The sequence below is a fragment of the Marmota flaviventris genome, chromosome 3 (genome assembly GCF_047511675.1).
Source record: "Marmota flaviventris isolate mMarFla1 chromosome 3, mMarFla1.hap1, whole genome shotgun sequence".
In the NCBI taxonomy this organism is placed as follows: domain Eukaryota; kingdom Metazoa; phylum Chordata; class Mammalia; order Rodentia; family Sciuridae; genus Marmota; species Marmota flaviventris.
This window is the reverse complement of record NC_092500.1, coordinates 129,149,302-129,293,480: the sequence shown is the minus strand read 5'-3', so window position 1 is coordinate 129,293,480 and position 144,179 is coordinate 129,149,302. Positions and strand designations below refer to the sequence as shown.

Genomic DNA, 144,179 nt, shown 5'->3' with positions numbered 1-144,179 from the left:
CAGTGACTAACCATTGCCTATTGAATAAAGTCCCTGCTTCATGGCCATTCATGATCCCTCACGGTCCTGCCCAATTTCAGCTGTCTATTTCTCATGTGCTCTATACACTAACCAAGCTGGTTGCTTGCTTTTCCACCCTTTCTCAAAGCTCTGTGCTTTCAATGCTAGTGTGTCTTCAACTTGACCTTCACTGTCAAAACTTCCCCACCCTCCAGAGTCCAGTATACATGCAGCTTTGTCATCCCCCATATTCTCTTACCTCCACTGAAAGAGCTGGTTTTCCCATTTGAACTCTTATTGGCACTTTCAATAGGGCATACTGGTATTTTTCTACCCTACTAAGTGATCAATTCCATGAATACAAGGATTTTGAGTTTTCTGCTGTTTTGTGTTAATTAATTCAGGCCAATTTTGTCCCTCGGGGAAAGGTAGAATTTGTGTCTTTTCATGCCTGAAGTATATGGTATCATGCTGATAAGAAGTCATCTTGGATTTACCTTAGTCAATGTAGTAATAATTTTTTTCCTTTTTATTGGACCTTTATAGCAAATCCCAGACACCATGTCATTTCTACAATAAATACATCAGAGTTCTTCTCAACAGCATGTCATCACAACAAATCTGTATTACAGTTAATACCCACGTCCTTTTTCAATTTTCCATGATTGTCTCAAAAATGACTTCTTATACTTGGTTTGCTAGAATCAGGGCCACCAGCCCACCCTCTGACATTTCTCTGTACCTCTGTTTTCCTGGAGAAGTGTTTGTCTGACAACATCTTTCAGGGGTCTGGGCTTGGTGCTTCCTCTTGGTGAGATGAGTTGGTCCTCTGCACCCTGTTTTCTGTGAACTCATTTTGAATTCTGTTGTTAACTAGAATTATTATATTTTTAGTACTAGAGATTGAACACAGGGTCTCATGCAAGAGTACTCTACTACAGAGCTACATGCCCAGCCATTTAAACTTCTAGATATTCTTGCTAAGTTCCTGAGGCTGGCCTAGAACTTGTAACCCACCTGCCTCCTAGTACCTTTAATTTCAGGTGCACACCACTGTGCCCAGCTATTAACCAGAATTCTTAAAAACCATAAACCTCCACCAGTTATTAAGATGACCTGAGAGACAGTCAGGGTAAGTACTTGGTCCCTTGATCAGCTATTGGAATATGGCACTGCCTCTATGAGTTTCACCTGGCAGACTTGTGTTTCTGACTGGGTAAATAGACACCCTAAGAAGAAGCTCAACATGAACAGGGTCCCCTCCTACTGCTCTAAGATCCAGTTTTACTTGCCAACTCCAGCAGCGACCAATCTGATGATGACAGAGCTGGGTAGAGAGAGCTTCTTCTGTGATGGCAGGTGTTTGGCAGTTCTTTCCCACCAGGGGAATAGATCATCCCAACCCAACCAGAGACTTGCCAGGCATGTGAAGCTATCCAGCAATCATAAAGTCTATGACACAAAGAAGTGCTCTGGGGTCTTGTTTACCAAAGGGCCCTAAACCCAAAGGTGTAGGACAGAGCAAAAGAGTCCCAGCATGGCAGTATCTCTATGACTCTTGGATCCACATTGGAATGCAGGGATGGTAAGACTGGTCCATTCTTCACCCCCAGACTCAGAAGCAGATGCTTAACTTCTCCTTCACCTCCCTGAGTGGACAGCTGTGATCTGAGGCAAAGGCACAGACCATGGCCCTGGGAACAGCCTTCATAGGCATAGCCTATGAGCAGAAATATACAGAAGCAAAGATGCAATGCTATTTTTCCAAAGACCCATCACCCAAGTCACATTTTTTTTTTACTTATTTATTTATTTTGGTACCAGAGATTGAACCCAGGGACACTTAACCACTTAACCACATCACTAGCCCTTTTTATATTTTTATTTTGATATAGGGCATAAATTGCTGAGGCTGGCTTTGAACTCACAATCCCCCTGCCTTAGACTCAGGGCAACTAGGATTATAGGTGTGCACCACTACTGTTGGTCCCTAGTCCGTTATAGTCTGAGAAGCTGTGCCAAATGAACAGGGCTGTGAATGTGGTTTGAATAAACTTGTGAGTCCCCCAGATCTTATGTTTTGTAACCCACACAAATACATTGCCAAACACAGTGCTCTAACCACACTCTGACCTAGCAATCAAGTCTTTTGCTTCTCTGAAAACCACAAATCTGCCTTGTACAGACAGATGGAAGAAAGGCAGATGATCAAGAATAGGGAAGAAGAAGCCTGGGAAGAAAGAAATTGAAAGGGCACATGAGTGACATTGGGGCTAGGGAGAGAATTCAAATTCCAGCCTTGGACACATGGTAGCTGAACGTGCCCTCTGAATACCCCCTCTGAACATACCCTCTGCAGTTCCCTGGGGCCTGGTACCTGGAGAGTAGGCACTGCAAGCTCTGCTGTTGTACTCGAATCCCCTTCTCCAGATGGCAGTTCACCTGGTAGAACAACTTGTGGGATTAAGGGGAGCTCTGAATTACTGCATGGAGGATCAAGAATTTTTCCTTCCAGGCTCAAGTGCATCTGCCCTGGTAGCTGCTCCCTAAGGCCCAAATATCCAGCAAAGTGGGGCACCTGACAGACCAGGTAAATCTAGCCCTCATCCTCTTTGTATTCCTTGATGCCACAGGAAGAAGTCAAGATGATGGAAACTTCCCCACAACTCACACACCCATGGAAACTCTTGATCAGCTGCAGCCTCTGGTGGGTGCTGAATCGCTTGGGTTACCTTCCTCAGTTGGCACAGACATGGGGCTTCTCTCTGCTGTGAATCTACCAGTCAAGGAAGGCTTGAAGCACAGAAGAATGGTTCTCCCAAATGTGCACCAGCTGGTGTTGGTAAAGGATGGACTTCTCCTGGAAGGCCTTTGCCTAGTCAATGCACACGGAGGCCCAGGGCTGTGTGTGGATTGGCAATGCTGTGCCCAACCACCCAACTCACAGTTGGTGGGCTTCTCACTCTGATTTCTCTATGGCACAGGAGGTTGAAATGCCACCAGAAGGTCTGGTTGCATTTGAAGCAATCAAAGGACCTTGTCCCTGTGTGTCCTATTTTTTAAATGGCCACTAGGCTATGGCAGTTCAGCCCAGCCAGCTCTGTACCAGGCCATGGATGAATTCATGATCTATGGCCTGATGAGAGGTCGTTGTGCTTCTCCCTGGGGCCAGGCCACTGTATGCAAGACTTCCCACCCTGCAGAACTGTGGGCTTGTCCACTTTTCTCCCTAAAGTGGCTCTGAGATGCTGCATATTTGTAGCAGTCTGGAGGAAGCTCTTCCTGAAACCAGCCACATTCTAGGATCTTCCCCATAATGGACTTTCTCGTAAGCCTAGGCCAGCAAATCAGCTGACTTTCTCATCAATCTCTTCTCATCAACAGGCTTTCTTACCCCTTCTTTGGGATACCCCTTCCTTCCAGCCAGAGACCTCACACCCTCCTCAGCCTGAGGTTCCATGTGATCCACCTAGGGATCTCCCAACTTGTCTTAGATTCACATAGCTGCTTGATATCTCTTCCCAGAGGAGCTGGGTGGGAATTCTCTCCCTGCTTCCCCAAACTCTTGTCTCTCCCAATCCAGGGCTCATTCTACTGCTGCAGGTGAGATACAAGGTCTGGTTTGGGGCCTCAAAACCACAAAGCAACTCAGCTCCTGAAGTTGTCCAGCATCAGGTTCTAGTAGAAGGCCCTGTGGCCCAGGTCAGATGCTCTACTCTTCTCTTAACAAGTGCACGGCCATGTCCTCAAAGGTCACTGGCTCCTGAAACACAGGCAGCTCCAGGACTGGCCTCTCATGTTTGTAGGATCAGCAGTGGCCACACCCTGTCAGGAAATCTCAGGTGTCCAGAAGCAGCCTATCTTTGCAAATGAAAGGATAGTGCTCTGTGCTATTCAGCAGTGGGACTCTAGGGTTGGGTCTGGGGGGGTAGTACTATTTGATTGGGGATTGGGTAAGTCTGAAGGCTTAGGGACTGTGGAGTCCAGCTCCAGAAGACCCTGCCACATCCCAAATGACCAAAGCACATGTGGGAGAGGCTGGGAACAGCCCAGGATAGTGACCCCAATGGGGCTCCAGGCTCTCCTGCTGCTCTGCTTCCATGCCAATAAATTATTTTTAGATCATATTTACACTAAAAATTCTATGCTTATCCTGACCATGAAGACTTTTAAAATGCATTTTTTTAAATGCAATTTTTAAAATAAAATATCTCTGAAGCAAGCTTTCAGATGTTGGTCAAAAAGAGATATGACTGTATTTGTGACTTACAGCTTCATCATGCATGAATTTATTTGTTATTTTTTGCTTGTTTGTTTTATCTTACTGGGAATAGTCAGGTATAAGTCCTCTTATTTCTGAGTCCTTTATATTTTCTATCAAGAGAATAATGTTACACTCTTATGAACATGAGCTCTTGGCTAGCATCATAGAAAGAATTTGTTTTTGTTTACTTCTATATTTTCTGTCATTGTAATCTTCCTATACATTAAATTGCCTCATGAAAGCAGGGCTCAGTGGTTCTAGCCAGTAATCCCAGCTACTCTGGAGGCTGACTCAGGAGGATTTGATGCCAGCCTCCCTACTAACTCCAGGAGGTGCTGTCTCAAATAATATAAAATGGGGGCTGGCCTTGTGGCTCAGGCGGCAACGCGCTCGTCTGGCGTGCCCCGGGCGCGGGGTTCGATCCTCCGCCGACACAGAAATACGATGATACAGACTGAACCAGCTCCTGGATGGTGAATCTGCTTCCGACTTGGAAGAACAACTCCAAGGCCTGTTACCTCAAATAATATAAAATGATTGTGGATGTAGCTCAGTGTGCAGCATTTGTCTAGTGTGAGCAAGGACTTCCCTTTGATTCCCAGTAATATTAAGTGCCTCATCTGCCTAATTCATTAATTGATAAACTGAAAATTTATTACTGACATTAATGATAGTGTCAGTACTCTAAAACTAGTGGATTTAATTGGTAGTTTTGACAATTAAGTCACTTTTCATCAGTTACTTCTTTTTTCTGGATGATGTTCTATGAGCTCTTCTTGCTACATCTCTGGTATGCTCCATTTAGCATTGAGAATTGGTGTGGCTCCTCTTGCCTTCTGTGCTCTACCATTTGTCCACTTTCTTCTTCATCAGAGGAAAAGATCAAAATTCTAGTTTATGAATTTTGCTTTTTCTTAGAAGCAAAGTGTCAGGGAGAACATACTGGAGTTGGAAGAAGAGATTTGAAGATAACCATTGAGGCATTTACCTTTTCATGTGGTAATATTATGCTGTTGACAGACTTGTTTTCTTCTTCAGCAAATACTTATTTTGTGTGACTATAGATTTTGCAAACCTGCTTATTACATTGAGAGGAAACTGCATACACTAATAGTGTGTCAGCACAGCTACCAAACTTGATAGAAAATGAACCCAGGCTCTAATGCTAATGTGACCCTGAGCACATCAGCAAGTTGTGCCGATCCTGAGACCTGAGGTCAAGAAGGATGTGCCCTGAAGGGTGCACCATATAGTCCCAGCAGCTTGGGAGGCTGAGGCAGGAGGTTCATGAGTTCAAAGGGAGCCTCAGCAACTGCAAGGTGCTAAGCAACTCTAGTTGTCTCTAAGTAAAATACAAAATAGGGCTGGGGATGTGGCTCAGTGGTTGAGTGCCCCTGAGTGCTATCCTCAGCACCCCCTCCCCACAAAAAGAAGGATGTGCCCTGCTGAATGCACCAAATAGTCCATTTGACTTAAGTGTGCTGAGTGTCATGCAGTGGAGGAAGCATTTCATCTTAAGCAAAGGAGTTTTGTGGGACTTAAAAAAAATAAAAACATTGAGAAAACATTCCCTGAATTAAAGTCAACTCCCAGTTGTATCCATACTAAGACTGTATTATTGGAGTGAAATTCCGAACTCCCAGGATATACTCCCAGGATGTGATGACTGATGTTTGAAGATGGGAATATTTATTCTTGATATAGTTGAATTTCATTAGTTGTTTTTGTTAGCTTGAGTGAGATAACTGTGCTTTGTATCAAAGAAAGTATATCAGATTTGATCTGAAAGACATTAACACTAAGATCTGTAATGAACTATATGAAAATGGTGACTGCCATGTTAATTCAAGAGAAATTCTAGCAGCTGGAGACTTTTGAGGACTGGAAGCTGCATGCTAGCAATTAAACTTGTGCATGTTGCAGTGTATAATAAGGAAGGCTGAGAATCCTTGCTATTTGAGAGCACTTTTCTCTCATGTTAGATTTGACTATTGCATTGCAATGGCTCCTTTGGCTGAAGCAATCTCTTCTGGTGAGAGTGTGATTATCATGATTGATGCATGAGTGAGTGAGGACATAGGTATGAGTGGGATTCAGCTTGTTTCCAGTGAGATATGGATCATTATTTAAAAAGAAAGTCCATTCTGAAACATTCAAAATAATACCATTATATTAGTCAGGGTTCTCTAAAGGAACAGAATCAACAGTATGATTATAAAAGGGGATTTATTAGATTGGATTACCTGACCAGAAGCTGGATAGTTCACAATGGCCATTGCAGGCTGGAGAGCTGGAGGAAGCAGGAGCTACGCTGAAGCCTCAGAACAAGAGGGATCAATGGTGCTACCCCAGTCTGAGACCATTGGAAACTCCCTGGAGAATCACTGGCAGAGTCCACTTTGAAAAAGTGAAGGAGTAAAAGTCTGATATCTTCAAGGAGATCACAGCAGCAATCAAGAACTCATTCAAGAAGAATAAACTTACATCTGCTGGGGCTTCCTTACTCTTCCAACTTTTTTCATTCAAGCCAAGATCTTATTGGATGGTGCTACTCAGGCTTAGGGAGTGCCTCCAATTCAGTTCACTACCCCACATGCCAATCATACCTAGACACACCCTCATTGGCACACTCAGAAGCTTCTTAATCTTTGGCATCTCTTCATCCAATCAAGTTGACAATTCAAATAAATGATTACAATCATTGTTGGAGTATTCATGTCAACTGGGGGCTTGTATACTGCAGGCAGTATCTGTTTGCTTTTAGTGTTTGTAACTTTGTGCCCACATCAGACTGATCCCCAGCCCTAGTGTGGTATATACTTAATGCTGATCTGTGTAGATGGTTTACCTTTTCTGGTGAATTTTAACTCTCAAAGAAATAGTAAAGGATTTTTACCAGAATAAATTACTTATTACCACTTTATGACTCTTGCTCATATGTTTCCCCCAAAGCATCAATGCAGTTTTTCTCTTTTGCTTCATTTTGTTTACTTAGGTAGTGGGGTTTGCATCCAGGAGTGTTCTACCACTGCCAGGCAGCCCCACCCCTTTGATTGTTTTTTAACCAGGGCTTGATACTTTGCCCACACTGTCCTGAAACTTGCCATTCTCCTGCCTCGTCTCCTGAGTAGCAGTGACTTCAGACACAAGTCACCACACCCAGATCAAAGCATCACACTTGCAAAGCAAGAGCTTTACTGCTAAAGGTAACACATGGGATGTGGACCCAGCACCCATGGCCACACTTCTGAAATGAATCCTGTGAAATGTCTCCAGGTGGAAACAGGCAAGGGCTGTGCTTTGTCTAAACTGAAGCTTTTCTTCCCTATTTTGGCCCTACTGATGTGAGCTGGGTTTCATGTCATTTGTATTTATATTGGCTGTGTCCCTGAGAAAGGGAATTTTAAAGTGTAAGTCCTCATTGTTCATGTCTAGAAGCTTGTTCCATCCTGAGAAAGATTCCAGGCATGGAAGAACTCAGGGCAGATTGACAACTTCTGTATTGAGGATGGAATTTGCCATGGCTGAGAATAGCACCTTTGTGCAAAACCTCTGGGCCATGTGACCAGGCATTACACAGGTCATTTCTTCATTGGTATTCAGAAGTCTCCTGTTGTGAATGGAAGTTTTCAGTTGTACAGGGTGTGTGCGTTTTCTTCTCAATCCTTGCTGTCCTCTAACAGGATACTGCCTGCTGGGAACACCATGCCTCGAGAAGTGTGTTTTTACAAACAGTCATTTAAGAAACAACAACCATGAACTGTGAGTTTTCTTCTTCCATCACTGTAAACTCATGACAGAGCCATCATCACTGTCTGCATTGGTACTAGGTAGGGAAAAGCCACCCTGGGCCCTCTGCTCTCCATCTACCAGGTCCACCTATCTGTGAGCAGGACAAGGCTTCTCTCCAGGTACCAGGAGAAAATGTTCTTGGAAGAGCAGATCCAAGAAGTCCATACCAGGGCACACAATGCATCCCCCTTGTCATGTGGGGCCCATAGAGCCTCATAGCCTTGGGATTAGACCCCCAACTCTGTCACTCTGTAGGGGCTAATTAACAAAGACTCAGTTTCCTCATCACTCTAATGAGGATGCTCATTCCATTTTTATCTGGTGTCTTCAGCACATGCAGTGCAATAAGTGACATAGATGATCATGGGCTCCTGCAGGGAAACAGAAAGACTAGGCTGTTTCTTCTGATGTCTCCCCCTACCAGGACACTGCTGCCATGGACTCTGGTCTCTTCCCACTCTCTTCTCTCTGATGGGCAGGCCCACCTTGCTCTGACTGCACTGTTCCTCCTTGAAATCATTCTCACGCCCCCCCCCCATTGGATGGGGTGTCCCTCAGCCTAACTAGAATCATCAGACCTCCTATATCTGAGAGCATCTTCAGGTCCACTCCTCCTGCCTAGGACATTCACTATCTTGAGTGTTGGCACCTGCCTGTAGGTACCCTTATATGTGTCAACTGTCCCCAGGACACCTGGCAGGGTTACTCATGGTAGGGACTCCCTCCTTGTCTAGGTTGCCAAACAGCAATACAGTGCTGGTTGTGGCACAGACCCACTGAATGGATTGAACAGGCAACTTTAAATGAGTCAACAATGAAATTTTATTACTACAAATTCTTAAAATGTCAAACTAAACATTTAAAGTATCAGTATCACAAAAAATAAAAGGGATACTTTCTAAGGGGAGTGGGAGAAAGCTGGACATGGGAGACTGGCATTGGTCACATTAAGGATCTGACATGGTGGGAAATTCTAGAGAGTGCTTTAGAACATGGAAACTGTCCCACAAAAAGTAGATGGGCTCTGGCCTGACTGCTTATCAACTTCCTGCCTCTGGATTTTCAGTGCCTGAAATTTAAAAACAGTAGAAACTGCCACAGAGGAAGGAAGCTCTCTTGCCATAGATGTAGACACAGCTGGCTCAGCATCTACAGCAGTTGGAAGACATGGTAGACTGTCTTCTGGCTTCATTGCTAGCAGTTGAGCTACTTCTTGGTCCTCAAGGTGCACAGTGGCCTCTGGAGGCCCCATCTCTCCCTGTGGAGATGGTGCCAGAGTTGATCCATCCTCCTGCATTGATGGCTTCTTTTCCAGTAGCTCAAGAAAAATGGTTGCGAGTTGCCCCAAAGTTAAGATTGTAAATTGGGCTCTGTTGCTGAAGTTCTGTAAGTTGAGGTGCCACTGGAGCTACAGAAGAAAAACCCCAATATGAATGCCTTTCCCTGGGCCTTTCCCAATTCATATAAAACTCCTATCCCTGAGAATAGGCCAACCCCTGTCCTCCAAATAGGATGTGTGCTTTCCTCTGCCACACTTTTCCATCCTGATGTTCTGTCTCACCTGTGCACAGAGCAATGGAGCTGGCTGTCCAAGGACTGAGATCTCTGAAACTGTGAGACCTAAATGGACATTGTTGCCTCAGAAATTGTTCTTGTCATGTATTTGGTCACAGCAGGGAACAAGCTGACAAAAACATTGGTTATGGGAGATTGTATATCATCTTTTCCTGAATTTCTGACTACTTCTTTCCCTCTTTTTCCCTATCATTACCAGTCAGCATATTTTGAAAATTGGTATTTATGTTTGTGACAAACTGACAGTAGCATGTCATGTTATAGTTTTGTTGTTCTTTGGTCATCAGGGAGAGAAGGAAGAAGAAGGATAAGGGGGCTCCTCAGCAAAGAGTACTGCTGGGATTCCAGACCTTTAGGGAAAAAGCTGGTGTGGCACTAGGCAGACATCAGGGGACCCCATTGAATGGCAAGGAGGTGGAATTCCTATGCTTCCATCACTTAGTGTCTCCCATAGATAAAAAGTTTGGGTTGTAAAATTCACTGATGTACAATATATATCAAGGAGCAAGGATGGTGGGAACTAGCCACCAGGTTGTCCAATAGCATGGTAATAACCATGTGTGTGGACTTCTCTTTTCCATGTCTTTATGCGAGCATGCATTTCTTCTTTCAGAGTGGCAGCAAGCCACTTCCTTTTGTCCTCTGTGCAGTTTCAGACAGACAGTTTTCTCCTACTAGTCTAACTAAAATGAAACAAGGCCCCAGTAGACAGAAAAAAGAAGCATCTCAGAAAGCAATAATCATTCAGTAGCTAAGCTACTAGATAGAGTGGACAGACAATTCAGTTTTCTCCTCCTCCTCCTTTTTATTTTCTTTTATTAGAATATTATAATTACACGTAGTATTTGAGTTTCGTTTAACAAAATTAAACATGCAAGGAATTTGATTTCAATCCACCACCACCACCACCACCCTGCCCAAAGGAAAAAAAAAACTTAGGGGCAAACTGTAGCAATCCTATAAGAAGATCCACACAGTGAGGCCTTGTAACACACCTATAAATCTAGCATCCTGAGGAATTAAGGCAGGAAGATCTCAAGTTTGAATTCAGTCTTGGCAATTTGGTGAGATCCTCTCAAAATAAACAAACAAAAAATTGTTGTAGAAGAAACTCAGTAGTACAGAAGCTTGAGTTTATTCCATAGGAGGAGGAGGAGGAGGAGGAGGAGGAGGAGGAGGAAGAGGAGGAGGAGGAGGAGGAGGAGGAAAAGAAAGAAAAAGGAAAAGAAGAAGAAAAAAGAAAAGTAAAATTTACTTTTAAAAAATGTGATAATGATGGTTTAAATGCCTTGAAGAAATGAAAATGTCTCCTGAGCACTGACTTCTGTGCTCTTCAAATGCTGCATTGTGTCTTTGAATGGTTTCAATGGCATGTGCACACAGCCTTAGGCCTAGGAATGGCAGGGGAGTTCCACACACAACCATATACAATTTGGATTCATATCACCCAGGGAAGGGACTACTGTTCCATTTCATAAATGAGAACCAGAGACCCAAACTTCCAAAGACACCTGTCTGATTGCCTGTGTGTGTCTTCCTCTACAGGACCCATGTGCTCTATTGAGGGTTCCATCTGCAGCTATACAGTGCGGGTGGTTGCACAGCCTGGTGAAAGGATTGAGCATACAGCTGTGTGAGTCAACATGAAAATTTTTAGTGAAAATGTTTAACATTACATGCTAAAGAATGCAAAAATTGAGATCCAGTCTCCCAGTGTCTGCAGGACGCAGGTGTACAGCAGGCCTGATCCACCCTTTTTCTGGTGGGGCAGGCACTCTCCAGAGCCTAGCCTCTGGTGCAGGACTGCCCCTTCTGACCAGTGGGCTACTACCATGGGAGCCAAAATCCAGCTCAGACAACCCACACCAGCTCAAGTGGGATCCAGGCTCTCAGTAGGCCCTGTTCATCTCTCCCCTGGCAGAGCAGACACCACCAGAGCCTAGCCTTTGGTGTAGGACCGCCCCTTCTGACCAGCAGATTACCATGGGAGGTTAAGCCCAGTGACCGAGAACCACCCACTCCAACTTACACAGGTCCCAGAACTAAGATGCTGTAGCATCCATTGACAGACATCAGCAGGGTCTGGAAGCCCAACATCAAGGTGAGGTACAGACAATCTGCACAGGTACTACAAGAATTTAGGGAAGAAACTGTAATATCTCAGATCCACACTGCAAATAAGGAAGACACATAGACATCATGAAAAAAAACTAGAGAGGTTAAGTGTCCTAAACAAACCAAGACACTATAATAACAGAACCCATTGACAGTGAAGTTGATGAAATGTCAGAGAAGCAGTTCAGAAAGTTCATAATTAAAATGATCTGTGAATTAAAGAATGACCTAAATGAGCAAATACAAGCAAAAATTGATCATTCCAACAATGAGATAAGGGAGCAAATACAGATAGCAAAAGATTACTTCAAGAGAGAGATAGAGATTCTAAAAAACAGTCAGAAATCCTTGAAATGAAGGATACAATAAATCAAATAAAAAACTCAATAGAAAGCGTAACCAACAGACTAGGTCACTTGGAAGAAAGAATGTCAGATAATGAAGACAAAGTATTCAATCTGGAAAATAAAGTTGATCACACAGTGAAGAAAGTTACTAACCATGAACATAACATCCAAGATTTATGGAACAGCATCAAAACACTATTGGGATAAAGGAAGGCACAGAGTTTCAAATCAAAGGAATGCACAATCTCTTCAATGAGATAATATCAGAACATTTCCAAAGCATGAAGAATGAATTGAAAACCAAATACAAGAGGCTTACAGGACACCAAATGTATAAAATTACAACAAATCTACACCAAGACACACTACAATGAAAATGCCTAGCATACAGAATAAGGATAGAATCTTAAGTGCCACAAGAAAGAGGAATCAGATCACATATAGGGGGACACCAATTCTTATCTCAGCAGATTTTCAACCCAGATCCTCAAAGCCAGAAGATTATAGAACAATATATACCAAGCCCTGAAAGAAAATGGATGCCAACCAAGAATCTTATATCCAGCAAAACTAAGTTTTAGATTTGATGATGAAATGATAAACAAAGTTAAAAGAATGTACAACTAGAAAGCCTGCACTACGGAACATCCTCAGCAAAATATTCCATGAACAGTAAATGAAAAACAGTGATGAAAATCAGCAGAGGGAGGGATTACATTAATGGAAAATCAATAAGAGGAGAAACCAAGTCACATTAAATACCAAAAATAAAAAAATGGCTGGGAATATAAATCATGTCTCAATAATAACTCTGAATGTTAATGGTCTAAACTCACCAATCAAAAGGCATAGACTAGCAAATTGGATTAAAAAAAAGAATCAACAATATGCTGCCTCCAAGAGACTCATCTCTTAGAAAAAGACATTCACAGACTGAAGGTGAAGGGTTGAGAAAAATCATACCACTCACATGGACTGTGGAAGCAAGCAGGGGTTTCCATCCTCATATCAAATAAAGTAAACTTCGAACTAAAGTCAATCAAAAAGGATAAAGGAGGACACTATATACTTCTCAAGGGAACCATACACCAACAAGACTTAACAATTATAAATATATATGCCCCAAACAATGAAGCAGCTATGTTCATCAAACAAACTCTTCTCAAGTTCAAGAGTCAAATAGAGCACAACACAATAATTTGGGTGACTTTAACACACTTCTTTCATCACTAGATAGATCTTCCAAACAAAAGCTGAAAAAAGAAACTATAGAACTCAATAATACAATCAGTATCCTAGACTTAACTGACATATATAGAATATTCCATCCTTCAATGAGAGAATATACTTTCCTCTCAGCAGCACATGAATCCTTTTCTAAAAAGATCATATACTATGCCACAAAGCAACTCTTAGAAAATATAAAAAAGTAGAGATACTACCTTGCAATCTATCAGATCATAATGGAATGAAATTAGAAACCAGTGATAAAATAAGAAATAAAATCCACTCCAACACCTGGAGACTAAATAATATGCTAGTGAAGGAACAATGGGTTAAAGAAGACATCAAGGAGGAGATTCAAATGTTTTTAGAGGTGAATGAGAACACAGATACAACATATCAAAATCTCTGGGACACTATGAAAGCAGTTCTAAGAGGAAAGTTCATTGCATGGAGTTGATTCCTTAAAAGAAGAAAAATGTCAACAAATAAATTACTTAACACTACATCTCAAAGCCCTAGAAAAAGAAGAACAAATCAACACAAAAAGCAGTAGAAGACAGGAAATAATTAAAGTCAGATCTAAAATCAATAAAATTGAAACAAAACAAACAATGAAAAAAAATTGACAGAACAAAAAGTTGGTTCTTTGAAAAAAAAATAAATAAAATTGACAGACCCTTAGCCATGCTGATGTAGAGAAGGAGAGAGAAAACTCAAATCACTATCATAACGTGATGAAAAAGGAAATATTACAACAGACAATACAGAAATACAGAAGATAATTAGAAATTATTTTAAAAACCTGTACTCCAATAAAATAGAAAATATTGAAGGTATTGACAAATTTCTGGAGTCATATAATTTACCCAAATTGAATCAGGATGATATACATAATTTAAGCAGATTAATTTAAGTGATGAAATAGCAGACACCATCAAAAGTCTACCAACCAAGAAAAGCCCAGGACTGGAAGGATGCACAGCTGAAAACTATAAGACCTTTAAAGAAGAACTAATACCAATACTCTCCAATTTATTTCAGGAAATAGAAAAAGAGGGAGCACTTCCAAACTCATTTTATGAGACCAATACCATTCTGATTCCAAAACCAGGCAAAGATACATCAAAAAAAAGAAATCTTCAGACCAATATCTCTAATGAACATAGATACAAAAATTTTCAATAAAATTCTGGCAAATCAAATACAAAAACATATCAAAAAGATTGTGCATCACAGTCAAGTGGGATTCATCCCAGGGATGCAAGTTTGGTTCAACATACAAAAATCAAAAAATGTAACTCATCACATTAATAGACTTAAAGATAAGAATCACATGATCATCTCAATAGATGCAGAAAAAGAATTTGACAAAATACAGCACCCCTTTATGTTCAAAACTCTAGAAAAACTAGGGATCATAGAAACATATCTGAACATAATAAAGGTTATCTATGCTAAGCCCCAGACCAGTAGCATTCTAAATGGAGAAAAATTGAAAGCATTCCCTCTGAAAACTGGAAAACGACAGGGATGCCCTCTTTCACCACTTATATTCAACATAGTTCTTGAAACACTGGCCAGAGCACTTAGATGGATGAAAGAAATTAAAAGGATACACATAGGAAAAGAAGAACTCAAATTGGCACTATTTGCTGATGAAAGGATTCTATACCTGGAAGACCCTAAAAGTTCCACCAGAAAATTTCTAGAACTAGTTAAATAAATTCAGCAAAGTAGTAAGATATAAAATCAACACTCATAAATCAAAGGCATTTCTGTATATCAGTGACAAATCCTCAGAAAGGGAAATAAAGAAAACTACTCCATTTTCAATAGCCTCTAAAAAAATAAAATAAAATACTTGGGAATCAACTTAATAAAAGAGGTGAAAGATCTATATACTGAAACTACAAAACCTTAAAGAAAGAAATCAAAGAAGACCTTAGAATATGGAAAGATCTACCTTGCTCTTGGATAGGCAGAATTAATATTATCAAAATGACCATACTACCAAAAGCATTATACAGATTTAATGCAATTCCAATCAAAATCTCAATGGCATTCCTCATAGAAATAGAAAAGGCAATCATGAAATTCATCTGGAAAAATAAGAGACCAAGAATAGCTAAAGCAATCCTTAGCAGGAAGAGCGAAGCAGTTGGCATCACTATACCAGACCTTAAACTATACTACAGAGCAATAGTAACAAAACAGCATGGTATTGGCACCAAAACAGACTGGTAGACCAATGGTACAGAATACAGGACACAGAGACTAAACCACAAAACTACAATTATCTTATATTAGACAAAGGTGTCAAGAAGATGCATTGGAGAAAAGATAGCCTCTTCAACAGAAGGTGCTGGAAAAACTGGAAACCCATATGCAACAAATGAGATTAAACCCCTATCTCTCAACACGCACAAAACTCAACTCAAAATGGATCAAGAACTTAGAGATACAACCAGAGACCCTGCATCTAATAGAAGAAAAAGTAGGCCCTAATCTCCATCATGTGGGATTAGGCCCCAACTTTCTTAATAAGACTCCTATAGCACAATAATTAAAATCAAGAATAAAATAAATGATTCTTCCTCTAAATTTGAACACTTTAAATACCCAATACCTCTTATCCTTAGGACTTTTCCTGTGTTCTGGGTTCCTTTTTTATGCTTAAATATACATTGGTGTGGTAATACAATTCTTAGCTGGTGACTTAGGTGTGATACAATTACTGTCATTGTGTATTAGTCGTGCTGTGTGGGGAAATATCTCTGGGTATGCTGTTGTGTAACGAAAGCTGTAAAAACAGGTGGTTAAAGAATTTGTTTATAAGGCATGCACTGTTCTGTTCTGTTCTGTGTGTGGTTTCTAACCATTTTTCTTCCCCTTTACAACACAAATAAAGGTTTGAGTTCTAAACTCCTTAAAAAAAAAAAAAGAATCAATAAATGAGATGAACTCAAACTAAAGTTTCTTCTCAGCAAAAGAAACAATCTGTGAGGTGAGTAGAGAGCCTACATCATTACCCCTCACACATCAGATAGAGCACTAATCTCTAGGGTATATAAAGAACTCAAAAAGCTAAGCACAAAAAAACCAAATAACTGAATCAATAAATGGGCCAAGAACATGAACAGACACTTACCAGAGGATGATACACAATCAATCAACAAATAATGAAAAATGTTTATCATCGCTAGCAATTAGAGAAATGCAAATCACTCCAGTCAGAATGGCAGCTATTTATACAAACAACAATAAGTGTTGGCGAGGATGTGGGGGAAAAGGTATACTCATACACTGCTGGTGGGACTACAAATTGGTGCAGCCAATATGGAAAGCAGTATGGAGATTTCTTGGAAAATTAGGAATGGAACCACCATTTGACCCAGCTATCCTTCTCCTCAGTTTATACCCAAAGGACTTAAAACAGCGTACTACAGAGACACAGCTACATCAATGTTTATAGCAGCACAATTCACAATAGCTAAACTGTGGAACCAACCTAGATACCCTTCAGTAGATAAATGGATTTTAAAAATGTGGCATATATACACAATGGAATATTACTCAGCAATAAAAGAAAATAAAGTCATGGCATTTGCAGGTAAATGGATGGAGTTAGAGAAAATAATGCTAAGTGAAGTTAGCCAATCCCAAAAAAACAAATGCTGAATGTTTTCTTTGATATAAGGAGACAGATTCATAGTAGGATAGGGAACAGGAGCACGGGAGGAATAGACGAACTCTAGATAGGGCAGAGGGGTGTGAAGGGATAGTAGGGGGCATAGGGGTTATTAATGATGGTGGAATGTGATGATCATTATTATCCAAAGTAAAGATATGAAGACACAAATTGGTGTGAATATACTATGTATACAACCAGAGATATGGAAAATTTTGCTCTATATGTGTAATAAGAATTGTAATGCATTCTGCTGTCATATATAAATTTAAAAAAAGAATGCAGAAATTGGAATCACACAAAAAAAAATAAGGTAGACAATTTCAGAGGGGAGGGGAAGCATAGCTGTCATGGGGGATCTGGCATGGGTTACACTCAGGAGCTTGCAGTATGGGAGGTTCCATAGAGGACATTAGCAGTAGGACAGCGGGAAAATGTTCCAGCAGAACTGGAAGCAGTGGATGCTGGCCTAACAGGTTTTTGATGTCCTGTCTCTGGCTTCTTGATGCCTGAAACTTATGTTGCTGCCAGGAGAGGTGGCTCGCCATATACCAACTGGAAGATATTGATCAGTATCCAATGGCTTGGTTACTGGCAGCTGAGTTACCTTCTCTTCATTAAGGTTCACCCTGGGCCACTGGTGGCTCAACCTCTTCCTATGTGGATGGTTCCAGAGTCAATCCATCTTCCAGTTTTGATGGCTCTTGTTTCTCCATCCCATGGAATATGGTAATATGCTCTCTGATTGTAAGAAGGTACGGGGCCACCTGTTAGGCCAGCATCCACTGCTTCCATTTCTGCTGGAACATTTTTCCACTGTCCTACTGCTGGAGGCAGTTCTATAACTTGAAGTTGTGCTAGGGCTATAGGAGAAAAGACCCCCCAATATGACTGGGACTTTCCCAATTCACACAAGAACCCTCTGGGAAAAGGCTAGCCCCTTTCCTCACAACAGTATGTATTCCTATACTAGGGACCTCCAGCTGCAGGATGTCAGACTTGTCTGGGGTGGGACCACATGCCAGTTCCCTGTGGGACCAGCACAAATCCCTCTGCACACACCTTAAGTCATCCACCCCAGCACCCTTCATTGGAGGGCTCAGACTCACTGGGATCTGTGTTCTTCAGTTGTGCAAGGAAGCTAGCACATGGAAGGTGACCTCTGATTTAGGCATAATGAGCAGCAGGAAGGTCCTAAGATGTTTCAGGTTGTCCAGGTTCTGGTATCTCAAAAAATCATCTAGATAGAGGTAGAGCCACTTCTAAATGATGGGGTAGACCGTATTGTGAATTGTGGGGTGAGTAAGGAATCCAGGAGGGGCTGGGCCTCTCCATTAGCTGAAACCTCCCAAGGACCCCTTCACAGTAGGCTTCCCAAGGCATGGCCAAGCAGGTTGCATGCAGCAAGGCAAGAGGCCTGTGAGGCACATGTGTGGGGAGGTGGCTCCCCACACCAGCTGTCCAGTTTCTTTTTGGACATTTGGTTCTGGCTCTGAGGCCCTAGCCACTCCATGCACTTTGGGTATCCAGAACCCCAACAAAACTCACTGTCCCTTCTACAGTCAAAGCCCCATACCTCTGCCCTCTGCTGGGAATTACACAAGGGTGGGACCTGGGTTTTTCCCAGCCATCCTCTATACCAGTACCCCAAGTGTCCCCTCTGGAGACAGAAACCTTCCCTCTTGGCCCAAAGACCACTCACTTCTATCCTTGAAGGTACTCCTCCTCAACGTCTAGCTGGAGGTTTTCATATCTAGAGAAGAAAAGAAGGGTGTCACCTCTAACATCCTGTGCCCTTCATCTGCCTAGATTTGCTTGACCAACTTCCTGACAATAAATGAAGCTCAGGAGGTCTGGGGGGTTTCTCTGAACTGCTTCCTAAATGAAGGTGTTTACAGAGGAATCTGTGCTGGCCCCACAGGGAATTGGCATGTGGTCCCAAGCCAAACAAGCCTGACATCCTGCAGCTCGAAGTCCCTATTTAGAGAATAAAGTGCCTGCCAATGGCAGGTGCTTCACATACACTGGAGCCATTAATGAGCCCAACACCCATGCCTAGCTGTCTCAGGACATGGGCCCCCTCCATCTACCCCAGAGGTCCCTACTCTGGTAACATGCAGGCCAGGGACCTTCCAAATACAATCTACATACTTCTTCCCAAATGTGCAAACTGCTTTTCCTGAGATCTTGGATCAGTGAGGTCTGAGGCAGAGAATTTCCTCATGGGGGAGGGGAGGCCATCAGATGAAGTCCAGAGCCCTTGGCAGCCTATGCCACAGGACCAGGCCTGTGACAAACACTCTCAGTACTCATCCTACTTGGTTTTCTCAATACCCAGGCAGGGTTCTTCTTTGAAAATCCTACTTTCCACAGAGTTGACTGAGGCTCAGTGTTATGCCTGGTATCCCCAACACAATGCCAGGAGATCACCATGTCCCGGGTTTTGGTGGTACACACCTTTGACTCAGCAACTCAAATACCTTCTGGGATCTGGTCAAATTTCAGTATGTATACAAAAATTCATGGACATAGGAGGTGTTCCCCTTTTTCAGGGAAGTCACCAAGCTAATCAAGCTCCTACAGGATGAATGTTTATACTGTTTATACTGCACAGGACACATCCACTGATAGAACTTTGTCATTTTCTCCCTAGGTTGGGAAATCAAAGAGGAGCATTTCAACATGGAAACAGTAGCAATCAGAAAAACAGCTCATGGCCATACACTTAAGTAAAAACAGAAGAAAAGACTTTCCCTCCATATTCTGAGGATCTCTCTCTCTCTCTCTCTCTCTCTCTCTCTCTCTCTCTCTCTATCTATCTCTCTCACACACACACACACACAGTGAGAGTCTGGGAATTTCCTTAAGAAAAGCTGATTGGTGGGTAACCTATGCTCACCTGCAATGGCTTGTCCTGTCTTACTTTGAGTCTCCTTAGAAAAACCCTCTGATTCATGGGGACCCAGCACAGACCCAGTGCCTCCACACTTGGGAAAGGCCCTACTCATGGATACCCAGAGGCCAGAGCATTTGCAGATTGGTAGACAACAAGAACTCATGGCTCTGGACTTGCTGTGTCAATACAATTTAGCAGATAGTGATTGTATCTAGACTGTGGACACCTACCTACTAATGATCCAAGTTCTATTTGTTCCATTGCTGCTATGGTTTCAATGGAGATGTCCCCCAAAAACTCACATGTGAGACAGTGCAAGAGGTTCAGAGGAGAAATGGTTGGGTTGTAAGAGTCTTAATCCAATCAGTGATCACTTCAGTTACTGAGTTGTAATGGAACTGATAGGCTATGGCTGGAGGAGGTGGGAATTGGGGCATTGCTTTGGCTATATATTTGTATCTGACTAGTGGATTCTGTCTCTCTGCTTTCTGATCAAGACATGCACTGCTCCCCTCTGTCACACTCTTCTCCTGCCCCCATGATGTTCTGCCTCACCTGGATCCCCAAGGAATGGAGCTGGAGATCTCTGAAACTGTGAGCCCTCAAATAAACTTTTCTTCCTCTATAATTGTGCTGGTCAGATCCTTTAGTCACAGCCATGAAATAGCTGACTAAAACAATTGCCAAGGAAGTGAGATTACTTTCTTGGGAACTCCTTACCTTGATATCTTCCTCATACAAGATGAGTTTAAAGGACCCCTGGGACACTGGCTGCTTTCCTCTCACCATACATATGCACACTTGGACACAAGTACACAAACACACAAGGGATCATGTCCCCAGACAGGCCTAGGTATAGCCAGCCCACCTGGTTTACAGAAACAGAACTTGGTTCTGACATTTCCCCTTCTTGTTTCCATGTGTGTGAGCATGAATAAGGCATTGCACCTTGAAAGGCCTCTGTAGCTTCTCAACATATCCCTCAGTGATAATTCTAGCATTTATTTTTGAGGTTGTCATCAGGTGTATGTGCCCATACATACAGGGACTCCCTGAGAAACCCTAATGCTTGAGTCATGGGTCTGTAATACACAAAAGTACAACATAAGAAGGTGAGGGACAAAGGATGACATGCAACTCTACAATGAACTGAGACCCACAGTGAGAGGGAAAGTCAGCTCCTCTCATGACCAGGTTTCCCACTGCGAGGGTATAGTGATGAATTTTCAGAGATAGCCTCCTTTTGCCATAGACCTGCCAATGGCTTTCTGTGAGAGAATTTTCCCCATGTTACGTCTCATTGTTTAATGTGGGTACACTACAAGGGATCCCAAACATCCCAGCATCTTAGTGCCCAAGGCCTGTAGCTCCCTCCCCTCTATGTGGATCCAAATTAGCATCTGGTTTCTAAGAAATAGAAATCAGAAGAGGATGCCACTTGCAGTTGGAGTCAAGGGAAGTCTGATTTCTGCCTGGCTCCAGAGCCCCACAGCAGAGGACACAGCAGGTATTCAAGCCCTTCATGGGAAAATTTGGTGTGGCAGCAGGCAGAGACCAGAGGAATCAATGAACTGAAGGGGAGAGCATTTCTGTGCTTGCATTTCTAAGTCCTTTCATAGAGTAAAATATTTGGGTTAAAAAAATTCACTGATGTACAAAATATATCAAGAAGCCAAGGATATTGTGAACTGGCCAATTGCATGGTCAAAATCATGTGAGTGGACTTCTTTTTCTCCATGTCCTTAGGGAAAGGCTACATTGCTTCTTTCAGGGTGGCAGTAAGCCATATCTGTTTGTGTGCAATTTAAGACAGTTTCCTCCTTTTCTTCCAAATAAAAGGGAACAAGCCCCAGTAGTAAGAACAAAGAAGCACCCCAGAAGGCAATATTGATTCAATAGCTAAGGCTACTGAGCAGAGAGAAGGATGAACAATTCAGTTTTGAGGAATAGAAAGAGAATAGGAGGCCACTCTTGGCAGGGGTGCATGCTTATGGAGCACCCTGTGCTCACTGTTGAATGGTACACAAGGCACTGATTTCTTTCCCTTCTCCTAAGAAACTTCAAAAATTAACACACCATCCCTGGAAACTAAGATCCATCTTCCTTGTGCACACAGAGCTAAGTGGCTACTCATTATGCCACCAGCAAAATTGAGAGGCACATGAGAGACCACTGGCCAGGAAAGACTTTAAGATCAATACTCACATGCCAAGTCACCCATAAGGGGAGGGCTCCCAGCACAGGGCATCGCTGGCTGCTTCTGTATTCTTTGAAATGTGCTAGAAAATCGCATTTGGGAAGGGATGGCCACAATGAAGACCAGCATCTTAGAATGGTGATGGGCTTGATGCACCCTGAGGCTCCATTCAATTTGGAAACAGGTTATGGCCCTTGTGCCCTAAGCTGCTAGGAAGCCAAAGGAATGGGAAATGCTGCCCTCTTATATCCTAAACCTACAGGCATTCAGTTCATGCCTTAGGTGATAACATTCTCTATGCCACTAAGTTTCTCTGGGAAGGAAAAAGTGTCCTGGACCAGCCTATGCATGCCCCTAGGGCCATTCAATAGGCAAAGGTTAGTCAAGATCCATGTCACTAAATACAACCCTGAAGCTAACAAGGGCAGCTGGTGATATTTTGTCTTTTTTTGGCCACACTAGGGAAGAGACTTAAAATTGCTCTGTTCTGATCTTTATATAACTCTCCAAAACACAAGAAAGGATCCATAGTTTCTGGAAGAAGTTATGATTGAAGATGCTTATCCCTAAGCTGTGGACTTGGACTTAGGGTTCAGGTTTCCTACATCTCACCCAAATTCCTCTGAGGCACAACCATACCCTAACTCCATTTCCAATTCTCTTGTCAAAGTTGCAGTTGGATAGTCAGGAATGGAGGTATCTCATGGCAGTTTTCTGTCTAAAGACAGACAAAGGGCTGGCCTTGTTTCAACTAACAAATTGAAAAGTCCACACACTTCTCAGCTCTCCCAGAAGGAGCACCGGGTCAGTGCCGGACACCAGGACAGGGAGGGGATCCACCTGCAGCTAGGCCTCACCAGGACCTGCTGGAGGAACATTGCAGTTGCCACCCCCTCTGCAGACTTCTCTCTCCTCCAACTCTCTTTAGATTCGCATATTGGAGGTGTTTGTACATGGACTAAAAAAAAAAAAAATTCTTATCCTCAGGAATCAGAAGTCTGGTAGGGATTCCATGATAAACTTCAGACTAATGTGTAAAGAGACTTCATATGGAAATGAATTAATATGCAAATGGATTAATATGCAAACCAATAACCACATCCCTACCTTCCTCTCTTCTACCTGGCTACCTTTCCCTGTGTATGTTGTAGACATTTTTTTTTTCCAGGAACTGGTGCGCAAGGCCAAGCCTGCATGTAGCCATTGGGGAAAGAGGCACCAGAGCCATCACCAGGATGAAAAGCTGCAAGCAGGGAGAAATCTATGTCTTTACCCCTGGAGGACTAAAGGTGAAGGGAATCTGTATTCACTTGCCCTTGCCTTTTCTTGAAAATCAGCAGAATCAAGACCAGGGATTGAACCTAAGTAAAAGGACAGGCCCTAGCTTAGGGAGAGTCTTACACCATGTTAGTCTTACACAGAAATTATTTTCCTTGATGAGTTGGACCTTTGGGGGAGGAAATAAAATTAAGTAATGAGATTCACTCTTTTCCAACAACTGATTTTCTGAATTAAGGTATTAAGCTGTAAATTATTGAAAGTAACTTTGTTTACAGCTCAGCTTCTTAAATATGGTATAAATATTAAGATTTTGCTGTGAGATAGGAATTGTATTTTAATTTGAACAAATTGGAGTATTCTGACCCTAGGGTACTCTACCAGTGAGAGACAATTTCCACCTTTTTTCATTTTTGAGAAGGATCAGGAAAATTACCAAGGCTTGAAACTCCTGATGTCCAAGAAGCCTTAGGTTCCCAAGTAGTTTGACGTTTGCAGAGTGCACTTCTGTGCCTGGGTTCTGAAGCACAGGGTTTTTTCCGTTTTTCCAGTATGGACCATTGAACTCAGGATGCTCTGACCCTGAGCTACATCCAGAGCCCGTTTGATGTTTCATTTTGAGTCCATGTCTCACTAATTGCAGGGTGTGACCTTCAACTTGAAATTCTGCCTGCTCAGGATCTTCACTGTCTGCACACCTGGATCCTGGTCCATAGCATTGGAGAGGATGTGAACTCTGGGGTGTGACCCTTGTTACTACTGGAACTCACCTGCCACCATGTCAATGTGTCCAGACTAACTCACTAGAGGATGACTGTGGTGAGACAACCTCATCAACACAGTTGCCCTCCTCTAGGCCCTTGATGCAGGCTGGCCCTAGACGTACCTGGGCTCACTGATTACATATGTGCAAGTCCTAATGAACTGGAGAAATCTAGCACAAAGCAGGATGATCCAGTGCACTTGACTCCATATTGCTGACACTCCATAATGTCAAGTGAAACAATGATGGTCACCTTGAAAGTTAGTAACTCATTAGAAGGCAAAAGCAATGGATACTCTGAGGTTTAGTGGTGATGTTTCAGTGTCCTGCAACTGAGATCCCCATTTCAGACCACCTGCTTAGGTCAACTGCATACCTTATTCCTGTGACATTCAGCATCTATCTCTAGGGCACAAGGAAGTAAGTTATCTTCTTTCAAGCCAGGTGTCAGAGTGATGGATGGTGGGCCATCCTCACCTCCTAGGCATCTAAATGGTGCACTATACCAGGAGAGGGCCCCACCCACAGCAGCTCTCCCTGACTCAAGTAGACAGCACCCAGGGCTCTGAGTCTGACAAGTTCCAGGGTTTTTTACTAGTGGCTATCCAAGACCTGGTCCTGAAGAGGGCCCTTGGACATGATGACTTGTGTGGATTTCTTTTCAGGATATTACCAAGATCAAATATGTGTAAATTCCTTAGACTAGGGCTTCGACACTTACAGTCCACCCTCAAACTCTGTGAAAATCTGTACAGTCCTATAAGGAGATCTACCTAGCTGGGCCTCAAGGTACACACCTGTCATTTCAGAATCCTGAAGGATCAAGGAAGGAGGATGTCAAGTTCAAAATCAGTCTTGATAAATTAGTGAGATCCTCTCAAAATAAAGTGTTGTGGGAAAAGGTCAGTGGTAAAGAACCCTACTGCAAAAAAAGAATAATAATAATAATTTCTAAAAAGGTAACCATGAATGTTTAAATGTCTTAAAGAGATGAAAATGGCCCCTGAACATTGTCTTCTGTGCTCATCAAATTGTGTATTGTGTCTTTGCATGGTTTCAAAAGCATGTGCAAACAGCCTAAGACCCAGTGTTGGCAGGGGAGTTCCACATGCCATTACATTCAATTTGGATTCATATCACCCAGGGAAGGGGCTGCTGTCCTAATCCATAGATAAGGACAGGAGGTCTAAAAGAGACCAAACTTCCAAAGACACCTGTTGTGTCTGCTTCTAGGTTCCATGTCCATTGTCAACAGGGGCATTGCCCCAGGGAAGGCAGCACCCTCTGGTGGCCTGGAATCCTCCCACCCTTTAGGAAGTTACCTCTGCCCCATACACAGGAGCTTCAATCTCACCTCTTCCAGGATAGCCTGTGTATGTCCTCCCCCACATGTGCTCTACTGGGGGCTCCATCAACAGCCGCACATTGCTGGTGGTAACACAGCCTCGGGGATGGATTGAGCATGCAACTTTATATCACACAACATAAAATTTTATTACTCCTAATCTTATCATACCATTTTCAATAATGAAAAAACCATAGCAAAAACAAAACAAAACAAAAAAACACTCCCAAAACAGAAACCAGAAAATTCTGGAGGGAAGGAAAGGGATAGCTGTGGTGGGGGATCTGGCACTGTGTAGTCCTGAGGAGGTCACAGTGATATAGGTGCCATAGGAGAGATTAGTTCTTGAGCAATGTTGACATTCTGGCAGAGGTGGAGTGGGTGCTGGCCTGAGAGTTTGTTGACCTGGTGCCTGTGTTGTTTTCCTGCCTGGAATGGATGGGTTTTTTTTGCCAAGAGGTGGCTGCAAGAGAAAATACCCGCAACATGACTTCCTTTCCCTGGGCCTTTCCCAATTTTTAGAAAAACTCTCCCTCTGAGAATAGCACAGCCCTTATCCCCACACCACGACATCTTCCCAGATGGGGGTCCACCAGCTGCAGGATGTCAGGCTTTTTTGGTGTGAGACCACAGGCCAGTTCCCAGTAGGAGCAGCAGAGGTTCCCGGACACACACATTGCAGTCACCCACCCGAAGCCCCCTCACCAGAGGCCTCGGACTCACTGGGATCTGTGTTCTCCAGCCCTGTCAGGAGGCTCTCCACATGGAAAGTCAGCTTTGACTCTGGCATGGTGAGGATCAGGAAGATCCTGAGAATCTTCAGGCTGTCCACAGACCCCACAAAATCTGGATACAGGTACATCCACATTTTAATGATGGAGCAGAAGGTGCTGTGGAGTTTGGAGTGGGGCAGGGAACCATGAGGGGCTGGGCCTTTTCCTTTAGCTGGAACCTCCCAAGGCCCCATGAAAGATGGGATTCCCAAAGAGTGACCAAGCAGGTCACATGCAGCAGAGCAAGGCGGGCAATCTGTTGAGGGACATGGGTATGTAGGGAGCTCCCCAAATTCTTCTCTCTCACCTGAATACAGAAAACTGTAGGCAATCTTGGCTGGGATTGGCTGTGTAGGGGAGGGATCCTCACAGGGCCTGGCTCTGAGGCCCTAGTCACTCCTCTGTTCCTTGGCTACCTAGAATCCCACCACAGCTGTGTTCATTCTACAGGGAAATCACCAAACCTCAGCCCTCTGCTAGAAATCCACAAGGGCAGAACCTGGGTTTTTGCCCACTCATCTACTTCAAAGGGCCCCCTAGTGACCCCTGTGGAGTCAGGGGGCTAACCTCTTGACCCCCAAACCACTCACATCTGTCCTTGAAGGTATGCTTCCTCAATATCTGGCTGGAGGTTCTCAAACCTAAAGAAGGCCAGGAGGGTGTCACTTTGAACATCCTGTGCCCTTCATCTGTTTAGATGTCTTACGGTCTTGACTAACTTCCTGACAATAAAGGAAGGTCAGGAGGGCTGGGAGGTGTGTCTGCACTGCTTCCTAAATGATAGGCCATGTGCCTGCCAATGGTAGGTGCTTCACCTACATGGAGCCATGTATGAACCCACCACCCCTGCCTTGCTATCTCAGGGCTAGGGTCCCCTCCATCAACCACAGGAGTCCCTACTCTAGCTTCATGCAGGTCAGGGGCCCTCCCAGATGCAATCCACACACTCCTTCCCAAATGTGCAAAATGCTTTCCTGAGGCCTCAGACCACTTTTGCCTGATGCAGAAAACTTCTTCACAGGGGCAGGGACAGGCCCACAGGGGAAGTCCAGAGGCCTTGGCAGCCTGTGCCCAGGACCAGGCCCAAGACAAACACTCCTGGGGCTCATCTTACTTGGTTTTCTCAATACCCAGGCAGGGTTCTCCTCTGAAAATCCTACTTTCCACAGAGTTGACTGAGGTTCAGAGTGATGCCCAGCATCCCCAACACCACGCCAGATCGCCAGGTCCCAAGGCTTGGAGGTGGTACACACCTTTGACTCAGCAGCTCCAGCACCTTCTGGGCACCGGCCACATTTGGTCATATACACAAAAATTCATGGACCCAGGAGGTGTTCCCCTCTGCAGGACAGTCACCAAGTCATTCTCGAGCTCCTGTCGGATAAGTGCTATGAAGCTGTTTAGTTTCAGGGATCAAAGAGGGACATTTCAAAATGACTCACTGCCAATGGTAGGTGCTTCACCTACATTGGAGCCAGGATAGCCTGTGTGTGTCAACTGAAAACAGAACAAAAGACTTTCCCTTCATATTCTCCATTGATATCACTCACACACACACACACACACACACACACACGGTGAGGGTCTGGGGCTATCTCAAGAGGAATCCCAGAGATGGACTAGACTATGCTCATCTGCAATGGTCTGTCCTGCCTCACCTCTGGTCTCCATGGGAAAAAATAGAGTCTTCAGGACCCAGGGCTGACTCAGTGCCTCCACACTCTTGAAAGGCCCCTACTCAGGGCTTTCCCGAGACCTGAGCATTCACACATTGGTAGACAGAAACTCATGCTGTCTGCATACAAGTGAGCCAACTGGGGCTGTATCTGGACTCTTGGTGCCTAGCTACAAAGGTTCCAAGTTCTGTATGTCCCATTGCCAAAGAAGTGAGGTCACAACCTTGGGGACTCCTTACCTGAGTCCCTTTCTCACACATGATGGTTCCAAAGTCCCCTGGGAGTCTCACTGCTCCCATCATCCCATGACATATGCACCAGTGTACAAAGTTACACCAACACACCCTGGATCAGATCCCCAGACAGGCCTGGGTATAGCCAGCTCCCCTGGTCTGGGGAGACGGAGCTTGCATTGGATATGGAAAATAAAAAACCCCAAGACAGTGTGGCCTGGGAAAGGGAATGAAAAAGAAAGCCATACATTGATAGCTTTCATCTCTTCCAAGATAAATCCTTTTCAGATGCTAGCCACATGCAGGGAGAAAGTGTTTCATCAAACCTAGAATGATAGTCTCTAGGAAACACTTATCTCTTCAAAGATAAATCCTCTCCAGGTGCTGGTCATGACTCCCAACCCTAAGATCCAAATTCCGGAGTGCCCAGACTGACATGTTCATTAAATCACCCACAATCTACATAAGTCCAGTCCCCTGCTTTGTCCAGTGACTCATTTTCCACCAGGAAAGTGGATCCATTTCCATAGGTGTAGTCTTATTTCTAAATAAAAGGCTGAAATGATCCATGAAGTTTGTGTCTGATCTTTCTGTGCTAACAGTTTGGTTCCCTGACTGGGGATGGGAGTGAGGTGAAATTAATCCTTCCCCATCCCCTTCCCCTACAGTTAAGTTAAATAACTGATGGGACCTGGAAAGTAACTATTGAAGTGCCCAGCACCCCCCGGGATCTCTGAGGTTGGGGGAATGCCCAGTCATGACTCATGATGCAACTATAGCTGAATCCCCAGATTGACTATTTCCCTCACCTCTTTCCCCACCCTACAGAAAGAGACCCCTCACACCCTCTGAGTCCACTTTGGCTGAATGGCTGACGGTTTGCGACTCGTAACCGATCCCAACTCTGGGCTAGGTTTTCACAGCCTATGCTATGTGGAGGGAGCAAGGACTTGTATGGAATCCTTTATTGATGCTGAAGGCATCATCTTTCTGACCCCCTTCCCACACCATTCCTCCCCTTCCCAATCTTCCCTTTCTTTACACATCCAGCAAACTTCATGGATCAGGGACTTACTTGCCATTTTACTCCTGCATTCACCACTGCCCTTCTCATTTCTTTGGAGAGGTAAGACCCTATCCATTCATTTCATCTCTACTGGGTAGAGACTTTGCAGGCTAAATGGCACCCTGTCCTTTACCACTGGGACTGGCATATCAGTGGCATAAAAAGTATAAAGGACACTTTTCCCTCTGTTGTCACCTTCTTCATTAAGCCTCTCCAAAGATGGGAACCACTCAGTCAATTCCCAGAGACACCCCCTTGGGCTGTCTCTCTACTAATTTTAAAACACTCTATTCCCAAACTGACCTCAAAATTAAATGCCTCATTTGGCTCACTACTCAAATTTGTCCACAATACAAATTAGATAATCTGCACCAATGGCCCAAGTAAGAAACTTTTGATCAAAAAATTCTCCAGAGTTTCAAAAAATTACTTATTACAGAATGGCAAGGTTGTCTGAGGTTCCTACTTCCAAGCTTTCTTTTTCCTTCACTCAGTCACCAAATATACCAAGCCCTATTTCCACTCTGCGCAGCAGAACACTGGAAGGTGGACTGTCCCCAGGAAAAAACACCCCTTCACTTGGTGCAGCCAGCTTCCCAAGTCCCTGAATGCATCCCAGTATCTCCAGGTTGTAGGGATAATAAATGACTAAGCAAAAAAAGCAAATATTCCTCTTCTGAAGAGATTTTAAGGGCACAGCTAGCTGCTAAATGTCCTACTTTAACCCTGACCAGCCCAGCAGCTAGTAATATGTCTCAATAAGGAGTGGGACATAACAGCCTCATTCTTCAAAGTAATGGGAGATAATTTCTCATAAATTTCTGCATCCAAAACTGGCCTAATTACCAACCAGGCAAAACAGGGTGAAAAAGCCCTAGGCAGCAATTTCCTTGGCCAAAACTACACTGAAGCTTGCATTGGAATGCAAATGGCAAGCTTGGCAGGCTTTGGTAGGAGGCCTGTGATTAAAGGGAAAAAAATGTATCAATTTAACTTCTTCTTGGCAGCAACACAGAAACATGACTTCAGGACACTCCCTCTCTCTCTCCCTCTCACTCCCCCCACCTTCTTGTTGTTCTTTCTTGTTACTTTAATGAAATAATTAATGGCCAAATCATTTTTTCTAGCACTCCCATTTTTTAAATTCTATATTTTTTGAGCTCATAATTTTGATTCTGTCCACCTAAATTAAAATTTCTGATCAGACCTTTTATCCAACTACAAAGGTATTTTTACACCCTTCTTTATTCAGAGACCAATTTACAAGGATTGACTCTTATCTAATAGGTTTTAAAAAGCTATAAGGCCTTTGCTTTTTTGTTCTGTGTATTATCTTGTCTTCATGTATTTGTGTATCAAAACCAACATATAGAGCACTCATAAACTAAAATTTTAAAAATAGATCCAAATACCTTTGATTCAATGATTCAAAAGTTCAATTTGCATTAGATTAAAAAAATGAGACCATACCTAGTAGATGGCACTAAAAGAGCTAAGAAGCTGTTCTCAACTTCTTCAAGAGTAAACCCCTATGGGAACTCAGCTGACTCTTAACAACAGATAGGAACAAGGTCAGTTCGACCAAGTTGATCTTAAACACCTAGCAAAAAACAGTTATAACCAAAATGCAGCCATACCTGGGCATTTTAGAAGAAAAACAACAGTTATTTTAAATAGAACATAAGATTTACACTAATGTCAGTTCGACCAAGTTGATCTTAAACACCTAGCAAAAAACAGTTATAACCAAAATGCAGCCATACCTGGGCATTTTAGAAGAAAAACAACAGTTATTTTAAATAGAACATAAGATTTACACTAATGTCAGTCCCACGGCCCTAATGTCCTCAAACTCCTGAGGTTTATCCTTTGTGAGGCTCACATATGCCCCTGCCTACCAAAATTAAACTGTCTTCTGTACCTTAATTTTCCTTACTCCTCAAACTGACAACCCCACAACCAAAGCCTACCTATTCCAATAACACACACACTAGACTGGGAGACTAGAAATATCCACTGGGTTAACACAGAGCAGCAGGATTAGAAACTTCTATTCACCAAGAAAACATGGTTCCAAGATTAATCATGCTTGCTATGCTTCAGAGGAACTGGACCCCTGAAATCATGGGGAGAACACTCCAAATATGATTGGGCCTTAATCAAAAATAATAAAACCCTCAGTTACATTACATGCCCAAACTGTTTTCCTAGCACTGACAAATTAGTCTTCTCCTTTCAGAATAAAATTATTCTCCTAACACTAGTAAACTAATTAGTCTTTATCATATATGCTAAAATTATCTCCCCTAACCTAGCCAATCAATTAATTTTCATGTATTATTATAATGTTTCTCTTCTCCTATTTTTAGTTTTACAGTTTCTTAATAAAGTGATCAGCTTAGCTGCAACTGCCAGGAAACATCCCAGAACATCCCTCCTCCCACCGCTCACTGCCTGACCTCCTGGAGCAGCATAAAGAAAATTGACATTTCTTGCAATGGTTTCAGAACTTCCCTACACACACACACACACACACACACACACACACACCTTCAGGACTCCCATGTTCACTTCCATGACTCTAAAAAGAAGGCCCCCTTCCCTACGTCACCCCTTCCCAGCATGAAGAAGCTAGAGACTTCGCCAGCCCAATTCATTTCTTCCTTTTGGAGTCTGGAATATTGGATATGGAAAATAAAAAACCCCAAGACAGTGTGGCCTGGGAAAGGGAATGAAAAAGAAAGCCATACATTGATAGCTTTCATCTCGTCTAAGATAAATCCTTTTCAGATGCTAGCCACATGCAGGGAGAAAGTGTTTCATCAAACTTAGAATGATAGTCTCTAGGAAACGCTTATCTCTTCCAAAATAAATCCTCTCCAGGTGCTGGTCATGACTCCCAACCCCAAGATCCAAATTCCTTAGTGTCCAGACTGACATGTTCATTAAATCACCCACAATCTCATAAGTCCAGTCCCCTGCTTTGTCTAGTGACTCATTTTCCATCAGGAAAATGGGTCCATTCCCATAGGTGTAGTCCTATTCCTGAATAAAAGGCTGAAATGATCCATGATGTTTGTGTCTGGCCTGGTCTCTTTGTGTTAACAGGTTGGATCAGACCCATCTCCTGACCATGTGTGTGAACCTGAAGAAGTCACCTCCAGAGCTTCCCAACATGCTTCCTAGAGATCCTTCTACCATTTGCTTTAGAGATTGTCGTCAGGTGTATGTACCCATACATGCGTGGACCCCTGAGAAAACCTAACGCTAGAGTTATGTGTCTATAATGCAAAAACATGACACAACATAGGAAGGTGAGAGACAACTATACCATGAATTGAATCCCACACTGAGAGAGGGAAAGTCAGTTCCTCTCATGGCCATGTTTCCCACAGTACTGCACTGCAAGGGTGTATTGAGGGATTTCAGAGATAGCCTCCCTTTGTCATAGACCTGCCAATGGCTTTCTGTGAGATTTAAAATTGTCTCAATGTCCTTTCCCATTGTATGATGTGGGTAAACTAGAAGGGATCCCAAACACCACAGCATCCTGGTACCCAAAGACTGTAACTCCTTCTCCTCTACATGGATGCCCATCAGCATCTGGTTTCTAAGAAATCAGCAAGGGTCATGAGATATCACTTGCAAGTTGGAGTCATGGGAAGTCTCATTTATATAGCCCCACCACAGGGGCACTGCTGGGATTCTAGAGCTTTGTGGGAAAAGTTGGTGTGGCAGCAGGCAGAGAGCTATGAATCTCATTAAATAACAAGGATCTGGCATTTCTGTGCTTTCACATACGTGAAAATATTTGGGTTATAAAATTCACTGATGGGGGCTGGGGATGTGGCTCAAGTGGTAGCATGCTCGCCTGGCATGAGTGAGGCCCAGGTTTGATCCTCAGCACCACATACAAAGATGTTGTGTCCACTGAAAACTAAAATAAATAAATTAATAAAATTCACTGATGAACAAAATATATTAAGAAGCAAGGATGGAATGAACTGGCCACGTGTTTGTCCAAGAGCATGGTCATAACCATGTGAGTAGACTTTTCTTTTTCCATGTCTCTAGGGAAAGGCTGTATTGTTTCTGTCAGGGTGGCAGCAAGCCACTTCCATTTGTTCTGTGCACAGTTTAAGACACTTCCCTCCTATTCTTCCAAGTAAAAGGAAAAAAGAGTAGTAAGAACAGAGGAGCATCTCAGAAGGCAATATTGGCTCAATAATTAAGGCTTCCAAGCAGAGGGAAAGATAGATAATTCAGCTTTCAGGAATAAAAAGGGAATAGGTGCACCACTCTTGGCAGCTGGACTCACTAACATAATGCATGTTTACTGAGTGCCCTGTGCTCACTGAAAGAGCTGATGTCTTTCCTTCTATGGGACTTCAAGACTTCACTACTCTTCCCAGGAGTATCAGGTCTACCTTCCCTGTGCACACAGAGCTAAGTGGCTGCTCATTATGCTGCCATCAAAGGTGAGAGGAACATGATACTCCACTGGCCAGGAAAGACTAAGATCTATACTCACATGCAAAATCACCCAGTGGAATCTATAGGCAGGTAAGGTGTGGCTGGAGGCAGTAGGTCACTGGGGATGTGACCACACAAGGTACATATTTTGTCCCTGGCACCTAGCTTTCTCTGCTTCAAAGATGTCATGAACTGAAAAGTTTCCTTTTGCCACACTCCTCCACCATGATGTTCTGCCTCATCTGAGGCCCAGAGCTATGGAATCATCTGGTCATGAACTGAACCTCTGAAAGCATAAGCCCAAGTAAATTTTCCTCCTCCAAGTTGATCTTGTAAGGTATTTTTGTCAGAGCAATGCAAAGTTGACTAACACGGCGAGTCCACAAAAAAACAAAAGCAGGTGGACATTGCATAATCACAAGAATGGGATTCCAGAATAAGCTATACTCCTGAGATACTTTCCACCACAATGTGGTGGCCAATATCCCAGCAATGTAGAAAGTAGGTGAAAATTGTTTTAATATTTGAAGAAAAATGTAGAGCTGCAAAAGTAGACTTTACGTTATCTGGGTAAAGTGCTAATAATCACCCCACAAAAGTAAGTGCCTTGGCCTTTTGAACATACTCAGAACACAAATTAAAAAAATAAAAGATTGCTGAAGAATCTCATTAACTTAGGCTTACAAAATTCAAAGGACATATTGAAAAAGCCAATTGCATGTGCAAGTTATTAGAAAATATCAGGAGTCCTAACTAATGGAACAGGTGAGAGTCTCAGAAACTATCAGCCAGGTTGAGGCCAGCCGAGCTTCCACATGATGAACAGGTTTGGCATGAGAGAAGATGATAAGGGGCTACCTTGGGAGTGAGAGTGAGAGTGAAGCCATAAAGGAGAGGTGGTAGAGGGATACACAGAATAACACAGGAGGAGACGAAAGGAGGAGGTAAAAGACTATACATGGTACATGAAAGGAGGTTGTAGAATGTGACACAAAATATCTGGAAGGAGATGGTAGAGAAGATAAGAGGAGTAGGTGGAGAGATGCACAAAGTATGTAAGGAAGTGGTAGAGAACTACCCTGATGGTCATAAGAACAGGTAGTGGAGGATTTGAGAGAAGGTGGTACAGTAGAAGAATTCACAGGAGCTGTGAGAGTGAAGTGGGCACCCCCTTTCTCCACAGAAAAGCCCTCTTCACCATGGCTGATTTGGGGACTATCAGCAAAAGAGTCTCTGTGAAAGAGTCCAATGTAGATAAACTTCCTATTTTCGTGTCGCCCTGTTTACTTGGCCACTGGCCAGGAAGATACCAGCACTCCAGGTGCTGGGCACCCCCTTACTAGTTTTTCACAAACATATCCAGTATAGTACTTTGAAGAAATGTGCAAACAAGGCCTGTGGCCTTGAGCTGGGCTTCACAGAGATGTCTACATTTTTAAGATAAGTTACAAGTGGGCTCCATGGTAACTGCTGGCAGGGGGAAGAAAAAAAGAGGAGAAGAAGCTCTCCCCTTCTCAGGTGTTGTCCTTGAAGAGTTAACTTGCCCAGAACAGTGAAAGAAAAAGCTGCTTTTATGTGAACTTCTGCAGACTGTGCACTTCTGAGCCCCTCCCCTTACATGCTGGGCATAAAACCCTGAAACTCCCTGAATTGGGGTTCAGAGGATTGATTGATTACAGCAAAGACTGTACCCTCTGAGCCTGGCTGCAGCCAAATAAAACTATTTCCTGCTATCTTCGGTGCCTTGCCTCATTTGTTCCTACTACAAGAGGATACAGTGGAGGGTTAACCAGGATGAGATAGAGGAAGTGGTAGAGGGCTATGTAGGAGGTGATGACATGATATTATGGACAGCAACACAGGAAGATATGAGAATAGGTACTGGAGGGCTAAACAAAGATCATGAGAGGAGAAGTAGGTATAAGAGGAGGTGGTGGAGTATTACACAGGAGATTGCAAGTGGAGATTATGGAGGGCTGCAGAGGAGGGCATGAAAGGAGATGACGGAGGGATGACCAGGAAGAGGTAGAAGAGATGGTGCAGGGCCACACAGAAAGATATGATAAGAGGTGCTGGAGGGCTAAACAGAGGCCATGAGAGGAGGAAGTGAAGGGCTACACAGGAAGATATGAGAGGAAGTGATGGAGGTCTTCATAAGGGATGAGGAATTGGTAGAGAGTCATACAGAATGGGGGAAGAGAAGGTTGTAGAAGTAGACACAAGAGACTGTGAAAGGAAATAGGGCTACACAAGAGGAGATAAGAGCAGGTCAGGGGGAGGTATGCAGGAGGAGCTAACAAGAGAAAGTGAAGGCTACACAGGTCACGTGAGGTGGTGGAGGGATACAGAGGGACCATGAAAGGAGATGGTAGAGGGGTGCACAGATGAAAGAAGGTGGCTACAGAGAAGATGACAGTTGATGGTGGAGGACTACATGGGGGACCATGAGAGGAGATCCTGGAGGACTGCACAGTGGAGAAGAGAAGAGGTAGTAAAGAGTTACTTAGGGGACTGTGAGGGTAGGTGGTGGAAGGCTAAACAGGGAGCTGATGAAGAAGGTGGTGGAAGACCACCCTGAAGTACAGGAGAGAAGTGGAGAGATATACAGAAAATGGGAGCAATTGGTAGAGGAAGACACCAGAGTTGAGATTTGTTGGTGGTTAAATACAGAGAAGGGGACAAGAAAAGATGGTGGAGTGCTACAAAGAGACCATGAGAGGCAATGGCCAAGCACTATTCATGAGCCCTTGAGAAGAGGTAATGGGAGGGTGTACAGGAAGCATTGAGAAGAAATGATAGAGTCTTCACAGAATTCTGTGAAAGGAGGTGCTTGAGGGCTACCCAGGTGAAAACAAGAAGGTGGTGGTGGGCTACTTAGGTAGACAAGTAAGAAGGAGGTGGAGAGAAGCACAGTAAGGATGAAAGGAGGTTGTCAAGAGCTACAGAGTGTCTGTGAAAGGAGGCAATGGAGGGTGCACAGAGGCCCTGAGACATGATAGAGGGTTACACAGGGGGCTGTGAGACAACTAGTGGAGGGCTACAGAGCAGGGCTTATGAGGAGGTGGTCAAGGACAACAAAGTGTGGTGGAAAGTATCTCAGAGTCACTGAGCTCTGAGGAAACCTTGGTCTGACCCTGATTCTGACCTCTATTACCTATCTATAACCATAAAACACTAACACCATGCTTTATCTCCTAAGACCACAAACTATGCAATTCTGTTTAATATCACCCACAAACCCTGCTGACCTATCTTGTACCCAATAACTGACCACAAATTCAGATCATAGATTTCCTCAGTCCTGACCCCAACCATAATCTCAACTCTAACACTAATGGCTCACAATACAATTTCATCTCCATGTTCCTGATTTGAATAAGGGCTGACCTCATTGTGGTTGACCTATGAGGGCAGACTTCTTTCCTCTCTCTAGGGCTAGCTGGCTGGATCTGCTCTGTTCTTGGAGTACATTCTCTGGACAAGAATGGAAAGATCTAAGGCCTTCTTTGTCAGGACATGAATTTTCCCTGAAACAAGTAAGCATTTTGAATATTGCACCTGAGTGTCACATCAGTCCTTGTACCAGGATGTTTTTATAGCCTAAAATTGGTATGGAAACAAGCTCTGAGCAGTGAAGAGGCTGCCCTGGGCTACATGCTGGTGAGCAGCACAGCCAGAGTCATAAGCACAATCCCAACCCAAACTTCCCCACCACCCTGCACCATCTCCAAAGCAAGAAAAGAGGATTCTAGTCCCTCTTTTGTCCCTGTCTGTCCCATTGATGGGGACAGTGTTCTCTGACGATGGCGATGCTGCTGGGGATGGGGTGCTGAAGGACAGGTTGAAGGGTGTTAACCACGAAGAGACAAAATCTACCTGGCTGCATTTAATTCTTATCCTCAGCCTGGACCCCACACCCAACTTCACTCCAACTACAGAGCATCATAGCCTGGGATGGGCTTCAGGTCCGGCTGCAAACTCCCCAAACAAGGGAGTCTTTATTCTTACCAAGACTGTTTATTCATTTCAAACACACTTTCCAGTCTCCTGGGAGCCAGAAGCAGCCTTAGTCAGACCTTTCAGGTATGTCCTAGTATTTCCTGAGCTCCAATCATAGCTTCTTCTCTTCCCAAAGAGGCCACTGTCTGTGGGAGGCCATCTCTGCACGTGATTTGAGTTACCTCCCTGGCTGGGTGAGAGGTGCTCAGACACTTTCTCTTTGTGTTAGAGCTTTACCCACCCTTCTTGAGGATCCCAGGGCTTGTCTGTGTAGAGGCATGCCTGACCACAGCCCTCAAAGATCCAGTTATCTCACCTGACCTTGGAACATTGCCCCCTTAACATCATTGGATGGGATTTTCCCCCCAAATTTTTGTTCCCCAATTAAAGTCCTCTCCCTGGCGCGATTACTCTCTCTCGCTAGCCTCTGCAGTAAATCTCGCTACTTCTTGGGTAGCTTGAGGCTTGGGGTTTGAGGAGCCATCCTGGAGCTGGTTTAAAGGTAATTGGAGTCTATGTCTTTAATTTAAACTCCCTTAGGATTTTCCCATATAGCCAAACCTTGATATTGTCTGCGCTGGCCACGGACTAAAACTGTCCAATGCAGGCCTGACCAGGAATCATCTTTCTGGGCTTAAGTAAGGTTGTGGCTAAAGGATGTTAAATCTTTTAGGCTTACCAACCTCCCTGGGAAGAGGAGAGAAAGAAGTTGACCATGGAGGCTGAGGCAGGGCTTTAGAAAAATGGCTTGCTCAAAGTGATCCTGGGATAGCTCTTGAGACCCTATATCACATCATACACACACACACACACACACACACACACACACACACACTCCACCCAAAAAAGGAAGCTGAGGCCACAAATAGCATGCATCTGGATTCAATCCTCAGATTTGGAAAAAGTAATGTTTTGTTCTCCTTTCTTCTCTCTTCCACTCCCTCTTTTCCATATTTCTCTCTTCCGTGATACCTTCCTTCTTGGAAGGAAGATAGCATGAAGGAGAGAAAATTGACTTTTCATTTCTGTTTCTTCCATGATTTCCGTCTCTCTCAGCCCTTCTTTTTCCCTGGCAGGATCCCTTCTCTGTTTCCCCTTGCTGAGCAGAAACACCTGTGCTCCCATGAACCCCCATTTTGGGCTCCTGGAATCACAGCTGCCACAGGAACCTATCTGCCTTTACTTTTGAAAGATCTAAATTATCTTCTAATTTGTTCACCCTGATCCGGCATGATATTTCTCTTCAAAAATTGGACTTGGACTATCTTGAACAAATTTTGTTGTTTTTTTTTTTTCCTGACACTACCAATAGAAAATCTTTCAGCTACAAAAAAAAATATATAGGTTACTAGCATCTCACAAATGTTTTTGGTTTGCCTTATTATGTTTCTCTCCTTGTCATTTGCTCATTTATTCCTTCACTCATTTGTATTACAGTGCTGGGAATCCAACCCTGGGCATTACACGTCCCAAGGAAAGGCTCCAACACTCAGATCCATCCCAGTCCTGGGAGGTTACCTAGAACTCTAGGTAAAGTTCTCCCAAAAAAGACAGCCCAAGGCACACAGAGATTATCTAGCCTAAAGAAGGAGCTCAGATCCCATGTGGAACCTGTGCAAATGTCATTTTCATGTGTAACTCAGAAGAAACTCTGGTCAGTTGAGACAGGAGAATTGGAGGAAGGACTTTCAGAGCGCTCCTAGGCAATCTTAGGAGATCCTATCTCAAAATAAAACTGAAAGCAGCTGAAAGTTAAGTGAGCCTTGGTTCAATCCTTGCATTTGCATAGTAAATCAATTATTTCCTGCTTTCCTTCCTTTTCTCTTTCACTCATTGCTTTCTTATTTCTCCCTTTCATGTTGCCTATCTTTTTATATATTTCCATACAACTTAATTTTTTCCTTTTGTTTTTAACTGACACATTAAAATATGTGTACATAATTATACATATTTATAGGGTACATTCTGATATTTTGATACTAGTATATTTGGTGTAATGTTCAAAGAAGGGTATTTAGCATATCATCACTTATTATTCAAAAATCCCCTCTTCTTGCTGTTTGGAAATATTCAGTACAATATTGTTAAACACAATTATCTCACTCCACAAGAAATAATTGAATTTATTCCTCTTATCTGTATCTGTATCTTTTCACCTGTTGACCAATTTCTCAGCTCCCCCTGCCTTCTTCAGCCTCTGGTCACATAACCATTTTTCTACTCTAATTTTGAGATCAACTTTTAAAGATTCTATGTGTGAGTGAGATCACGCAGTATTTACTTTTCTGTTACCAACTCATCTCACTTAGCACAGGTTCATTATGTTGCCACAGGATTTTACCTTTTAATAGCTGAATAGTGTCCCACTGTCTATAATACATTTTCTTTTTTCATTCATCAATTAATGAACACTTAGTTTGACCCCATTTCTTGGCTACTGTGAATTGTGCTGCAATAAACATGCACAGGCAGATACTTCTTCAACATAATGATTTCATTTCTTTGAATATATACTCAATTGTGAAATTGCTGAATGATTCATTTATTGCACTTTTAAGTTTTTGAGAAATTCCCACACTCTTTTCCATAACAACTACAGTAATTTACATTCCTACCAACAGTATGTAAGATTTCTCCTTTCTGCACAACCATTTTAGGATTTTTTATTCTGTGTCTTTTCAATAATAGATATTCCAGCTATAAATTAGACATTCAACTTTTTCAATACAATTTCATTGTGGCTTTGATTTGCATTTCCTTGATGATTATTATTATTTATTTTTGTAGCCAGGATTGAATACAGGGGTGTTTAACTACTAAGCCAAATCCCCAGCCCTTTTTTTCATTTTTTGTTTTGAAACAGAATATTGCTAAGTTGCTTAGGGTTTCAATAAATTGCTGAGGCTGCCTTTAAACTTGCAATCCTCCTGTCTCTGCATCCCAAGTTACTGGGATTACAGCATACACCATCGCACCAAGCACCCAATATTTTTTCTGAACTTTTTTTAAGATTCTTGTTGACTATTTGTATATATATTCTTTTAATAGATGTATATTCAGGTGTTATTCTCATATTTTAATCAAACTACTTCTTTTTCACTGAGTAGTCTGAGTTTCTTGTATATTTCTGTGTATTAACTCCTTGTCAGATTCATAGTTAGTGAACATTTTCTCCCATTCTATAAATTGTCTATTTGTTTTGTTGGTTGTTTCCTTTGCTGTGCAGAAGGTTTTAGTTTAATATAATAATTTGTCTATGTTTTCTATGTTTTGGAGATCTTATTTAAAAAATTCTTTCCCACATGACTGTCATGAGAACTTTTCCTCCAGTACTATTGTTTTGGGTCTTGCATTTAAGTCTTCAATCCATTTTGAATTGGATTTTGTACATGGGTGAGAGATGAGGACTAGTTTCATTGTTCTTCATGTGGATATTCAGTTTCTTTAGCGCCATTTCTTGAAGAGACTGTCTTTTCTCCATTGTATGTTCTTGGCATCTTCGCTGAAAATAAATTGGCTGTAAATATATGGATTTATTTCTGTTTTTCCTATTCTTTTCCATGATGTATATTTCTGTTTTTATGCCACTACCATATTGTTTTGTTTACCATAGCTTTATAGTGTGTTTTTAGGCCAGGTAGCGGGATACCTCCAACTTAGCTATACAATTTAATGATGAAAATATCTTGTTCCAATACTTAAATCAAAGAAATAAAAATCTAAAATATTAGGTTGACTTTTTTTCCCTAGTTTTCTGCCATGCTTTGAGTTTATCTCAAAAAAGAAAATATGAGTCTTTCATTGTTAAAATTCTCCAGAAAGAATTTTGTTGTCTTTTTTCTCATGTAATAATAAGAAAAGTATAAGATGACTCATAACAAAAAAATATAAATTCTGAATCATTAGTATTTCTGAACAGCAATATATGTGTGGGTTAAAGGCTTGATGTCTATTACCTCTCCATAGGAATGTTTGATTAGTTTTTAATACAAAATGAAAGTATTATTGAAGACCTTTCTTCTTAATGATTTTTAATAAAGGAGATGCTGTTATTTAGCATGAGTCTGAGAGATATCTTTATGTTTTCATTTAATGCTCTTAGATACTTTTCTTATAAAATTTAGGCGTGAGAATGAGAATGTTAAAACAAACCATAATCAAGGTACTGAAGCAAAGGTTTTGTGTAAATTCAAGTTGTTACTGAACAAATTTTTGCCTGAGAAAATCTGTACCAAGATGTAATGTGTACTTAATCTGACAGGATGAAATCTGCCATTTCCAGTAAACAATCTTTGGTTACTCAAAGCCTGTTAATAAGTTAACCACATAAAAGACTTTCATCAGCAAAACACTTGAATAACCCTTGGACCAAAAATGCTGCCACCTTCGGAAGAGAAGCTGAATGTTAAATTAGAAATATTTTTTAGAGTCAAGCATCAAAAAAGGAAAAGATTAAAAACAAAAGACAAAGTCTTTGCCATATTGTGTAAATAAAGAACACTTTTTCTCTAAAATATTTTGTGATTCATATGGATACAATAGATGGGTATTATTAACTATGGTACTTTCCTATTTTGACAAATTATTTGTAAGAGTATAACACTTTAAAAGATTCTTTTAAAAATGATTCTTAGGAAAATATAAAGAGAATATGTCAAAAATTTCATTTAATCTATTAAATAGATTATTAATCTATTTAATCTATTTAATTCTATTTAATCTATTAAATAGAATTATTAATATTTCAATAAATAACCACTAAGATGCATTACAAATTCCAATAGCATTCAAAAAGCTAGTTTATTCACAGGCAATTGAAAAAATATTAGCATAAGAATGATGAGGTAGGTATAAAGTGGTTAATATAAAAGAGGCATAAAATCTTGGGTTACATGCTCTGCCAGATAGAGATTATTTACAATAGTATCTGACAAAAAAAATGAACAAGAACTTCAGTAAGTTTAGAACATTTCTTTATAGTAAATAGTAAGAAGAACTTACTTATAGCTAATTCTTATTATTAATTCTTATTATTAATGTATTCTTATAGCTAATCCTTAAGTGGCTCTTGTCTCCAAACAGCAACAAAAGAATTATACTATGATTATTTTAATCTTGTTTTTTAGTTTCTGAAATTTTTTATAGTTTCCCTTCAGTAAAGATTGTTCATGATAAGAAAAATTGAACTGGTAGTTCTCACAAGGTTTGGATTATTTTCATAGGTATATAAAGTGGATTCATTAGCCATGCAGTCCTTATGAGCCTTCAGTATCAAGTAAATATTAAGGCCACACAATAAAGTTTTGTCTAGGAGACAAAACAGAATATTGACTTAGACTTTCAGTAACAATATTATGGTTTTAACACTAGGTGTCCCCCAAAAGCTCAAGTGTGAGAAAATGTGAGAAAGTTTAGAGGTGAAATGATTGGGTTATGAGAGTCTTGACCTAATTGGTGCACAATCCCCTGATAGGGATTAACTAGGTAATAACAACTGGCTTGTAGGGTGTGACTGCAGGAGGAGGGCCATTAGGGGTATCCCTGCTTTGGGGGCTTATTTGTCCTTGAGAACTTTCTACTTCCTGGTGCCATGTTTTGAGCTGATTTCCTCTATCACATATTTCTGCCATGATGTTCTGCCTCATCTCAGGCCCCAAGAAATAGAGCCAGCTGTCTATGGATTGAAACCTCTGATACTGTGAGTCCCAAAATTATTTTTTTTCCTATTCTAATTGTTCTTGTCAAGTCTTTTTAGTCACAGCAATGAAAAAGCGACTAAAACAAGTATCAAGCAAATAGTAAGGCCACACAATTAACTTTTGTCCAGGAGACCGAACATCTTGACTTAGACTTTTAGGAACATCTATAACATGTTATTTCACCTCCTATTGACTACAAAGACAAATGAATTCCTTTTATGTGGAAGACTCCAACATTGCCAAGGTCTTTAGTTTCCAGGGAAACAATCTTTACACTTGAGAAACTTGGATCTCATAAGTCAAATACCACATTCCAAAAGAGAACTTTGTAAGCATCATTCCCCAATATATTTCTTAATAATGAGCTTTTTGTGCTAGATTAAATCAAAATTATTTTCAAATATTAATACTATTGGTATTTATTTATATAATTAGATCAATGTGTCCAATTATACCCAAATGTAAAGAAAACCAATTCTTAATGAATAATGTAAATAATTACATTGCCATGGAAGGTAATGACACATAGTAAAAACATTTATTTTTTCAGAATTAAAATGGAGCCATCAAAAATTATGTGTCATTATAGCCAGGCACAGTGGCACACACCTGTAATCCCAACTGCTTGGGAGGCTGTGGCAGAAGGATCACAAATTCAAAGCCAGCCTCAGCAACTTAGTGATGTCATAAGCAACTTATTGAGAACTTGTCTCAAAATAAAAAAATGTAAAAGAGCTGGGAATGTGGTTCAGTGGTTAAGCACTATGGGTTCAATCCCTGGTACAAATAATAATATGCCATTTTTTAATGTTTAATTTTGTCTATGAAAGTAAAATCGACTAGGCTGGGGATTAGGTAGTGTAAAAAGATAGGAAAAGAACTTTTACCATATTCATAAAAATACATTTAAAATAACATCATGTTCTAAATAAGTAACCATAATTTAATTTTCCTCCTCAATTCACTCAATCCTAATTCATTCTTCCTACTTGATATTGCATCAAGTATTATTCTTTAAAAAAATTTAATATTGTTTAGTTGTCAATAGACCTGTAGGTTTTATTTATTTGTATGAAATAGCTGAGAATTGAACCTAATCTTTTACACATACTAGGCAAGTGCTCTACCACTGAGCCACAACCCTAGCCCTCAAGTATTCTTCTTAAATGAAGTAGATTTGCTTCAGAACTGAAACTTACTGGAAATCTTATCTTGATACACTGTTACAACATGAAAGTTGTTGAAGGATTAACAACTCAGCAGTCTAAATTCACAGGTCTATTCTTTGAAGATAGCTGAGTGTTTGACAATAGAGTACTCTGCAAAAACCTTCAGCAAACATAATAGGGGAAAATGTGTTTAAAATTTGATTGCCACACCATTTTTCAATCTCACCAACATGTATACAAAGATTCTGTCCAGGATGGTGGTTTGGGGAGGTAGTTGAAATTTAAGAGGCAGGAGCTATTAAGAGGTTCTTAGGTCAATTGAAGACACTGACCTTGAGAATGGATTAAGATATCTCTTGTGCAACCTCTTGGTAGTTCTCATGAGAGGTTGTTATGAAAGCTTAAAATTGGCCCCACCCAGTTGTCTGGCTTTCACTCCTACCATTGTCATTTGTCATGGTATAATGCAGCCAATAGTGCCCAAACCAGAACTAAGCTAATGAAGATACCATATTCTTGAATTTCCAAAACTGTATGCTAAATAAACCTCTTATTATCTTAAGAAGCCAACATAAAGTATTTCATTATAGTAATGAAAATTGATTGATAACAAGTAATCTCTTTTTAAAAATTTATTTATTTATTGTAGTTGTAGAGGGACAGCATGCTTTTATTTTATTTATTTATTTTTTATGTGGTGCTAAGGCTCTAACCCAGTGCTTCATAAGAGCTAGGAAAGAGCTTAATCTTCATGAAGAGCTTTAAAACCAATATATCGTTTAATGAAGAGAAAATCAAATTCTGGTAATACTGTAGCAAATATTTGAGAGTAAAATTTTTATCAGCTTACTTTAAATTAATAAGCTAATCAAAATTGAGCCAAGTGATATCAGAACAAAAAGGCAGAATAAGAAATTCAAAAAGTCTCATGTTTGTGAGCTAGAAGATTTAATATTATTAAGATGACAATACTTCTCAAATCGAGCTATAAATGTAATGCAATCCCTTCAAAATTCCAGCTATCTTTTTTTGCAGAAATGGACAGAGTCAAAAATTCATAACCAAAATGATAATTTAAAAAAAGAACAAAGCTAGGGACTCATACATCTTTATTTCAAAATTTATTGCATAGATGTAAACAATCAAGATAGTGAGGTACCATTATAAGTACAGATAAATAGATTAATGGAATAGAATTTACAGTCTTTATACTATCTTAATTTCATTAATATACATTGCATGCACATATCAAATAAATATGTACAATTTAATAATAATAATAATAATAATAATTTACAATAAAAAAGAAAAAAATGGAAATCCATAAATAAGTCAACCCATTTTCAATGATTTTTGAAAATGATATCAAGAATATTCAGTAGAGGAAAGAATACTCACCTTAACATACAGTGTTAGAACAACCAGAAATTAAAAGACTCAAAGATTAAAGTTGGACACCTAACTCATATCCTATATAAAAATTAACTCAAGATAGATTACAAACTGGTAGGAATGACAGTGGAATGAGGTGGGCATCATTACCCTAAGTAAATGTATGAAGACATGAATGATGTAAATATACTTTGTATACAACCAGAGATATGAAAACTTGTGCTCTATACGTGTAATGCTATAATTACTATAGCTGTAATGCATTCTGCTGTCATATATAACAAATTAGAATAAATTTTTTAAAAAATTAAACTTACAAAAGTTTTAGAAGGAGCATAAGAATTAATCTTTGTGATGTTGAAAAGTATTTTGATTATTGATTTTTTCAAGTGTAGAAATAGCAAAATATGCTAATGTTTTACATTGGAGATTAGGAAGAAAGAGAGTCAAGGACAATGTCATGATTTTAGGTATGAATAATCAGAAAAAAAATGTAGTACTGTTTAATGAGATTGAAATGGCTGAAGGGTTAAATTTTAGAATAAATAAAATATATATTTTCAAAAAAATAGAATTAGCCTTTGTGACTTTGAATCAGGTTTAAAATTCTTATATATAAAAATAAAAGCAAAATCAACCAAAAATCTTTAAGAATTGTACTTTATAAAAACTATACACTTTTGTGCATCACAGGATATTACCATGTATGAAAAGGTAACTGCCACAATGGGAGAAAAGTTTTGCAAATGATACATCTAGTATGATCCAGAGTAGTTAAAGTACTCTTACAACTCAGTAATAAGATTAAAACAACTGAATTAGAAGAAAAAAAGGAATTGAACAGATATTTCTTTAAATAACCTGTTCAAATGACTAAAAAGCCCATGAGAAGATGTACAACATCATTATTTGTTAGGGAAATGTAAACCAAACCACCATGAGATACCCCTTCAGATTTATTACTATAGCTATACTTTCACAAAAATTAAAGTAGGATAAGTATTGGTAAATATATGAATACAATGCTGGTAAGAATTTTAAATAGTTCAGACACTGTGGAAAATGATCTTTCAGTTCTTCAAAATGTTCAATATCAAGCCGTCACATGACCCACAATCCACTCCTGTGTATATTCTCAAGAAAAACATGCTCATGCAAAAACTTGTACACAAATATTCATAACACAATATTCAAAATAGTAAAAAATGTAAATAAATATCCATTAACTGATTAATGGGTAAACAAAATGTAGTATATCCATACAATGGAATATTTATCACTGATATGAATTGATGGTCGATGCATGCTACAACATAAACTTTGAAAACATAAAAGAAACTACACACAAAAGACTAAATGTATTATGATTCTACTTATCTGAAATGTCCATAATAGGTAAATCCATAAAAATAGAAAGTCTATTATGGTTACTAGAAGGAGAAAATCATTAATTTCCATTTATTGACAGCTAAGAAGTATGTGGTTTCTTTCTGGGAAGACAGAAATGTTCTATTACTAGATAGCAGTGATCATTGAATAATACCACAAGCACATTAGCAACCATTAAATTATGTAGCTTAATATAATGAATTTATTTTAGATTAATTTTATCTCAATAAAAAGGTTGTCCAAAAGTAAATTTATTTACTTTTTCAGATTCAGTGTTACAAATAAAATGAAAAACTTCCCTTCTTGAAATCCTTATTCTACATTTATTTTGGTTTTCTCTTTCACTGTTCCATTTCATGTTTTGGAAAAACCCTGAAATTTAGCTCCATCCCTTCTAAATTGCAGTCTAAGACCATTCCTGTGTTTACAGGTCCCTGTTAGGAAACATGTCCACAAGTACCCTTGCAAGCAGGTCTGCTGGCTTCGATCATATTGTATATTTTGAGATAGCGGGTAAATTAACTCCAATCCCTCTCATTTGTGATCTAAGAACAGGTCTGCCCACTCGGGGAACTTCCAGAAAACATACTTATCCATTAACTCAGAAGCAGGCCTGCAGAATGGTCTCAGCTTGTAAGCCCTGAAGCCGCCATGGATGTTGGTTCTCAGAGGCCAGTACTGCTTGCCTAGAGATGCACCCAATGACTCAGTAGGAGCCTTCCCAGGAGCCCAGAGAAAGCCACATCCATCCACATACCAGGTAAGAGGCCTACCATTTGCAAACCCTGAAGCAGACCATTATCCGGAAGAGTCCTATTGACTGAGGTCATGGGGGCAGTCCAATTTTTTTCTTACCCAAAGAATAGAAAAACCCCAAGCCTACCATACACCTTGGTAAAAAGCCCAATAACCAGAGGCCTCACTGTGGACCTAGCAAAACCACATGACCTGGCTATCACTATAACTGATCATTATTCTGTTATCCTAAAATGGAAGAAAAATTGCCCAAAAATTTATCAATGAAGAGCTTCAATAGCATACTTCATCATGAATAAAAAAGAATTAGCAACTCAAAGGCAAGTCTTTGGAAATAATGTAATGAGAGGTACAAAACAAAAGAATTAAAAAGAGTGGAGAAAAAATAAAGGACTACATGACATCATAAGGTGTACCAAAATGCAAATTATGGGAGTTCCAGAAGAAGAAAGAGATGGGCAGAAAATGTATTTTAAAAAATACTTGGGCTGGGATTGTGGCTCAGTGGTAGAGCACTCGCCTAGCACGGGAACCCGGGTTCGATTCTCAGCACCACATAAAAATAAATAAATAAATAAATAAATATATATATATATATATATATAGAAAAAAAAATATATATATATATATATATATATATAGAGAGAGAGAGAGAGAGAGAAATAAAAAAGGCTAGAGTTGTAGCTCAGTGATGGAGCATCTCCAGGTTCAATTCCCAGTACCTGAAAGAATAATAATAATATACTTGTAGTACTTTCATCTCCATTATTGACATACAAGGAAATAGAAAAAAAACTTCACAGTGGAAATAACTATAAAAACTTGAAATGATTGGTGTATATATGCTTTTTTTGCCAAAGGTATCAAAAAACTAAAACAGAATTATTATGAATTCAAAATTCAGGGGTAAAATAGCACTCATGTTGTTAATCCTGTGTTAGAGAACTTTTTCCTTAGAGTATTTGATGATTCCAGAATGTCTGGCTGAGAATAATTTCTGAAGCCTTTAGTAAACAAAAGTGCAACAAATAGAGTTAAAGGCCTACTAATTAGGGGCAGAGAGAGGTTTTTATAGATCCTACCCATAATGTATTGAGATATCAAACTGAAGATACAATCTAAAATTGCCAATAAACAAATAAAAATACATGTAACCTCATTAATAATATATATTAAAACAAGATACTATTTCACTCATCAGATTGACAAAAGGTAAAATGCCTAGTGAAGCAAAACGATGGTAAAGATATAACAAACTTGGAAATACCTTACATTGCTGATAGGTATTAAAATTTGTGTAACACTTAAGAAGGGAAATTTATTAATATCTGACAAATTTCATGAGGTTTATGCATATATAGCCTATAACCCATTTTCTGCTATTTACTCTAGAAAATTTTTTAAAAATATTCATAAATAGATAGTATTCAAAGTATTTATAATTGAAAAATTGAAGATTATAACATTCAGCTATAAGGGAATGGAGTAACACATTTTACTATATGCATATGGTGGAATTCATATAGATGTTTATTAAAAATCAGTAAGTTAGTGTACAATCAGTGACTTGAAAAATTGTGTTCTATATATGCAATATAAAATGAATTGCATTCTGCCATCATGTATAACAAATTAGAATAAAGAAATAATCTAATTTTAAAAATCAGTAAATTACATCTTCAGTATTACATCTTTAGTATACTGTGAAAAAGTCTTAAAAACATAGTAAGAGGCAAAAATAAATTTTACAATTATACATGCATACTATTTAAATTTATGAAACACAAAATAAAAATGATTCTATATATTATTTACATCTATGTGCAATGAAACTGTTAAAACATTATTAGAAGGATACATATCAACCTTCCAATCCCACAACACTAAGAGGGAAATGAAATTAGAAATTAGAAATGAAATTAGAAATTAGAAATGAAATTAGAAAAGATTACAAAGCAGAATCCTTCCATTTCTTAAGAAATGGCCTTAAACAAAAGTGGCCAATGTTTAATTTTGTTAAATTTGGGGGTGTGCTAAGTACAAGCATATTCTATCTTGTTCTCTATATTTGGATGTATATATATGGAACATTTCATAATTAAAAATTAATGTTTTATTTGATGGTAATTTGATGAAAGAAAGAAGGTCTGATAAAGACTAAGAGGAATGCCCTGACTTTATATGCAGAGTTGACAGGAATGGGCTCTCCAAAGAAAAGACATTAGGTTGAAATATGGAGAAGTAGATAGAAAGCTGGTTTTTCAAAAAAGTTGCAAGCAGATCAATATGGGAGCAGACAGCAATGTGTGCATCCTCAGGGTGACACTGAATCTGCTGTTGGTTTATCTATGATCAGTCCTGGGCTTCACATTCTTTGAGAGCATGGACACTGAATATTCTGTTCCATATTGTATTTCCACCACCAAAATAGCACTTAATACACAGGAAGTCTCAAAAAATAATCTTAATGTAAACTTTAGTGCCCAGTTGTCAGACCCACTGACAATCTGTAATTCCTGGTACAGCAGAGATGCTTAAGAAAGACACACACACACACACACACACGAATTCAGTAGAAAATGAGCACCGTCTTTACTTTTTTTATCTCCTTCTTTTATACAGCATTGTTAATTAAAACAAGGGGAAAGAAAAAAACATCCTTTCGTCAGCTTAATCCTTACAAGCATGGATAAACGTTCTCAGGAAAACTTTGTTTATGGTCACAGTGCTCCATATTTCTTATCAATTAACTTGTGGTTAGTTATTCCCAGGCAAACACATATATATATATATATATATATATATATATATATATATATATATATATATATATATATATATATATATATAAATTTTACACTTGGCAGAACATTCTTTTCTCCTATCTTCTTAAGACATCAACAAGGACACAGTTCAAAGAGTTCATACTTTCTCACAGAACTCCTTGTTTTGCTAAGCACCGCAAAACTTAACACTTTGTGTGCGTGAGCACACACCCAGTCAGCAACAAGGAAAGATAGGAGCAAGTAAAGTCTGATGGGATTGATGCTATTAATGAAATAGGCAAATGGGATCTTTGATAACCCCTTTCTGATATCTCTTTTATCTGTCCTTCCTTCCATGGCAAGTACTTCTTTTTAAAAAAACTTCCTTCTTTTTAAAATAATTTTTACTTTTTTTTCTTTACACAAATGGAGCACAACTTTTCATTTCTCTGGTTATACATGATATAGTTACTAGCACCAAAACAGACATGTACAGAATAGAGGACACAGAGACAAACCCAAATAAAATACAGTTATCTCATACTAGACAAAGGTGCCAAAAACATACATTGGAGAAAAGATAAACTCTTCAGCAAATGGTGCTGGGGAAACTGGAAATCCATATGCAACAAAATGAAATTAAACCTCTGTCTTTCACCAAAACTCAACTCAAAGTGAATCAAAGACCTAGGAATTAGGCCAGAGACTCTGCAACTAATAGAAAAAAAAAAACAGGCCCAAATCTTCATCATGTTGGATTAGGCCCTGACTTCTTTAACAAGACTCCTAAAGCACAAAAAGTAAAATCAAGAATAAATATATGGGATGGATTCAAACTAAAAAGCTTCTTCTCAGCAAAATAAGCAATTATTGAAGTGAAGAGACAGTCTACAGAATGGGAGCAAATTTTTACCACATGCTCATCAGATAGAGCAATTATCTCTGATATATAAAGAACTCAAAAAACTTAACACCAAAAAAAAAAACAGTAATAAATGGGCTGAGGATATGAGCAAATACTTCACAGAAGAAGATACATAATCGGTCAACAGATTTATGAAAAAATGGTCAACATCTGTAGCAATTAGAGAAATGTAAATCAAAACTACTCTAAGATTTCATCTCTCTCCAGTCAGAATGGAAATTATTAAAAAATCAAACAATAATTATTGCTGGTGAGGATGTGGGGAAAAGATACACTGATTCAATGCTGGTAGGATTGCAAAATGGCACATTGCAAACTGGCACAACCACTTTGGGGTAGTGTGGAGATACTTTAGAAAACTTGGAACTGAACCACTATTTGACCCAGCTAGCCCACTCCTTGGTCTATACCCAAAGTACGTCACTTTAATCATTTTCTTCCAGGACCAGGAATTCACTGTCAAAAATAAATCCTCCTGAACTTGACTTCCCTCAATCCTGGAAAGAAATCTGTATATTGAATGACATCAAAGTGATACATCCCATCACCTTCAAATACAGTTTCCTTTGTTATTTGCATGTGAGAATTTTTAGGAGAAAGTTTCTTTGAAGATCCTTCATCAGAAGTTTGCAATGGTGCTGCATAATACTCCATTGTGTATAAATGCCACATTTTTTTTTTATCCGTTCATCTATTGAAGGGCATCTAGGTTGGTTCCACAGTCTAGCTATTATGAATTGTGCCGCTATGATCATTGATGTGGCAGTATCCCTATAGTACGCTCTTTTAAGATCCTCAGGGAATAGTCCGAGAAGGGCGATAGCTGGGTCAAATGGTGGATCCATTCCCAGCTTTCCCAGGAATCTCCATACTGCTTTCCAAATTGGCTGCACCAATTTGCAGTCCCACCAGCAATGTACAAGTGTACCCTTTTCCCCACATCCTCGCCAACACTTATTGTTGTTTGACTTCATAATGGCTGCCAATCTTACTGGAGTGAGATGGTATCTTAGGGTGGTTTTGATTTGCATTTCTCTGACTGCTAGAGATGGTGAGCATTTTTTCATGTATTTGTTGATTGATTGTATGTCCTCCTCTGAGAAGTGTCTGTTCAGGTCCTTGGCCCATTTGTTGATTGGATTGTTTGTTATCTTGTTGTTTAATTTTTTTGAGTTCTTTGTATATTCTGGATATTAGGGCTCTATCTGAAGTGTGAGGGGTAAAAATTTGTTCCCAGGATGTAGGCTCTCTATTTACCTCTCTTATTGTTTCTCTTGCTGAGAGAAAGGGAGAGAGAAGGGAAATCATATGGAAATGGTAGGAGACCCTCAATGTTACACAAAATTACACATAAGAGGTTGTGAGGGGAAAGGGGGGGGGGGAACAAGGGAGAGAACTGAACAACAGCAGATGAGGTAGAGAGGGAAGATGGGAGGGGAGGGGAGGGGGGATAGTAGGGGATAGGAAAGGTAGCAGAATACAACAGTCACTAATATGCCATTATGTAAAAATGTGAGTGTGTAACCGATGTGATTCTGCAATTTGTATTTGGGGTAAAAATGGGAGTTCATAACCCACTTGAGTCAAATGTATGAAAGATGATATGTCATGAGCTTTGTAATGTTTTGAACAACCAATAAAAAAAAACAGAAAAAAAAGAAGTTTGCAATGGAAATTAAAGTTCATTCCAACTAGAATATTAATTTTATCCTTCGGGAATACCTCAGAGCCTGTTAGAATTTAGCCTTAAAAAGAATGAGGCAATACTAAGAGCAATGACCCTTTTTGGGAACCTGTGCCCCATTCTGACCTCTCATCAAAAGACTTAGGTGGGGCTTGTTTAAAAATAACTTCCACATAAAGCCTGGTCAATGTAGAGAGTCTCAGAGATCAAGCTGAGGGCAAGGTGTTGGGAACAACACCACACCTGAGATTTGTCTCTCACTATGGGCAAAGACAAGCTTCTTCATTTATGTTTGGTGTTACTTCTTGTCTTGTTTTCTGCCAATGACTCAGACTCTGCCGAACCGTAAGTCTCACTGAAGTCTCAAGACTCTAATCAGTCGTTCCCTTTTATCTTTACTTTGCCTTTCCTATTAAATGCTACCTTTCCACTCCTTAAGGTACCTTTAAGTCAGAGAAGATTGTCTTGGTAAACCCATTTTTTTCTTTCACATATTCTCAACTCTTGAAATCACTTCTTTCCAGTGGACCAATCATCATAAATACAAGAAGTAGTCACTAGGAAGCACAATTTGAAACCTTATACTCTACTTTCTCATGAAGGTTCTTTTGGACAGAGGGCATTGAACATAAAAATATCAGGGTGTATAGTGGGGTGCAACTTAATTCACACTGTAGGTCAGATTTGTACAGAAAGGACAGCTCCTTTATTATTTAATCATTTATCAAGTCTTCATGAAAAGTCCCCCAATTATTGGTCAATGGGAAAAAACGAATTTAGCCCTATCCAATTTTAAATTTGATGAAATACAATAATTGCATTTTGCTCTCTCCCTAGTTCCTTCTCCAAGATAGTGTCTAGAGGGTTATAGTCTCTATAACCTTCTGGAGGAGAAGAGGGACAGAGTGTTTGGCCTCAAGAGTTTTCTGTCTCTTTTTGCACTGTTAATCTGATTTCTTTTTACCTGCTGGCATGTACTGTTGGAGTCACTAGACAGCTGGTTTCTCTCTTTGATCAAGATGTAAAAGTCCTCTGGTTGACTCTGTCTCATTTCAGCTCTTTCACCTCCCATTTAATCCCAACGTTCTACTGCATTCTACATTCAGTAAAGTCACTATGATTCCAACATAGCTTAGGCTGCACAGTCAGTGTGCTCCTTTGCAGTTGAGGCTCTTCTGGGGTCCCTGGCCTAAACCAAGCTACATTTACATTCTTCAGAGAATGGTGGGAATTCTTGGATCTGATAAGAAAACATACACACTGAGGTGTCCTGAGGAGGTTAAACTTCTAACCCTCCTTTGCCTACACACACTGTACTGCCAGATGACTTTGGTGAAGCTACATTTCAGACTTAAAGAGGACAACCTCCAGAGTTCAAAATTGGTAGAGAGGTAAGAGGACCCTCCATCTGTTGTTACCTTATTCATCTGTCACAATTGGTCCTGTTCAGGCCAAAGTATGGGAAGCAGGAATTAGTACTCTGATCAACTAACTTTTCTGTCTTCCTTAGGCTTCCTTTTTGCACATTTTTTCATCAAACAATACAGGTGAATTTCTCTCCCAACATTCTTCTACTTCATCTGCAACTGCAGATACATCAACTCCCACTGCTCCCCATCCAGATAGCATTTGATTATAGGTAGAGATTATTTGGTGTTCTGAGTGCAGGTTGAATGAATAAAGCAAGAGGCATTTATTGGGTTCGGAAATACAAAGCAGTTTGTATCCTCAAATGCAGTCTACACTACACAGGATTATCCCATCCATTGAAAATCATTATGCCCACCTTTTAGCAAATAGCAGTAAATCTAGTTATCATAAACAGAAAGGGATTTTTCTCTACACAGTGAAGAAATCCTTATCTTATCTCTCCAGAGTTAGACTTTGATGTGAGAATTGAGAGAGTGACAAAGAGACAAAGTATCTGTTTCCCTCTTCTAGGGACAGTAAGATTCCAGGAGACTAAAGTTTCAAATAACAGGTGAAAATAGTAAATTAAAAGTTATCAGTTTAATATTTACAAAATTTAGCTCCTACTCCAAAGGCAAATATTTAAAATGCAAACATTCATGGTTGAGTAATATATTGAAACATTGTGGTGGCTAACTGCAGGTGAAATCTTGGGCAAATTACTCAACCTCAGTGGGTCCCAACTTCAGTATCTATTAGATTGAATATTAACCAAACCCTTATGAAATAGTTGTTTAAAATATCAAATATGTATATAATTAAATTTTAAGTTGTTATCAAGTAGGCTTAAAATTTTTTAAAAAAATAGTATATTTAGTCAATTATACACTTATGTCTCCTTTCCTACTGAGATCAAAGAACTAGAGGAAAAAAGCTGGATGGGAAGGCGAAAAATAATGTTTATCATGTATCAGATGCTTGAAAGAACAGTACACAAGATCTCAGAAAATTCAGGTGCTAGGGAAGAGTTAGATGAGAAGTACAAGTTGAATGACCATGGGTAAGTTACGTAATTACCATGACCTTCTCTTTTTTTATAATAAAAACTTAGTAGTCATGCAAAAAAAAAATATGAGATTTACATTATTTAAGAGTGACCCTAAAAATTCATGACATATTTTTTTTGCCAAGAAATTCTTCAAAACACATAAAGAAAGATTGATGTTTAGGAGTAGACCACCTGGAGAATGAGGAAACAAACTTCACTTCTGTATTCCACAGATCAAATACCTTTGGTATTCTCCCCTCCAACTCTCTGCTCTTTACATAACAAAGTAATATTAGGATTCTTGTACCAAGTTTCCTATTTAAAAAAAATTAAGATATGAGTTCATGTTGATGATGTATGGGCAAAAGTAGTACAAGATATAAGAAAATAATAGTTCTTAATTGCAAATTAACTACAGAATCACCATCTTATTGCTCTTGGTTTATTGACTCTTGGTACAGAACCAATTACAGCTATAAATAACTATTGTTCTGGAGAACACAGAAGACAATGCTTATTATTATAGGTTTGTATCTGATTTAACCTCTTACCTTCCCAGACATTATATGGTGCTGGTCCCCTCTCTTCTCCACACTGTGACCCCTGAGAAGGCCTGCCTCCTTCTTAGCCACTTGAATGAGACAGTAACTATCAGTGCTTCTCTGGAGTCTCTAAGGGAAAACAGAAGCCTCTTTACTGACCTGGTGGTGGAGAAGGACTTATTCCATTGCATCTCCTTCACTGTGAGTACTACTAGAGTACTGGCTGCAATGCCTGTCTCAATGAATTCTGCTAGTCCTGGTGATAGGAACCTGGTGTTCAATCCCAAGTAATCACTTTAAGAATGTTGTTAGGTCTTCCACAAAGACCATAGACTGTAACTTCTCAGCTACAAAGCATGCATCTTCCACTAGAGTAGGGGGAAAATATTTTCTAAATGCCAAAGTTTAGTTTAATTCCTAAACAAAAATCCTGTTGCCCACAAAAATAGTATAACATGGAGGAGTTTTCCAGTTTTGACATATGATTTTCTCTGAAAGAGTCAGGATTGGACATTGCCTAGGAGCATATTATGCAAAGATAATTCTGCATTCAGTGCATTTTTTTCTTGTGATGCATGTTAGATGTCATCTGAATGTTTCAATCCTGCAAAATACTCCAAACATCCAGTACCTCTTTGAGGTTGACTAATGGGTCATGCTCAGTTCTTATATTCTCCCATATTTTTTTTCAGGACAAGGAATATTCATAGACTCAGTTAAAAGAAATGTGTTTTAATAACTAGAAGTCTATATCAGTCAACTTCTTGTTCTGTGACCAAAATGCCAGATGACAATTTAGAGAAGGAAAAGTTTATTTCGGCTCATGGTTTCAGACATAGCGACCATAGTTGGCTGACACCATTGTTCTGGGCATGAGGTGAGACAGGACATCATGGCAAAAGAGTGTGGCAAAACAAAGCTACTCTCCTTATAGCATCTGGGAAGCAGAGAAAGACGGAGACAGAAAGAGATAGAGAGGCAGAGGAGTCAGGGACAAGATATAGTCACCAAGGGTACACCTCCAAGGACCTATATTCTCTAGCCATGCCCACTCAGTAGTTCATTCAAATTATTAATTCATCAAGTGGATTAATCTAGTTATGAGATTACAGTTCTCATAATCTAATCTGAGTTCTGCTGATGGCTGCTCTTATTAATTTCCCCTATTTCTTATGTTAATGTCTTTGTTCCTATATCCAGAGAAATAGTATTTTCTACCAAGCTGCTTTTAAGCTAAAGAACAGATAGAAATAATAATGAAGAACTCAGAAGGAATGGGTGTAGAGTTCCTCAATTATAAAATATTTGTTTTTTAGCTCCCAAGGATTTTATCTTCTTCAGAGGTAGGATTCCTCACTATCCAAATAAAGGGACCTACACAAGATTTCAGGAAGAAGAACACAGTGCTGGTGAAGAATGCTCAAAGTCTGGTCTTTGTCCAGACAGACAAACCCATCTACAAACCGGGCCAGACAGGTATGTAAAGAAATTTCCTCAGCCAGGGCAACACTGAGAAGGAAGGGCCATCTCCCCTGCAGGTTTTCCAGCCAAAGTCATCATCATCCAATCCTTTATCTTCTTGACTAATAACCCAAATCATCTACTTTTCTGGGTATGAATCTTACAAGATAATTTGTTTTTTAGTGAGATTTCGTATTGTCTCCCTGGATGAAAATTTTCACCCCCAAAATGAACTGGTAAGCATCGTATGTCTATGAAATGGGAATGAGGGGAGGGGCAGATTGGACTACTCTTCCAAAGCCAGGCAGAAAGGTCCAAGAAGAGCAAGATGATGAAAGATATTCCCTTTGTAACCTGACTCCAGCCTCACCACAATTCTAGAGTCTCATATAGGACAAAGTTGAGGGGCAGGAGATGAAGAAGTCTTTTCTCTTTAACAGTAATTAATCAATCTGATAATAGCTACATTTAATTGCTCTGAATATACTGCAATAAGGATAATGAATTATTAATAATATATTTAATACATATATTAGAAAATATATACAATATAGAGTTGGATGTGTTTACTGAACATCACTTGCTCCAACTGGCCTTCAACATATGACAAAATAACAAAGCTACTTTTTTTTTTTACATTTTTTAATTGACACAGTAATCACACATATTTAGGAAGCACAGGATAATAATTTGATACATGTATACAATATGTAATCACCAAATCATGCCATCTCATTTAGCATTTATTATTTCTTTGAACGCTTCTCTTCTAGTAGAAGTAATAGTCTTAGTTTGCTTTTAATCAAATAATTCTGGAAATTCTATTCCTACTGGGTCTAAGTCAAAATGACATATAAATCTATGAATATACTTCTCTTGTGAAAGTAAATACTATAGTCATATCTTCATTAGGAGGATGTAAGTATTCAAGTGATATTATTAAATAATATTTTTCAGGGAAATAGCAACACATAGTAATAACCACATTACTTCTTTCCTGTTTTCCTATAGATTCCACTGATATACCTTGAGGTAAGCATCTCAAAGGAAGTTAGTATTTTGATGTGTTAGAAAGTTCAAATATTCCTCCTCCCTGAAGCCCAATTTATTGTATTTTATCTTCCTTCTACATGTGTCTTTCCCAAAGGCAATGCTAATTACCACCCTCAAAATTATTGGTAGTGTCCAAGGACCATCATAACTTAATGTTATCACTCCCTATGCTTCTTGCTTTTCTTTAGAACCCAAAAAGAAATAGAATTGCACAGTGGCAGAGTCTCAAGTTAGAAAGTGGCCTGAGTCAACTCTCCTTTCCCCTCTCATCAGAGCCCATTCAGGGCTCCTACAAAGTGGTGGTACAGAAAGAATCAGGTGGAACAGCAGAGCACTCCTTCACTGTAGAGGAATTTGGTATGGATAATATAAGTGGGAAAGGGCAGGACTTTTCTGGTACATAAAATATGCATTCACTTAAATCATTTAAATTTTACATAGGTATGTTGAACTTGAATTAAAGACAGTTAAACCTATCTCTAAAGAAAGCCATCATGATTATATAAACAAAGTCAAAAGGGTTTGTAAAATCATTTCAGTATTCTTTGAAAAATATGAAAATTCTTACCTAAATACAACTATCATCATCTGTTAGTGTCATTAAAATCTACTGTGGTTAGAGTCTGTTTTAACTGGTTCTGCATGGATTGTTAAATCTTGCCATATTAAAGTTAGTGCATTGAAAAATTCATATAACATTTCAGAGTACCATTTGAGGGAAAATTATAGACATGTCAAAAATGTTTGCATTTCCAGTAAATGTTCACCAGCCTCTCTTTTTATCATTATCTCTATTAACAGTGCTTCCCAAATTTGAGGTCAAAGTTCAAGTGCCAAAGATAATCAGTATCTTGGATGAAAAAGTGGAAATAACAGTATGTGGAATGTGAGTTGTTTTATCTACATTGTCATAATTGGCATCAATTCTGAATAATTATTTATCTAAGTATAGATAATAAATTTAGTTTCCCTCAGCACTTTTATAATAGTATTCCACTGACTTCCCTTTGAGTACTTATTAATAAAATCACAAATATAGAAAAGAAAAAAGACACCCTTAATCAATATTTAGCTTTCCATATTTGTATCATATTTTTTGCTTTAATATTTTAGATTAATTAGAGGTCACAAAATTTTCCCCAAATACATACCTCTAAAAAAATAGAGGTATTTCCCCACTTACAACATACCATTATTACACTAGCAAAATTTAAAGTATTTTTCAATATTAGTTATAAACTTATAGTCAAATCCTCAAACTTTTCTGAATGTGTCTAGAGGTGTTTACACGTTGTTTTTGGCAATTTTAACTCATAAGCACTCTTTGTTTCAACTCCCTATGATGGAAATTTTCAACCAAGTACAAAAGTTAACAGAAAAGTAAAATGAAACCTCATGTGCCTGGTACCTATTAAAAAAAAACTATGAAATTCTCCATATTTTAACTCCATTTACTCTCTCTATAGTACTTTTATTTTGCTTTAATAATTTAAAGCAAACCATAGTAACCTATAAATATCTTAATATCTTAAAATTTGTAGCCTTGTTTCTCCCTATGGCACTAATTTATTGAAGACAAAAGGCCTGTTAGATCCTAAACATTTCACTGGCTGGAACTGTCTTCTTGCTTCTCATGGAACACTGAATTAATTATGTTCAATCTCTCCACTGGGCAATTTTAAGAAAATACTTTAATGATTAACATAGATTCTTTGGTACAGTGATGGAACTAATTATTTAATAGCCTCAAATAATATTTCTCTCAGAATTTTCTACTCTAGGATATTTTACTTTCTCCTTTTCTTCATGTATATACCATAATTACTAATCCTGACATGGATCAAGAAGGAGGAGGCTCTAATGAGACTGACTGAAAACATAATAGAAAAGATCATAGGTCAAAACTACTGGGCAGAAGCCAATAATTAGAATTCTAACAAAGTGACTTACACATAAAATAAATGATCTAGTGACTGATATTATGACTATAAGGATAACAGGTTGAAATAAGCAGTCATGAGAACACTACCAGTGACACTATTTTATTGAGGTGTGCTATTTTTCTGAACCTCCATTCTTTCTTTTTCTTTTCTTTTTTTTTTTTTTTTCTGAGCCTCAATTCTTTCTTCCTTTTTCTTGGAAATTGGACCTAAGGACATTTAACCAATGAGCCACAGCCCCAGGCCTATTTATTTATTTAAATACAAGTTGTCATTAGGTTACTTAGGGCCTTACTAAATTGCTGAGACTGGCTTTGAACTTGCAATCCTCCTGCCTCAGCCTTCCATGTTGCTGGGATTACAGGCATGCCCCACCAGGCCCAACTGAGCCCCCATTTTTAAGTAGTAAATTGAGGGAGTGAATATGATCTATAAAGATCCCTTTCACTTTTATCTTTTGTGAAATCAGATAACTCGAGTTTTTTTAGCCTTGAGAATAAAACTCATTCTGGCAAATAAGCAATAGCAGAGGGAGCAGGCTAGATAAAGAAATGTGACAGCCTAACTATTATAAGGCTTGTGGAGGGTTGGTAGTGGGAAATGCAGGTGGTCTTTCTCAATTCCTGATTTGTTTCTCACGTGATAGATACACCTATGGGAAACCAGTCCCAGGACTTGCAACTGTGAGCATGTGCAGAAAACTATTTCATCATGGTAATTGTTACAAGAAAGAGTTCTGTGACGAATTCAGTCAGCCGGTTAGTATTCAGTGTTCTTTCTTGGTACTATCACCATTTCAGCCAGGAGGGCACTCTATTTTACAAGCTAGAAGGAGAATAATACGACAAACTTGTCCCAAAATATCCCTTATCCCAAACAGGAATTTGTATTCTTAGTCAATAAGAATCATTGAAAAATTAACCTTAGAGATTACAAAGCAGAAATGAATATGAGGTTCCTGAAGGTCAATTAACAATTTAACCCAAAAAAGTTTCCTTGGCATTAGAAAGAAAATAAATTTAGTGACTATGCATCTTAATCAGCTTGACATTTATTGTTTTTGTGTTCTCAGCTCAACAGTGATGGCTGCATCACCCAACAAGTAAAAACCAACTTGATTCAGATTAAAAGTTCGGGCTACGAAATGAAACTCAGAGTGGAAGCCAAGATCAGAGAAGAGGGAACAGGTTTGAGTACTAAATGAGTATGGGAGATAAAATACTAAACATTGATTTATTTCTCATAACAAAATGAGGTTGAGAAAAGTTGACATAGAAAGGAAATTTTAGGACTAAAGTAACTTTCAAGAGTATTCACTCTTTTCTGTATATTTTTCAGACCTGATATTCACTGGAAATGGGACCAGTGAAATCACAAACATTGCCACCAAACTCAAGTTTGTGAAAGTGGACTCACACTTTAGACGAGGAATCCCCTTTTCTGGACAGGTATAGTGTAACTCACAAGTAGGCAAAATTTCCTGTTGATATAAGTCCAGGGCCCAGTGGTGTAACCCATACTTGATTAGTTATTAATTAGTCAATATGACCAAAGTCATGAAACCAAAAACTAGAACTTCCCTTTGTAAATATCACTGATGAAATGTACAAATCTAGAGTAAAGTACTCACCCAGCTAGCACTGGAATTTTCAGTTTCTCACAAGCGACTCCCAGTTTATGGCTGCCAGTGCCTTCTTCGTAACCGTTCTTCTACTTAGAAATAGGTGAATAAACAGTTCAAATTTTAGGTATAGGTATTATTATATCATGCATTTCATAGTTATTATTGTATTGTTTTAATATGTAAGATATATAATTTAAGAATAATAAAGCAAGGCAAATACTGATTTTATTTATATTAAGAATTGATTTCATTGGTTTTATAATTATTTAATTTTCCTCAAAAAGAAATATTTTCATGTGGGTTTCCATAGCTGATTATTTCAGGAGATAATAGTAATGTTACTGACCAATATTTTTGGAATAAATGTGTCAGATATCTTCTAATATATTTTAAGTGGATTACTTTACTTAATCTTCACTGCTACATATGAAGGAGGCACTACTGCTAGCCCCAGTGGGAAGCTGAAGCACAGAGAAATGCTTTGTTCAGGGAGGAGGAGAGTGAGCACAGCCAAGCACTCTAGCCTCCTGCTAAATGAAAAGGGGAAAGCAGCCCTTTTAAGTTGATTCCTATAATTTTGGCACTAGATGTAATTACTAAATTATTAAATATCAAATGTAATCACTAAAAAACCTCTGACTAGTAACATAATTTAAAAAATAAAACCTCCCTGATCTTAAAGGAATACTAAGGAGTTTCAAAAATAAACCAGTTATGGAAGCACCTGAGGAGCCCAAATGGAAGAAAAGCCTCGTAGTAAACTTAGTTACAGCATTAAAGGCATATGTGCACATGAGTTCTGTTCTCTTTGTTTTCCCTATAAATTATCGAATACTTTTTCTTCTTTAGGTGCTTCTGGTGGATGGGAAAGGTATTCCCATTCCCAATAAATTGATCTTCATCTCTGCAAGTGAAGCCAATTATCTTTACAATGCAACTACCAATGAACAGGGTCTTGTAGATTTTTCAATCAATACCACTAACATCTTAACCAACAAACTTTTTATTACGGTAAGTACCACAATAAATAAACCCTCTGAAGACAAAGAGAGAGAAATAACATTAGTAACAATGAAATATTCAGAGCAAACATTGCATTTGAAAGAAATAAGAAGTCCAGACTTCAAGGTGAGATATTTGAGGATAATTGAATTTCATGAAAAATAATTAAGGCATTAGAAAAGGATATTATAGGAGTGACTGATAATTTCATTAGTATTATTTGTAAAATTTTATATACTGTGTAAATAAAAATCTTATTTGATTTGGGTCCTGAATAATATCAGCTGCTTCACTTATTAATGAAATTTATGTTATATATTTTCACATCTACTTAGGTATTTTGTAAAGTGATCATGAATACACACACACCTAGTATATATTATCTAATGATGATGATCAAAAGATTTCTACAGCTAAAAGTTTTCTTGCTTGTTATCATAAACAAAAAGTGGTAAAAGACGACAATTTGTTGATTCTAGCTTAGATAAAGAGTATTTAAATTATTTCTAATTCCAAATATTCCTGCTAATTAAATTTAAAAATATGTGATGATGTTAAATGTTTTCCATGTAATGGATACCTGCTCCTCCTTAGGACCAAAAAGATAAATAAGCAGAGTCCCTACACTTAAAATAGTTGAAATATCCATAAAGTTAACAGACCTGTAAATTATTAGTATAATGTATCTAAGTATAATAGTTTTTAAACAAATAGAAATTTTATTATGGGATCAAATAGATTAGTCTGTAAAATATGTCAAATAAATTTAGGAAAAAAAAATTTATGCACCAAGAAAAGAGCTAAGGAGCAGTGACTTTTTAGGGAATATGGAATTATGTGCTAAACATCTGCAAGGTTTAAAGTTCCAGGAACTACATAGGCCTTAAAAGTTGGAAATCATAATAATGAAAAGAAGTATGAATGCAAATTTTCTGAGGATTATTTATAAGCAATTTTTAGGTCAGTAAGATAATATATTACATTTATATATAATATAATTTCAATAAAGCAATTTACAAAGGATTTCAGTTATCTGATGATTCTCTTTTCTGTTTGGATGATTTATACTTTCCATTTGAATATCATTATTCCTCTAGCTCTGAAAAGTAGAAGAAAAAAGAAAAACAAAATGTCAAAGCAGTGATAAGTCAGCAGAATCAGGACAAAGGAGACAAGTCTGTGGATGACTTCTTTTTAATATCTTCAACATAGGGATACTGACAACTCTGGTATTTAATAGTCAGCAGGGATGAGGGAGACACAGAATAGAAGACACATAGTTTTAACTATTCATTTCGATAAGAAACTAACTAAAGAATTTCAAGATAATTTTGTCTCTTTGCTTTTCTGTTGTATCAGGTCATCCACCAGCAACCTAACACATGTTTTAACTATATATGGATCCAAGAAGAACACCAGGGAGCTCAGCATACTGCAAGTCATGTTTTCTCCTTAAGTGGGAGTTACCTTTACCTGGAGCCTGTGGCTGGTACCCTGCCCTGTGGCCAAACACAGAATATCAAGGCACATTATATACTGGATGGACAAGCCATGGGAAAGCTCAAAGAACTCATTTTATATTACCTGGTAAGAATAAGGCAGTGGAAGGTATTCGGGTCTTATCAGTAGACAGAAGTGATCAATAGGTCCAAGAATGTCACAATAAATTACCTGTGCACCACAAGTAATTCTCATCCATGCTCCCTTGACTCTTACTTTTTATCAGGTTGATTCCCTCCAGCAGACTCAACAAACCAAAGTGGGTCAAGGTCAAAGATGTCAAGTCTCTTTTCTGTTGATTTTTCATTTCAGATCATGGCTAAGGGAAGCATAATCAGATCAGGGACCCATGCTCTGTCTGTGGAGTCAGGAGACAGTGAGTACCCTCAAATCCATCTCCCCATTTGTTCATTAACACATTTATTCTTACCCCTCAGTGACAGTTCACAAATGGAGAAATTATTTTTATTATTCCCTCATAACAAGAAGAAAGACAATAAGAAAAATATAGAAATTCCTTATGATTCTTTGGCATCTTTTTAAATGGTCAATAGACATGTTTGACTGCCTACTGTAGATCAGACACTCTTTTCCCCCCATAGCTTTGTTGAGGTAAAAATGAGGTACAATAAAATGCACATATTTGAAGTATGCAATTTTATCAATTTTGACATGTATGTAACCAATACGATCAATATAAAAAAGCATTTCCATTACTTTTTTTTAATTTGAAATCATGCAGCGTGTACCCTTCATGATTTATTACATTAGAAGTCAATCACCTTAAGATATATAGAAACCCACCCCCACATGTCAACTATTTCAAAATTAAATGACATTTATAAATATCTAGAGGTCAAGTAAGAAAGCACAAGAAAAGTAAATAAAAAGTGCTTTGAACTAAGTGATAATTAAAGCTTAAAATATCAGGATCTTTGTGATGAAAGTATTCAGATGAACATTTATAACAAAGTACTCATATCAAAAAGAAGCCAGAATAACAATAAAATTACTTTCAAATTATGTATTAGGAAGGAAAAAATAAAGAATAAGAACAAAAATATATGAAATAGAAAAGAAATAATACAAATAAAATTTGATAAAAATCTAATCAATAAAAAGAACACAAAAATTAATATCAATGGAAAGGGAGTTATCAAAATAACCCTTATGGATGTTAGAAATATATTAATATAATATTACAATTGTGTGCCAACGTATGTGATAACTTACTTATAACATGGTCTATATTAAAGATGGATCCATGTGCTGCTGAGAATAAAGTGTATTCTGTCATTGATTGGTAAAATATTCTATAATGTCTGTTAAGTCTAAATTATCAATTGTATGTTTTACTTCTATAGCTTCTTTATTTAGTTTTGTTTGGAAGATCTATACAGTGACAGAGGCATGTTAAAATTACCCAATATTATTGTGTTGTGGTCTATTTGATTCTTGAAATTGGGAAGGGTTTGTTTGATGTACGTAGATGCTCCATTGTTTGGGACATAAACATTATGATTATTATGTCTTGTTGATGTATGATTCCCTTAACACAGTATGAAATGGCTTTCTTTGTCCCTTATTAACTTTAGCTTAAAGTCCACTTTATCTGATATGAGGATAGAAACCCCTGCTTGTTTAGGTGATCCAAGTGAGTGATATGTTTTTTTTCCCATCCTTTCACCTTCAATCTATGGATATCTTTGCTTATAAGATGAGTCTCTTGGAGACAGCATATTTTGGGGTCTTGTTTTTTAATCCAATCACCCAGTCTGTGTCTTTTTATTGGTGAGTTTAGGCCATTAACATTCAGAGTTATTATTGAGACATGGTTTGTATCCCTGGTCATTTTGCTTTTTAACTTGACTTGGTTTCTCCTTTGATTGACGTTTCCTTTAGTGTAGTTTCTTCCTTTGCAGATTTTCATTGTTGATTTTCATCTCCTCCTCATGGAATACTTTGTCAAGAATGTTCTGTAGTGTTGGCTTTCTTGCTGTAATTTCTTTTTAACTTTTGTTTATCATGGAAGGTTTTTATTTCATCTTAAAATCTGAAGCTTAATTTTGCTGAATATAGGATTATTGGTTGACATTCATTTTCTCTCCAGAGCTTGGTATATGTTATTCCAGAACCTCCTAGCTTTGAGGGTCTGGGTTGAGAAATCAGCTAGGATCTGAATGGGTTTCTCCCCTATACATAATCTGATATTTTTCTCTCGCAGCCTTTTAAATTATATTCTTATTCTATACGTTAAGCATTTTCATTATAATGTGCCTTGGTGTAGGTCTGTTGTATTTTTGTACATTTGGAGTCCTATAAGCCTCTTATATTTGATTTTCCATTTTATTCTTTAGGTTTGGGAAAATTTCTATTATTATTTTATTGAAAAGATTGTGCATTCTTTTGGTTTGTATCTCCATGCCTTCGTCTATCTGGTAAATCTTAAATTTTGTCTTTTCATGTTATCCCATGGTTCTTGGAAGTTCTGTTCATAAGTTCTTAACATCTTTTCTCCATGGTAAACTCTATTTTCAAGATTACATATTTTGTCTTCATTGTCTGAGGTTCTGTCTTCCAAGTGGTCTAGTCTGTTGGTGATGCTTTCTATTAAATTTTAAATTTGGTTTATTGTTTCCTTCATTTCAAGGATTTCTGCTCATTTTTTTCCCCAGAATCTCCACCTCTTTATTGAGGAGGTACAATTCATGTATTTTCTCTTTCATTTTATTTCTTATACTGTCCTTTACTTATCAAATCAGTTTAACTATGTACATTCTAATCTCCTTCTCTGACATTTCATCCACTGTGATGTTGATGGATTCTGTTACTGGAGTATCTAGGTTTGTTTGGGGTGATTTGTTCCCTTGCTTTTTCACATTGTTTGTGTGTTTACTGCCTCAGATTTATACTGTTAGATGGGTAGAGTTTCTATCCTGTGGACTTAAATGGTGTCTTTGAAGGTTTCCAGTACCTCACTGTTTAGGGGAAGACAAATAATAAGAACCACCAATGCAATCAATTTACAACATTAAACCAAATAGTTCCTACTATGACATCTACAATGTTAATTATCATAATAAACATAAATTATATGATCAGTTACTGCCTACAATAAAAACAGCAAGTTTGCAAAAGGATTTATAATTTCAAATGATGGACAGAGAGAGAACAGAAATGATATAGGATGGGATGATTATGAGGAAGAGAGAGGAAGAAGTAAAAAATTAAAGGAAGAATGAAAGAGACAATAATAGAGATTGGCTGTTAGCAGAAGAAAGGAGAGAATCAAGGAGAAAAAACATATAAATTAAAAATTTTTTAAAATAAAAAATAGAAGAATACAAAACAAAACTATACCAATCAAACACTCTAGTTCACAAAAAAAACTAATCCATGAAAAATGACTAGCTTCAAAAATGCTAGAAATGGGAATGTCCATTTACCATCAAGGTCACAATTAAACAGAGAAAAAGAATTTTTTAAAAATCTTGTGAAAAGTTAAAGAATTCTTTCCGTTGGAGTTCAAAAAGATTCTCAGTTTCTCTTCTCAGCAGTTTTAGGTGGGGGCACCCAGAGTGTGATGTTCCACCCTTTAGATTGCTGGAATGACAGTGGTAATCCCACAGGTAGAATTCCTGGAGGCATAGTTTAGGCTTAGGTGGGATCTAGGCTCTTTGCTGAATGCCAACTGGTCTGGAGATTTTAAATCAGTGCACCTCTAGTGTCCACTACTTGCTGGTCCATGTTGGAAGACTGTATCCCAGGGTTCTCTCCTGGGTTCCACCCATGTGGTCGGGGGATCCAATTCTTGCATTGGTGGTTGTCACCTTCAGATCCCACATTTCCTGGTCTTGGGTTCAGTCTTCAAACACTTGTGCCCCTGCCTTCATAGTTTCCAGCCATTGGAGGGGGAAAGGTAAAGCTGGGTGGATTTTCACAACCAATTGTCCCTGGTGTAAATTTCTCTCCACATTTGATTTTTTTTCTGGTCACTTAAGCACACTCTATGCCATGCAGTGTGTTTATGGGTCTGTATTTGGGACCAAACTCAGATTTGCCAGGAATCAGCCCCCTCAGCTGCTGGTCCCCACACAGGGGCTGCAAAATGGATCCTTCCTTTGTCCTCTGCACGCTGCCTGGAGAGATGGAGGCTTCTTTTCCCACACATGGATATTGTGCAGCAAGTCTTTCAGATTTGCTGGGCAATGTCCTTGATCTCTAAATGCCCCATACCCAGATACGCCTCAGGCCTCCCTAAAAATGTGGGTTCCTTTAACTCCTTTATCCCTCCACCATGCTCAGGAGGGACCACTCTGGCTGGTGTTTCGTGTCTGGCCACTGGTGCTTCAGACTGTGCTGCTGGAGATTTCATCCTTATTTTATTACATCTGACCTCCTGAGTCCTGATCTGCTTTGAATGACCAGTTTTAAATTCCAGAAAAGTCCCCCACTTTTTTTGTTTGCCCAACTTGCTGAGAAAGCTGCCTGTCTGCTTTCTTGGTTTCAATCCATGCAGCAGCCAGGAAAATGACTGCCTCTATTCCACCATCTTGAAAACCCTCAGATACTCTTTTAAGGTAACTAGTTTATTCACTGTAGTTCATCTCTTCTATTGGACACTAAAATAAAAACCTTTTAAAGTCTAAGTACTTCATGAATAAGTTGGGAGAAGGGAACCATGGTTGTTTTCTATTCTAATTCAATCCATGTGAAGGATTAGACCACTGAAGAGAGAACCCATGAACACTGTAGTAATTAAATTTTAACCTAAGGCAAACATTTTGCCAACCTACACCTCACCGCTTAGCTAAATTTAATGACTATTTGAATTTGTTCTGTGTCTAACATTTTCTTTCATTTTTATGATTCCTCTTCCTACCAATTTGGAAAATAAAATCAATTATTATCAAATCAATTATTTATTAGAAAACAATTGTAATTGTATGTTTTAATTGTTATTACTTATGCAATTTCTCTCCATAAAAAATCATTAAAAACCCTCTCTGTAATTAAAGAACAAATTTGTTCACCACTTGTTTGACTCTTTTAATTGATCAATTGGATTGGCTCCCATTGTTATCTTTTTTTTTTTTAATAAAATACGGATATTTTTTATTGCAGAAATGTCATTCAAAGAACTTTAGAAAACATGTTCAATTAATTAGCTAATATGATCGGGTATCTATGAAAACAGTTATAAATCAGTACTCAATATATGCAATCATATGCCCATTTCACAATAATAGTTGCTAGAAGTTTCTGTTTTAACAGGAAATATGAGAGCAAAAAGCAAATTTAGTTCAGGGATTTATTGTAACATATGTAGGAGAAAAATTGTAGAAACTTAAAGCAAAATAAAATAAAGATAAGGATAAAAAACAGATCCAGGTGGGAGTAAGGGATTACAATAGGAAAAAGAAACAATTCTGCACATCTGAAGATAAAGCCTGTCTTATGTGTTAGCAGCAACATTTGCTGTCCTCTTGTTAAGATAATAATTTGCAGAACTATTTAATATATATTATCAATAATACAAAAGCATTGAGTTTCTCCTGTATTTTCTAGCACTATTCTTCTTTTTCTTTTTTAATTGATTTTATTTTTTTAAATACATGACAATGGAGTGCATTACAATTCTTATTAAACATATAGAGGACAATTTTTCATATCTCTGTATATAAAGTATGTTCATGCCAATTCATGTCTTCATACATGTACTTTGGATAATGAGGTCTATCACATTCTACCATCATTGCTAACCCCCTGCCCCCTCCCTTCTTCTCCCAAACCTCTGCCCTATCTAGAGTTCATCGATTCCTCCCATGCTCTCCCTCCTTACCCCATTATGGGTCAGTCACTTTATACCAGAGAAAACATTCAACATTTGTTTTTTGGGGATTGGATAACTTCATTTAGTATTATTTTCTCCAACACCATCCATTTACCTGAAAATGCCATGATTTTATTCTCTTTTATTGCAGAGTAATATTCCATTGTGTATATATGCCACATTTTTTTATCCATTCATCTACTGAAGGGCATCCAAATTGGTTCCACAGTTTAGCTATTGTGAATTATGCTGCTATAAACATTGATGTGGCTGTGTCACTGTAGTATGCTGTTTTTAAGTCCTTTGGGTATAGATGGAAGAGAGGGATAGCTGGGTCAAATGGTGGTTCCATTCCCAGTTTTTCAAGGAATCTCCATATTGCCTTCCATATTGGCTGCACCAATTTGCAGTCCCACCAGCAATGTATGAGGGTACCCTTTTCCCCCCACATCCTTGCCAACATTTATTGTTATTTGTCTTCAAAATAGTTGCCATTCTTACTGGAGTGAGATGATATCTTAGAGTAGTTTTGATTTGCATTTCTCTAATTTTATTGATTTTATTTTTTATTTTGCTAGAGATAATGAACATTTCTTCATATGTTTGTTAATTGATTGTATATCCTCTTCTGAGAAGTGTCTGTTCATATCCTTGGCCCATTTATTGATTGGTTTATTTTGTTTTTGGTTTTTTTTTTTTTTTTTGGTGCTTAACTTTTTGAGTTCTATATAATACCCTAGAAATTAGTGCTCTATCTGATGTATGAGGGGTAAAGATTTGCTCCCAAGATGTAGGCTCTCTATTCACTTCACAGATTGTTTCTTTTGCTGAGAAGAAACTTTTTAGTTTGAGTCCATCCCATTTATTGATTCTTGGTTTTAATTCTTGTGCTATAGGAGTCTTATTAAGGAAGTTGGGGCCTAATCCCACATGATGAAGATTAGGGCCTACTTTTTCTTCTATTTAACACTATTCTGTACAGCATCCAAATTCCTCAAATTTCAGAACTATTTTTGAGTCTGTTTAAAATTCAGAATACAAATTTTAAATAACAAAACCTTTACAAATGTCAGTAACAATGGGTTAATTTCTTTAAATTATTCTTTGCAAAAAAAGATGTCTGTTCTCACTTCTCTTTCTGACCTTATGGCATATCAGTCTACTTTACTTTCTATGTTTAGCTCAAGTGACAGAAGGGCTGAAATTTCACTCCTTTTAGAGTGGTAATTTATTTCTTTTTCAAGATCAGAACTAAAATTTGATCTGTCCAATTGGACAATGATATGAATGGCACGGCACTGCCTAAGAGACATCAGAAACCCCATTTCCTCCCAAATTTAGAGTTTTGCTGTGTAAGCACCTCACAGTAAACATTGTTAAGTTAAAGTAAAGTTTACATAGGGTTGGGGAAAATCCCTATTATATACAGAGTTATACAGTTTTTAACTGAGCTTCACCGATAGCAGGGCTTTAAGACACTTTTTAAAATAATAAATTTTATCTGTATATATTTAAGGTATGCAACATGATGTTATGGAATAATGTAGGTAAAAAATGGTGAGTATAGTGATGCAAATAAATATATTACATTATCTCACCTGGTTGCCCATTTTATTGTGTATATACCAAGGGCAGCTACAACCTACTCAGCAGAAATCCCAAATACAGTATAATTTTATTGACTATAATATTCATGTTGTACATTAGACTTTTCATCCTAATATAATACTTTATAAAATTTCCTGAAGGATATTTTTAAACTCTTATAGTCAAAAGGGAAAAATCAGTTGTAATTTCTCAACAATTATGACATTCTTGTCCTATGATATTTTGAATTTCAACAGTGGCTAGAGACTCTGCTGTTCTATGTGTAGTCTAATTGTATCAAGAATATGTAAATGGAGAACTTGGAAGGACAGGACTTTGAAGACTTATAGCTAGGTGTCTGGGTACAGGATGTGGAGAAGAGGAGGGAAGATATGGAACAAATGACAGATTGTTTTCTGCCCTTTTTTAATATTTATTATTTGGTTGTAGGTGGACACACAATCTTTATTTCATTTTTATGTGGTGCTGAGGATCGAACCCAGTGCCTCATGTGTGCTAGGCGAGCACAGTACACTGAGCCACAACCCTAGCCCCTTCTGTTCTTCTTTTGTGAACCAATATTCCAAACTCTTTGTTATCATTAAACAAATTGTTTGGCTTTTTTTTTTTTTATTCAGATAAATGTGGGTCATAAACTCAAGTCATCATTGAACCATTCAGAAACTAGAAATATTACATCTATCCTTTTTTTCCTCTTAGCTAGTCTTAAATTTTAATGTGCTTTTCAAAGTGTAACTGAGTATCATTTAACACTTCTGGTAGACAAACATTAATAGGACTTGTAAGAGCTTAAAACTGCAATGAAAAGTCAAATATCTACATTTTCTCTTAGGAAGTCTAATGGCCATTAATTTCTTCATATTCTGAGATTTTTAAAAGTCACATATTTGAAAAATACATGTTATCAATTCTAGCACTATATTTAAGTTGAAAATCACCTCTAGTCTGAAGTCTAAATAAAATGGTCTTCATTTATCATGCATATATGGAGCAACTTGAAACTATTAATATTTAGGTTGATTTAGGCATCAGGTGGAAAATCAGATGAAGAAAGATGTAAGTGAAAGGAATTTTGTTAATTTAGTCTACAATTGAAGTCATGAGGGAGACATCAGCCTATTAATATCACCAAATAACTACAACAATATTTAAAGAGATTAAGCCACTGAATGCATAGACACAGTTCTGAACTGGGTGAAACCAAGCAACAGTTGGTCTAAACCACCACCATGTTTCCCACTCTCTCCATGCTCCAGTGAAAGGCAGTTTTTTCCTGTCCCTCTCTGTGGAATTGGATATCGCTCCCATTGCACGAGTGTTCCTTTTTACCATTTTACCAGATGGAGAAGTTATTGGAGATTCTGAGAATTTTGAGATTGAAAATTGCTTAGCCAACAAGGTAAGTGATTCAATATAAAATGATAAGAACACAAATAAATGATACTATCATCAATTTTACCCCAAAGAAAACTGGGCCAGAAGAGTGAAGTGAGTTGTTCAGTGGTTCCCAATAAGTTAATGGCAGAGTCAAAACTTCAGGCTTCAACTATAGCACTTTTTAAATTACTACCACATACAATATAATTCATTTTTGTATCAGCTCTATGCTGACTCCATTATATGCATATATAAGGTTAAGACTCAGAAGTTCCAAACAGCTGTAGGACAAATAAAAATAACTAGAGACACCTTTCATATACCAGAAGCATTGATGGGCTTCTAAAATTCAAACAAGCTATCTATCTTTGTGATGTCAAATTTAATGTCTTGGGACAAGACTGATATATTGAATAAACATTTTCTTCACAATAGCTAAGCTATGGAACCAACCTAGGTGTCCTTAAACAGATATATTGATAAAGAAAATGTGATGTGTATGTATTTACATATATATGTGTGTAAACACACACACAATAGAATATTACTTATCCATAAAAAAGAATGAAAATATGGCATTTTCCAGTAAATGAATAAAATTGGAGACTATTAGGCTAAGTGAAGTAAGCCAATCTCAAAGGCTGAATGTTCTCTCCGATATGAAAATGAACACACAGTGGGGGAGAGTGATAGAAGTTCACTGGATTAGACAAAGGGGAATGAAGAAAAGGAAAGGTAGATGGGAATAGGAAAGACAGTGGAATGAATTGGACATAACTTTCCTATGTTCATATATGAATACACGACCAGTGAAACTCCACATCATATACAATCACAAGAATGGGATCCTAATTAGAACAAATTATACTCTATGAATGTAAAATTTGTCAAAATACACTCTACTGTCATGTAACATCTAAAAATAACAACAACAACAAAAACAAAAACAAACCTTTGGCCAAATTTAACTGATGTGGTTATATTTCAAAGGGTTGGCATTTCTCCAAGGACTCCTGTTCCATGAACATTCTAGAGCCTACCTAAATTAAATAAATGTAATTGACAGTAAGGAAAAAAATAATTTTTTTTCAATAAACAATGAAGAAAATATGTGAAAAGAGGTCCTCAACTGACATTCCTGACAAGGTCATATAAAGCTGAATGTAAGGATGACTGAAGAAACGCATGTAAAGACATGATTAAATCAAGAAACTGGCTTTTTTGACCTTTCTTTCAAATTCACAGGTGGATTTGAGCTTCAGCCCTGCACAAACTCTTCCAGCCTCACATGCCCACCTGAGAATCACAGCTTCTCCTCAGTCCCTCTGTGCCATCCGTGCTGTGGACCAAAGTGTGCTGCTCATGAGGCCTGAAGCTGAGCTCTCTGCATCCTCGGTGAGTGCCAGTCAGAGTTCAGGGATCAGCAAGGACCGTGAAAAGTTCTCAGAGCAAGAGAAGCCTCTATTGAAAGTAAAATGTGATAATAAAGGTACTTACCACTTGAGTAGTCCTTGATAGTCTCTCCCTGTCCCACATAGGGGTTGTTCTCACTTACTTTTCCAAATCCCAGAAAATAAGTAATAGCCCCATTTTAAGATGACAAAACTAAGATTTGGAGCAGTTGTGATGTTTGTGCAAGATTACCCAGAAGTAAGTGGCATAACTGAGATGTGATTCTGAAACTCTGCCTGCAAGTTTTGATTCTTCCTATTCTATTCTAAGCTATTACTTTCAGCATGTATTAAAGGAATTTAGTCTCTTCTCAATATTTCTATTCTTCTATTTCTGTAAGGAATCAAATCTAATGTCTTCATTTTAATGTCTTCAATAATCTTCATGAAAGCTACATTTTGTTAAGATTCCTCACTTATGAGACAGTCATGCTCAAAAAGGAAAATGGATTAATGAGTTGCTAAAAGTATTAGATAATATGACTTCTGTCTAAATAAAATAATTTTGGTCTCAGGAATAAATCAGCTTGCTACAAAATTAATATTTGAAAGCATTAAGGAAGTCATGTACCTTCTAACAGATCCATTCATGTCTCCATGTTCCTTGGGATCTGTGAAAATGTTAATAAGTAATTCACAATTATTTTCAATTTTTAAAAAATGTCCTACTGCATCTTTGTTAACAACACTGATTCACTAAAATTTTAATTTTCTGCTTTTTTCTGTAATTATAATAATTCTTGGTATTAACTCCTGACATGTCATGCTTATTTATTTATTATCTTATCATTGTTGTTGGTATTGTTTCAAGCCCACTATGTGCTGGATCTCTTGCAGGAGCAGAGGAAAAAGAAATAAATGTATCACAGTCCTTGTCCTTACAGAACTGTCATTATTGAGGGGTAATACCTAAAAGACTATATGTGACTCAGAAAAATGGTTAATACCATTTGGAAGAAATACTGACAAATAAATAGTTTTTCAAAGAACGATTACCAAAGGAAGGGACATTTTTAGAAACTACATCTCCCAAGTTTTAAATAGAAAACTAGGTTATTTATATTTTGAAAATTTTCAGCATAATGTGAAAAAAATTTGTGAGTTCATCATTATCAAAAAGTTATGGTAGACCAGTGTAACTCCACATTATGTTCAGGCACAAGAATGGGATTCTAATTAGAATAATTTATACTCTATGTATGTATGATATGTCAAAATACATTCTACTGTCATGTATATCTTAAAAAAACAAATTTTTTAAAGTTATACTGAATTTTATGGCTTTAACTACCTCATGAATCAACATTTAAAAGGACTGATTAATATGCCTGGAGGGGAATTATTGCTATTTTTCTATGTTGGGAGGTAAATCGGTAATATTAAAGTTTATTTTGTGTTTGTTCTAGTTTCTGCTTAATATATATGAATTTTTAAAAAATATTTATTTTTTTAGTTGTATTTGAACACAATACCTTTATTTTATTTATTTTTTGTGGTGCTGAGGATCAAACCCAGGGCCCAGCTCATGCTAGGCAAACGTTCTACAACTGAGCCACAATCCTAGTCCCTAATATATATGAATTTTAAACCTGTGAAGTAACTATACCAAATATACTTGTCCTATTTTTATTCATCCAAATTAATGTCCTTCAGCATGAAGCACATAACCAAAGTTCTTCTCTACCTTAGTATTTTAATAGTTCAAAATACTTCCTCATTAAAAAAATAACTATCACACTGAAGAGCAATTATATTTCTCTTCTTAATTATAAGAGTTAACCTGGAAAAGGGATTTTTTTTCTCTGAGTGTTTTCTTTGGAAACACACCTAATTTTTTTACACTTCCTATTGATGGTAGTCTATTCTAAGCTATTATTTTCAGCATGTATTAAGGGAATTTAGTCTCTTCTCAATATTTATATTTACCCTGTTTAGTCATATAAATTTAGTGGTTGTTTTGGTTGCATACAAAGTTTTGAGTGTTATGGAGGTGAGAAGGTATCATAAACATAAATGGAGATTTCAGCTTTTTAAGTTATAGAAATATTGAAGCTTACTTTCTTTGAATAATAACTTAGAAAACATTGGTCTGTCCAATATAGACAATGCATGCTTACTTAAGTGCCTATTTAATTCTTCTACTGGAGAATAAAGACAAACAGGCAAAGAAGTATAAGCTATTAGCTATCTACTGTTGCATAACACTTTTCCCCAAAACTTAGTGAATGAACACAGTAAACTTCTATTATCTCATGCAGTTTCTGTGAGTCAGGAATTTAGAGCAGCTTATCTAGGTGGCTCTGGCTTGTGATCTGTCATACGATTATGATTAACATGTTGATCAGAGCTGCATTCTTGCAAAGATTGACTGAATTTGGGAGATCTGCTTCCAAGACTGGTTTTTCATGTTACTGTCAGGAGGGCTAAGTTTCTCACCTCAAAGACTTCATATTGCCAGAGATTTCCAGCAGGGCAAGTGATCCAAGAGAGCTAAAAAGCTCTTGGCCTAGCCTTGGAAGTTGTATACTATCATTTCCATAATATCTAATACATATCAGCCCTATACTTCATGAGAGAAACACTACAAAGGCAGGAATCACAACAGGCAGAGATTATTATTCAGGGAAATTTTGGAGATGGTCTTCATAGGCTGCCTGCCAACCCCCAGTGATTCATGATCCTCTCACATATAAAAGACACTCAGTCTTCTGTCTGTGGTCCCTAAAATTCTCATTCTAAAATGATAACAGCTCAAAAACTGAATTTCACAATTTAAACCAGATCCAAGTATAGAGTATTCTTCCCAGGTATAATTCCTCAGGTATCTAGCTATGAATATCTTGAACTAAAGTGAAAGCAAGTCATTTGCCTCCACACACCCACCATACAATGGTGGAATGACTGTCATGGAATGATCACTGATGATGCCTTGGAAAAGTGGGGAAACAGGAGGCACTCAGGAGTTGCTGGTCTACAGTAGTTCAAAAATCAAGCCAGGCAGATGCTGGAAGGTCTTCAATTAAGACTATCTTACTCCAGTCCTGGAATAAGTATCCAGGCCTCTAGCTCTGTGCTATGAGGATTTGGTTCTAAATCATTCTTCTTTTTCCATAAAAAAGTAATCTCCGTTTGCAACTGCATAAAAGCCCATCTACCCAATATGGATGATATATGTTCATTTATGTGCCTATGTGGTTCTTCAGTACAAAAACAAAAATGAGTAAACATAAAAGTTTAACGGGGGCAATAACAATTCATACCTGAATTCCATGGGGCATTAACATCATCAAACACAGAGGTAAGTTAGATCTTCTTCCAATAGTTGATCTAAACTCCACACTGAATTTTTGATTAATACTTCTTAATTTAAGATTTTATTTCTCTGAAAGCAATTCCCCAAGCAAGTTTTACTGTTAAAAATCAAGAAAATCTTTAACTTTGTTCTAAGGTACCAATTACCTGAATGTACTTAAGAAAAGTTTGATGATTAATTATCCAATTTCTATCAGTTTATTGAATATGTCAAAAAAAAACAGGTAAGAGTTCTGCCTTTGATTTCCTCCTACTGTTACAGGTCTACAATCTTCTAACTGTGAGGGATCTCACGGATTTTCCCAACAATTTAGACCAGCAGGAGGAAGAGCAAACAAGCTGTGTGCATTCTTTCATCATTCGTGGAGGATCGGTCTATGTTCCCTTATCAAGTCATGATGAAGAAGATGTTTATAATTTCCTCAAGGTAAAGTTCCTACTAATTCACATGCTGTCTTGGGATTTTATATGCTATTAAAACTTTGAATTTATAAATGATTTTAGTAATTTTTTATTTCAGCTCACCACTTCATTTTTCAGCTGAGAAAATGAATTCAATGACAAAATTAAAATATCTTTAATATCACACAATATTTCTGTTAGTAAGTCAGCTATGGCTAGACCCAACCTCTGGCTCTTCATTAGATACTTTTTTATTATATTTGGGTTTTTTTTTAAATATTTTCCTTAGTTGTTGATAGATCTTTTTAAATTTTATTTATTTGTATTTGGTGCTGAGAATCAAACCCAGTGCCTCACACATGCAAGGCAAGTGCGCTACCTCTGAGCCAAAGTCCCAGCCCTATATTTAGTTTTTTTCCCAACTAACCAAAAATAAGTAATAAAGAGTGAAATATTAACAATTCATAAATTATAGTAATTTTACTACAGTGTATTTCCTGAGTTGTGCATATCTCCATGGAATTAAGACTATTGGAATTATGTAGAAAATTTAAAGATAATATTTTATAAATTCTAATCAAGTTTACAAAGGGAGTGATCATTTTTTTCCAGGGTATGGGATTAAAGGTGTTCACCAACTCAAAAATTCGAAAAATATCGTCTTGCTCAGTTACCCACACACCTACAAGAGAAGCTGGAAGAGGATTTCCTGGAGGTAAAATAACAAGTTGCTTTTAATTTTGTAGCATATACAACAATACTACTTTTCTGCAAAGGTAAAATGAGATCAATAATGTAGCCCTATCTCCTTTTCATACACACAGAGAACCATGATTTAGATTAGGTGTTTTTTGTTAAGATCACTTAGCTGGTAATCAGCCTATTCAGAACATATCAGAGGTTTTCTGTAGATTAGTCAGATGCTTCAGGGAACAAAATCAGATGAAATAGAATATTCCAATGTACTATAAGATTGGAAAGACAGGTAGAGAGGAAAGAGAGAGTAATTATCATTATGAAATCAGGAAAATATTAAAAGATGCTCCATCTTTTAAAATAGAAGAAAGGACAAAGGCCTACCAATGAAAAGACATCGTAAACATGACAGAAATACTCATAATTCATGACCTAAAAAAAAGTACTTAAATAAAGCAACATTTTTCTAGATCTCAACTTCCCATTAAAACTACTGTCCTATCCTCAGGTCTGCCTACATACAAAGCCCATTATCTACCCTTTTTCATTCTTCTTTCACATGATTTGAACTATCTTTTCTCCAAAGTATCTTGATGTTTATCTACTAACAAATACTTATATTTTTTAAGCTCAAATTAGGAATCAGAGGTACTTTGTGTAGAATGAGTAAGTAATGTCTATTTTCTAAGGCTCAGATCCTTCATTAATAAGAAATTTGACTAAAACTTCTCATAGCCTTTCAAAATACCCAATAAAATAATTACATACAATTTATCAATACAAATTAAGAATTTGTTTAAATATTATTTTCTGTGTTCCTTGACATTAAGGTTTATATCCATCTATAACAAGGCTTACCATGATAAAAATCATACTATCAGCTCTATTGGAAAGGGCCATGTTTTAGTTGGCCTTTTCACTGTGATTAAAAGGACCTGACCAGAACAATTGTAGAGGAGGAAAAGTTTATTTGAGGGCTCACAGTTCCAGAGGACTTTGTCCATAGAATGGCGACTCCATTCCTCTGGGACTCCTGGTGAGGCAGAACATCATGGTGGAAGAATGTGGCAGAGAGAAGCAGCTCACATGTTGATCAGGTAGCAGAGAGAGAGAGGTCTCCACTTGCCAGATACAAATATATACCCCAAAGACACACCTCCAATTCCCACCTCCTCCAGCCACAGCCTACCACTTCATTACCACTCAATTAATCCCTGTCAGGGGATTAATTACTGATTGGGTTAAGACTCTCACAACCCAATCATTTCTCCTTTGAACCTCTTGCATTATCTCACATGTGAGCTTTTTCTCACCATCCAAACCATAACAGGCCATAGGCTGTCTTTCTCTAAGATTCAGTAATAGCACAAATTTCAGCTTTTCATTAAAGGTAAATAAGATTTTTATCATGTAAGGTATTTTATAAATGATGGAGAATTTAAAGGAAAGGAAAATAATCATAAGAACTACATAGAAAGAATTTCAAGTTGAAACCTTGGAAGTTTGGGGAAAAGGAAATGATCTGGAATCTTTTAAGGAGAGAATTTCAGGTATCTGAGATGTCAGAAAAAAGAACACCTAAAATGTGTGATAGGTACCAAAAAGGGATTGAAATGTGTAGCTATAAATAAGTCAAGTATATAAACAAATGAAGGAACTAAGATAAATGGAATATCTTGTGAATGCTCTTTTTTCTTTCTTTTTTTATTTATTTCTTACATAAATGACAATAGTGGAGTGTATTACATTCATAATTATCCATTCGTGAATGCTCTTGGATAATTAGTTAAAGAACATGAAATCATTCCCATAACTGTTTGGGAAGCCATCCTACCATCTCAAGGTGTTTGATGATATGGACTAGTATAGATAGAGAAGCCCTTAATAGTATCCCTAGGACCTAAGAGAAAGAGGAAGGGAGAAAAACAATAATTGAACCAAACCATGGACAAAAATTATGTTAGACAATAATAGAAATAACTAGTTCCTAAAACAGTAAAATTTTAAAAAATAAGTTATTTATTCTTTATTTTAATAACTGACCTACTTTCTGATTATACTTACAAATATCAGAAACAAAAACGTTTGACTTTATGAAGGTTATGTTTGTAATAGGCAAGCAAGATCATAAACATATTAGTGAGAATATCATATGGCTCATTAGAAGATGATAAATTATATAAGCAAAATTCAAATAAGGAAAGAGATTTGAATTACAGGGAGTTGCAAATTACATAGGGAGGTCAGTGGAGGTCTTACCAAGAGTGAAATTTAATGAAAACCTGAAAAAAGCAAACCACATGACTATCTGGAAGAAGATTATTACAGCCACAGGAAATATTAATAATAAAAAGTAGTTATGGAGTCCTTTATTGAGTAGATTTCCTTAATTCTTGTAGAAACCTCATATGGTAGGCATTCTTATTATCATTCTTCAGATGGGAAAAAAAAACCTGAGGCCCATAAAAGTAAAATAACTCAGTCACTATATCCCAACTAGTAAGATATGGAATGGGGATTCATGTCAGTGAGTCTCACTCCAGATCTCCTGGTCTGAACCTCTACACTATTCTGCCTATCAAAGACTCTCAGGTTAGTATTTTCCTGAAAATTCTAAGCAGAGTAAGGAAACTTGCACGGTTGAAACAAAGTTAATTAAGTGTAAGCAATTGGAGACAGAGATCAGATCAATAAGCAAGGCCACACTGTGTAGGGCTTTTAGGTCAGGGTGAGTATTTGACTTTTTGACTGAAATGTGGGGACTTTCAGATGAAGAGTGATACCACCTAAAATGCTTCTCCAAATAAATACTAAATACTAAATATCTAGTGATACTAAATACTAAATATCTAGTGATACTAAACTAAGAAAATAAAGTTTCAAGTTTTTGTAATTTTTTGCTTGAAGTTATTGAATGTCAAAGAAGTGTTAAAAAGTTAGATTGAGCAGTTCATTTTAAGCCATGAATGGAGTATTCGATTGGAAATATTTTGCAATCAGGAATGAAACAGAACATAAGTGGGTTAGTCCAGAGATCAGCACCTTTTCATGAGGTCATATGGGAAAAACAAGCCGGGGCAGGGGAAGATAATATGTTTGAGACCAGTCACATCCCAAGGAAAAAAAAAATCATATCACCTTAACAGTAGTTTATTAATTGTGGCATGGAGGAAATATAGAACTTTGTTACAGAAACTGAAAATTCAGAGTCAAGTTGACAATATAAATAGAAATAATATATCCATCACTTAAAAAATGGTGCTAAAATAACACGTAATGGTATGGTTTGTCAGCTGCAATAGATGGAGGAATTAGTGGGTCTTTGAAACCTGGGGTAGGAAATGAAAATGAATTCACTTGGGCACATTGTTCATTTATATATTTAAGAATTAAAGATGAGAATAAAGAGAGGAAAAATAAAATATCCATGAGAAAGCAAAGTCAGAGATAGAAAAGGCTACCACTTAAAAAGGACACAGAGAAAAGCTGTATGATATCCATTAAAGAAATTATTACTGATGCTTTCCTCAGGAGCAATGATTAAGGAGAAATTACTGGAAATCAGTTTTTCATAACTTCTAAGTATTCCTTCACAAGGTGTTTCTGAAATATCAGATTGGATACCTAGATAGAGATCCTAACTCAAATTTATTTGTAAGCATGATTTCAGTCATGATATGAGCCAGGCAGCTTTCATGTCTGTTTTTCTGCTCTCTTGCTTTTTTAAGTGATTTCTTTATATGAACTATAGGGCTAAAACTAATTAGTTATGGTTAGAAATAGCTATGATTAGTATCTTGAATTCTTCACATCATTTTTCTATAAACTAAGCAGAATAAAAACCTAATATTCTAGTCTTATTATCCAGAGACCAATGAATTTTCACGCTTCAACATTGGCACACGAGTTTATTGTTGAATTCTGTTCACTCCATTGGTAAATCAAAAATTTTCCAGTATAGCCACCCTTACATCACCTAAATAGCATTTTACAACTTTTGATCAGTCTCTCTGAGGATGAAGCAATACTCTCACCTTAAAAACCAGCCCTTCCTGCATAAGACCCATAAAAACATCTGAGTTATCTTGTCATTCCAGCTACAATTCATATAAAATCATGTCATATATAGGATACACAGAATTAAAACCTTTAACAAATATGTCTCTCTTCTTATTGAATGAAAGATCAACAAATTATTTCCAAAGTTCTACAGCACCTAGGAGAAAATTCAGGAAAACTGAAAATTTTCTCTCCTACATCTCACACATGCACCATGAAATGCATGGATGTTTTCTTTAATTGAACTATTATTTTCTCTCATTTTATTTGCAGCAGGATCATTAGCCATGCCATATATTCCTCAAGCAGCTTCATTTAATATGAGAACTTCAAATAATATGCAAAATCCAGAGCCAGTCCTTGAAACTGTGCGGAGCTATTTCCCTGAGACCTGGATCTGGGAGTTAGCAGTCGTAGAGTATGTAACTTCACATTTCTCCATTTGCTGTAGGGGAGGGACTGTGGGTCCTCCAGCATTTTCAATCCTAAAATAATCATTCTGGAAATTTCTAAATAACTATCTTAACCTCTGACCATTTTAGGATAGACCTAAATTCAGATGCTTTATTTAGGTGGGTTTGTTAATATAATTGTCTCAAGAACTGAGCAATTCTAAAATAATTATACCTGAGTCTGACAGAAAATAACCATGGGAGCCAAAAGTTGTATTCAGGAAGCTTGCCATAAACAGTATGATTAGAACAAGTACATAAATAGACCAAGCTACAATACAATGGTCTATTTGTTGGACCATGTTTTTAAGAATTTTCTTACATAAGAAATGGTACAAGTAAGGAAGTTTTAGAACCAAATTGGATCACATTCAAATATATTTATCAAAAGTACAGCCATGTGTGATATGGCCACAGGTTGATAACAGAAAGAGGTGCCTTTTTGTGCCTTTCATTTTTCCAATTCAGTCCCCAATATGGAATCTAGTACACACACGGCACACACTTGTGCACCCTTGAGTGATTTCTTCCTCCACAGTAGTTTTACACTTATTGATTCTTACTTGAGAAAATATGTTTCATCTGCTTACTTTCTGTTCTTCACATTGTGTCCTTTCAGCTCATCCGGTATGGCTGAAGTAGAAAAAACTGTCCCTGACACCATCACTGAGTGGAAGGCAGGGGCCCTCTGCCTGTCCAATGACACTGGGCTTGGTTTCTCTCCCACTGCCTCTCTCCGAGTCTTCCAGCCCTTCTTTGTGGAGCTCACAATGCCCTACTCTGTGGTCCGTGGAGAGGCCTTCACGCTCAAGGCCACTGTGTTGAACTACCTTCCCAAATGCATCCGGGTAAGGAAAATAAGTGTGAATTGGAAGGGTGGATAGAATGAAAGACTCCTTTGTCCAAAGTTCCCAGCACTAAGTATTCTTTCAGGTAATTATGTGTTGACACTACAAATAAATTGTATGTGGAAGGGCAGGACATGATCTCTGAGAAAATATGACACATATGTTACAGGTGTTTAAACCATGGATCATTAAACTACAATTTTTTAAAACTTTTCTAGAGCTTATGATAAGAATTCTTTGCCACAAATTAGGTTTTGTTCCAGAAAGTTTCTTAATATTGATTCAAAATTCAGTTTTATTAATTCCATGAGTGTCATTCTCTGGGCCCTCATTTTGAGATTTCCACAATACTGTATATAGTTATAATTTATCTTATAACACTTACCTCCTTATAAATTATGCCATCATTTTGTAGTATATTATTTCCTTTGCAATACAATATCCTCAAGTTCAGGAACCTCTTATGTATTGCTCATAGTGTTCCATGTCTTGAACAGAGGAGACATGTATAATTTAGAGGAAGTGGGGGAAGGAAAGAAGAAAGGCAGAATCAGGAAGAATATCATCATGGCAGATAGGAACCTTAGGTTGTTTCCCCAAGGACAGTATATAATCTCTGTTGCTCCCCTCCTGCACTACTGCTGTATCAGCAAATTTCTCTAATTCACCCTAATGTAAATGCCAGATCTTCCTACTAGATAAGCAATTGTGATTTGTGTCGTTGCCATTTTCATGCTTCTTAAAGCATAAACCAACTTAAGTATCATACTTTTCTTTTAAAAATCCAAATGTAAAGCAACATCCCACACTTGGCCCTGATTCCATGTGTTCATTGTCTTTTCATATCCTGTTCATTTTTATCTCTTTGCCTCACTTGTGGATATAGGTTAGTGTGCAGCTGGAAGCTTCACCAACATTCTTAGCTTCCCCAAATGAAAAAGCAGAAGAATCCTATTGCATTTGTGGGAATGAAAGGCAAATCTTGTCTTGGACAGTGACTCCTAAAACTCTGGGTGAGTGACAGTCTCCCCAAAAGGCTCACCAGTCACCAAGGATGGTGGCTATCCAAGCACTCCTTTCACTGTATTAAAATTTTTTGTTGTTGTCCAGGAATATAATTCTATAAAATTAATTTCTTCTCTTTTTATTTCTCCCCACAATGACCACTTCTCATCATTCTCATCTAACTTGGTCCCCACAATCACTACCCTTGGGTAACATTTACTCTGCCCATTAGTCTTGGAATTTTTAGTAATATTTCCTTCTCTTGCCAACTGTAAGAATGAAGTGTATCCCTTAAGGGTATTTGAATTACAAGATGGATACTCAATTTTTCTATTATTCTTTTTTTTAGGGAATGTGAATTTCTCTGTGAGCACAGAGGTAATGAAGTCTCTAGAACTATGTGGAAATGAAGTTACTGAGGTTCCAGAGACTGGAAGGAAAGACACGATCATCAAAACTCTGTTGGTGGAGGTAAGTCAGTCTGACCCACTTGATATATTTTTCTGAGCCCCTAACAATTTACAATGTGACCACTCTTGGGACAACAAAGGACAATATCATGCTCACCCAATCCATTCTATAAGACTAATGGAATTTCTCACCTTAAAAGAAATACAGGAGATATTGCCAGCTATTATAAGTAGAGTTTTCCATAAATCATTTGAGAAGTATTCCCTTTTTAAAAAATTTCTACCTCTCTCCTAAGATTTGAAAATTTCTTGTAACTATTATTGATTCACTAGTCTTATCCTCATTTTTCATTTTATCCTCTACCAGCAAACCTGGTTTTTCAGTGTTTTATGGATTTATAACAATTTCATAATAAGTAGGATATTGAACATCATTTCTTATAAATACTACCTTTCAAAGGAAGGAACTTTGTTGTCTTTCTATGACCTGGGGATATGTTTATACCTTTACTTATCCCTTTTCTCTTCATTCAAGCCTGAAGGTATTGAACAAGAGGAGACCTTCAACTCTATGGCCTGTGCTTCAGGTGAGACTCCACCCTTAAAATTACTGTGAGAACAAAGCTACACACAGGTAGAAACTTCAAATTACTGTGTGTATCCATACATATTCTCTCCCTTAATTTTGGAGTTGTTTATAAAAATTAGCATCATACTAATTATTTCTTTATACACATTTAACAGATAAGAACACCGAATCCAAAATAGCAAGTTAATATGGCTCAGATGGTACAGGCAGGACTAATTCTGGGGACTTCATGGTTCATATTTAGCTCTCTTACCTCAATAGACCAGTGGTTATCCATTAAGAAGCCTGGCTATTGAAGCTCAAAGTGTCCCAGGACAAGGTAGAAAGAGAGCCGAATTATGATGAGTTTGAATCAAGTAATAGTCCCTAAAATTGCTGCAGATGAAAAACATGGTATTTTATACTAATCCTACCTAAAAAATTTTTTTTCATTTCAAGGCAAAAAAAGTTACATTTGGTTTTCACTATATTATTAAGAAACAGTTGTAGCTTTAATACAGTATTGCCACCTTAGTGTTAGTTCCATGTCCAGAATACATACAATATTGTATTTGTCAATTGAGGAGTAATTTAATATATATTCATGTTATCTATTTATAGAATCCATTGAAAATTATATAGAATAAGGAAGTGAAATAACTCTATTCTTATGGGTATGTTTTACTAACACAATAATAAATCAGAGAGATGTGGCTCCCCACCATCTCCCAGCCTTCTTTTAGAAATCTACTAAGCACAGCAATGCAAGACATGGTTAAATAAGAAGGGAAAGGAGTCTGAAAGTCACACAGTGTCTAGGGAACTGAACTATTCAAAGTAATCTCATCTTTGAGTCAAATTTTTATTCCTTAGATCCAGAATTCCTCAAGGAGATAAAAATAATACTACTGCTAACTATAATAATAAAGGAAGAGCAATATTAATAACTGTTTACAGTCATTAAAATTTAATATGTTGCAGACACTGTTCTGATGTTTTACATTTATTATTTCACTGACTCATCACAGTTTATCCTGGGTCACATAGCAGGGCCAGTAGCGTATGAAGGCTGTTTATCTCTGAAGCTCCCACTCTAACCATGACCTTATATTGTAATCACAGAGGACCTTCTTTGATATGAGTTGTCTATTTCTAAAGGTACTAAAGTGTCTGAGCTGTTATCCCTGAAGCTTCCACCAAATGTGGTCAAAGAATCTGCCAGAGCCTCTGTCTCAGTTGTAGGTGAGTCACCTTAAGCTTAGGAAACTTGGTTCAAAAGAGTTGCCTGTGCATAATTGTCAAGTTTGTGATTGTTTCAATTTCTATTAGGGTCCTAGAAGGTTCATTATCTGTAAATGTAATTTTCCCTTATCTAAATGATAGAGTATGTGACTCTGAATACAAAAGTCATTTACTGTTTATAGCATTGACTACTTTTGAAGTGAAAGTGCCCTGACTTCAAATCTTTTTATTCCCCAGGTGACATACTGGGTTCCACTATGCAAAATATACAAAATCTCCTCCAGATGCCCTATGGCTGTGGAGAACAAAACATGGTCCTATTTGCTCCTAACATCTATATCTTGAATTATCTGAATGAAACCCAACAGCTAACTCAGGAGATCAAGTCCAAGGCAATTGGTTATCTCATTGGTGGTAAGTGAAAAAGGAAAAAAACTTATCTTGTTATTCCAATGAGACGTTTCCCAATTAGGCTTAAGCTATATTATTAAATATTAACCCATGTTGGTGATTTTTATGGAAATAACAATCTTCCCACTGTGCAATAGGATGTTGTTTCAGTGTCTATAATATCCACCAAACTATGGCAGATCCTGCACACAGGTGATCAGACTATAAGTGGCTCCTAGTGGTTCCTGGATGATCAGCTTACACTTATGGGTGGCTTGCCTCATCCCCTAGGCTTCCTGAACTATCTGAACCTCCATTCCAGGTTACCAGAGACAGATGAACTATAAACACCAAGATGGCTCTTATAGCACCTTTGGGGAACAATATGGCAGAAACCAGGGCAACACTTGGTAAGAAAAGAAAATCAATTCTGAATTCCAATTATGAGTTCAAAGAACACACATATATTATTATCCTATTTAATTCTTATAGAAATCCTATGAATGAGAGTTATTAGCTTCATTTTTATGGAGGAGGAAATTAATATTCAATTTGGATAAATAAATGTCTCAGGCCAAATTCTAATTAATTCTAATTACTCAAAGAACTGAGAACACTTTAAGGTTCATTCTTTTGATATGCAAAATATCAAAACCCTTTTTCTTGTCATAGTACTAAAGGAACATAAGTTTGTGATTTGCCCCTTTTAGTTGTTGCTTAGCATTTGAGAGTGTTCTAAATAGGCTAGAAAAGCAACAGCTGTCACTCATAGAGCATAACTTAACTCCCTAGATGATTTGCTCTCATTCTCATTTGACTGCATAGGCAAACAAGGGGAAGGAACGTGGTCAAAGAGCAGGACAAAATGGTGGGAAGTATTTCTGTAGCAGGACATCAGGGTAACTAGAGCAGAAAAGAAGGTAAAGAAGTCTGTGAAAAGAAATAAATACAGAATGCCCAGAATGTGAAAAAAAAAAAAGGTCTTACCTAGCCCCCAAAGAAACTAGAAGAAATCTGAATCCCTAGAGTTAGCAAAGAAATTCTTTTGGAAGCAAGGACAAGTTGGTGATGGACTTAACAACATATGGCAGTGAACCAAAAAAAAACAACCATGGAATATTCCACATTAAAAAGCCTCTAAACTCTCAGTTATAGCTCATAAATTCTACAGGGGTGCACTGGGAGTGGGGGGGCCCTATGTGTCCCAAACAGAGCATTATGGTGCTGCATGAGAACAGCCTCCACACTCATGCTTTCTCCCCCGAAGGCTCACAGCCTTTGTACTGAAGACATTTGCCCAGGCTCAAGCATACATCTTCATTGATGAAGCACATATTACCCAAGCCCTCACCTGGTTGTCTCAAAAGCAGAAGGACAACGGCTGTTTCAGGAGCTCTGGGTCACTGCTCAACAATGCCATAAAGGTGAATTCTTCCCAGAACTTCTGAACCCTATAATGGATCAATGTAATATTCTCTTAGGGGAGGGGGAGAAGAAGCATAGAGAAATTGCCAAAGATAAAGTCCTAGGTAAAGTGTGAAGGCATCAGAGAAAGAGAACAGTTATCCCTTGGTATCCACAAGGATTGGTTCCAGGACACTATGCAGATACTAAAATAAAAGCTCAAGTCCCTTATATAAAATGGTGTGTCATTTGCTCATAACCTATGCACATCATCCTGTATGCTTTAACTATCTCTAGATTATTTATAATACCTAATACAATGGGAGTTCTGTGCATTTAGATATTATACTGTATTGTTTAAGGAATAATGATTAAAAAATATTTGTACATTTTAAATATAGATGCAATTTTTTACAAAAACATATGAATCCACAATTAGTTGAATCTGTCCATGTAGAACCTTTAGATGCAAAGAATGATTATTTTAATCTTTCTACGAAGGAAGAAATGTACTTTATCATGGTGATATTTCTTTTTATAATAGCAGCAAATACTAAGGAGGGTTTCTATTGAGCAATGGAAAATAATATACAAAACTTGTAGTGGAGTGGGAACCAATCAAAATCAACTTCAATCACCCTCTCAGTCTCCCTCACAAACTCTCTCTCATATTTACAGGGAGGAGTAGAAGATGAAGTCACTCTCTCTGCCTATGTTACTATTGCCCTTCTGGAGATTCCACTCCCAGCCACTGTAGGTACCACCTCAATCCATTCCCTTCTGTGAAAACTGAAGCCTGCTATCTGGAATGGCTTCCTAAGAAAAGCCAAGCCTCAAACTTCCTTTGCTCAATAATGAGGCATTTTCAGATCAATGAGCTCTTTGGTAAATGCTTTTAGGAGAGATTTATACTGTACTTGCCTTGCCCAGTGGTGTCCTTGGACTCTGTACTAAAACTGATCCTTAAGACAAAGCATCTTATTTTCTTCATTAGAATTAACTATAAAGAGATCTAAAAGCTATTTTTCTATTTAAATATGATAGGTATCTGTCTATCTACTTGATTGGCTGAATGCCATCAATGACATCTGACAATATCCAACTTAGAGATTACTTTGTCCTCTGGTTAGCCAAGTTAGACACCACCACCTCTTTTGATTTTTATAGCATCCTGTTGTCCGCAATGCCCTGTTCTGCCTAGAATCAGCCTGGAACAGAGCAAAAGAGGGAGCCCATGGCAGCCATGTCTACACCCGGGCTTTGTTGGCCTATGCTTTTGCCCTAGTGGGAAACCAAAATAGGAGTAGAGAAATATTGCGCTCACTCAATGAGGAAGCTGTTAAAGAAGGTAAGAGTAAATAGCAAAAGTTTCATCTGTTCATTCTTTTCTTGGGTCATATGCTGTGAAACAGAGCAACTTATTATAATCTTTTCTAGGATTATATGTTGTATAGAACATAACATAATAGACAATGACACAGATTAATTACAGGATTCTATTCCCACCCTCCATATTACACAAATTTATATATTTTATTTTGATGTCTACATACTAATAATTGGATGATAAGAGGTAAAACAACATAACAAAAAAGTAAAGGTATCGTAATAACATTTTCAATGTAGTTTTTACTCTAAAATTTGCCAGCAAGATCCTTACAAAAGTCTTCTGACATCAAAAGGTAGGAGTTTTTTTAAATGTTTTTTTAGTTACAGATGGACCTTTATTTTATTTATTTATTTCTATGTGGTGATGAGAATCGAAACCAGTGCCTCACACATGCTAGGCAAATGCTGTACCACTGAGCTACAGCCCCAGACCCAAAAAGGTTGGTTTTATATTTCAATTTATACTCTAATTCTAAGGAAATGTCACAAATGATAAGAATCTCTCTACCACTGTTCTAGCAATCCAACTAAAATAATATTTGAGAGAATGGTAAAGATGCTATATGCTTCTTCCTTCACCAATATTTTCTACAGAATAACCCAAACAGCATGGAAGTATGAGTTGTAGGGGCTTATGGAAAAGAGAAAGCCTTGTTCGCTCTCCGGTATTTAATTTCAACTCCATATGATACAAATGTGCATTCACTTATTATTTAACAAGTAAACAATTATGATTTCCCCCCCCCCCTTTTCTTTTGTCACCCTTAAGACAATTCAGTCCATTGGGAACGGCCTCAGAAACCCAGAGCACCACAAGGACTTTTGTACCAACCCCAGGCTCCCTCTGCTGAGGTGGAGATGACGGCCTATGTGCTCCTCACTCTCCTCACAGTCCAGCCAGCCCCGACCTCAGAGGACCTGACTTCTGCAGTGCCCATTGTAAAGTGGATCACAAAGCAACAGAATTCCCATGGTGGTTTCTCCTCCACCCAGGTCTGTGGTTCACAAAAAGTGTTCTCTGGGTACATCTGGAAATTAGATATGTTGAAAATGTAACAGTTACAAGGAAAAGAGAAGGGAAATAAGTAAATCAAAGAAGAAATATTTAGGGATATTTGTGGGCAGTGAGAATACACAGGAAAGACTTTAGATGTTCCTCCAAAAAAATGTTTTTTGCTAAATCCTAAGTGCTACCAAGGTGGCAACTTAGCATAAAGAGCATTTCTCTCTAAAGCTACAATATGCTCTGTGAATACTTCTATACTGGGGGGAGGGGGCAGATCTCAATTTCTGAATATAGAGAATAGTTCAGGATGATACCAATTTAGATATACTGAGGTTTCTAAGCAGCAGCACTACTGACATTTGGAGCCACATAATTATTGCTGTAGGGGCTGTCTTTGCATTGCACCATGTTTAGTAGTATTCCTTGCCTCTCTTCATTAAATGCCAGTAGCAGCCAACTCCTAGCTGAAACAAAGCAAAACATCCCCCTGTGGAGAATCAATGTTCTAGAATACAGACTATATCTTCACACTTCCACACGAACTCTTCTAAGGTGAACCCTCCCCCAAAAAAATGTGTTTAAAAGGAAAGTGATTAAGTTGAGGCTCATGTTGATCTTTATAGAATGACTAAGAAATTCCACTTAAACTACTCCAAGGAACTGAGCCTCTTTTTCCTGGGAGCTCCCTTCTTATTTCCCAGTTAAGTGGGATTTTTAGGCAGAAGTTCTTGAAAATTTCCTTTTCGGTCTTTTTTTTTTTTCCCTATCTCAATTCTGGAAATAGCTTATGAAAGGTATAAACCTCCAAGAGAGTCTGTTACCTGTCTTCTTTCAATATTTAGGATAAACATAATGAAACTTGTTTTTCAAAGAGATAAGGTGGAGTAAATAAAACAAGCTAGAAAAAGAGGAAATGAATCTTGAAAAAGTAGGGCTTGTCTTGTTCCATTCTTTTTATTCACAACCAATTTCTATCACTCTTCAATCTAAATGGTCATTATGCATCTGGTTAATAGTGGTCACTATTTCTGTTTTACTTCTTAATTTTAGAATTATTTTTTGAAGTAAATGACCAAGAGCAAGAGAATTGTTAATAAGAAAGACCTGAACAAAAAAAAAAAAGGGAGGGGGCAGATCTCAATTTCTGAATATAGAGAGTAGTCCAGGATGATGCCAATTTAGATGAAAATAAATTATGAGATAATTAAAATTAGTAGTATTTTGAGAAAGTGTGGCATGATTTTAATAATACCTGAAAGGCAGCGGAAAGGAAAAACAACTATCCGAGGTATGCTTTGTAGGGGAAAAATTCCTTGTCCCCTTATGGTGGCTAACACAGACTTTTGGGGGAAATTTCAGCTACCAAAAATTGGCTGTGGGGCAATTCTCCACTCATCTCTTCCAGGACACAGTGGTGGCTCTGCATGCCCTATCCAGATATGGAGCAGCTACTTTCACCAAAACTGAGAAAACTGCACAGGTTACCATTCAGAACTCCAGGGCCTTTTCCACAAATTTCCAGGTGGACAACAACAACCCCCTGCTACTACAGCAGATCTCATTGCCAGAGCTGCCTGGGGACTATACCATAACAATAACTGGGGAAAGATGTGTATATCTTCAGGTGAGACCTGGGTTTGCTATGTTGGAGAAAGTTACTTTAAACTCTGGTTTAAATGGAAGCTCTGCTCTTTCTTTTCTGGGCAAGCAAAGGGAAAATCTGGAGACATTAAATGATGAAAGATTGAGAGAACCCAGGAAAAAAAGAAAGAAACTGATGATCTTTGGTATTTCACAGACATCCATGAAATACAATATTCATCCAAAGAAGGAGGATTCCCCATTTTCTCTGAAGGTCCAGACTCTACCTGAAATTTGTGATGGACCCAAAGCCCACACCAGCTTCCAGATCTCACTGAATATTAGGTAGGACCTCTTGACTAAATTACTCAATCCTGACTCCAAACACTACCTAGTACTATCAGTAATTAATAGCCTATTTGGTAGCTGTGTTGTGAAATCAGAATAATAGAGAATTGATACACCTATTACTTTAACATTATGAAGTATTCCTTTTTCTAATAAGTCTTTTTATCTTGAAGTTTCAGTAATACTTTAAAAATAAATCTGGTATTATCTTTCAAATTAAAAATGTGAATTAGTCCAATACTCTAATCAATTCCTACTTTTCACACATAGTTTTGTTCAACTCACTGCTAATGAATAAATTATTTTCCTTGAGGATTTGTGTTTTAAATTAAGTCTTCCTTGCTTCTACTAAATAATTAAATCTTATTTAATTATCTCTCTAATCAAATGAATAAGTAATTAATATTAATACTAAATGCAAAGATAAATTACATTATAAAATATAGAGATCACCCATCAAAAACTACAGGAATCCCAAGAAAACAAAAGCAAATGGTACTCCCATGCTAATGTGTTAATATTATAAAATAAATCATATTTCAGACAACCAACTCAGCTATGAAAAAAAGTATACTGTGTAAGAGAGTGTGTCTGATCTCTGAAATTCTGAAGCCTCTTTGGAGAAATATGATACATTTTGGTTGACTAAAAATATAAAAGTGATGCATAAAAATGAATAGTAGTATAGATGGAGTTTCTAAAAACTGTAGATATGTTTTAAATGAAGATTATCAAGATCCACTTTTAAAGATTCTGGTTTGATTGTCTGAGATGTGAAATTTTAGCAAGCTGTAGATCTGATGTACACTCAGGTTTTCAGCATCAATATCATCCATGTCCAAGGTGCACAGATTTCTGTGGATATTGAGAGAAAACTTCATGGAGATGGACAGGTTTATGGTGAGGCCTGAAGGAGAAATCTGGCTTTCTTTCACATATTTCATCCTAACTCCTTTTTGCTTTGACACTATAGTTACACAGGGAGCCGTCCTGTTTCCAATATGGTGATTGCTGATATAAAAATGATATCTGGTTTTATTCCCCTGAAACCAACAGTAAAAATGGTAGGTATATTTTAAGTCCATTAGAGCTCAGCCAAAATGATGCTATGTAACCCCAAACTAAAATCATAATAACATCAAACCACATCTATATCATCCTGCCTCATAAAGTATTTTCCCCAAATCCAGGCAATCAAACTATTTATTTGGCTCTATGATAATGGAATGGTGTGATACTAAAGAAATATAAGAATGGTTCCCATTCTTAGGCCACTCATGGTCTAGCTGGGAATTTAAACTACACAAGTGCAAAACTATAAAATAACAACTCAAGAAAGACAGAATATAATTCAAGTCCAAAACTGAGTGATAGGAACTAAAAAATTGTATTTTTAGTTATAAAAAAATTGATGTGAACTAAAATCATCTGCTACTTGGATATTGAGGACTATATAGTTTCCTTATTTTCATAAGTTTGATGATTTTTGTCACAGTCAGGACATGATGTTGTTGAATCCTGCCTCCAAAACTTGATATCTCCCATCTTTTTATATCTGTACCTGGTTATTTAATCTAGAAAATGATTTAAATTTTCCTAGTTCTATGATTTAAAGAATCCTAGTTCTTATATCATTCAGATAATAGTTTTCTACTCTTAGAAAACAAATGTGCTAACAGTGCAAGACTAACTTTTCAAGTTCTCTAATTTTCTTTAGCTTGAAAGATCTAGCTACGTGAGCAGGACAGAAGTGAGCAACAATCATGTCCTTATTTATGTGGATCAGGTGAGAGCTCTGACATTCTGGCTAGGATTTCACATCAGTGGGCTTTGTAAGTGGGTCCCTTTACAAGGAAGCCAGTAATATGAAGAAAGCAATAATTAGGAATGCCCTTCCAGAAAGTTTTACTATTCTAAAGAAAATAAAAGAAATATTTTAACTCCAAGACATGTTCTACTCTTTGTAATTATGTTAAATTTCAAGTGTGAAATTAATAGAAAAGTTTATAATGTATTCCTGTTATTTTACAGGCCCCCCCAAAGGAATAAATATGATCACATTGGTTGATCAATGATAATGTTAACATTTGAATATGTCATTATGTAAAAAAAAATGTGGATTGCATGAATATCTTCAAATCTGACTGTGAAGCAAAGGAAATGTTTTATTCAGTCACACAAAAAGAATAGGGTTATATTATAATCACAGATTTTAGAAAGCCATGTCTCTATATCTTGGCAAATATTCACATTGGTCCAGAAAATTAATCTTACACACAGGACTACAAGAGGATATAGGTTGTCTCAGTGGTCTTTGTTCACCATAAAAAATGCCCACAGTTATGGTATAAAACCCATCCTGTCATCCATCAATATTTGCTCATGTAAAAGATACAGGTGAATCAGAGTGAAAGACTATTTAGTGAAAATATGTTTTGTTCAAGGAAGAAAGTAGAAGGCATTCTGTGTCCTTAATTATTCCCATTTTCGTTTTAGGTGACAAATCAGACACTAAGTTTTTCCTTCACGGTTTTGCAAGACATCCCAGTAAGAGACCTGAAGCCAGCGATTGTTAAAGTCTATGACTACTATGAAACAGGCAAGTGAGAGAGAACTGAGACAATTAAACTCTCTCAACCGAAACCAAGAAATTGATCCTATTGTGACAAGTCATCCTATTTTTAATCCACTTAAGTCAATACTGTATCTTTGTTTCTTTCCTCCAAGACATGTACACTGAAGAAACAACCTATAAAACTAATTTATCAGTTAAATTGAATAACAAACATAAGAATTTAAAAAGAAGGATAATACAGGTCACTGTTTTCAAGTAGTTTAGACACAGAGAACATAATACACTTGGAAAGATAAGTTAATGACATATGAGAGTTAACCAGCTAGTAAGATTGAAAAGCTAAAATCATGTTGAAGGTTGATGCTCAATAAGAACAGAGAAAGAAAGATTCAAGCTGGATCCTGAAGAGACAGTAAAAATTTTAGAGTAGAAAGGAGTAAAAAGAGTGTTTTAAACTAGACACATCATTTTTAGAAAAGGATTTAAAGAAACAAGCTCAACAAAGTAAACAGAAGTAGAGGATTCAGAGAAGAGAGAACTTCAAACTGATGCAATGATGGTCATCTTCCTAAAAATTTAAAATTTGAATAGCAGCTGTCTAAACAGGTTTCAATCCCCTCTCCTCTCCAGAGAAAGATAATATAGATATTTTAATTATTCTGTTCAATTTTGGTCGATTTACCTGGAGAGTTTTGATAATTCTTATAGCTTCACTTCACTCCAATAGAAAGGTGAATAAACTTAACATGGTCCCTATTTTTAGATTTTTTTGTTTCTCCATTTCTTTCAGATGAGTTTTCTATTGCTGAGTATATCAGTCCCTGTAGTACAGGTAAGAAGTCACATTTTATGACCATTTTTATATTCTGTAAACCTTGCTTGCTAATATTCCCTTAAATTTTAAATTCTGTAGAATCTGAGATAATTCATATGGCAAGTTCTCACACAAAGAGAAATCTTTGAAGTAAAGCACTTGTTCTGTAGTGGATTCTCCAGTTTCTGAGAAAAAAAATCAATAAGCTTTGTTATTTGTATGACAACTATCCCTAATAGGTAACATTTTGTATCATAGCTACTTGGGTTTCCTTCTTTACAAGGGTTGATGAATTACAACTCTCAAGGCAAATCTAGTCCAACACCTATTTTTGTAAATGATGTTTGATCGGTACATAGCCACACACATTCTCATACTATCGTTATGACTGCCTTAATGCGTTGATTAGTAATGACCAAACCATGTGGCCATATGGCCCACAAAGTCTAAAAATAAAAATATTTACCACCTGGCATATCACAGAAAAAGTTTTATTGTCCCCTACTTTAGTTACTCTGCTGCTACTCTCATCTGAGAGAATGCTCCTCAGGAAACCCTGCAATGTTCTGATGGGTTTTCTTGCTGTTTGCTCTCCATAGATACAAAGCATGAAAATGTTTGAGGACCAGATTCAGGCTGCATATCTTACTGGATTCCCTGTCATATACTTTTATTTAGAAGGAATGGAGTTTGTCTCTATAAAACAAATGCCCAAAATGTGTACTGAATAAATATACATTTCTGGTCAATCATGTATTCATCATTCATTCATCAAATACTAATTGCATGTTCACAGGGAATTTTTAATATATTTTTAAGTAATATGGACACAGATTCATAACATATCTACTTATATTACAAATGTGGACATAAAGTCAAATCAAGAACAATTTAAAATATCTTTATGTTCTGAAAAAAAAACTATTAATTAAGGGAGTGTGCATGTAGTTCAGTATATGCAAGGCCCCAAGTTCAATCCCAGCACCAGAAACACCAGAAAAGTTGTTCATTAATCTAGGAAGCCTTCACTTGGGAAATAAAGGGAAAAGTGGGGTAGGGAGGGGGAGCATGGGAGGAACTCTAGATAGGGCAGAAGGATGGGAAGGGAGTGGGCATGAGGTTAGTAATGATGGTGGAATGTGATGGACATCATTATCGAAAGTACATGTATGAAGACATGAATTGGTGTGAACATACTTTAGATACAGAGATATGAAAAATTGTACTCTATGTGTGTAATAAGAATTGTAATGCATTCCACCGTCATGTATTTAAAAAATAAAATCCATTAAAAATAAACAAATAAAAAATAAATTAGGGGGGCTGGGGTTGTGGCTCAGTGGTAGAGCGCTTGCCTACCATGCGTGAGGCACTGGGTTCAATTCTCAGCACCACATACAAATAAATAAAATAAAGGTCTATCAACAACTAAAAAATATTTAAAATAATAATAATAAATAAATAAATTAGGATTACATAATTTTTTTCTTGAGAGGGAATTCCTAAGCAAAAGCATCAAAAATAGGCTTGAAGAGACACGAAAATGATTGAAGTAATTAGAGAACATTTTGGAAAGAGGCAATAATGTACAGCTGTCAGAGTCTATAGACATAGGAGCCAGACTTCCTGGGATTGAATTCTGACTCTAGCCTGCCTCCCCAACTAAATCACTAGAACAGTTATCTAACCTCTCATTTTAACCTCTCCATTTTCTCATTAAGAAATGAGGATAACATCAGACTTTCTCAAAAAAATATTGTTTATGAAGATGTACTACTGTCTTGAAAAGAGAAATAGCTGAATCAAACAATACCTCATAAAGCTTCTGCTTAAATGAGGTATATTTCAGTTTTGTATGTATTTTGCTAAAGCAAGTTATATGACCAAGCCACGTTTATGTTTGATTATATTATTTTTTGTTTAAAGACCCTTATCTTTTAGAGGTATGTACTGAAATATTTGTGAATCTTATTTCAAAAATGGCAATAGGAGAGATAAAGTGATGGGAACACATAAGTAGGAATACGGGCAGGCAAAATTGTACATGGTTAACAGATATTGGGGCTGGTATTCTAGGTTCATTTTACTGTTATAGTATTATAGGTACATCTGGATACATTATTCTATTTTTATAATCTTATTTCTCTCTAATTTTGAAACTCCACTATAGACAGAAAATTATGAGTAAATAACAATGAAAGTTACAACTATACAGAATTGAACAACAAAAACATTATATATCAAATACCTGGACTATTTAAAATGAACCTTAGAATTGTATTTTATAAAACTAAACTAAATGTATTCAAAATGAAAGATTTTAAAATGGGATCACAGGAAAGTGGGGCAAGATGGCAGCTGAGTAAGAACTTCCATCATCATCTCCCCCTTAGAGACACAGTGGGAATAGGTCTTTGCACACCAGTTTACCTTTACTCTAGCTGAGGAAGCCAGTTGAGAGACTTTTTGTATGTTTTTAGTGTAATAATAAAAAATGATGCATTGAAGAAGGCAAGAAGGAAGGAGTTGCCCAAATCACCCCACTCCCAACTCCAAGCAATAGAGTACAGGGAGATAACTCAGATTCTAGATTTCAAACCTAGAACCAAGCCAAACAAAAGGAAACCCTGAGCTGATCAGAACTGCATGGTCCCTGACCCTAGGCCAGTACCCATACTGAACCTCTGGAACCTTGTTAGCCAGGTGGCCAAGAAACTGCCTCCCATACCCCTTTTTCAACCTCAGGCAGCAGAGCAAAGAAGAAAACTCCTCTCACCTGGGAATGGGGCAGGAAAGTGCGCACAGGACTAGGTGTTGTAAAACTCCGAGATATAGGATGAATTTATAAAGATAGAAACTAAGCACACCTCACCTGCCATTCTGTCTTTCAAGATCAATGCTGAATTAAGACATACTTCACTTGACAGAGAAAGGATAATCATGAAGGCCCTAGTTTCCCCACTCATGCCACAAACCTCTGAGGTATCTACTCATAGAGAACCCTATGGCCTTCACAAGACATAGAGCCCAGCTTGCTGAGCTGAGGAGCTGTGGGGTTACTACACTACTATTGCCCCAAAGAAAAAGTCCAGCCCCTGTGTCCCCTTCCCCACCCAGGCTCTCACTGCACAGTCAGTCTTGAAACCCAGCCCACCCAGGGTACTGAGAAACAATCAGGCAGCTCCCTCCAGCAGCTCTACCAACCCGGCTCTATAAACCAGCCAGGAGTTTTTACTTGCCTTCCCATTGCCAAGCAAGAAATTGTGCTACTCACCCCTGAGAAGCTTGGCCTGCAGAGGCCTCTAGAAATCAATCAAGCAGTTTTGCACACCCTCTTACTGCCCAAATGCAGCTGAGGGCTCTACCCTTGCTCCTTTGACCCTGGGAAACAACCAGGTAACCAATCCTAAGTAACTCAGCCTGTCAAGTCTCATGGGAAGCAGCCAGGTGGCATGATTCACACACATCTGCAGAACATAGCCAGGCAGCCATTCCAGACAGCTCAGTCCACAGAGGTCCAGGGAAACAGAGGAATAGCCCTATTCACTTATCCATGACCCCAGAAAACAAACAGACTTTCCTAAGTAGTAGTCAACAAAGGTCCCCCAGAAAGGTCTTACCTACTACAGGAGTGTGGCCCCCAGAAGCAGTTGGGAAGCTGCTTTTCAGAAGTTCAACCCATGGAGTCCTGAGAAGCCAACACTTTGCCCTGCCCATTTACCCTCAGTCCCACAAAGCAGCTAGGCAGCCCATCCATGTTGGTCCCTATATGCCCCCATGAAGTCACCAGTGCAGGTGTCACACACTGACAGGTGCTCCAAACTGAGCACACTGGCACAGTGCAGCCCCCTGGGACCCTCTGACACTGATAGAACCTTATCCCACTATTGCCATTCACCTGGGTCTTCCAGGTGGCTCCACCCATGTATAATCTCAGAAACCGACAAGCACCCCACACCCACAGCCAGGGACCCCATACCCAGACTTGCCAGAAAACTTGCCTCACCTACGGGAGCTGCATGCCAACTGGTTGTGCAACCCCACCTGCAACCTAGGCCAATAAAATGCATATAAGATATGATAAGAACACAGCATCACCTCCAGGATGTTCTTCTAAAGATACAAATGCCTTCTGGACATTACAGTTTTATGTTTTATAAACACATCAAACTCTTGTTCAAACCTTCTGACTTTTTCTTGCCTATATGAACTATCTTGGTAATAGTGTTATCTATTTTTTAAATTTTTTTTAGTTGTAGGTGGACACAATACCTTTATTTTATTTATGTATTTTTATATGGTGCTGAGAATAAAACCTAGTGCCTCACATGTGCTAGGCAAGTGCTCTACCACTGAGCTACAGCCCCAGTCCCAATAGTTCTATCTTATCAGTTTAATTCACTCTCTTCATCTTCATTCTAAATCCTAATCCATTATCTTCTACCAATGCAAGAACCTTCTTTCTGACTTTCTTGCTTCTTTTCATTCTGTTATAACTTGGATATGTGGTATCCTCCAAAAGCTCATGTGTGAGCCATGCAAGAACATTTAAAGATGAAATGATTAGATTATGAGAGTTGTAACCTTATCAGTGGATTAACCCACTGATATGATTTAACTGGGTGGTAACTATAGGCAGATAGGGTGTGGCTGGAGTAGGTAGGTCACTGGAATGTGCCTTTGGGGTATATATTTTGTCCCTGGTTCTCTCTCTGCTTCCTTGTTGCCACATTCTCAGCTGCTTTCCTATGCATGTCCTTCCACTATGACGTTCTGCAACTGTGGAATCAGTCATCCATGGACTGAGACTTCTGAAACTATGAGCCCCAAATAAACTTTTCCTCCTCTACTTTATTCTTGTCAAGTTGTGGACACAGTGAAAAAAAAAAACAGATAACTAAAACACATTATCTCCTAAATCCATTCACTACATAGCATTCAACATAATGAAATTATGTTTTCTTTAATGTCTATAAGATTACATCACCCTTTTGCTTCACAGCTTTTCTGCAGCTTCTCTTCATACTTGGAATCATATCCAATGTCCTTGCATGACTCAGATCTTCCTACCTCTTCAAACTCATATCCCATCTTCCTTGTTCACTCTCCTCCATTCACACTGGTTTTCTTTCACATCCTTAAATGCACCAAGATTTTTTTGCCCTTTTATCTTTTACAGGTAACAACACATCTATTTGGAAATCTTTTTTTTAAAACCTTGTCTTGACTAGCACTTTTATTTCAGAAATCAGCTCAAAAATCAGTTCCTAAGAAGGTCTTTTTCTGATCTCCAATTGAAGTAGCCTCAACTCCCCTGCTTCTAACATGCAGTCCTTTCCATCATAACATTTGTAATGATTTATCTGTTTATTGAGGAATTTTCTTTACACCTGATTCTCTCACTAGATTTAATCCTGTAGTAGATCAGTAAAGACTGAGTTAGAGATTATTTGGTTTATTACCAAAAAGGAACCTCCATTAAATATTTTTAATCTTTCTTATCCAACTTCCTAGTAATTGTCATTGAAGTTGCTCATTCCCTCTCTGGAACAGTCTCATCTCTACTTCAGTATCACCACACTCTTGGGCTATAGAACTCCAGATTTACATACAATATCCCATACCTTTTTGACCTCTCCATTTGGATATCCAGTAGGCAGCCTACATTTAACATGTCCCAAACAGAGCTCTAACTCTTGAATCTCTCCCCACTAAACTCTCCTCCTCTAACTCTTCCTCACATGAATTTTTATTAACACATTGTCCAAGGGGGCAAAACTGTGACGTATGCAGTCGAGGGGAGAAATAAAGAATGCCCACGAGTTTCTGCCCCTTTTAATGCTTTATTCACTCAAATTACTCAATACAGTTTCACTCTATAGGCTCTTAATCAAGAAAATGACAGTTCTTAATGCTAGGCACTGCAATAGACATAATCAATTCACAGAAAACAATTCTAGATTAATTAATTCACAGCAAACAATTCTAGATTAATTCTAAGCACTGCAAAACACAGTTAACCATGATAGGCTAATGACAGACATTTCCTCTGCAGGCTAAGTTCAAAAGTCTTAATCCTTAGGCTTTATGTCCAGCAGATGCACACTCACTCAGACTGCGGTGACCAGGTCGGAACCAAGGAAGGCTTTTCCTGGTGTGGAGTGGATGACCAGTTGAGGAGAGGGTCATAGGGAGAAGTAGGGCTCTCACCAAGGTCTAGACGAGGCGGTAGAGATTGAGAGTGGTGAGGATCATGCAGAGGCTCTGGAAATGATGACAAGTGATGGGATATCAGGTCCTCATCAGGCTCTCTGAGTGCATCCTTGTTTTGGCTGGCTGAATCCCTGTTCATTTGCTCTATTATTTATACTAAATTTGGGGGCTTTTGATCCCCCTTTCAATCCTTATCAGCTACCACCGGATTTCTCAGTGACATAATTTACCCTGGGGTCAGAAACATCTGGTGGTCTCCACCCTGATCTTCTCACCTTTTCTTCTTATCAGGTGAGGACAACCAGCCAGTGGCTTCACTCTGTTTATCAGGGTGAGGGGAAGTAACTTGTTTGTGGCCATACTAGAGGGCTCTATGGGTATGCCTGGTGAAACTGCTGGTTTCAAACTGGAGTTTTTAAAATGGAGTTGATTAGGCTCAGGCCTAAGGCCATCCTAACACACATTTTATTCAAATTGCTCAAAATCAAATCTTTGAGTCCTGTCTTTCATACCAAAATGCAGTCTACCAGTATGCTTTGTGTGTTATACCTACAAAACATAGTCTAAATACATTTACCTCCATTTTTGTCTTTACCACTGATATATTCCCTGTAATATTATTTTAGCCATCTAATAAATCTTCAAGCTTCTGTTATTTCCCCCTGCAATTAATTTTTTCAATAATTAAAATAATATTTTTAAAACATAAATCTGATCATATCAGCCTTCTGCTTAAAATCTTAGCTTTGGGCTGGGGATGTGGCTCAAGCAGTAGCCCACTCACCTGGCATGCGCGGGGCGCTGGGTTCGATCCTCAGCACCACATAAAAATAAAATAAAGATGTTGTGTCCACCGAAAACTATATATATATATATATATATATATATATATATATATATATATATATATATAAATTCTCTCTCTCTAAAAAAAAATCTTAGCTTCATATTGAATGTCAAAAGAAATTCCAAATTCTTTGTAACTCCTTGTATTGTTCTTAGATTTCTAAAATGTTAGCCTGCTTACCATTTTTAGAATATGCCAGGCTAGTTCTTCATCCTAGATTTACTAGCTCTTATGTTTGCTTGAATGATATTCCCCATTATTTTAAGTTTCCTCTTGTCATTCAGATCTCATCCTAAATACAATTCTCTCAGAAATCACTAACAAAGTCAGTCATTTGCTTTCATGTACTCTAATCTTCAATGGTATTTATCAATATCTTTTGTCTATATACATAAATGTTTGTTATCAGTAAAAATGCAGGCTGCAAGTGACCTGCTACCCCTTCTCTCGTTTTGTTCTACACTCAGTCTTCAATAGTGTGTTCTCAATGAACATATACAGAAATAATTAGTGATAATAATGTTCTACACCTCACCTAATACTTACAAATCCTGTCATTCAGATTCTTTAACCTATCTCTCATTCATCTTCTCATTAATAGAGACTTATTAATGGAGGCTTTGTTTTGTTTTGTTTTTATATTATGCCAATATCTTTTTAGTGACAATGTCTGCCTCTTTTCTGGATAACCACTAATCTGTATTCCACATTGCTGCCTACATAACAGTACTGAAGCACAAAACTGACAACCTCACCTCCCTGTTTTAGGATCTTTTATTGATGGCATTTAGCTTTGCCCCAGGCCCTTGTGTTCTGGCCACTGTCTCCTTCTCTGTTACTATTTCCACTTACTTCCCACTCACATATGTTCTTGATTGTGTGTCATGCATCAATAAATCCAGACTTTATCACATTTCCATGTGTTTTCTCTTCTTCCCATACCATACTCTGAACCATATTTTTCCTTTTGGTTCACACCCACAGATATTATCCCCCAGGAACTTCCTATCCTGTTCGATTTAGGTGTCCCCTGTCCCCTCCCCTAATACTCCACATTTAACTCTTTCAAGGCACTTACTACAGAGTGGTGCTAGCATTTATTTACGCATCTGCCTCTTAACAGATTTTAAGTTCTCATAGGGCTTTCTTTTCTCAGAAATCACAGAGCACCTCATATGTAGGTAATACATAAATTGTGAAATGAGCAAATTGTTTATATAAAGTGGCATTGGATTATGTTTCTGCACAGATGGTTCTGTTTTCATTGCAGATTTATAATTTGTCCAGTTAAAGAAAATTTTCAGATATATTGTTAACAATAATTTTCAGGACTCAACCAATGTAGAATCCATATGGTTCAAAAACTAGGATGTAAAAAATTATACTGATGTCATCCTCTCATTTTTGTCTCTTATTTGCCCAATTCCCATCTCCTTCCCTTTTACATAACTTATGTTTAGTGTTTTAGGTAATCATTCAATTTTTCTCAATTTACACCCAGGCAGACATGGTTATTGATTCTTATCCTCCCCTTAGCATAAAAAGTAACATAAATACACTCTTCTTATTTGTACTTCATAATACATCCTATACATATTTCCTTATTAGTACATAGAAATTTTCATTTTTTAATGACACAGCTTCACAACATTACATTGTATAGATATTCCATAATTCATTAACTAGTTCCCTATTGATGTAAATTTGGGCTGCTTCCAATATTTTACCACTACAAACAACATTGCAAAGAATAACCTTGAATGCATGCACCATTTCATCAGTGTGCAAGCATGTGTAAAGATTGCCTTCCTAGAAATATAATTGCTGAGTCAAATGACTTTTGCAATAGTAGTCTTAATAGATATTTTGATGTATTGATAAATATTGTTGCATATTAATTTTATGTCCAGATAGCATACTGAATTCTCCCATAGTCCTTAGGCATTTCTTTGTTGATTTTCTTGTATTTTATTTTTAAATCAAATAATATGCAAATTATGATAATTTTTGCATTCTGATGATAATTTGCATATGATAATTCTGCCTTTCCTTTTTCTTCTTCTTTTTATTTGTTCTTTTTAGATATACATGACAGTAGAGTGTATTTTGACATATTACATATTCATAGAGTATAACTTATTCTAATTAGGATCCCATTCTTGCGATTATATATGATGTGGAATTTCACTGGTCATGTATTCATATATAAACATAGGAAAGTTATGTTCAATTCATCCTACTGTCTTTTCTATTCCCAACATGCCTCCCTTCCCTTCATTCCCCTTTGTCTAATCCAATGACCTTCTATTCTTCCCTTCCCCACTTATTGTGTGTTAGCATCCACATATCAAAGAGAACATTCAGCCTTTGACTTTTGGGGACTGGCTTATTTCACTTAGCATGATAGTTACTATTTATTTCATGACAGCATGTTAGCTATTATCTATTTCACTTAGCATGATAGTTATTATCTCTTTATTTTGGGGGTTTGTCTGAAACTTCCAGTACAATTTTAAAGACTAATGAAGATAGATATATGTATTACTTCTGACTTATGAAGAATGTTTTCTTATTAACTATTGTTACTTACTTTTAGAAGAAGATAATATACACATATGTACAATTATATATATTAAATACTGTATATAGTTATAGAACTATATCCATTGATTATTATTATATTACTGGTTATTTTGTAACAGCTTGGTCATGTTGTAAAAATGATTAATTCTTTAATGTGATACTGGCTTATGTTTACTAACTTTTCATTTTAAGTATTTATCAACATTCGTAAGAATAGTCTCATTCATATTATCTTTACCAAGTTTGGACATCAATATTATACTCAGTTCATAAAAAAAAAATGTTAAGTTTCTATGTTTTGAAAAAAAGTTCAATATCCTTGCAATTGAAATTGTTTAGTTTGCTGTGAGAAACTGCTCCCTTAGTTGCTCCCTCCCTCCCTGAATGTTATATTTGTTCAAGTTGATATCAATGCTTTGTGTATTGCCAGTATTTTGCAACCACATAAATTCAAAAAGAAAAAACCTCATTTCATTTTGAGGAAGTTATTTGCCTTGAACTTAGTGTGTTATTATTGTTAACAATAATTGTTATAATTGTGTGTGCTCAATAAATGATGTGGATATATAGATGAAAGGAATTAATTCCTAGTCACCTAGGATGAAGATATAGCAATTGTCTTACACAAGGTTGACAAATAATCTAATGAACTCATTACATCATCATGCAAAACTTATTATAAAAATTCAAATAATATATTTGTTAGTGAATTTGTAGTTTAATACACAATTGAATTACTGTACCTATAATGTCAATAAATAAATTTAAATATGGCAAACGTTCTTCATTAGAAAACTACAGTTTCTTAGTAGTTTTTTTAGTTCTACGTGTCTGTCAGTAACTGAACACACAAAAAAGACTGCTTATCAGTTTGCAAATAACACAATGCTGGGAAACACAACTCATCTGTGGACATTGGAATCACATTTGAAAAACTAAGAGAACAGACCAACAGTTGCAAATTCATAATATTTGAATATGTCTAAATAGACATTTTTCAAAAGAAAAATACAAATGACCAATAAGTATATGAAAAATGTTCAATATCACAAGCTTTCACACCCTAAGCAATTTACAGATTCAGGGCAATGCCTATCAAAATTCCAAGGAGGTTGCATAATCAGATAGAAATAATAAGTTCCAATGTTTCATAGCATAGTAGGGTAGCTATAGTTCATAACAATTTATTATATATTGCCGCAGTCTGGGTAGGCACAAAATCACGAGCCACTCAAGCAGGAACAAACTTTATTTTTTGAAACTGCTGCCAATGTTCTGTACGCCCCCGGGAAGATCGTCGATCCACCCACGTGGCGTTCTCCCGGAACCCCCAGAGGAAGTTCCTCCCCTGGAACTCCCTCCTACTGTATTTCCCCAACCAATGGGAACTCTCCAGGAGTCCTGTAGCAGGCTGAGGTAAACAGCAGGAGTCCAATATCCATATGAATGCAAATCTTAACATAATCATATCATCTCAATGGCTAGCTGGCGTCACCTTTCAACCAAAAATGCCATGCATCATATACTTGGCTGACTCTTAGCATCTCCTCCCTTCTGTTTAATTAAGCAACAAGCAATGTGGCTACGGACCGTGCCTGTTAGGTTTGTCCAATTCAACATATGGTTCTTACCCGTCATCGGAAAACTGACCTCTAGGCGTCAGCCTCCTGTCTTAGGTTGATACCACTGCAATTGGATCATACCCGTCACTGACTACCGGTCCAGCATATAGCCATACTTGTGGATAGGCCTATGCACCAGTGGGGGGGGGGGGGGTGAGGTTCTTTGCCTCACCTCTGTTGGCCCCCAAAATTAGACCATCACTAGTAAAAGGGAGGAGGATACAGAAATGCCATGACACCAAGTCAAATGACGGCTCCTAGGAAAAATTGCATCACTGGTGACACATCAGCAAAGATACGCCAGCACTACCATAATTTGCTGCATCAACAGATAGATCACAATGCATACAAGTGATACATAGTCCAGGCAAGTTCTGTAAGCAGTTCAAAGCAGAGGAATCTATCAATATGTCCATATCCTCCCAAAATAAATTGACTCATTGATTGAGCATTACTTCTTGAGTTATTAATCATTGATGTATCAGTTTATACAGTTTGTTGTGATAACTCTCGAAGAAGTTGTAGTTTGGTTTCATCTTTGTCTTCACTGGCACTGGGATGAAAATAGGAATTCTGACAATGATGCTAAAAAAATATGTAACATTTCAACAGGTACTAAGAAAACAATTTTTAGAACAATTTACATTATCCTGAACAGAATTATTAAATATAATGAAAAGAAAAGGTGAAAGTAAACAAACAGATCTGTTAACCTCCTATTTGTTCATATATTAAAACAATCCTCAACAGCTGTTTACCCAAATTAAATTAAACTATTAAAATCACGTGAATAATAAAAAAAAATTCGGATCCATATTCATGAGCGCTCCTCTTATATGATATATGGACATACACACATACAGACATACAACACAAGACAGAAGTGTGCACACATAACATAGAACACATAAGACAATAGTAAAGGCCTTGTAGCTTTACCTAGGTGAAATCTCCATTGCAATGTTTAAAAACTCCACAGTCAAAAAATAAAACTGATCAGAAAAACATTAACCTAGGTCTGTATGAGCTCAAAAATAAAATAGAACTTTATGATGTGGGAAAAAGCAATAATAAAATAGATATTGAAAAAAGCATCCTGGTTAATCACTGTTGCAGATGTAAGAATAGCCAAGCTGGAGTTCTGGATATCAGCTGTTATGGATTTGAGTCAAATTATCTTCCTTTTGGTCTGTACAAATTGTTTTGGATAATCTCTCTGGAATCGAAATCGGCTGCTGTTCTCCCTGTGGAAAAACACAAACAGAACCCCGACTCCAGACAATCACTGGGTCAGGACCTTTCCATTGTCCTGTTAGAATATCCTTCCAAAGTACCTTAGGTTTATGTACATTTTTTGGATACAAATGTCTTTCCGCAGCACTAAGCCCTGATGAATCCAAATTTAAAAAGTTTAGAGTAAAAAGGGTTATTTTAAGTTTATCTTTGGGGGATATATACCCCTTTCCAATTCCCTCCTTTTGTTTTAATAAGTACATTTTAATAGTTTGATGAGCTTTTTCAACTATGCCTTGTCCTTGTGGATTGTATGGAATTCCTGTTATGTGAGTAATGCCAAATGATGAGCAAAATTGTTTAAAAGAGGTAGAAGCATAACCAGGACCATTATCTGTTTTTAACTGTTTTGGAACGCCCACAGTGGCAAAATTTTGTAAGCAATGAGCTATAACATCTTTAGTTTTTTCTCCAGCATGAAGGAAGCCCATCAAAAATCCAGAAGAAGTATCAACTGTAACATGCAAATATTTTAATTTTCCAAATTCTGGCAAGTGTGTGATGTCCATCTGCCAAATATGGTTAGTATCAGTCCTCTAGGATTGACTCCAAGATTAACTTGTGATAAAAATGTCACACAATTTTGACATTGTTTTATTATATGTCGGGCTTGTTCTTTAGTTATTTTAAAACGCTTTTGTAAAGTATTAGCATTGACATGGAACCTTTTATGAAAATTTATAGCTTCTTCTATTGTGGAGAAAATATGTATGTCATGTGTAGATTTATCTGCTAATTCATTGCCCAAACTAAGGGCTCCAGGCAATCCTGTATGTGCCCTGATATGTCCTATAAAGAATGGATCTTTTCTGTCCCAGATTAGACTTTGTATAGTGGAAAACAAAGAGAAAACAGTAGAAGAAGGGGAAATCCTACCAGCATCTTCAAGGGATACTATAGCATTAACTACATATGACTATCAGAAAATAAATTAAATACAGAATCTTTAAACATCATAAAAGCTTGTAATACTGCATTAAGCTCTACCTTTTGAGCTGATTGGGTACTAAAAATATAAAAGTTTGATCAGGGTTAACTGCTGCTGTACCATTATTTGACCCATCAGTGAATATATTTGGAGCATTCATGATAGGGGTTTTTCTTGTCATCTTTGGAAAAACTACAGGATGCTTAGACCAAAAAGACAACAAAGGATTAGATGGTAAGTGATTATCAAATGAAACATTAGACTTACACATGATTATTGCCCAAGTATTTAACTCATTAGCTAACTCATCAATTTGATCCATAGTATATGGAGTAATAATTTTATTGGGAGAAATCCCAAACACTCCCTTTGCCGCTTTTATTCCTTTGAGTATTAATTGTCCTACAGCCTCAGGATATCTAGTAAGAATAGTGTTAGGAGAATAAGATAAATGTATCCATAATAATGGACCTTCTTGCCAAAATACTCCTGTAGGAATATTTTTTGTTGGCAGTACAATAAATAATAAAGGCAAACATATCAATTCTATCCAAATGCATATTTTCCATATATGTTTCAATGATTTTTAATGCCTTTCTTGCTTCAGGCGTCAACATGCGGGGTGAATTTGGATCTGATGGACCTTTTAGAATATCAAATAAAGGTCCCAACTCTCCTGTTGGTATGCCTAGATAAGGCCTTATCCAATTTATGTCTCCCAATAACTTTTGAAAGTCGTTAAGTGATTTGAGTTGATCTACTCGTATTTGAATTTTTGGTGGACAGACCATGGTTGAGGATAATAGAACTCCTAAATAATTAATTGGAAGATTTAATTGTACTTTATCTATTGCTATCTCTAGATTATAATTTTTTAATAAATTTGTAAGTGTGGCATAACATTCTAGCAATGTGTTTTTATCTTTATGTGCCAATAACACATCATCCATATAGTGAAATATTTGTAGTTCAGGATTTTGATTTCTAAGTGGCTGGATTGCTTTGTTAACATAAATTTGACACATAGTTGGACTATTAGCCATCCCTTGAGGGAGTACTTTTCATTCATATCTCTGATCAGGACCTTCATGATTTAGTGCAGGGATAGTAAATGCAAAATGTGGACTATCCTTGGGATGAATTGGAATTGAAAAAAAAAATCTTTAATATCTATAGCTAAAACATACCAGGTTTTTGGTAAAGCAGACAATTGGGGAATCCCTGATTGAGCAGGTCCCATAATAACCATCTCATTATTAATGGCTCTTAAATCTTGCAATAATCTCCATTTACAGGATTTCTTTTTAATGACAAAAATGGGAGTATTATGGGGAGATACGGAAGGTTGTATATGTCCCTCTGCTAATTGTTGTTTGATCAGGTCATGGGCTACTTGTATCTTTTCTTTAGTCGGGGCCACTGAGGAACCCACACTGGTCTTTCTGATTTCCAAGTAATTTTGATTGTTTCAGTGGCCCTTTCTGAAAACCCAATCCATGTCTATTTATTTCTTGATCTATTTGAATTGGTGCTATCATACCTTGTTCTTGTTCTCTTAATCTTTTTTCTTTCCTAAAGCCTTGTCTAGCCCTAGTAGTGGGTGTGTTAGGATTGATGTTATTTGTTAATGTCAAACCTAATTGATCTAGGACATCTCGTCCCCATAAATTTATAGGAAGATGATCCAATACATAGGGCTTCACATCCTTCAGGATCCTTCCAATCTAATACCATTGCACTTCTATGGGGCTTAGTTGCCACTCCTAGTCCTCGAAGCATTTGAGTGGCTTGTTGTAATGGCCAATGTTTTGGTCATTCTTGACAAGATATGATGCTAAGGTCAGCACCTGTGTCCAGTAGCCCATTAAAGTCATGTCCTTGAATATTTAGTTTTAGCATGGGGCGAGAATCTAAATTTAAAGACAGCATAGCCCAATCTACACCTGTGGAGCCTAATCCCTTGGAACCTCTTTCTACAGTACGACTGGAAAATTTATCATGCAGGCTGGGTATTATTAATAACTGTGCTATTCTATCTCCTGGTGAAATTACTGATATACCTCTTGGAGAACTAGCTATAATTTTTATTTCACCCTCATAATCGGGATCAATTACCCCAGGACTTATCATAAGTCCTTTTAGTGTTGAAGAACTGCGTCCCAATAATAAGCCTACTGTTCCTTGGGGAAGAGGTCCTTTTACTCCTTTGGGAATGATTTGAACTCCCATCTCTGGAGTTAGTACTGCTCTGGCAGAGGTGCAGATGTCCAACCCTGTGCTCCCTCTAGCTTGTCTGATGAGGGATTTAATGGATAATGCATCCTGGGCACTACCTTGATGGTGCTGCTGGGTTCCTCCATTGCCCCGTATATTTGTGGTTTTGGGCCCCAGAGCATTGGGCCCTCCAGTCCGTTTTTTGGCAATGGAGCCTGATGCCTTTCTCCACGATATCATGGGTAAACACTTGGTCCTTGTCTGTTTTTTGATAACGGAATACCCTCTATGGTGGTTTGAGAACGGCACTCATTAGCCCAATGTTTCCCTCTACAGCATCGTGGGCAAATACCCGGTATTCTATTCCTTTGATACCTAGCTTTGTTAAACCCTCCTCCTATGGGGCAACTCCTTTTAAAATGTCCTGTTTGATCACAATTATAGCATGTTTTTGGCCTGGCATCTAAAGCCTGTTGTACTGCTGCTAAGACTTGCCCTTGTTCATTAATGTCTCTACATAATTTAATATATGTGTTTAAATCTTCATGTCTCCATGGTCTAATCTCTCTCTGCAGCAACAATTTGCTTGGTCATAAGCCAGTTGTTTTATAAATGGCACTGCCTGTTCTGTATCTCCAAATATTCTGGAAGCTGTTTGAATAAGCCTATCTACAAATTCAGCATAAGGTTTATTAGTTCCTTGTATTACCTTAGATAATTGTCCTTGTAAATCTCCATGCCCCTGTAAAGTTTTCCATGACCTAACCGCATCTACAGCAATTTGTGCGTATACGCCAGGATCATATTCAATTTGTTGTCGTTGACCCTCATAAGGTCCTTTTCCTAATAACATATCTAGATTTCTTTGAGGGTAACCGGCTGCTGCATTTTGCCTAGCTGTCTCCATGCAAAATTCCTCATTGGCAACCTTCCATAACAAATATTGTCCTCCATTTAGCACAGATCGACACATGTTAGCCCAATCTGCTGGCGTCATGTCTAAGTTGGTAATGGATTTGACCATGCTCACAGTGAAGGGTGCTTGTGGCCCATAGGTTGTTACAGCCTCCTTTAATTGCTTCACTGTTTTGAAATCTAAAGCACGGTGAATTTCTTGCCCTCCTGCCTGCTCAAGTACAGGGCATGCTAATCTTTGGGGTCCTGCCTCAGGATTCTGTCCATCAACTACGGGAGTTGAGGGCCGCTCAGCTGTAGATGGAGCTGTTGGTTGAATTACGCCCTCTTTTGATAGAACGGAGTTAGTAGCAGCCTCCTGTTGTAATTCCCCGCCTGATGGTTGTTTTTCCTCTAAGCTTTCTTTCTTCAAATTTTCCTCTGTCTGACTAGCTCGAGAGACCTTCTCTTTTGCTTGACCTAACATGTTTTCTACCATAGTCTGGACCTCTAACAATTTACTTAACAGTTTTTCGGTTTGTTTTTTACTAGTTTCTAATCTACTATAAAGGTAATGCAACCCAATAAGATAGCATAAAACAAAACCGAAACAGAATGAAACAAAAACGGAACAAAGAATAGTTGTATCAATTTTCTCTTTCTCAGGGCCCAACAACTTCAAACCTTGAGCCAACCATTTTTCCCAGTTTGCCTGAGAAAATTCTAGGGATAGGCAGCTTGAAAAAAAAACAAAATAAATCAAAACAAGGACACATTGTTTTTTGAAATGGTCACCCATTTTGTCGCCTTCCCTCAGGGGCGAGCAATTTTACTCACCTCCAAGCTTCAGGCATTCCCCGTACGGGCCACCAAATGCCGCAGTCTGGCTAGGCACAAAATCACGAGCCACTCAAGCAGGAACAAACTTTATTTTTTGAAACTGCCGCCAATGTTCTGTACGCCCCCGGGAAGATCGCCGATCCACCCACGCGGCGTTCTCCCGGAACCCCCAGAGGAAGTTCCTCCCCTGGAACTCCCTCCTACTGTACTTCCCCAACCAATGGGAACTCTCCAGGAGTCCCGTAGCAGGCCAAGGTGAACAGCAGGAGTCCAATATCCATATGAATGCAAATCTTAACATAATCATATCATCTCAATGGCTAGCTGGCATCACCTTTCAACCAAAAATGCCATGCATCATATACTTGGCTGACTCTTAGCAATGTATTTTACAAAATACTACAAAAGGGAAGTTTGATTTCCTAACACAAAGAAATGATAAAATGTTTAAGGAAAGGGAAATACTAATTGCCTGGATCTATCATTACACATTTATATGTGCATACAATTATCACATCATAGCCCATAAATATGTACAATTACTATGTTTTAATTTTTAAAATGATCACCTCTTAATAGAGATATAAAGGGATTCAAATTCTTAGTTGGAAACCATGTTTGAAATGTAGAGTTAGAGGCAACGTGGAGAAGGATGTTGGGTATTTTGCTAATAATAGATTCTGAGGTCTAAAAGAATTAAATTTCAAGACACGTGGAAGGATAGAAAATTGGGTCATATTAGAAAAAGCCTGGAACTATAAAAGAATGAAAGACTGATTAAAAACACCTGGGAGGATGGATGAAGTTAGCAGAGTAAAAACACCTGGATCTTACCAAGAGTAATTGTAAAGAAATAGAAAATCTGAATAGCCCTCTAAGTAATATGGAGATTAAGTAAATAATCAAAAACAACCTAAAAAAGAAAAGTCCAGGATCAGGTGGTCTCCTAGACAGATTCTACCAAACACATAAAGAAGAATAAATGCTAATCTTTCTAAAGTATTTCCTTTAAAAAATGAAGAGGAAGAAACTTCAAACTTTTTAATAATGCCAGCAGCACCCTGAAACCAAAGCCAAACAAAGACATCACAAGAAAAGAAAACTACAGGCCAATATCCCTAATCTATACAGGTGCAAAAGTCCACAACAAAATGCTAGGAAATAGAATCCAACAACAATAACCTGGTTATATTTGTCCCTGGGATACATGAATTGTTTTGCATACACAAATCTAAAAGAAGGACAAAACTTCATAAAAAGGATAAGTGAGGAAAATCACATGATCTTATCTATAGATGCAGATAAAGCACTTCACAAAATTCAACATTCTTTCGCTATAAAAATTCTTTAAAAAGTAGAGATAGAAGATAAGTACACCTCAATATAATAAAGGTTGTATACGAAAAACCCATAACTAATATCATACACAATGGTGAAAAGTTGAAAACTTTCCCTCTAAGATCAGGAGTATTTTTTCCCTAAAAGACGCCCACTCTTACCACTTCTGTCCAACATAGTATTGGCAGTCTTAACCAGAGCAATTAGTCAAGAAAAATAAATAAAAGGCATCCACATCAGAAGGTTAGAAGTATAATTTTCTCTATTTGCAGATGTCATAATTATCTATACATTATATATAATTTTATATATATGACATACATATGTGTATGTATATATCCCCCAACAACTCCATTTTCTAAACTATTAGAATAAGTAAATTCAATAAATCAAAACACAAAATCCCCTGCATTTCTTTTTTTACATATTAATTGTACATATTGTATGTAATAGGATTCAATGTGATATTTTCATATGTGTATATAGCAGCATTGGTCTTGCCCATCCACCCTTCTTCTACATTAGCCCACCTACACTGGAACCCTTCCCAGTCCCTAGTAATCCCTTTTCTTCTCTTCAGGTCATCTTTTTCTTCTTCTTCCTCCTCCTCTTCTTCTGTTTTGGGGTGTGTGAATGTGTGTGTGTGTGTGTGCGCTCGCGCACATTCGTGTATTTGTTTTGTTTTATTCTGCTTTTTGTTTTGTTTTGGTCTTCTTAGTTTCTACATATGAGAGAGAACATTCAATACTAGTTCTTTGTCTGGGTTATTGCATTTAACATGATGTACTCCAATCCCATTCATTTTGCTACAAATTATAGGATTTCATTCCTTAGGCTATGAAATACTCCAGTGGGTTTGTGTGTGTGTGTATGTGTGTGTGTCTGTGTGTGTGTATACATATATATAAAATATATATGTATATATATACTTTTTTCCTTATCTAATCATTTGTTGATGGGCACTTAGGCTGATTCCATATCAGCAATTGTTAATGGTACTACAATAAATATGGGCTATTAAGTACCACTTCGGTATGCTGATTTAATTTCCTTTGAATATATACCCAGGAGTGTGATACCTGGCTCATACAATAATTCTTTTTTTTTATTATTAGTTGTTCAAAACATTACAAAGCTCTTGACATATCATATTTCATACATTTGATTCAAGCGGATTATGAACTCCCATTTTTACCCCGTATACATATTGCAGAATCACATCAGTTACACATCCACTGATTTACATATTGCCATACTAGTGACTGTTGTATTCTGCTGCTTTTCCTATCCTCTACTATCCCCCCTCCCCTCCCCTGCCCTCCCCTCCCATCTTCTCTCTCTACCCCATCTACTGTAATTCATTTCTCTCTCTTCTTTTTTTTTCCCCTTTCCCCTCACTTCCTCTTATATGTAATTTTGTATAACAATGAGGGTCTCCTTCCTTTACCATGCAATTCCCTTCTCTCTCCCTTTCCCTCCCCCCTCTAGTCCCTGTTTAATGGTGATCTTCTTCTCATGCTCTTCGTCCCTGCTCTGTTCTTAGTTGCTCTCCTTATATCAAAGATGACATTTGGCATTTATTTTTTAGGGAATGGCTAGCTTCACTTAGCATAATCTGCTCTAGTGCCATCCATTTCCCTGCAAATGCCATGATTTTGTCATTTTTTAGTGCTGAGTAGTACTCCATTGTGTATAAATGCCACATTTTTTTTTATCCGTTCATCTATTGAAGGGCATCTGGGTTGGTTCCACAGTCTAGCGATTGTGAATTGTGCTGCTATGAACATTGTTGTAGCAGTGTCCCTATAGTACGCTCTTTTAAGGTCTTTAGGGAATAGTCAAAGAAGGGGAATAGCTGGGTCAAATGGTGGTTCCATTCCCAGCTTTCCAAGGAATCTCCATACTGCTTTCCAAATTGGCTGCACCAATTTGCAGTCCCACCAGCAATGTACAAGTGTACACTTTTCCCCACATCCTCGCCAGCACTTGTTGTTGTTTGACTTCATAATGGCTGCCAATCTTACTGGAGTGAGATGGTGTCTTAGGGTGGTTTTGATTTGCATTTCTCTGACTGCTAGAGATGGTGAGCATTTTTTCATGTACTTGTTGATTGATTGTATGTCCTCCTCTGAGAAGTGTCTGTTCAGGTCCTTGGCCCATTTGTTGATTGGGTTATTTGTTATCTTATTGTTTAATTTTTTGAGTTCTTTGTATACTCTGGATATTAGGGCTCTATATGAAGTGTGAGGAGTAAAAAATTGTTCCCAGGATGTAGGCTCCCTATTTACCTCTCTTATTCTTTTTCTTGCTGAGAAAAAACTTTTTTTAGTTTAAGTAAGTCCCATTTGTTGATTGTTGTTATTAAGTCTTGTGCTATGGGTGTCCTATTAAGGAATTTGAAGCCTGATCCCACAATATGTAGATCGGAACCAACTTTTTCTTCTATCAGACACAGAGTCTCTGATCTGATATCAAGCTCCTTGATCCATTTTGAGTTAACTTTTGTGCATGGCGAGAGAAGGGTATTCAGTTTCATTTTGTTGCATATGGATTTCCAGTTTTCCCAGCACCATTTGTTGAAGATGCTATCCTTCCTCCATTGCATGCTTTTAGCCCCTTTATCAAATATAAGATAGTTGTAACTTTGTGGATTGGTCTCTGTCTCCTCTATTCTGTACCATTGGTCCACCTGCCTGTTTTGGTACCAGTACCATGCTGTTTTTGTTACTACTGCTCTGTAGTATAGTTTGAAATCTGGTATCGCTATACCACCTGATTCACACTTCCTGCTTAGAGTTGCTTTTGCTATTCTGGGTCTTTTATTTTTCCATACGAATTTCATGATTGCTTTATCTATTTCTACAAGAAATGCCATTGGGATTTTGATTGGCATTGCATTAAACCTATAGAGAACTTTGGGTAATATCGCCATTTTGATGATGTTAGTTCTGCCTATCCATGAACAGGGTATATTTTTCCATCTTCTAAGATCTTCTTCTATTTCTCTCTTTAGGGTTCTGTAGTTTTCATTGTATAAATCTTTCACCTCTTTTGTTAGGTTGATTCCCAAGTATTTTTTTTTTTTTGAGGATATTGTGAATGGGATGTTTTTCCTCATTTCCATTTCAGAAGTTTTGTTGCTGATATACAGGAATGCCTTTGATTTATGCGTGTTGATTTTATATCCTGCCTCTTTGCTGAATTCATTTATTAGTTCTAGTAGTCTCTTTGTAGACCCTTTTGGGTCTTCTATGTATAGAATCATGTCGTTCACAAATAGTGATAATTTAAGTTCTTCTTTTCCTATTTTTATGCCTTTAATTTCTTTCGTCTGTCTAATTGCTCTGGCCAGTATTTTGAGAACTATATTGAATAGAAGTGGTGATAGAGGGCATCCCTGTATTGTTCCAGATTTTAGAGGGAATGCCTTCAGTTTTTCTCCATTTAGAATGATGCTAGCCTGAGGCTTAGCACATATAGCTTTTACAATGTTGAGGTAAGTTCCTGTTATCCCTAGTTTTTCTAGTGTTTTGAACATAAAGGGATGCTGTACTTTGTCGAATGCTTTTTCTGCGTCTATCGAGATGATCATATGATTCTTATCTTTAAGTCTATTGATGTGGGGAATAACATTTATTGATTTCCATATATTGAACCAGCCTTGCATCCCAGGGATGAATCCTACTTGATCATGGTGTACAATTTTTTTGATATGCTTTTGTGTCCGATTCGCCAGAATTTTATTGAGGATTTTTGCATCTAGATTCATTAGAGATATTGGTCTGTAGTTTTCTTTCTTTGAAGTGTCTTTGTCTGGTTTCGGAATCAGGGTGATGTTGGCCTCATAGAATGAATTTGGAAGAGCTCCCTTTTTTTCTATTTCTGAAATAACTTGAAAAGTATTGATATTAATTCTTCTTTAAAGGTTTTGTAAAACTCCGATGTATATCCATCCGGTCCTGGGCTTTTTTTGCTTGGTAGTCTTTTGATGGCTTCTTCTATTTCATCCATTGATATTGGTCTGTTCAAGTTGTGTGTATCCTCCTGACTCAGTCTGGGCAAATCATATGACTTAAGAAATTTATCAATGTCTTCACTATCTTCTATTTTATTGGAATATAGGGTTTCAAAATAATTTCTAATTGTCTTCTGTATTTCTGTAGCATCTGTTGTGATATTGCCTTTTTCATCCCGTATGTTAGTAATTTGAGTTCTCTCTCTTCTTCTCTTCATTAGCACGGCTAAGGGTCTGTCAATATTATTTATATTTTCAAAGAACCAACTTTTAGTTTTGTCAATTTTTTCAATAGTTTCTTTTGTTTCAATTTCGCTGATTTCCACTCTGATTTTAATTATTTCTTGCCTTCTGCTACATTTGCTGTTGTTTTGCTCTTCCTTTTCTAGGGCTTTGAGATGAAGTGTGGGCTCATTTATTTGTTGGTTTTTTCATTTTTTTTTTTTTTGAGGAATGACCTCCAGGCAATGAATTTCCCTCTTAAAACTGCTTTCATTGTGTCCCATAGATTCCGATATGTTGTACCTGTGTTTTCATTTATCTCTAAGAATTTTTTTATTTCCTCCTTTATGTCTTCTGTAACCCATTGATCATTCAGTAACATATTGTTCATTTTCCATGTGATGTAGGGTTTTTCCTTCCTTCTTTTATCATTGATTTCCAGTTTCATTCCATTATGATCAGATAAAATGCATGGTATTATCTCCACACCTTTATATTTACTGAGGGTTGCCCTATGGCATAATATATGGTCTATTTTTGAGAAGGATCCATGTGCTACTGAGAAAAAAGTATATCCACTTGATGGTGGTTGATATATTCTATATATGTCAGTTAAGTCTAGGTTATTGATTGTGATATTGAGTTCTATAGTTTCTTTATTCAACTTTTGTTTGGAGGATCTGTCCAATGGTGAGAGAGATGTGTTGAAGTCACCCATAATTATTGTGTTGTGGTCTATTTGATTCTTGAACTTGAGGAGAGTTTGTTTTATGAATGTCGCAGCACCATTATTTGGTGCATAAATATTGATAATTGTTATGTCTTGTTGGTGAATGGTTCCTTTTAACAGTATATAATGTCCTTCCTTATCCCTTTTGATTAACTTAGTCTTGAAGTCGATTTTATTCAATATGAGGATGGCCACACCTGCTTGCTTCTGAGTACCGTGTGCATGGTATGATTTTTCCCAGCCTTTCACCTTCAGCCTGTGTATGTCTTTTCCAATCAGATGTGTCTCCTGGAGGCAGCATATTGTTGGATTTTTTTTTAAATCCATGTTACCAGCCTATGCCACCTTATTGGTGAGTTTAAGCCATTAACATTTAGAGTTACTATTGATATATGGTTTGTATTTCCAGCCATGTTTGATTATTTATCTTTTTTTAAAATTTGGTTTGTTTCTCCATGATTAGCTTCCCCCCCCCCCACCCACCTCTCGCTTTACTGAGGTACTTCCCACTGTTGGTTTTGGTTATTGTTTTTCATTTCTTCCTCGTGTAGTGTTTTGCTCAAGATGCTTTGCAATGCTGGTTTTCTGGCTGCAAATTCTTTTAACTTTTGTTTATCATGAAAGGTTTTTATTTCGTTGTCATACCTGAAGCTTAATTTTGCTGGATACAAAATTCTTGGTTGGCATCCATTGTCTTTCAGAGTTTGAAATACGTTGTTCCAGGATCTTCTCGCTTTCAGCATCTGTGATGAAAAATCCACTGTTAACCTTATTGGTTTACCCCTGAATGTAATCTACCTCCTTTCTCTTGTAGCTTTTAATATTTTCTCTTTGTTCTGTATATTGGATATCTTCATAACAATGTGTCTTGGCATTGGTCTACTGTGATTTTGTATGCTCAGTGTCCTGTATGCATCTACAATTTGTACATCTGTTTCCTTTTTTATGTCTTGAAAATTTTCTATAATTATTTCATTCAACAGATTGCTCATTCCCTTGGTTTGAACCTCTATACATTCCTCTATCCCAATGACTCTTAAGTTTGTTTTTTTTTTTATGGTATCCCATATCTCTTGGATGTTTTGCTTGTGATTTCTTACCAGCCTTTCTGAGTTGGCTAGACTCTTTTCAAGATGATATATTTTGTCTTCATTATCTGACGTTCTTGCTTCTACTTGCTCCACTCTGTTAGTGATACTCTCATTTGAGTTTTTAATTTGGTTTATCGTTTCCTTCATTTCTAGGATTATTGATTTTTTTTATAATCTCTATCTCCTGATAAAGATGCTTATTTGCTTCTTTTATCTGTTTATGTAATTCATTTTCAATGTGTTCTTTCATTGTTTGAATTTGCTGTCTCATGTCCTCTTTAAGATTCCATTCCATCTGTCTAAGGTATTCCTTGAGTTCTTTATTTGACCATTTTTCTGATGCCTCTATATCCTCCTGTATATTTAGGCTGTCCTGCATTGTTTGTACTCCTTTTCCTCCTTGCTTTTTCATGCTGCTCATGTTACTTCTTGTTCTGTTTGACTGCTGAGTTACTGTTTACTCCTATAAATTTATTTGGTTTGTGTGTCTCTGGGGGTCTCTCTTTTGTGATGGGAGACTATGACTAGAGATGATGAGTTTTGTTGCATTTTAATGCAGATTCATTCATTTCCTAAACTGTGTACAGATTCTGATGGCATATAGGTTTGCAGTTTGGTCTTGGGACTTATATTTAGGTCGAATGATGTGATGGTATTGAGGTTGGTATCTCTTGGTAACCTTGGAAGGTTGCTCTACTGACGAGGGATATTAACAGGAGAATGGTCTGGAGTATTTGGGGGTAGCTAGGGACTTGGTAGCACTATATAACACCTCAGAACATTTACCTATACATATTTAGTAAATTACATATAAACAGCATCGTGATGCTTGGGAGGAAAGGTATTAGAAGGGGAGGGAAGAAGTCACTAAAGAGAATGAGAGTAAACAGGTAGAATTCAAGGAAAGGGGAATAAGGAAATTGAAAAGACAAAAGAAAAAATAGAAAATAAAAAAAAGAGAAAAATTTTAAAAATAATTTAAAAAATTAAAAAAAAACAAATAATAATAAAAAAAATTTTAAATGCAGTCTTAGAGTTCGATTAACTTCTCTTCCAGTAGGTGGAGCTGTGCCTACCGGGCCAAGCTTCTCTCAATACACACAAACCAATCGCTGTGAAGCAGCTCCTCCTCCCCGACTGGGCGGGTCTCCAATCCTGAGTGCCTAGGGCCTTTTCTTGTGTCTAGTCACTTCCCCACTTTTCCTCCAGCCAGGCCCTTCTCACCGGTGACGCTCACCACAATACTGGCTACATGCCAGGTCTGCTGCTCCCTGGAGCACTATTTTCTTGAACGACTGGGCACACTCTCCCTGCTTGCCATTCCCTAAGACCCTAAGGTTGTGGAGCGAGGGGCTGAGAACCCTCAGCGTATTTTGCCTGCCCTCCAGTAGCCACGCCCCCGGGAGCTGGTGCAAGAGACCTCAGTTGTCAGCGCTGGTGGGAGTGGTAGCTGGGGGTCCCGAGCCGATCCTGATTCCCTCGGTCTGACTATCACACTCACAGGAATGCTGGGAGGGGCCCTTGAGGTTTCCCCGCTGTGTGGAGAGGGAAGGCTAGGGGGTTACACACCTGCCGCCGCCAGTTTCAATGAAGTTATCTCCTCCTCCGCATTCTGGTGACGTCAGGTCTCTGCCATGGTGATATCCCATGCGAATAGCGACAGTTTATTCCCTTTGCCAGGTGTTCGATGCAACGGGTGGGTCCTGACCGGCTCTCCCAAGCCCCGTCTCAACCCTGTGGCCACTGCCTATGAAGGCTCGGTTGGTATTAACCTCCACAGGTTCATGGAGAGCCGACAAGTTGTTTCAGCGGGAGCATTTAGCGCTAAGTCACAGGGGTTTGTCTGCAAGATGCAGGCCAATGGGAGCCTGAATTCACCCGCTCCGGGCTCAGTGTGTGTTCTGAGGGGCACAGACTGCTCGCCTGAGATCCACGTCAGCTCAGCATTGCCTAGTGATCATCATACAATACAAATATTTTCAGCTTTTTAAGGAGCATCCATACTGTTCCCTACACTAGCTAAACTATTATACATTCCCAACAACAGTATATAAGAGTTTGTCTACTGCCCATACTTTCCAGTATTTCTTAATTTTTTGGTATTTTAATAATAGCCATTCTAACTGTGATGATAAATATTATTTCTCATTATAACTTTAATTTGTATTTTCCAGATGGTTAATGATATTGAGCATTTTTTTCATGAATTTATTGGCCATTTGTGCCTTTTCTTTTGAGAAGTGAATATTCAGATCATTTGCCCATAGTAATTGTATTATTTGTTTCATACTGTTAAGCATTTTTAGTTCTACATATATTCTGTACATTAATGTTCCGTCAGATGAATAATTGGCAAATATTTTCTTTCGTTCTTTAAGTTGTCCCTTCACTTAATTGTTTCCTTTATTGTGCAGCAGATGTTTAGTTTGATGTAATCCTATTTGTCAATTTTTGCTTTTGTTTCCTGTGCTTGGGAATCCTACTCAGAAAATCATTGCTTGTGCCAATGTCTTAAACTCTTTTGCTTATGCTTCCTTTTAATGTCAGAATATCCAGTCTTACAATTAGGTTTCTTATTCACTTAGATTTGATTTTTGGACCGGGTGAAAATGGGGTGAAATTTCAATCTTCTTCATGTGGATATTCAATTTTCTTGGCACCATTTTTTAAAGAGGCTTTTATTTCTCCAAGCATGTTCCTGGAACCTGTGTCAACAGTTTTCTATAACTATATTGGTATATTTTTGGTATCTCTATTTTGTTCCATTGGCTCGTGTCTGGTTTTGTGCCAATAACATGTTTGGGTTGTGATAGCTCTACAGTATTTCATAAAAGCATGTACTGATTCCTCCAGCTTTGTTATTGATCTTATTCAATATTTTACTGGAAGTTTTAGTCAGAGTAATTAGACAAGAGAAACAAATGGAAGGCATAAAACAGAGGGAGGAAGTTAAATCATCCCTGTTTGCAGATTATGTGATTCTAAATATAGAAAAACTTAAGGACACCACAACTTAAGTTCTTTTGCTCAAGAACTGCTTTGGCTATTTGGGGTCTTTTGTGCTCCTATATGAACTTCAGGATTGTTTTTTTTTTCTAGTTCCGTGAAGAACATCATTGGTATTTTCATAGCAATTACACTGAATCTATAAATTGCTTTGGGTAGTATGTTAGCTTTTCATTGCTGTGACCAAAATACCAAGTAAGAACAACTTAAATGTGGAGAATTTACATTAGCTCATGGTTTCAGAGTTTAGTCCATGGTAGGCTGACTCTATTGTTGTGGGCTCAAAGGGAGGCAGAAAATCATGGGTGTCCTTGAGGGGCACTGCTCCATTCATGGAAGCCAGGAAGCAGAGAGAAAAAGAGGAAGGAGCCAGAGGGAAGATGAATCCTTTTGAATACAACTCCAGTGACCCACCTTGTCCAGTCATGTCTCATCTGCCTAAAGTTACCACCTTATTAGTCCATTCCAATTTGGATGGACTGATCAGGTTATAGATCACACAATCCAATCACTTTACCTCTGAATATTACTGAAGCTTTGGGGGGAAACCTCATATTCAAACACAAGAGATAATAGAGACATTTTCACAATATTAATTCTTCCAATCCATGAATATAGGACATCATTTCATCTTTGTCTTCAATTTCTTTCATCAGTATGTTGTTTATTTATGTTGTAGAAGAGATCTTTAAATTCCTTGGTTAAGATTATTCCTACATATTTTATTTTTTAAATTTTGTAGCTATTGTGAATGGGATTGTGCGTGGGCTCTCTCTCATCCAGCAAGGAGGTCCATGGAACAGGGTAGAGGAGAGTGCAGCTGCAGAGTCGCTATTCAAGACCTCCAGACACCAGACAGGAAGCAGATCTAATTTTATTGCATAGTTACCATGTCAGGCAGTAGCTAAGCAGATTACAGGCAACCACCAATACAATTTCTTGCCAACTGTCCTTGCAGCAACCAATCAAGAGACGAGCTGCGGAGCAAGTGCAGGGACTGCAACACATGGCCTCACACCCAGGGCTGTGCCTATGGGGTAAGTGGTCTGCTGCTCACACACCTAGCAGGAGGGGAGTGGCCTACCACTCAGACACCCTTAATGTGGCCATGTATGCAGTACTCCGTGCATTTGTCCCCACAGTATTGCTTTCATTATTTCTCTCAATAATTTTGTTATTGATATGCAAAAAAAAACTATTGATTTTTTTCTATTTTTTTATCCTGCTACTTTACTAAACTTCTTCATCAGTTCTAATAGCTTTTTTGGTGGTGTCCTTAAGGTTTCTATATTTAGAATCACATAATCTGCAAACAGGGATGATTTAACTTCCTCCCTCTGTTTTATGCCTTTCATTTCTTTCTCTTGTCTAATTACTCTGACTAAAACTTCCAGTAAAATATTGAATAAAATCACTAAGAATAAACACACATATATTAGAAGAAATGCTGTCTGCTATTCCCCGTTTAGTATTATGTTGGCAAGGAATTTGTATGGCCTTTATTATGCTGAAGTATAATCCTACACCAAATTGGTTCAGGGCTTTTATCTGACGATAGAGATATTGCATTTCATCAAATGCTTTTCTTTATCTATTGAGATGATTGTATGATTCTTATCCTTCATTCTGCTTATGTGATATATTTATCGATTTGTATATGTTGAGTGATCCTTGCTTCTGTAGTATTTAACCAAATACTTTTTGTGTAGTGATGTTGAATTTGATTTACACCTGTATTTAAATGATGAAATTTGCATCTGTGTTGGTCAAGGATATTGATCTTTTGTTGTTGTTGTGTTCTTTTTTGTTGTTGTTGTTCTTGTGTTTGATAACATGGCAATGCTGTCTTCATAGAATGAGATTTGAAGAGTTTCCTTCCTTTCAATTTTATGCCATAGTCTGAGAAGAGCTAGAATTAATTCTTTGAAAGTTTGGTTAAATTCAGCAGTGAAGCCATCTGGTCCTGTGCTTTCTTTGTTAGAAAGCTATTTACTGATTCAGTCTCATTATTTTTATTAGTCTATTCACATTTTTTATGTGATCATGGTTCAATTTTGGTAAGTCATATATGTCTAGAAATTTGTCCATTTCTTCTAGTTTTCTAATTGATTAATATATAGTTATTCAGAATAATTACTGTTTATCCTTAATATTTCTGTGGTATCAAGTGTGATGTTTCCCTTTTCATCTCTAATTTTATTTATTTGGGTCTTCTCTCTTTCATTCTTTTTTATTAGAGTGTTATAGTTATACATAGTATATGGGTTCATTTTGACAAATCATACACAAAGGAATTTGATTTTAATCCCCATTCTTCTCCCCACACTTTTCCTTCCTTCCTCCATCCCTCTATTCTGCTCCCTCTGCTCTACTGGTCTTCCTTTCAGTCCTTTATTTTTTATTAGTACTTTCTACATATACATAGAAGTGAAATTTCCTTTGGTATATTTACATATGCAAATGACATGATTTCATTAAATTCATTCTATATTTCTTCCCCTTTCCCACTCTAATACACTGATATTCCCTAGATATTTATGATATCCGATGCCCACCACACCTTTTTTCCCTTATTTTGCTGTAACTTCGACATATGAGAGAAAACATTCAACTTGATTTTCTGAGTATGGCTTATTTCATTCAGCATGATGTTTTCCATTTCCATTAATTTACTGGCAAATGCCATTACTTCATTCTTCTTCTTTTTTTCTTTAAATATCTTTTTTTTTAATGTGGTGCAGAGGATCGAACCCAGGGCCTCACACATGCAAAGAAAGTGCTCTATCCCTGAGCTACAACCCCAACCCCTATTTCATTCTTTATGGCTGAGTAAAACTCCATTGTGTATATATACCACATTTTCTTGACCCATTCATCTACTGATGTGCGGCATCTAGGCTGATTCCATAATTTGGCTATTGTGAATAATGCTGCTATATACATTGAAGTGTCTGTATCATTATGCTAATTTTTGTTCTTTCGGATAAATACCAAAAAGTGGAATAGCTGGTCATATGGTGGTTTGCATTCCTGGTTTTTAAAGGAATATCCACACTACTTTCCTGGGTGGTCGTACTAATTGCAATTCTACCGACAATGTATCAGTGTACCTTTTTCTTCACATTCTCATCAGCATTTATTATTATTTGTGTTCTTTATAATTGCTATTCTGATTGGAGATGAAATCTTAATGTAGTTTTGATTTGCATTTCCCTGAATGCTTGAGATGTTGAACATTTTTTTCATATATTTCTTGACCATTTATGCTTTTTCTTTTGATAAATGTCTACTTCTTTTTCCCATTGGTTGATTGGGTTATTTGGAGAATTTTTTGGTGTTAGGTTTTTTGAGTTATTTACATATTCTGGATATTAATCTCCTGTCAGAAGAGAAGCTGGAAAATATTTTTCCCCATTCTGTAGGCTCATTCTTCATAGCTTTTAGTCATTTCTTTGATGTGCAGAAGTTTTAAAAATTGATGGAATCCCATTTATTAATCCTTGATTATATTTCTTGAGCTTTTAGGGGTCTTATTGAAGAAATCAGTGCCTGCACTTAAATGATGCAATGTTGACCCTATGTTTTCTTCTAGCAATTGCAAGATTTGTGGTCTAATTTCTAAGCCTCTGATCCTGAGCTGCTGGAATTACAGGTGTGTGCCACCATGACCTGGTGCCAACATATATTTTTGACTCTTTTGTCAATTATCAGATGGCTGAATTATGTGGCTTTGTCTCTGTGTATTCTGTTCTATTCCATTGGTCCTTACATTTATTTTGATGCCAACACATGCTACTTTTGTTACTACAGCTCTGTAGTACAGTTAATTTCAGATCAGGTATTGTGATGCCTCTTGCTTTGTTTTTTTCTTTTCTTTTTTTTTTTTTTTTTTTTTTTGGTACCAGGGATTAAACCCAGGGACACTTAACCACTGAGCCACACCCTCAACCCTCTTTATTTTTTTTATCTTGAGACAGAGTCTCACTAAGTTGCTTAGGGCCTCACTAAGTTTCTGAGGCTTGATTTGAACTTGTGATCCTTCTGCCTCAGCCTCTCAGGCCTCTGGGATTACAGGCATACACCACCATGCCTGACTTTGCTTCACTTTTCTTGCCTAGTATTGCTGTGGCTATTCTGGGTGTCTTATTCTTCCAAATGAATTTAAAGACTGTTTTTACTAGCTAAGGGAAGAATTCCACTGGTATTTTGATGGGGACTGCATTGAATCTGTATATTACTTTTAGTAGTATGGCCATTTTGACAATATTAATTCTGCCTATCCAAGAACATGGAAGGTCTTTACTTCTTCTGAGGTTTTCTTCATTTTTTTTCTTCAGTGTTCTACAGTTTTCATTGTTCAAATCTTTTTACCTCTTTGATTAGATTAAATCCCAGTTGTTTTTTTAGGTTATTGTGAATTGGATGGTTTTCCTGATTTCTTTTTCAGCTAAATCACTATTGGAATATAGAAAGCTATTGATTTATGAATGTTGATCTTCTATCCTGCTACTTTGCTAAATTCATTTTTCAGCTCTAGAAGTCTTCTGATGAAATTTTGTGCTTCTAGATATAGCATTATGTCATCAGCAAACAGAGACAGTTTTACTTATTTGTATCTCTTTAACTTCTTTGTCTTGCAAAATTGCCCTGGCTAGAATTTCAAGAACTATATCAAATAGAAGTAGTGAGAGTAGACATACTTATCCTATTCCTGATTTTAGAGGAAATGCTTTCAGTTTCTCTCTATTCAGAATGATGTTGACTTTGTGTTTGTCATATATAGCCTTTATAATGTTGAAGTAAGTTTCTTCTATTCCTAGTTTCCCCAGTATTTTTAACATGAATGGGTGTAGAATTTTATCAAAGGCCTTTTCTACATCTATTGAGATAATCATGAGATTCTTGTTTTTAATTCTATTAAAGTAGTAAATTTATTGATATACATATGTTGAACCAAACCTTGCATCCCTGGGATGAAGCTCACTTGATCATGACACATTATCTTCTCAGTGTGTTTTTTAATTTGGTTTGCTAATATTTTATTAAGGATTTTTGCATCTATGTTCATCAGAGATATTTTTCTATAGTTTTCGTGATGTGTTTTTGTCTAGTTTTTGGTGTCAAAATTATACTGTCTTCATAGAATGTATTTGGGAGTGTTCTCTCCCTTTCAATTTCATAAATAATTTGAGAAAAACTGGAGTTAGTTCTTCTTTAAAGGTCTAGTAGAATTCAGCTGAGAATCCCTTTGGTCCTGGGCTTTTCTTTGTTGGTAGGCTTTAATTGCTTTTTCAATTTCATTACTTGATATTGGTCTGTTTAGGGTTTTGTTGTTGTTGTTTTTTGTCTTCCTGGTTCCAATTGAACAGATCATATGTGTCTAGAAATTTGTGGTTGTCTTCTAGATTTTCCAGCTTATTTTTTTATTAGTTGTTCATGACAATACAATGATCTTGACATATCATACATTTGAATCAAATGGGGTATGAATTCTTAGTTTTCCAAGTGTACAGGTTGCAGAATCACATTGGTTATACAGATACGTATATACATACAGCAATACTAGTGTCTATTTTATTCTGCTGCCCTTCCTATCCCCCACCCCCTCCCCTCCCCTCCCATCACCTCTCTCTACCCAATGTAATGTGACACAGGAGTTGGACACAGCATGACAAAGTTTATCTCAGAAGTCTCTTTTGGCTGTGTTCACAGGAGGGTGGGAGAGACAGGGAGACAGCTGAAGTTGCTGTGTTATTCAAGTCTGCCTCATTACTCCCCTATGGGTGGGCGGCAGCAGAACCTAGGTATTCCTCCCATTATTAACTCGTATCTTAGTGCAGCACAGGGGTACAGGCAGTGGGAACTGCATGGACCCTTGCTTTCAGCTGTGGCATGGTGCAAATCCAAACATGACTGGTAATGCTCCTGGTCTCAAAGGGTAAACTTCTCAATCACCTTGGTCTCAAGAGCTACATCCTCTACTTCCTCTCCATGTCACAATACCCTTCACCTAAAGTGGAAGGCAGCCAGGAGAATTGCAACACAGTCATTCTGTTGAGCCAAGTTTGGTTCATGAGCCAACTACTGCTGAGATAGTACAATGGAATGACTGTGGAGTCCCAGAAATGGGAATATCCAGGAGTTTCTGACCCCTAGAATATCCGGTGGACTCAATAGCTCACTTCTCAATATCCCTGAGGATTCACGTGTGAGGGTTCATTGGGGATGGATATGAGATGTTTTTTCAAAGTAAGGCTACCATGAATATTCCAGCCTACTTATCTAGGTGCCATTATATAAAGAAAACAATTCCATTCACATTAGCACCAAAAAATAAAATACTTAGCATCAAACTTAACCAAGAAAGTTAAAGACTTGTGTCTGAAGACTACAAAATATCAATGATAGAATTTGGAAAGACTTCCTATGCTAGTGAATTGGAAGAATTTTTATTGTTAAAATGCCCATATTACCCAGAGTGATTTGTAAATTCAATGCAATCTCTATCAAAATCACAATGGCATTAGTTACAGAGAGAAAAACACAATTCTGCAATTCACAACCACCAAAAAAAATGCACACAGAACAATATTGAGAGAGAAGAACAGAACCAAAAGGTTTATATTTCCTAAATTCAAAATATAGTACAAAGTCACATTCATCAAAATAGTATGGTACTGGCATACAGATAAATGTATAGGTCAACAAGACAGACTAGTTTGTTTTATTTTTAATAATATCACCAGTACCTAATGAAGAACCCGGTTCATTATAGTCTTTTAAATAGGACTGACTGACTAAATAATTTGGTTAATCAATCTCTTTTCTTTAACTTCAGAATGTTATATCCAACTTCTTAATAGCTTCACTGGAATTCTCAAAAGAACCTCAAATTCAGTGTATCTAAGATTCCTCCTACTACTTTCCCTATATCTTTCATTAGCAAGACTATCCATGCACTTGTCCTAGTGAGAAACCCAGAGTTATCCTCGACTTATGATATCTAACATGGAAAATAAAGGCCCATACCTATATACCTATTTTATAAAGTTTCAGAAGCATTAAGTGAAATAACCCAGGCAAAGTGCTTATCAGGATGCCTGGAACACAATATTTTCAAGTATTAGATTTTTTGTCAATTCTAAGATACATATCTTTTCACATCTCTGAAATCAGGATGTGTTTTTCAATCAGAAAGTGATAATTTAATTAGATGTGACTTTCTCCTTTAAATAGCATATTTTATAACCATGTCCTTTTATTTATGGTGTCTAGGATGTTATAAAATGCAATAAAATGATTTCTCTGTCCAATATACTGATTAATATTAAAGTATTAATTAAGTCATAGAAAATGTGCTTCAAATTCATACTTTCTTGCCTCTATCCACAGTTCTAACTACTTTTGGACCCTTGTTTTCTCTCAGATGAACATTGAAATTGTCCCCTGAATTATCTCCCTTCCTCCTGCATTGCCTTTCTCCAATGTATGTGCCACATTCCTGCCAGAGTGATTATGTTTCTTCCATGCATAAATTTACTACATTGCCTAAACAACTGTCTGCATAACTAAATCCAGATTCTTCATCATGGTATAAGGGCTCCAGTTCTCTCTCTAGTTTTATTCCTAAGCCCCAGTGTATCTGAAGTCCTGTCTTTAGTTGCAGATTATCTAACACCTCATGTTATTTTAAAATCATGTGTTTTAGTCTCACTGATATCCCTCTAGAATGTTTTGCATCTGTTTGGAAGTTAGCTAGTAATCCGGGGAGCAATAAATAACAGAAAAGCAACCAAGAGTTGCTTGAACAAATAGGACAGTCCATAGGTTAATAGTCCAAGGTTGATGCAATAGCCCAGTGATGGTCAGGACCTAGACAGTTTCAATCTTTTGAATTTGCTTAGCAAGCAAACCTTCATTCTCATGCTTGTTGCTTCAGCATTGCAACACAGTGATTGAAATTTCAAGCAGCATATCTACTTCTCATGCAGGAAGAATAAGAAAGAATACTCAGGGGTATGCCCACTGAAATTCTCATCTTTAACTAAGCAAACATAAAGCCTCTTCCCATGAACCCCATGCAGCAGTTTTCTACTTGAATCTGATTGGCCATAATATATTAAAGAGTCACCCCTAGTTTATAGGTGGCTTGGTAGAAGGATGTTGTTTGATCTCTGTTTGCTATAATCTGCTAGGCAAATGTCTTCTCATTTCTTGAGACTCAACTATATATAGATACAGATAGATATATAGCCTGCTCATCATTACACGAACATTAATATAGAACCTAGTGCATAATACAATGAAAGAAATTCTTCCCTTGTGGAATTACATCCTCTTATTTACCTTGTGAGTCATTATTTCTATACCTACTAATTTACCTTAGAGACTCTCCTCAAAGACCAAATATTGACCAATATCAATTGACCAATATCAATTTGGTCAACATCAACTGACTTAAAAATTACCCAATATCAATTTTTGTCAATCTAATATTATAATAATATTATTGTACTTCAATAATATTATTATTCATTGAAGCATAATTAGATTAACAAAAATTGATAACTTCAGTATGTGATTTATTAGTTATGATACACATAATATAGTGTAACTATCAAAATGTTTCTAACTGTAGATATTTAAACAGACATGAGAAGTTATCTCAAATGTATATTTTAATGAAAAATGTGAAGCAAAATGTATAGTAAAATACCAGTTTAAAAAAGGATGAATCCAAAAGAAGAAAAAGTTAACAAATAAATTACCTCACACTACATCTCAAAGCCCTAGAAAAAGAAGAAATAGGCAGCAAAATCAGTAAAAGGCAAGAAATAATTAAAACTAGAGCTGAAATCAATGAAACCAGGCAAAGACAAATCAAAGAAAGAAAAGCTCAGCCAATATCTCTAATGAATATAGATGTAAAAATTCTCAATAAAATTCTGACAAATTGAATACAAAAATATTCCAAAAAGATTGTGCACCATGATCAAGTGGGATTCATCCCAGGGATCCAAGGATGTTTCAACATACGGAAATCAATAAGTGTAATTCATCACATCAACAGACTTAAAGATAAGAATCAAATAATCATCTCAATAGACAAAGAAAAAGAATTTGACAAAATACAGCACCCCTTTATGTTCAAATCACTAGAAAAACTAGGGATAACAGGAACATATCTCAACATTGTAAAGGCTATCTATGTTAAGCCTCAGGCCAACATCATTCTAAATGGAGAAAAAAGAAAGGCATTCCCTCTAAAAACTGGAACAAGACAGGGATGCCCTCTTTCACCACTTATATTCAATATAGTTCTTGAAACGTTTGCCAGAGCAATTAGGCAGATGAAAGAAATTAAAGGGATTTGTATAGGAAAAGAAGAACTTAATTAGCACTATTTGCTAACAATATGATTCTATACTTAGAAGACCCAAAAAATTCCACCAGAAAACTTAAAGAACTAGTAAATAAATTCAGCAAAGTAGTAGGATATAAAATCAACCCCCATAAATCAAAGGCATTTTTGTGTGTCAGTGACAAACCCCCTCTGAAAGGGAAACAAGGAAAACTGCACCATTTATAATATCCTCCAAAAAAAAAAAAAAATACTTGAGAATCAACCTAACAAAAGAGGTGAAAGATCTATACAATGAAAACTACAGAACACTAAAGATAGAAATCAAAGAAGACCTTAGAAGATGGAAAGATCTATCTTGCTCTTGGATAGACAGAATTAATATTATCAAAATGACCATACTACCAAACGCACTATACAGATTTAATGCAATTCCAATCAAAATCCCAATGGCATTCCTCATAGAAATAGAAAGGCAATCATGAAATTCATCTGGAAAAATAAGAGACCAAGAATAGCTAAAGCAATCCTTAGCAGGAAGAGTGAAGCAGGTGGGATTGCTACACCAGACCTTAAACTATACTACAGAGCAATAGTAACAAAAACAGCATGGTATTGGCACCAAAACAGACTGGTAGAACAATGGTACAGAATAGAGGACACAGACACTAACCCACAAAAATTACAATTTTCTTATATTAGACAAAGGTGCCAAAAACATGCACTGGAGAAAAGATAGCATCTTCAACAAATGGTGCTGGGAAAACAGCAACAAAATGACATTAAACCCCTATCTCTCTCCATGCACAATTAACTCAAAATGGATCAAGGACCTAGGAATTAAACCAGAGACTCTGCATCTAATAGAAGAAAAAGTAGGACCTAATCTTCATCATGTGGGATTAGACCCCAACTTCCTTAGTAAGACTCCTATAGTGCAAGAATTAAAACCAAGAATCAATAAATGGAATGGATTCAAACTAAAAAGTTTCTTCTCAGCAAAAGAAACAATCTTTGAGGTGAATAGAGAGTCTATATCCTGGGAGCAAATTTTAACCCCTCACAGTCAGATAGAGCACTAATCTCTAGAGTATATAAAGAACTCAAAAATCTTAGCACCCAAAAAACAAATAATCCAATCAATAAATGGGCCAACTACCTGAACAGACACTTCTCAGAAGAGGATATACAATCAATCAACAAATATATGAAAAAATGCTCATCATACCTAGCAATTAGAGAAATGTAAATCAAAACTACTCTAAGGTATCATCTCACTCCAGTCAGAATGGCAGCTATTATGCATACAAACAATAATAAGTGTTGGCAAGGATGTGGGGGAAAAAGGTACACTCATACGTTGCTGGTGGGATTGCAAATTGGTACAGCCAATGTGGAAAGCATTGGATTTCTTGGAAATTGGGAATGGTGTTGAGAAAGATAATTGATGGTATTGAAAAAGATAATGCTAAGTAAAGTTAGCCAGTCCCCAAAAAACAACAAATGCCGAAAATATTCTCTGATATAAGGAGGCTGACTCATAGTGGGGAAGGGAGGGGGAGAATGGGGGGAATAGATGAATTCTAGATAGGGAAGAGGGATGGGAGGGAAAAGGAGGGGGCGGGGATTGGCAAGGATGGTGGAATGTGATAGGTCATTCTCCAAAGTACATACATGTATGAAGACACGAATTGGGTGTCAAAATACTTTATATACAGAGACTATGAAAAAATTGTGGTATATATGTGTAATAAGAATTATAAAAAAAATAAAAATAAATGACTGTGAAATGCATTATAATTCTTATTACACATATATACCACAATTTTTTCATATCTCTGTATATTGATTTATATTGATATAAAAAATAAATGACTGTGAAATGCATTATATCAATTAAAAAAAAAGATAAATCCTAAAATTCATATGGAATCTCATGGAACCCCCAAATTGCCAACTTTGCTCCTCTTTGAAAAAAGTCAATAGTCACCACTGTTTTGTCCTTCTTTGAAACAAGAAAGACAAAGTTGGAAGACTCATAGTCCTGACTTCAAAATATCTTACAAAGGTATTTACAAAAACAGGGTGATATTGGAATAAACATAGACAAATAAATGAATGGAATAAAATAGCCCAGAAATATAACCTCATATATATGGCCAAATAATCTTTAATAGGGTGCCAAGATCACTAAATAGGACAGATTCATCAAGAAAAGGAGTTAGGAAAATTGGATATTCATATGTTCAACAATGAAGTTTCATCTTTCATACACAGAAATTAAGTCAAAATAAATTAAAGATGTAAAGTTGAGACCTATAAAGCTATTAAACTATAAAACTTCTAGAAGAAAAAAGTGGAAAGTTTCATGATATTAGAGTTGTGAGTGACTTCTAGAATATGACATCAAAAGCATAGGCAATAAAAGCAAAAATCAACAAATAGTATTTCATCAACTGTAAAACTTTTAGATATCAAGAGAGAAAAGATAATTTATGGAATGGGAGAAAATATTTGCAAATCATATACATGATAAAGGGTTAATGTCCTTAGTGTATAAAGAATTCATACAACTCAGCAACAAATCAGTTAGGCTTATTTCATAAATGGGCAAAGGACTTCAAAAAACATTTCCTCAAAGATGATGTATAAATAGCTAATAAGCATGTGATAAGTTATTTATCATTACTATTTATTTGAGAAATTAAAATCAAAACCACAATGACATACCACATTTTCTTCAGGATGCCCACTATAAAAATTAAAATTTAAAATAAAAAGTGTCAGTGAAGATGCAGTGCTGGAAATCCTAGCTATTGAAAAATTTCAAAATCCTCACATATTGCATTTAGATAAGTAGCCTGGAATCTTCACAGTAGCCTTACTTTGGAAAGCATCTCACATCCATCTCCAGTGAACAGTCTCTAACAGTGCTTTGTATTTCAGCAATATTTGTGATGAATTTATATAATAGAAGATCACCCAAAAAAATATCTACCAAAAGACTTGTAGAGATGATAAACAAATTCATTATAGTAGCAAGACATAAGATCAACATCAAAAAATCAACAACTTCCCTATACAATAACAAATGTGATGAAAGAGAAATCAGGAAAACATTCACAGTAGCCTCAAAAGAAAAAAATTAAACCTGGGAATAAATCTAACAAAGGAGGAGGAATACCTCTACAATGAAAATTATAGAACATTAATGAAAGGAATTGAATATGACATTACAAGATAGAAAGACTTCCCATGTTCATGGACATGCAAAATTAAATGGTTAAAATAACCAGATTACCCTATTGATCTACAGATTCAATGGATGATCCATCAAAATTCTAATAACTCTCTTCATAGAACTAGAAAAAATAATTGTAAATTCATATGGAGGAATAAAAGTCAATCCTGAGCAATAAGAACAAGGGTGGAAGCATCATGGTACCAGACTTCAATGTATACTACAGAGCTCTAGTAATGAAAACAACAAGATACTAGCATGAAAATAAAAAGAAGAGAAGACACAGAGACAAACCCATACAGATATGTTCATCTCATTTCTTACCAAGATGCTGAAAACATAAGATGGATAAACGATAGTCTTCTTAACAGATGAATGGATAATCATTTGTAGAAGAATGAAACTAGGCCCCTATCTATCATTCTACACAAAAGTTAACTCAAAGTGGACAAAAGACCTAGGAATTAGATTGGAAACTGTGTAACTGATAGAAGAAAATAGGGGAATTCTCCAACATACAGGTCTAGGCACAACTTCCTTAATAAGACAACTAAAATGCAAGAAGTTAAACAAAGAATCAATAAATGGGATGGCAACAAATTAAAAGGTTCTGCACAACAAACAAGAGCATGAAGAGAGAGCCTATAGAATGAGAGAAAATCTACCAGTTATTTTTCTGATAGAGAATTCATATCTAAAATACATATAAAGAACTAAAAACTCTCATCACAAAAAAAGATGCCCAATCAGTAAATGGGCAAATAAACTAAACAGACAAAGAAAAATAAAAATGGCCAACAAACATATGAAAATAATGTTCAACATCATTAGCAATCAGGAAAACAAATTGAAAACTACACTGAGATTTCATCTCACACCAGTCCGAATGGCAACTATCAAGTTATAAATAAAAATAAGTGCTGATGAAGATGTGGGGAGAACAGAATACTTAAGCATTGTTGGTAGGTCTACAAATTAGTGCAATCCCTGTGGAAATCTAGATGGAGTTTCCTCAAAAAACTAGGAATGGAGCCATCATCTGACCCAGCTATTTATTCCTTGGTATTTATCAAAAAAACTGAAATCAGCATACAATAGTGACATATGCATTTCAATGTTTACAGCAATGCAATTCACAATATCAAAGTTATGGAACCAGCCTGGGTATAGGTCAACAGACAAGTGGATTTTAAAAATGTGGTACATCTACCCAATTTAGTTCTGTTCAGAGATAAAGAAAAATGCAATGATGTCATATGTAGGTAAATGAATAGAACTGAAAAACATGCTATGTGAAATAAGCCCAACTCAGAAAGTCAGGGGTTGGAAGTTTTTCCTCATAGGTGGAAGCTAGAGAGAAAAAATGAATTTAAAAAGGGAGGGAAATCTTATAAAAATAGAAGGGAGATAAGCAGGGGGACAGGTAGATGATCAAGGGAGAGGGAAGAAAGGAGGAAATGTAGAAAATTGGGGATTAAAATAGACCCAATTATGGTATGTGCATGTGTGGTTATACTGCAACTAGCCCCACTTTGATGTTTAATTATAATGTGCCAATGGAAAAAAATACAAACAGGGAAATAAATAAAAGGAATTCTAGAAGAGTAGAGGATGAGAAAATAAGGTGAGAACAAGGAAGTGAAGTTAACAGCTGAGTATACCCACGACAAGCCTTTTATAAAGAATTTGATATCCTAGATTTACTACTCATAGACTGTAGGAAAAGATATACTTAACTATGTAGCTTTGTATTTTTCCTTTCATATTATAATGCTCTCTTGAATTAATTGCTCTAACATTTTCAGCAAAGTCTAATGCATTTGTACAAGGTTATATGTTGATGACATACAGACTAAATGAACAGAGGAGTAAAAGAAATTATGACTGCTTCTATGAAAGGATAAACAGAATCTCAGGCAGAAGCTTCAGGCAGTGATCAGCAGAAACTGTAGACCACTGTATTCCAAGTTAGAGACAAGAATAGAGGGAAGCGGCATCTAATAGTGAAGGTAAAATTCCACATTTGGAGCTGTCTGATGCTTTCACAGACATCATCCTTGTCTAAGCTGTTGATGGGAGTTAACCTGTTGGAGGATCTGGAGTTCCAGTATTCTGAATCACTATGTGGGGTAGATCCATAATCATAAATCAGATGGGCAGCTGGAAAGTTATATATTCTTCTGCAAAAAAAAAAAATTAAGGGGTCTACAACAGGGCTCACCTGGTTTATAAAAAAAAAAAATGAGCCATAGAAAAAACAGCAGAAAAACTTGAATTTTCCTCTCAAAAATCCCTGTGTCACGTGAGGAGCTGCTTGACAGAATACATTTTGTCCTAAATTTGAAATCTAAAGTTGTTATTTCTCTAAAACAATTTCAGTAGAATACCATTTTATATAAAATTTAAATGAATTACAGTAAAATTTTCTTAACTAATCTTCATTTAAAAGATACCCTAGGGCTGGGGTTGTGGCTCAGTGGTAGAGCGCTCGCCTAGCATGCACAAGGCATTGGGTTCCATCCTCAGCACCACATAAATGTAAAATGGGGATATTATGTCCATCTAAAACCGAAAAATAAATATTAAAAAAAGATACAACAGATAAAATAATTTTCTCTATTCCAGAAAATAAAATCAGTAAAATATCAAATGCTTGTAGCTAATTATAATCTCTGCTATCCCTACATACTTTTGCTAACATTTGTATTATACGCTTATTCAGAAAACTGTGGTTTATTCTCAAATCTATTATGCTAGTTATATTATTACAATGATATATTGTAATACATAGTAATACACTGCATGAACTGATAAAATATAAACAAAAAATTAATTTTTATATAAAAACTAAATTGAAAGATTATAGAAGGACTTAATGGAAAAGAATCACCTAAAAATGTCATTGAAACCATTCTACAATATATATATTTCAAAATGGCATGTTATATATAATAAATAATACAATTTTGTCAATTAAAAATAAAGTGATCAATTAGAGTTTTCAAAAAGATGTCATTATGAACTCATAAATTTAAACATATGGAATTTTTATAAATACAATGCATTTCTTTATTAAACTCAAGGTGCCCCATCTTTTGCCAATATAAACCCTTTAAAATTGGCAACTGAGTCCCTTTGACATTACTCTAGTAGTCTTTGATAGTGTTCTTTCTATTTGGTATGATAAGATGCTAATCTTGCATTTTCTGCAAAAATTTTAAAATGTCATTGAATTAGGCATAGAGTAAATAACTATAAATTTTAAGGGAAAGTGTAAATCCAGGAAGATTCTTCACTCCAATTCTTCACAAGCAAGGGAGAAACTGGAGTTAGAAATATATTCAATGTATTAAAGATGTACATTAGGAAAAAACATAGTATCTCAGATTAAATAAGGCCATTTAAAATCCATTATAAAATGGTGTCATATTGACAAATTCCTAGAGACATAGGATATGCCCAAATTGAACCATAATGATATAGAAAACTTCAACAGATCAATTTCAAATAATGAAATTGAAGGAGGCATCAAAAGCCTTCCAATAAAGACAAGCCCAGGACTGGATGGATTTTTAGCCAAGCTCTACCAGACTTTTAAAGAAGAAATAATTCCAATCCTCCTCAAATTATTTCATAAAATACAAAAGGAGCAAACTCTGCCAAACTCACTCTATGAAGTCAGTATTACCCTGATACTAAAACTAGACAAAGACACATCAAGAAAAGGAAACTTCAGAACAATATCCTTGATGAACATAGATGCAAAAATTCTTAATAAAACATTATCAAACTGCATACAAAAATATATTAAAGATAGTGCATCATGTTCAAGTAGACTTTAATCCCAAGGATGAAAGGTTGGTTCAACATGATAAAAATCCATAAATGTAATTCACCACTTAACTAGACTTAAGGTCAAGAATCACATGATTATAATCACTCAATAGATGCAGAAAGAGCATTTGACAAAGCAGAGCACCCACTCATATTTAAAATATTAGAAAAACTAGGGATAGAAAGAACTTATCTCAATATTGTAAAAAGGTTATATGTAACAAATTCAAGGCCAAAATTATTCTGAATGGAGAAAAACTGAAAGCATTCCCTCTAAAAACAGGAATAAGACAATGCTGCTCATTTTCACCACTCCTATTCAACACAGTCCTTGAAAATCGAATAAGAGCAATCTGGCAAGACAAGAAAATTAAAGAGATATGAATAGGAAAAGAAGAGCTCAAATTATCTTTGTTTATTGATGACATGATTCTATATACAAAGACCCAAAAAAAACTCCACCAGAAGAGCTCTCAAATGAATTCAGCAAAGAAGCAGGATACAAGATCAACACTTATAAATCAATAGTGTTCCTTTACTCCAATGATGAATCCAATGATGAATCTGCTGAACAAATGGTGCTGGGAAAACTGGAAATCCATATGCAACAAAATGAAACTGAATCCCTTTCTCTCGCCATGCACAAAAGTGAATTCAAAATGGATCAAGGAGCTTGATATCAAATCAGAGACGCGCCGTCTGATAGAAGAAAAAGTTGGCTACGATCTACAGTCAGTGGGGTCGGGCTCCAAATTCCTCAATAGGACACCCATAGCACAAAAGTTAATAACTAGAATCAACAAATGGGACTTACTCAAACTAAAAAGTTTTTTCTCAGCAAAAGATACAATAAGAGAGGTAAATAGGGAGCCTACACCCTGGGAACAAATCTTTACTCCTCACACTTCAGATAGAGCCCTAATATCCAGAGTATACAAAGAACTCAAAAAATTAGACAATAAGAGAACAAACAACCCAATCAACAAATGGGCCAAGGACCTGAACAGACACTTCTCAGAGGAGGACATACAGTCAATCAACAAGTACATGAAAAAATGCTCAACATCTCTAGCTGTCAGAGAAATGCAAATCAAAACCACCCTAAGATACCATCTCACTCCAGTAAGATTGGCAGCCATTATGAAGTCAAACAACAACAAGTGCTGGCGAGGATGTGGGGAAAAGGGTACACTTGTACATTGCTGGTGGGACTGCAGATTGGTGCAGCCAATTTGGAAAGCAGTATGGAGATTTCTTGGAAAGCTGGGAATGGAGCCACCATTTGACCCAGCTATTCCCCTTCTTGGTCTATTCCCTAAAGACCTAAAAAGAGCATGCTACAGGGACACTGCTACATCGATGTTCATAGCAGCACAGTTCACAATAGCAAGACTGTGGAACCAACCTAGATGCCCTTCAATAGACGAATGGATAAAAAAAAATGTGGCATTTATACACAATGGAGTATTACTCTGCATTAAAAAATGACAAAATCATAGAATTTACAGGGAAATGGATGGCATTAGAGCAGATTATGCTAAGTGAAGCTAGCCAATCCCTAAAAAACAAATGCCAAATGTCTTCTTTGATATAAGGAGAGTAACTAAGATCAGAGTAGGGACGAAGAGCAGGAGAAGAAGATTAACATTTAACAGGGATGAGAGGTGGGAGGGAAAGGGAGAGAGAAGGGAAATTGCATGGAAATGGAAGGAGACCCTCAGGGTTATACAGTGGAGGGGGTAGAGAGAGAGGAGGGGAGGGGAGGGGAGAGGTGGGGAGGGGGGATGGTGGAGGATGGGAAAGGCAGCGGAGCACAACAGACACTAGTATGGCAATGTGTAAATCAATGGATGTGTAACTGATGTGATTCTGCAATCTGTGTATGGGGTGAAGGTGGGAGTTCATAACCCACTTGAATCAAAGTGTGGAATATGATATGTCAAGAAATTTGTAATGTTTTGAACAACCAACAATAAAAAATTTAAAAAAAAAAGAAATTAGGAAAATTATCCCATTCACAATAGCCTCAAAAAAATATTTGGGAATCACTCTAACAAAAAAGGTGAAAGAC

General features: G+C 37.3%; 1 protein-coding gene across 1 annotated transcript; it reads left to right on the top strand.

Moving 5' to 3' along the window:
* The first annotated feature begins 53,748 nt into the window (after positions 1-53,748).
* Positions 53,749-124,657, top strand: LOC114078854 (pregnancy zone protein-like). Its single transcript, XM_071609310.1, has 36 exons — positions 53,749-53,831; positions 56,504-56,687; positions 57,803-57,962; positions 58,131-58,183; positions 58,959-58,979; positions 59,189-59,357; positions 59,802-59,886; positions 61,587-61,698; positions 62,013-62,127; positions 62,279-62,388; positions 63,414-63,575; positions 64,926-65,153; positions 65,379-65,442; positions 73,764-73,906; positions 75,130-75,279; positions 78,910-79,074; positions 79,662-79,764; positions 84,078-84,222; positions 84,876-85,104; positions 85,991-86,117; positions 86,459-86,580; positions 87,055-87,106; positions 88,246-88,329; positions 88,567-88,743; positions 89,042-89,129; positions 89,987-90,143; positions 90,802-90,876; positions 91,291-91,471; positions 92,282-92,505; positions 93,924-94,142; positions 94,317-94,444; positions 95,421-95,511; positions 96,165-96,233; positions 96,944-97,046; positions 97,813-97,890; positions 124,347-124,657. The coding sequence occupies exons 1-36, from the start codon at positions 53,749-53,751 to the stop codon at positions 124,655-124,657; spliced, it is 4,767 nt and encodes a 1,588-aa protein (XP_071465411.1).
* Positions 124,658-144,179: the final 19,522 nt, after the last annotated feature.

Excerpts from the sequence above, each read along its gene's own strand:
- LOC114078854 (XM_071609310.1), top strand. The coding sequence starts at position 53,749 with ATGGGCAAAGACAAGCTTCTTCATTTATGTTTGGTGTTACTTCTTGTC. Across the intron at positions 58,980-59,188 it reads TTCCACTGATATACCTTGAG|AACCCAAAAAGAAATAGAAT; the intron begins GTAAGCATCTCA and ends GCTTTTCTTTAG. Across the intron at positions 86,118-86,458 it reads AGTGACTCCTAAAACTCTGG|GGAATGTGAATTTCTCTGTG; the intron begins GTGAGTGACAGT and ends TCTTTTTTTTAG.